Here is a 105740-nt window from a genome sequence, read left to right as displayed (position 1 = left end):
TCCCATACTGGTCTGTAGAGAAATACATGGTGTTAACCTCACAACAAAAACCCAATCCTCCAAAATCATGCCACATGTTAGGAATGCCAGCCCAGAAGTAATTTCTTTCATGATTTATCTCTACCACAGCATCTTTTATTCTGACAATCTCCACTCATATTTTTTGTTTGTATAATACACTTAATGCTGGAAGCTGCTGAAACAGAAGAGGAGCAGACACCTGGGATTGACATCACTGTCTACACATTATAAATTATGTCAGTCATGGGAAGAGACCATGTAGCATGTAGCAAACAACTCATGGTCACACAGGAGCTGTTTTCATGTAAGGGGTGAATTGAATTGGAGTATCTTATGACTTTAACTGCCATAGTATGCCCTCTGTTAGGTTATTCATGCACTTGCGAGGTCCACAGTAGCTCAACTTTAAGGCAAATTAAGTCACAAGATTTTGCTAGCAATCTCACTTGTGATTTTGAATCCCCTGTTTTAGGCTGGTAGGTGATTCACTGTGGCATTACTTTTCTCATACACTGTTGTGTCATGCAAATTCCACTCTTTGCGTTTTAAAAGACAGCTTTTCTTGTCACACTTGTTTTTTGCTGACTTTGGGTATGTTTTGTATTTAATTATGCTCCTATGTGGAACATAATCCTGTGCTGTTGACTGCAGTTATTGCTCTCATAAATGTCGATGGTTACAGTGCTGATGATGATTAATGTCAAAATGTCTTTTTTAATCAAAAAGTATGGGAGTATTTGTAGTAGCAGTAGGAGGAGGTGGAATGATAGCAGTAGTTGTTAACAAGACAGCAGAACATAAGGCAAAACATAAATCATCGTGTTGCAGAGACCAACTTTTCAGTGAAATTGTCTAATTATTATAATTATTTAATAAGCGGTAAGCAGAGAAAAACTGTGAGGCACAATGAACAATGATCTGGACCATGAGTCTGTTTCCTGTCTGTGGCCTCATCCCCCGTCTGTGTAACAACATATGACTGCTGTTGTCTTATCATCTGACAGGCCTGCACATTGGCCGGGCGCATGGCTAAGGGAGCTAATGTTATCACCCTACAATGTTGGCACAGCTGTGTGAGAAGATAGACAAAATAACACATACATTTGAGGACATCAATACAAGTTGCAGAACTGTCTTTTCTCATCCTTCAGATCATGTGGACTCATCAGGTTAAATCCACTGGAGCTTAGTGGAATTTGCATTTGTTGATTATCCTCCACCTACCTTATCAGTCGGTGTGGGGAACCCCTTCCCCTGAGGCAGTCTATCCCTGTTAACAACGGCTCTATTATCCTGCCTCACCCTCCCTGAACGCCCCAAGCTGATCACTTGATCACCATGTGCTCTGTTGCCTCAACAGACATACAAGAATTCTAAATTAATGAACCAGGAACCTCTCGCAAGTTTCAGCATCTGGAAAATAAACAATTTATCAGCTCTGAGCTCTTGTAAGTACAACCCAACAAGCTGGGAAAAGGGCCAGGCTCGTGACAGCTGACTACTGTTACTATGTGAATGCATATAATATTGATACCTTATCATATGTTGCGGCTGACACTTACCAGTTGGACGTCGTAGCAGAGTAGAACGCTCTCCCTTAGGACCGACAGAGTGCTCTTTGTTGGTTGTTTGGTGATGGTCAGTCCTCCCTCAAATACACAAGCAATGGGAGCCTTATATTACATCCATGTGATGTCACAGCATATTTGACTAACACAATCAGGGGGAAACTTGTAGCTTTACTTTTTGCTGCCTTAAGAAACCTTGGAGAAGTTTAATATCTCACTCTCCATCTCTTTGTTTGCTTGTATGGATTCAGATTAACGGAGTGTGTTTTGATCCAGAATTGAGATTTTAGATACATAATTGGTAACCTTTTCACCCAGTATCCAACTGGAAGACAGACAGATCCTGACACTAAGTGCGAGTATAAGGAATGTCCTAATTTGCTCTGTTTCCCTTACCCAACACTGTATGTTTGCATACCGGTGTCAAGGGCTGCCCTGATACTACTTCATTCCAGGAACCTAGTTAAGATAAGTAGGAGATGGTGCTTAAGTCTGGGATAAATTGTGAGGAAATGAAGCCAGGAGTGTGGGAAATCATCTGAAAAATAGCTCAGACCTTTTTCTTTTGTTTTGTTTGGTCTCTATAGTAACGTCCAAAACAGGATACCTCCTCAGATAATAAAACAAAAGTGGAGGTACAGCAGCCAAGAATTCACCGGCAGAAGAAGGGGAAGAGGGGTCGGCCCACACCCAGAGACTGTAGACCGAAGGCTGCAGTGATGACAGACAGGCAGCTAGCGGCCCTCATGTTACTGTGTTTGAAAAGGGTTCCAGGTCACTCTCAATCTCGTCTAGACAAAAGCCAATCTGTCTCTAATTTAAGATTGTCATTAATTCAAGACTCCACAGGCGTCTTGGCACACTAACGGTGAGTTTTACAAAGCTTCTTGTTCAGTCCCTCCATCATTTAAATGTTTACAAGTTCACTGTAGTTAGATTTCCATTTCAAATTTCTTGAAATACCAGTCCCCAGGTTTCATGTACATCCACGAAAGAAAAACAGAAGTTTTATGCTAGTGTCAAATCACACACATAACAACACTAAACAACATCTTTGTCACCTCAATGCCCCATCACATGCTGTACTCTACACAGGGCCTACCATTCATTAATGCAGACACGCACAGTCGTATAGGAGGAACACGAGCGTGTAACTTAAGTATTTCACTGATGTCATCCAAACAGTGACGGGAAGCCAAATGTTATATAACCTGGCTGTTAGAAAACAGCTCTCCTGCCAAAGCATACAGATGGGGGCACAATGATGTAATGTAAGGACACACAGACACCACCATCACTGTGGAGTCACTGCACAGATATTTAGTTAAGCTCCATTCAGGAAGGTCTTAAAAACAGCATCCATAACATTCAGTACAGTATATAATCCCACTTTTGTTTTTATGATAAATATTACAATAGCAGGGTATCCCAACTCTACTTGCCTGTAACTCAATTAGCAAATTATTTCAAAAAATCACTTCTATTAGTTTTGAATGAGTTGTTTTCACAAGAAAGAAAAAAAAAAAACACGATCCATGGTATATGTAAAAGAAATGTTTATTTCCATAATGAGCACATACAGTACATTATTGTGACCAACATAAAAAGTGCAATATGCATTCAAACTACAGCAATGTACAGTACAAAAGTTACTGCATACTTAAATATAAAAAGAAAATGGTTACAAAACTGTGAAATAACCTACCGTGATTGTTGTCACGTCAGTATGACAAAAGCTTTGAAACTCACTGATGATATGAGGAGAAAAGCTTAACAGCTACAAGCCGGGGGACTCCACTGAGTCTCTTTCGTTTCTCCCAAAAAGGTGCAAAAAGATGTGACAGCATTTAAACACGTACATGATTGACATTATGGTTCACATATTTTGTACAGCTTCAGTGGTGTTTCCAATTTGTCGAGACAGCCAAAGAACTTTGGTCTTTCACATTTCAAAGAGCACAAATGAGTTTTAAAATGTTGGCAAACCTCAAGGATGAGCTCATGTAAGGTAAAGAAAGTTTGGATGTTAAATGTTTGTTTTGTCTTCACTTTATATATTATATGGTTTGACTGCCATAAATCCTCAGTCACACTAGGTGTTTGTATTATGATTTCAAGCCATGCAGCGTGACTCGTCACTCTGCTCTGTAGGGAATGATGAGGTCTGTAACATTACTCTAATGTTATTTTGGGAGCTAGCTTGCTGTGTACCAGTACTCACTCAATAAAAAAAAGCAGTGCAAAGGAACAACAAACTCAGAAATGTTTTTGTTCCGTTTGTTGAAACAGTGAGCAAGCCTCTGGCAAAACAAAGTCACAACCTTCTCCCTTCTCTTTTATCCCATTCACTCACTCACAGACTCACATCTAGTGACGCATTAATGCATTTACACACACACCTCTGCATTATGAGTTCAGAACTGATTTCCTCAGTTTAATTCGACATCAGCAAATTAACTGAATTAAACTCTTGCCTGGTGAGAAAGAGCTCCATGAATGCAACATGAGGTAACCATTAATTGTACAACCCTCTAGCATCTAAAACATAAACTGTGCGGTAAACAACTCTACATTTATTAACACTTTACTTTCTGTAAAGCTCCACTGAGGGACCTGGATTTATTACTGTGGGCTACCACTTTGTACCGGACAGGTAAAAATAATCTAGGTGCCAATGGATACCATAATTTGGTACATATCAGGTACTTACAGCTGTGGAGTTAAAGGTTATAGAGCGTCTTGTACCATCTCATCCTGTAGTCTAACACACAGATCTGTGCCTCTGGTCTCATGGGTAAGGCACTTGTTTGTCTATGGATCAAACCAAGTTAGAGGTGAACTGATGGCTTTACACATTTGTCAGATACAGCAATACGACTATCATCACTGTGAACAGCAGTTTGAGAAACAGTGTGGCAAAGGAGACACTCCTTATAACAACAGTTGGCATTGTTTTTTTAGTTTTCATTTGATTTGTTTGACTCAACTTTCCAGCCCCACAGGGTGACAAATGAGGGGCTGGTGGAGTGTAACCTCCACTTGATGTGTCAGCTCCTAGGCTCCCCTAGTGGCGCTCTCTCTGGAGTGTGCAGGTCCTTGCAGGGCCGGGGCAGAGCAGACGTGGTCGGGGAGTCCCACTCCAGGCCAGGGTCTGGGTCTGGGGACAGCGAGAGGAGCAGTAGTGTTCCTGCGTCTGAGGAGCAGGCCGAACATAGGTCCTCCGAGGAGAAGTTGAGGCTACCCAACTTGGCCAGCGAGTTGGACCGCTTCAGCCTCGAGGGCACAGTTAGGCCTGCCAGACGCATGCGGGTCTCGATCTCCTGAGCCCTCTGGCGCACAAGGCCAGGTTTCCCCCTCACGCTGCGCAGACTGTCAGTGCTGGAGCTGCGTGTCAGGGTGGAGCCATGAGGCGAGGAGGTGGGTGTGAGTAACCCAGACCCCACCACCCCCAACAAGGCTTCATTGGTCAGTGGCACCACCAATGGCTCTAACCATACTTGGCATGGTGTAGAAGATTTAGGAAAGTCCCCGGTGATGCCGGAGAACTCAGCTTCCTCCTCAGGGTTAAAGGGGCTCTTTTTGGATTCTTGGCATGCATGCACAGGCTTCAGGGAGTGCAAGCTCTCCTGGGATAAACCTGAAAGTTTCTCTAGTCTCTCTGCACGCCGGCGGACCAGCCCAGACCTCTGCAGCTGCAAAAGGGTCTCCTGTTGTTGGCCAATGTAGCAAGCCACAGCAGGCGTCTCTTCCTCCAAATCCATTTTCATCAGCTCGGGAAGAGACTCTGAGGAAGCTGCAGATTTACTTTTCTGACTCTCAGTCTTCACTTCCAATAAATCACTATCGTCCTTCAGGTCCGGTAAGTGCAGAGAGTCTCCTGGCTGCTCATCTCTGTCGAGTGGAGCTGTGGGTGGGGAGGCAGCACAGTTGGCACAGTCACACAGAGGGCCACAGGGGCGCAACAGTACCACTGAAGGCGTGAGGCCTTCAGAAGAGGTATGGGATAGTGAGAATGAAGCATTTGGGACTTCAGGAGAACTGGGGTTAAGGCAAAGCTTAGAAACCAGGGATGAAGAGTCTCCTTTCTGCTTGGACTTTGAATCCCACCGAGACAGTGTAAAAGCATCAACTGGAGAGACGGAAGAAGCTTTTTCCTACATAAACAGGACAGAAAAAAAAATGTTGGAGGGAATGTGATCATTTTTCCCAAATTGGATTTATGAAATGAATAACAGCATTTTCATTCTAAAATGTAGGTTAATCATATGACTCTTCATAACTTACATCGAGGTTACGTGGAGTGCTCAAATGGTTGTTATTGTTGGAGTTTTCATTTAGGGTTGCCAGGTCCATCCCATTACCCTCTGTATCCCCTTCTACTTCCACATCTTGTGTTTCCTCTCCTCCGCCTCCTTCTCTACCCCCTCCATCATCTGGTTGCATGAGTACCTCCATCTCCGCCTCTTCCTTTTGCACCTCTTCCTCATCCTCCTCCTCCACTGTGCTGAACTCCAGCCTCAGACGCAGCTCCTCCAGGGGCTCAGGTCCCCGCGAGCACGTCTGGGCAGCAGTTCCCTCTGCTGAAGGCCCAAAGTGTGGGAGTGGCAGGCCTTCACGCCCATCGAAGGCCTCATCATCCAGCAGAGCGTCCCGCTCCACATCCTCAATTTCTATAAAGACTTTTTCCATGCCGAGAAGGGGAGGGCCACGAACCGGCGTTGATGGCTCGCTGTCCAGCGCTGAGTCAGACAGCCGGCGGAAATAGTAGTTGTTGTAGGCGGGGTCAATCTCCAGTGAAACAGTCCTGCACGGAGAGGGACATGCAGCCCCCTTATCAGACAGTGCCTCCTCACAGCAGGGGGACATCCCCGGCTCCGGAGTCAGGTGGCCTCCCTCCTCCCCTCTGCAACATTGGGCTAACCCCTGCTGACCCTCTGCCATCTCACAGTCTGCGTCTGGATGCCACAGCTTGTTGTGACGCTGTTTACTGGAGACAAACAAATACAGAAGTCAAAAGAGAGGAAAGACAACACTGTACACACACACACACACACACACACACACACACACACACACACACACACACACACACACACACACACACACACAAAAGGGGCTGTACCTAGCATCCAAGATGCCCTCGTACTCGGCCAGCTGTCTCATGAAACCTGGGTTGGGTCGTGTGATGCTCCTCTTTTGCTTGACAAAGTTGTAAGCCTTCTCTAGCGACCAGCCGAACTCCTTCATGGCGTAAGCAATGACGGTGGAGGCAGACCGACTGACACCCATCTTGCAGTGAACTAGACACTTTGAGTGGTTCTTTCTATGGGGAAGGATTTAAAACGCAATCATCAAAACATACATACATATAAATAGCTTTTTCTAGAAATTCCAACTGCATCTCATGGTCTTTCTCAGTGGGTGGTGCTTTACATTGGGATGAGGGGGCATGTGGTTGAGCCCTAGAAGAAACTGGTAAGCGGACCTTTTAGACTTTCTAATTAAAACTACTACTCAAGAAAAACTGTTAAAATATGTTACGAGTCCACAAGACATTATTTTTAGATATATTATTCTTTTTTTTATGACATCAAGTCAATCAAATAAAGTTACAACATATTGCAAATAAAACACATTAAATTAAAGACATAGTGAAATGCGGGCCACTTTATCAAATAATCATCATTCTCTTTACGATTAAGTGCAGAAAATTAACCTGATCCCCCAAATACTAAAAGTAAATAGTAATAAGTAAATGTGTGTGTTTTTAATAGTGATGACGGGACGTCAACATGTTGTCTGTTCCACTCAGAACTCACTTTGCTTTAACAATGAAGTTGTATGTGTCATTCCAGTGAGCCAGCAGGTCAGTGGCGTCTTCATCATAGACGCGTATGTTATGATAACTGAATGTGCCTGGAAAGAAGTTGTCTATCTCCCTGGTAACGTTGAGGATATAGCCCACTCTGGGGAGGAAAGATGATGTTAACTCATCAACAACATTCTTTCTTGCTCAAATCATAATGAAAATGTTTTTTGTGTGTGGCTATCTCTTAGCTCCATAATATAAAATAAATCACCCGCTCTCTTGCAGCTCCTCCAAATTAGATGCATTCCATTCGGATCCCTACAAATAAATGAGGGAAAATACTGTTTAGACTCAGTATGTGTTCACATCGTTGTAAGCTTGTTCTTTCTCCAAAAACATTAATTTCAAAACAGTCTTCCTTTGGGATGGAAAGGAAATGGAGTGTTTTTATCTCACAGGTAGTCACGGAAATCAACAGGATGTAACAGAGGTTTTGGTGAATGTAAGAGGCGTTATCAGTTGTCCCACCAGGTAGACGTGGTCAAAGATGAGAGTGGCTTTGTCCATCTGGCCCAGGATCAGCAGCATCTCATTGTCAATGAACTCTTTGTACTCCTTCAGGTTACAGTTCATGTGTTGTTCCAACACTGTACGGATCTGACAAAAACAAATTAGACAGTATATGTTAATTTGAGTGCTAAGGGTGTTTTATCTTGTTGTAAAGTCCTCTGTCACAATAACTGGGATAGGTTTACTTTAAATTATTTCCCCTAAAAACTGCACAAATGTTATGCAACTGTGAAAAGACAACATTTTGGGTGGGTAATATTTAAAATAATATAAATCAGATACCTGTAATTAGAAACTATTATAAAATCTTATCCACGAAAAATCTGCAGATGAACTTAAAGGGGTATTTTGCAATTCTTATCCAATACACTTTTTGTTAAATTTGGCGAATATTTCCTCATGGGGTAGGTAGCAGCAGGTGGCGATGGCGCGCTCGAAGCAGTGGGAGAGAGAATGTAAACAATGTAAACATGCTGGACTCATTACGGGACTTTAGCTATGAAGATGACTGAGAAACAGCCACAGAGGGAAAGGTTTGAGGAATTGTGAGACAAACTATATGACCAGGCGAGGGGAAGACCTGCGTTAACATCTGTGAGGGGTTTCAATTCTGGATAAATCTACGAGATTTGAAAGGAATGAAAACCGATGCCGAGGTTGCTCTGTTTCAGCTGGACAGGTGAGTCGGCTAACGTTAGCTTTGCTGTTCCACATAGACGACAGGTTCAGTATCACGGTCTTGTCTGTCTGTTGTCATGTTTGTGATGAACCCAGGTGGCTAGCTTTGTAAGCTTAGCTCAGTGTGTGTGTGGTAGAGGAGAAATAGATGGAGCACTCGTGTGTGTGAATGGAGCCCCAGTGAATAGAGAGAAACGGGTCAGCACCTTGTTCAGTAGTAAATGTACAGTAGAAGTTACAGAGGCCAGTGAATAAAGACTGCAGCTTCTCAGGACTAAAGAGGAGCTCCAGTGTGTTGCTGCCAACTGTTGAATTAAGAGTGAAGGAGGTTAGCCCCAAAATTAGCACTGACTTCGCTCCTGTGCTCCCTAACTCTTATCAGTCACTGTATTTTTGTACAAACTATTTCAAATAGCTCGCTAGGTTTTTACTCTGTTGTGTTTTGGATGCTGTGTTTGGGAGCTTACACATATTGTTTGTTTGATGATGTTTGTTCACTAACTGTAACTATTGAAGTTTGTCTCGATAATCCTACCGATAAATAATAATAATAAACTAGATTCGGTGTCTTAGATTTAGGTTTTGAAAAGTATTTTGCTTCAGTACATATTTAAATATTGTCAGGCTTGTTGTCACACCTTCTACAGTGCTGCTAAAACATGCCCTCTTATTGAGGCTAACGTGTTCTCGGACAGCAGACGCTGTGGATTCTGCTATATTTCAGCAGAGTAGGACTGGTTACCATGGCAATGCGCATTCATGAGTTTGTTTATCAACAAACTCTCTGCAGAATCGCATAGTCTCCCTTTAACTTTAAAATACAACTCAAGGTCAATAAGTAAGAGAACTGAGTTCTGTCTCCATCTTTAGGGAAGTAAATGTAAACGCAGCTACTGAACACAAAACCACAAGAAAGAAATGCAAAGCAGTGGATTATTTCAGCGTGTGTGTGCTATATTTTACCTGTTTGCAGGTGACGTTCTCGAGGTCCTGGCACGTCATGATGCTTCTCAGTTTGGCTTTAATAAGGCACTCGGTCCTCTCTCTCTCTGAAGGCCTACCAAAGATTAAGTCTCATTAAAATCTCAGCACTAGCAGTTGCTCCTGAAATGTCAAGCTATTTACAACAACAGGTATAGCAGTGATTAATTTCAGCCTTTACATAAGGAACCCGATCTAAGACCATTTTGTGTTTACTGACTTGTCGACAAACATGGTGGGGGAGTCTGGCCGCGTGGTCTCCAGATCCTTCATGGCGTTCCACTCGTTGATGCAGCTCTGGTCCGAAGCAATGCAGCTCTCATAGTAGCCCATCCAGGTGAGAGCCATGCCTCCAGGGAAGTAGTTGTACCTGCGTGACACCTCACATACTTTGTGCAGCACTTGCAGGGCTGACCTAGATTATGGTTGTTTGGAAAGTCATAGTTGTAGACAAATAAAGAAAGTCTGATTCGAGATAGTTTAGTAAAAATACTCATAATGGTACTGCAGTGCTAATAATCTCTGCACATGCGCCTTCATGTCAGCAGGTGGCAGAATGAATCAGCGCTGCCTCACTGCTGTAGAGTGGCACATGCGTTTCTAAGAGATTTTTAGTGTTGTGTCACGAAGCAAAAAGCCAAAATTTTGAGACAGCCACTGTGGCTCCAGAGGTTGTCTATTACTCACCACATAGCCTGCACTGACACGGGTTTGAAGACATGAGTCCGACCTGCCGTGTTCACAGTAAAGCCTCTGAGGAGCAAAAAAAACAGATGGTCATTCCCCGAGCACCCCGTAGATATATGTGTATCATGTGTCAGGTGTAGATACATTGTTGGGTAAAAAGCAGGGAAATATCACTGGATTAAATGCTGCAGCTATGTTCTCAGTACAGCAGGCGTCACACTGACAGAGAGCACTCACCCGTCTCCATCCAGATGGATCTTTGTGTCACTCCACAGAGGTAGCACCATTCCGATCGAACAGCTTTTGCTGGCAGAGGAGAATGAAAATGAAATACCAGGCAAATAGAAGAAAATCTACTTTCCTTTGAAAATGTGCATGAGCAAAGTCAATAACTTGAATTAAATTTTCACATTAAAAACCTCTGTTTCTGCAATTGCTACAATTTGCTTTGCTTTGCATCTGTATATATGACATTTGCTTTTGTGAGTAGCATAAAGGGAACTACAAACTTCAAATAAATTTACCTCAATCTCAATTTACAATCTAAACACATTTCAGATAAACAAGAAACAAGAAATAGTGTCTACTAGTAACAAAGTAAATGAAAACTCTGACAGATGGCTGTCTGCCTGGCACACGATGATCATAAAAGTCCTCACACAAAGAGGGCTTACTCTCACCAGTCTTTGCTGGTAAAGTCAATTCCCAGTAGGATGTTCTCCTCTGTGTCTTGTCGCCCACTGGTGTACACCACCACCATGTACCGCACACGATCTGACCACGCGCTCTCCAGCCGCACCGCCTGGATTAGATAAAGACAATTTACCTCAAATTTAAAGCCAGAACTTTTGATTAAGAGTAAGAATTGTTGTTCTTATAGTGGTGCCTGATGGCTGCCATGCACAATGTATTTAATTACAATGGCATTTAAGGAATAGCTTGTCTAAAGTTGAATTGCTTTTGGCATGAAAATGCTGTATGTTAAGTATTTTAAATACAAGATTGACGATATCAGTCAATCAGTATCACCCTTAAAACTTGTGGGTTGACCCATACTTGATTCAAATAAATGTAGTGTGGCAGGTTTGTGCTTCATGGTTCGTGCCCCGTTTACATAAGCACAAAATTGTGATTGTGCACAAGCTAAAATGGTCAGTGCGCTGACATTCCTGCTAAAATCTGTGTCCAACAAAGTGTCGCAGCTGAATGTGTGGAGAAAACTGGAATAAAAATTTGATGTAATAGGGTAACCGAGTCCTAAGGATGTGAGAACATGGAGCTGGTAAACATAAAATGAAATAACTCAGCTTGACACTAACGCGTAGACACACACACACACACACACCATGGAAACATTTGGTAATGCTCTCCTGAGTGTGTACAAAACCTGCTCTCATGAGCTAGTAATTACAGTGAACAAATAAGCATCTTAAGCACACAATAAAATGCCTTCTGGAGGGTTCACTCCATGCCAGGTCGTTAGTCACTGACCTGTGTATGTGTGTGTGTGTGTGTGTGTGTGTGTGTTTTTGTTTGGATGTATGCATTTAGTTGTTGTCTCTCACCAGTTTGATTCTGTCCTCCGAGCGAAGAATGTTTATCATCACCTGCAAGTGTTGAGGTAGGTCACCTGTTGAAGATAATAAAGAAAAATTGATCCATGACGAGCAATGGCTGTTTGTTGCCTGACAGTAATTATAAATCTGTCTCGTCATACATACTGACACATTTTGCCTTGAAAGAGAAGACCCAAAGAGAGCAGGACGAAGCCTGTTTCACTTTGACAACACTGATTGCGGGAATAATGCATGCCGGGAATATATTGTGCTTATATAATTAGTCCAAAGGCGGTAGGTGAAGTTACTCAGCTTTCTAGTGTTTACAACTAAAGCTTTCCTCCTGGAGACAATAAGAGCAACTTTTTCATCAGCTGACGTGCGCTCACTTAAGACTAATTCATTGACAATACATTTTCTGTCCTAACATGAGCACATTTATCAGCCACAAAACTAAGTCAAGAGCTTGTCATTATTCATTTAACACCCCTCAGTGCTCCCTCAGGTAAGACATGTCAGCTGCATAATAAAACAGGGAGCGTGGATGGACCAACAGCAATGCAAAGTAGCAGCTGACAGAGAGCCAACTATGCTGAAATTTGTCACAACAGGTAGACAAATCATGTCATCCTGAGTGGTTTTAATTACAGCTACTGGCATGAAGCAGAAAGCACCCAGCTCTCTGCCTGATCACAAACACTTTGTGTCTAAGGATTTACAGCTGCACATCTCCTCAGTAAAATCACACTGAAACTGACATAATGTTAGCTTCATTCACATGGACAACAATCTAAAATTGAATACAGTTTAAACTTTATTAAGAAGGAAACACTGCTGCCTGTGACGGAGTTTGTTGCTCCAAAATATGCACATTAATATGGCAACTTCCTTCAAAATGTAAAAATGTATGGCCTGTTGATTGTTGACCTGGTTAATGCTTAACCTTATGTTCACAGTAGATGAACGTGACAATAAGACAATGACCTTTGGCAAAAGATATCTTTTATTGGGGCACGTGCATGTAGAAAGTGTCAAACGGGAACAAAAAAAAAGGGGAGAAATTGTCTTTTAAGATTAAATAAAAAAGACATTCAATGATTCTGTATCAGAGTGGTGAAGGTGTTGCCACTCACAAAGCAACTGCTGCGGCACCGTCAAAAAGGACGACATGAACAGAGATGAAATCTACACGAATCATTCCCTGCTTACTGAGGCCCCTTGAAAAAAATACTTCATGTGTGTTTTTGACGGATTTGACGGATCCAAGTGGATCAAACTGTTTAAAGTGTCAAGTGAGTTCATGGCTCTGTGGCAGCCAAATTGGCATCTGAAGATAACATAAATATCTCTACTGACAATTATGTATCATGTGTCCATGTTGATGCGAGAGGTTCAAACCAGTTCAACTGACAGTCGCCAACGACTGACACCACTGACTTTCAGCTTAACGATAATCTACAGTTTAGTCTGTATTAGCGGGCATTCACATGCACAAAGGTAGCCTCCTTGTTTATAACATAGAATGCCATAACTGTTTTAAATGCTTTTAATCTCTGTAGTATCATGTTTAATTCTGATCAGACCAAAAGATATTTGATTTCTGTGAGCGGCGGTGTTCCTGTTCAAGTCACTAATGGTAGCATACCAGTTCATAGAGCAGGAAAGCCTATTTCAAGCACTTTGCACAAGTCACCTCACTATAACTAAGGCCACAGTTACTGGGAAATGATACAGCTATTTTCCCATACAAATGTTTTTTGAGAACAAAGCAGGCCCAGCAAATATGTGGGTTACCTGACAAAGTGGCTGGTAGAGTGGACAAAGCTGCCAACCACAGCCAGGACTTGCCAAATGGCTTGGCAGTATTTTGGTTGTTGGCTGGTGCTGATCTCCCATCATGCCAGTGGACAGTCAGGCCAGCCTTATGGCTTTGAAGCAATAACTGTGGCTTTCAATAGTGACATTTTTAAAAAAGCTTTTGATTAAAGACACTGGTCTGTTCACTGTCCATTCCAACCTGTCATGTGACCTCAGACTTCAATCAATAAACTGAACTAAACTCGTACATGTTAATTTTCTACATGTCACCAGGTTAAAGGTCGGCATATTTAGGAAAGCAAATGTTTAATCATCCTGGCCATTACAGTAGAACCATGAACTAGGAATATCATAGTATAAACATTGCAAGTAATTTGGCTACTGTTACTTTCTCTACAATAAACACAAAACTGTAAGGCCAACTAGCTGTTATCAATGTGGTCCTGTTTCTGTGCAATTCATTCATCAAAAAAATGGTTCCACACAACTCAATTTGCTTTAAAAATTACACCTGAATGTTATGTTAAGTCATGGAGGGTATATATGCTGACAATAGTCATTTACATTTACCTTATATTACTCAGTAAAGTTAGCACAGTTAGAAAAACAGAGGACACACAAGGTAAAACAAACAATAAGGGCCTCCTTTAATCGTTAACAGAAGTTTTGCTACCGTGCGCTGGATTTAAGCACTAATCTGCCTAAGCTATAGGTCTGGAACATGCTTATCAACGAGACAGCCTCCATCCTCCTAACCTCACCTACAAACATCTGCTGCAGTGTTAGGGAGGGCAGCACATTAACTCATCGCACAAACGCACGGCACTGCCTGACCTGGACGAGAAGTCTGACGCAAGGGTTGATGAGATCAAGACTACAGTTTGAGTAACTGAGGTGGATAACACGATGTGCTTTTGTTGGGTGTCGTGCCTTGTGGTTCTCACCTGCATGTTTGTGGGGAGGATGTGCTTTCTGGCCCTGCTGGCTGCTTCCCTGCTGCAGGAAGAGAGCAGCGCCCTTCACCATGAAGAAGCTCTCACTCAGGCTGCAAAACAAAATGGGACAAGAGGATTGAAACATAGCTGAGAAGTGGGGTGCAAGACAAACGAAACATACAGTTTTAAAAAGGACAGTTGAGTAGACAGCCAACGAGATGAGCATAAATTACAGTTGCATGCCGCCACTGATTTGCCTCAACATCTGAGTGGAAAAGCCCAGCTGCCACGTTACAGAGGCAGACCTCAGGTTCGCAGCAGCCATGAATCAAGCTCTGACCGTGAACGCTTATCTGTCTTTTTTCAGCTGCATGGACTGCTCTCACATTTGACTTGTCAGGTCTCTGCTGGCTAATGCAACACAAACCTCAATAACTGACTTACAACTGCAGTTGTTCAAGATGCTTTTACAATGACCGAAAAGCAGCAATTACCAGTTCCTGCTGGAAAATCCTGCTTTTTTTAAAGGTTAGGCTTTGAGACTGTCAACAGATGACAGTCTCATTGATAACTCAATCATTCCATTTCACTGAAAAACAATGAGAGCACATTCATAAATCTACCTGGTAGCAGGGTGGAACACATGCACCATGTTATGTGGGTGCAGTCAAACAGGGACGGCAATAGGAAAGTACAGAACTGATGAGTGATAGGAATAAAATGAAACAGGTACAAACTTGTCACTAAATGTAGCTACATCAATGTATTAGTATTACTAGCTAATGCCAACTTAAAAGAGCAACACTGGTATCAGTCTAGTCTAATATTCTTTTTACTGATGATACCTGTACAGTGTTTCCCCTACATGCATTCATGGCCGCAGCTACTAAAATTTCCCACGATCATTAAACTATGCCCTACAAATGTTTTCCCTCGCACACTGTGCGAGCACGGCAACGCTCAATGCATGGCTACCTCGTTCTATGCAGAATATCTACCTGACAGATGCTGTTATAAGAGCAGCGTAACTCCTGTAAGGAATCGGGAGGTGCGTAGCCAGTGTTTCATTGTCTGAGTGGCAGAAAGTGACGGTGACCGTGGTTACAGTGTGTCAGGCTTCTCATGACCAAGAAAACTTTGTCTGTTGTTTTCTCACCTGCTGTGAAAAGTGAAGCCTGTTAGCGCCAGGAAACATCTCCCCTCCCCTTCAGACTGCGCAGCTAAGCAGGGAAGCTTCTACAGTAGCCTAGGATGCGTCTTTTGGCTAACTAAACATTTGCTCAATTTATAGAAAGTAACTGTATTTTATTACTACCTACCTGTCCAATGTTGAGAACATCAGTTACAAACTGAGAGTAAACTGCCGTAGCCTACAGCGCTGTCCTGTACAGACTCATTCAATTATTTTTCAGTTTTCAGGTGAGACTGAAAAACTGGTTGTTAGGAAAAGAAAGGACGGTGGTGACTGTAGAGGACCTGAGGTTAGTAATGCAAATTAGTGATGCAAATGAGTCCTTTTAAGCTGATGAGGAGATGTTTCTCTTTGTATTTTAATGTGCAAATAAAATGCACCTCAGTAGGGGGATTTCTCATGTTGCCTATTTTTCTCTACGTATTAATGTCTACTGATAAATGTCAAAAACTTTAAAATGAAGACACAAAAGGCAAACATGAACAATCGTATCTATAATGATTCTGAGGTCATATTAACAGGGTTATAGGGGGTGATGCCCAAAACATGCTGTGCCATAAATGTAAAATCACTGTGGAGAGCATCATAACCAACCAAATTACTTTCCCCAAATCTAAAGGTTGTAGTTCCTCTAGTAGACTGATCTTTGGGTGTTGGTTATTTATTATCTGCGGTAGCTTTTCCAACTATTTGTTCAGAGATATGCTGAAAGTAATGGCCCAATATGATGTGAAATTACATATTTGTCATTGGAAAACATAACATTTTCTTGGGGATAGGACACCCAAACGCCCCGACCATGACCATCATGACCAACACCAAAACATTCATCTAAAGCTCACATTAAACTATGGGAAAACACTGAATTTTAAGCTATACTAATGTGCATCACATGCTCATGGACACAAGAGCAATGTTGCTGAGACATGTTGTGTTGGGGTTTTATATTCAGAAAATAAATTTGCTGCACCTCCGCTGCTACTACTCCATACTAGGGGATACACTGCTGTAGATTAACATGTCAGAAAAAAGCCAAACCAATTTTGTCTCTGCAATTTGTACTACTGCAGTACTAAAAAGTAGTATCGCCCTATATACTATTAGCAAGTGGGAAAATGCTGATAATGGCTATCAGCTTAAAAAACATAACCTATAGTGGTGCATATCCTCGAAAAATGATATGGATACATCCCCTACATCTCTAAAAACACACAACCCATTGACCAAATTTCTTTTGGTTTAATTAAACAGGTATTAATAAAAGTTAATAAAACTAAATCACATCAGCCAATACAACTTTCTGTATCACATTTTTGTATCCATCTCTGAGGTTGCTCCCTCTCTCAAATCAGACTTTCAAAACCCACATACAGAAGAGAAGGCCAGGGCCAAACAGATGATTTTGTGGGAACAATGGACTTCGTTTCGTGCACCTCACAATAAATTCCCTCCGCCCCCAGAACCACAGAAAAAAAAATTCCACGGTGACAAAGCACCGGGGTGGACACTTCTCAACAAGAGCTTTTGTCTCACTTTGGAGGATTTTTGTTTGTCAGTGTGTTCTCTGTTTAAGATTTATGAGGTTGTCAGGAGGGTCTACTGTCAGGGAATGATGGATAACACGAGGCAAAAGGTGGCAAGAGCCGGCAGGACATGCGCTACAGCCTCATTACTGCTCAGGACTGTGTACGAATCCCTGCTGCTCGTTTTTCCTACTTCAACTAGTAACCTGGCTTTAAGTCCACAGGGCTTAGCCCGTGATACCTGTTAACTTTCCAGAAAAAATAAAGACATTTAAAGGTGAACTTTGGAGGATGAATGAAACTTATGTGTAACCCAAGAGCTGTCCCACTGCTTTACAGGCTGTACTCAGACATCCTAATTAAACAGCCTCAGCACTACTGTCTCTTGCCCTGCAGCACCCTGCTATCAGCTTCTCCACAAACACTAGGGCTAAAAATACATCTGGTATCAAAGCAAACAGAGACTATGACAGAAAGGCTTGCCAGGTAGCCTCAATGATTCCACATGATTACAACCTACAGTACCTGCTGTATACCTCCTTTCCAGGCAGAGCAGTCATATAACTATCACTAATGCAGTGATTTGTGCACTTGTGAATCTCAGCAACCACTACATGAAAACTTTTGACTGAGGTCCATTATCTCATATCAGCTGGACAGTGATTGATTCAGTGTGCTGGCCTGAAATGACGCCACAGTGTCTGCTGCAAAATGACTCAGTCAACATTCAAATTCTTACACCAAACAAATAAGTAAAAAGTCACAACAATATAACAGCAAATCATTTCTAATATATTTCAAACCTTAGCCCAGTGTTCGACCTCAGCTATCATCAGTGAAAGACCATGTCCCTACTAGTTCAAACCCCATTTTAGAATGTAACTCACATGCGATTTATCTCACTCTGGGTCAACACAGCGTTCTCCACAAAATACGGTAGCATCTTCATCACGGCCTCCTGAATGGGTTCCACAACCAGATGCATCCTGTAGACCGGAACAACACCCAGGCCTCTCCACTACGAGCTACCTCCTCTTCATCAGCCTCCGGAAACAGTCAAAAAGAAGAGTGACGGAGTCAGGTCTTTGCCCACGGCTTTTGAGTGACAGACTAATTGACAGTCTGTGCTCATCTGTACTGCTCAGTGAAGACGTGCTGCTGTATTCAGATGCCACTCCCTCTTGTTTCCTCCTCCTCCTCCTCCCTCATCTGGGCGTCTCTGTGTGTGAGTGCGAGTGAGACTCCGGCCTGGAGGGACGTGCTGCAGGCTCACAAACCTGTGTCCTCCATCCCTCAGTGTATTTCGTCTGTGTCTCACACTATTTCAGTATGCTTACAGTAGGTTACACGTTCGCGTTTGTAAGAAAGAGTCAATTTCACTCTTTCGTTCATGATAAGCACTTTCATAAAGAGACACAAAGTCTGCTTTTTGTTTGCTTTTCAACAAACACATGAGCAAAAGGTCAGAAGGTTACACAGGACAATGAATCCAGTAGAATTCACAAGATGGATTACCCCTTCCTTTAGCAGCAGCTCTTTGTGATTTTCCTAACCAATCACGTCTGACTCGGTACAAAGTGCACAACAGTATAACCAATGCAAAACATGTCCACTTCCAGGATCTTGTGTTGCTGTCCAACAAGAAACCACCTCTCCAAAAGCCACCAAGAGCGCTGATTTCTCTCTCTGTCTTCCGGGGAACAGCACTTTCTCAATTGGAGGAAGACAAAAAAAAGCAGCAATTTTGGCCAGAACTTCCTAGTGGGATGTCTCCATGTGGATGCCACCTTAAGGGTCAACAGAATCCAAGGTAGTGCCTCCAGGGAGATTAACACATGGGCCAAGCATTGGTGGAAAGGGCACTGAGAACTGGCAAGCTCCCAAAACTCTCAAATCTCATTATACCCAGGCTTATAAGGGAGGGATTATCTTGTCTCTCTCCTTCAAGTGGCCGGCACTGGCTGTCACTCACGCAGTTGTATCGCAAACAAACCACAATGTATTTCATTATTAGAGAGTATAACGATAGCTTAAGGAGGGAATCCTTTCTGTCTAATGCATCTGCAACAAAGGTGAATATTCTTTTTAGATGCAGCGAAGGAAAGAAAAATACAGAATTGAAATTAAATCTAATCATGCAATGGCAGTCCAAAAGAACTGTTGGAATAGAGTCTGGAGATTACTCTCTGCTGAACTCTCACTAAACATTCAAACCCCCACACATGCACGATGAAGGGGCACGACTCTGGTTTATCTGGGAGGATTTGCTGACAGACATTAACAGCAGCTCAGCGACACAGATACAAAGACAGCCCTCCCGTTCTCCTGAACCACAAGGCAATGTCTGCAACATCTGGTCGCTAGCAGATTCTGAACTCTAAAAGCTGACGTAGGTTCAGTCATGTTCCAGGTGGAAAGTTGGACAGCTCAGTGTGTCAGGTGCACGTGGAAGTCCAGGGCAAACCTGACTAGATAAAGGGACTTCCTCTGCATATGAGGTCAAGATTTAGAAGCAGCAGGCAGGAATGATGGCATGTCACAGAGTTAAGGTATAGTTTGTTGCTGCAGCAGTATGTCAGGCAGATGGACCTGATCGGCGCCAAACAAGACCAGATGTCCTCTAAGCTACTGCTCTGAATCACCAGGTGTACCGGTATGTGAGAGAGGTGCACTGGATTACACAGAGGTGTTTTGCACACACCAGCACAATCATAAGAAAATAAGAATAAAAGCCTCCTCTTGGGGCTGCCAGTTGCATAACGCTGACATTTTCCTCACTTATACCACTGAAAGGGGGTAAAGAGAGAGAAGGAGGGGCAGGACAGGGAGGAACAAACCTGCTATGGTGTTAGTGAAGACATAGAGGGCCTGAGCGGGAAACAATGACATCATACTGAGAAAAGATTAACCTACAGTCCAAACCTAGAGATGCTGCTTCTTCTGCAGTTTGTCTGCCTATGTTTCTCCTACCCACACATATTCTATATTTAACCCCTTGAGGGAGTATTTTGACCTCTTATGGCATTTAAATCACAGCCAGTCTGGACAAGTGTGCTATTTGAGTGAGAAAGCACTGTCGTGAGTTTAAATTAACACCACATTAGAAGTAGTAGTAGTATATTTTCCTGTGGGGCAAATAATGCGCCGATCCTGCGCCCTACCCTCCACGTTGAATTCCTCCTTCACACACACACACACACACTTTTGTCCCAGTGGTGCGTCTTGCCCAACTCTGCTGTGTACAAGGTGGTAAGATGAAATCATTCCTTGATTCAGTGCCACAGACACCTGCACAATGTTTACACTGGCCTCCACCAACCTCTTGGGCTTTTCTTCGTTATCAAGGTCAGTCAGGAACAGCGAGCGAAAAAATGCTCCCACTTGGCAGTCGTACAGCTGTCCATCAACAGATGTAGCTATCTATCTAGTGTGTAGATCATTACACCCTGATCTGAAGAGAAATACGTCAATATGCCAATAATATAAAACATGAAGTTGCTTGCAATTTCGTTGTGAAACGTGGCTTAACAGCCCCCTGTATGTAAGCAATGTAAGCACTCTTGAGGCAAGACAGGACTCGCATCATGCATAGATCATTCCTACAAACATGCATTGCTTAAGGACATTGCATAGGGTGTTGCATAACTGAGAAGAAACTGAACTCTCAGGATAACACATTCTCGTTCAAACATTGCTCTAGTCACAGATTACTCAAAGTGAAGTTTTCAGCAATAAAGATGTGGAAAAACAAATTAATAACAAGACTGCACATTCACATTAGAACAGAGGGTTCTGTCAATATGAATGACACATAAAGACCTGCTTTGTCATCATTTGTCATTGTCTTGTCTTGACAAGTCAATATTATAAGTGGGACCAAAAGACATGTGGGCTATTACAAAAGCTGTTGTATTGATCTGATCTGAACAGAAATTAAATCTCTCCAGTGAACCACTTCACTGCAGCTGGGTAACAATTAAAATGCTTGCTACTGAATTTATGCAGCACAGTTCAGCTCAATTTTAGGAATGCATGTTCCCAGAGTTTCAGTAGGTCTAAACATTATGTGTGGTTACTGGAAGATAACTTCTAGTCTGCAGAAAACATTAAGCTTAACTTTTCAATATCTACCATCCTATTAAGTTCAAACTGCCCAAAACGTACATTTATATTGCTGTTTATATATGTAGATAATAAACATACAGTCAGATTGACAGTTCTTTCTATTTAAACATGTTTAAACTGCCCCAGGGATTCTGCTACAGCATTTGACAGTAAACTGACTTCATTAAGTTTTAACCCAACTCTGTCACAATTTGTAAAGCACTAATCTCGTATCCAAAAAATAACAAAACCATACAAGGGCTGTGACTATTTCCATAATCAAACATACAAAACACAACAACAATTGGAAAAAGAGGTTTCTTTAAATAATTTACTTTAAATGTATTCTTAGTCGTGTCACAATATCAGGAACAAAAAACAACAACAAAAAACCCCCAACCATTCAGCTTTGATTGTAACATCTAGGGCTGTCGTGCACTAACTGCAGAGTCACGGCAGGCCATGCTACATACTTTAGCACAGCTGGCAGAGGACTGCATATATGTTGAAAAAATATTTTATCATAATTGTTTTGAATGCTCTACCTCAGATTTGTTAAGTGATCCACTGTTTGGCATCAAGTGTTTGTCACGTTCTGACAATAAAGAATAGTTTAAAATCACAACTAACCATTTAGTTTCTTCAGCTTTCACTCAGAAGCAAAAATCAGCTTTTAAACTTGACATTTATCGTGATAATTATTGATATTGACTGATATTCATTTTTTTATTGTGACAATTTTGGCCACATTGCCCAGCCCTAGCTTTAAAGAGCAAATACTTGTTTAGTTTTACTCAGTAAATGTCTAAAACAAACCAAGATTAACATCAGCTTTCTGTCAGTACAGTATAGTTGATGCAATCAGTGGAAAAGCAACACAACAAAACCAGCCAAGTGACTCAACTGATTATGCACAGCTCAAGAAGTTCATCAATCTAAGTGCTGATAAACCTGCAGAGACACCTGTCAACACATTACTTGACAGACTACTAGAGAATAACATGGTTTTACAGTTGGTTATTAGGAACTGATGACTCTGCCAACAAGACAGACAGATGGGTGTTTCATGACACTGACGCTTAGTTGTCCGCATTTGTTGATGCCAGCTAGTCTGCCGCCACTCCAGATTTCACAAATGACTCAAAGACAGATGCAGCCAATCAGTCAACAACACCTGTGAGTAAAATTTGACCTGCATTGCTGTGTACCATGCAACAGAAAGGCTGAACTAAACTTAAGAGTACACTTACCTCTGATTAATTCGCCGTTCATCTTCACTCCCAAAATCCTGCAATACAGAGACAGGAAAAGATTAATACTACATCAAACCCATCTAGGCATTATTAACAAACATTAAAAGTCTGCCACTTAAACAGAAGCTCACCAGGTAACCCACAACGAAGATGCTAAATATACGGTGTGTTCATATTCAAAAGATCATGTTGATATAAAACCTCCTGTGTTCATCTATTCCCCACCTTTAGAAAAGTGAACTGCTCTACGGGAAAATGGGCTTGCTAATGTTTCACCACAGAGGGGTAGTAGGCACAGAAGAGTATAATCTAACAGTACACTTCAGTCAGAGTCAATCTTGTCTTTTCGTGTGAGGCTGCTGTCAAATACGACGCTTAAAGCAAATACCTGGGCAGCCACCGCAAATGCAGGTGTGTGTTATATGCCTTTCATAGCATCCACACCACCTGGAGGCGCTTGCAAGACGCAGGGGGAGCAGATATGACTTGAAAGTTCATCAACGTAAGAAGCAAGCACACTAAAACTAGTGTGCCTGCACAGATGAAAGCACAGTCCGCAACAAATTACACGACAAGCAATTACATGGCAAGGGTATAATGGGGGGTGATGAAAAATACTGTGTAAACATTTTGACAAGTTCAGCTGACCAGCCAGCACACACTGCAGCAATCAGAGTCAACAGCATTGCTTCAGTTTGGCCACAGATCTGCCTGAGGAAAACACATTGCATTAAATATAATTTAAGGCAAACAGCCAGCCTGTCGACGGAGAACGCAGGAGTTAAGGGGTTTGCTTCGTCTGGTGGTTTAGCACCAAAATACAGCAGATACAGATTTCAATCTTGCTTGATTTTGACAGACACCCTGATCCATGTCTGGTTAATCATGGTTAGGATTTTCTAAAACTCACCAAGTCCTCTTTGAACAATTTTGAAAAAATCTACATGTGTGATTAATTATAAGGTGGTGTTTTTTTTCTGCATGATAAATTAAAAAGGGTAAATAATACTTAAAACCACAATTATTATGTGTTACAATGTATGAGTGACTTTGAACAAAAGCGGACTAAGTCATTCAGAAACAAAACCCCAGAGCTGTGACTTAAATAATACATACATGTTCGCACATAAAGCAAAAGCTTGGGAAACAAATTAAAGGCAAGTAAATTGATGCTAGCTCTGCCTGTTGAAAGAAGTGACAGAAAAGTTTAAGGGCTCTGTAACATGTTTTTCCTCTGACAGAGAAATTATATAGCCACCACTGCACAGATGCAGCAAGTCAAGAATGAGAAATGCTACTGCGTACAGAAAAATTGAGAGTACCATTAAGAAAATCATTCAGCAAGGGGAGCTTGCAACACTGCACATCTAACTTTCCATTATTGTATATTAGGTGAAATAATCTCACACATCTCATGCCAGCGCCTATTAAATCTGTTTACCTCTGCTCTCCCTTCCCCCCTTTCCCTACAGTAGTACTCCACCACCCCACCCACCCCTCATGAGTAGATGACATCATAGCTGCAGCAGCTTCCTGCCTGATTTAACTGTCACACCTCATCACACTGCTGGACAAGTGCAGGGACGAAACCCAGTCAAATTAACAGCACAGATTCCCTTAAGAGGAGCAAAGTGTTGGATGATGTTGCTGTAGATGGCAAGTCTGTTTACTCTGATGTGGTCATCCAGAGCAGAATAAAGTGATCTTTCTTGTTTATAGCTGGTAGTTAGCGCCCTCCTCTGGCAGTAAAGACGAGGAAAATGTACTTAAAAAGAGCAAGGGAAGTTATCTTTGAATGGTTTTAGTTCTGCAGCAAAGGTAATTACGTTTTTGTTGCTGTGAGTTCACAGAAAACAAGGAAGCTCAAACAGTGAAGCTCTACTGCAATTGAGAAGAATAAGCAAACCTTAAAGTTCAGTCATTTGTCCCCATATGGCTGTTTGCCAGTCTGGAAATCTTTATTTTACTTACACAGGTACCTACAAGACAGCACAATGGAAATTGACATAGAAATATGCTGTGTAGTTTACTGACTGTCTCTAATTAGTTGTCTGCTAAAGAGAATAACGTTATAGTTCAATCAAGCCACCTGACAAAAACATAAAAATCTCAGATTTCATATTAATAAATAAATGAGAATTTAGCAGTGCTTTGATTGCAGCAGCGTCTTGAGTGCCGTATTATTGTTGTGCAGATGGTATGTCTCAAACATTTCCCTAATGTTAAATAAAAATAGGTTATTTTCAGTGTCAGCCAGCCACATTATAAACTGCTATCGTTAGCTGTGACAGCTTAAATCACTCATCAGGCACTTGTCAGCTGGCTATCTCCTATCAACGCCACATTTAACAGGTGTGGGAATTTTAATTACAATCAACTATAATTGCATTTAAAAATGACAAATCTATCAGCCGCCTTGGCATGTGTGCTGGCCGGCACCGGCAATTTCTGGTTATCAGTCACGAAGACGTCTGCTAGCTACCGTTAGCTACCGTTAAAGACCTAGCTAGCATAACACGTTAACTAACGGTGCTAATTTAGCTTCAATCAGCGGGGCCTTCCTCCGGCAACATCTCCCACATCCTCAGCCTTTTCCACCAACACCCGCACAACAACGGAGCACCGTTTTCTGTTCACCCTGGAATCAAACTGACCTCCCCCGCGGTCGTGGTTGCTGTGCTGGCGGTGGATGCGGCGCTCGGGGTCGGGGACCGCTGCAAAGTAACCAACGCCATGGCTGGAAGCTGAAGATGCACCGGCCGGCCGCTGGGCCTGGTGAGCTGCTAGCTGCTGGGCTAACCACACATACAACTGATGGATGGACGGATGGATCTGGAGAGGGAGAGGAGCCTTACTACCCTGCATGCAGGGCTGTCTGTGCAGGAAGTGCTGCCTTCAAGGCCCGTCCATCCTGATGGAACTTTCCTTCTGTACTTATATAGTAATAAAATAATAACTACTCAACAACAACAATAATATTGGAATTTGTATTCCACCTTTAAACAAGGCAATTCAGAGTGCTTTATAGAGGACTTAAAAGGCATTTAAGACAAGATATACAGGAAACACACATACTTAGGCTAGGATTTAACAAAATAAAATGAGAGAAGAATTATAGGAAAATACAAATGCTGCTGCTGTGGAATGCAATATATGAATATGTAATAATAATAATAATTAATAATAACACATTTCAGAATAAACCTAAAGTTTAGCTGCTGCTTGGTGCGTGTCCCAGGAAATCTGTGTTTTGACTTTAAGGTATGGTAAGGTACTTTATTGTCACATAATGAAATTCATTCTTTGCATTTAACCAATCCCATTCCAAGTATTGGGAGCAGTGGGCAGCCAGTGTACAGGGCCTGTGGACCAACTCCAGATCTAATAGCCAGTGCTGCTGTCAATGGCACTCACTGGAAAACATATCTTTGGGTGTTTGCCTGGGTCACAGTATGTGATAGCAGCAGTCAAACGTGTAGTCTTGTAGTATTGGAGGCAGTGATAGTCCTATCATAACAGGGAGTCTTATGAATGTTAGCTGCACCAGTGCTTGCATTCTAACAGTAGGCATATGGAAGTTAACTGGCCATTATCTCAGGCACCACTAGTGTTAGTAACATCTCTGTTGTGCCACCTTAAAGCAGCTGTGTGACATATCCTGCTGGAGAGGCTGGCATGAAAAGGGCCTTATGAGATGAGCCAGAATGGACATTAGACAGCACTGGAACATTTATATCGGTTCAAGTATTCATTAATGACATCACTGGCAGCTGTGTGGTTGTGGTTTCCCCTGTGTGGGAGAATGAGCTATGACAAAAAGAGGAGGTGGAGGGGTATAACTGGAGATTATTATAGGGACTACAACAATAATAATTCTTATTGTGACTTACTGTTTTACCTTGTTTGACCATGTTATAATATAATATACATTGAAAAACATGGGTGTGGAAATGTCCGGTATTTGTTCCTACATGGTGACAGAGCTAGGCATCACGCTGAAAGCATTTGTTTGTGTTTTTTGAGAAATAGGCGTAGTAACATCTTGGCGGTTGATAGTTGACCTTTGAAACTCATAAGTGCCGAGTAGCAGCTGTCTCTCCGCCCCTCGCCCACGTGACAGCTGAACCAGTGGGAGGTTGTGATTCCAACAAACTCCTGCAGTGGGGGACGAACACAAGTCGGGAAGGTAAAGGAAAACTTTTTGGAAGTCTTACAGATCCAGTTGTGAGTGGATTATCTGCATAATATTTGCAGCCGTTCTGATCTGTTAGCATCTTTTACAGATGTCTTATGTTTTCCTCGACTGCGATTTGCTCTGAAATGCTGTTTCGCTTTAATGCCTCTTTATCTGACACGATGACTGCTCTGTTACTGTATGTAACTATGTGACTATATCCACTGTCGCGGCTGGTAACTCGGGATTTTCCCTGACAACTTGCAGTGTTATGAAAATAATTGAAACCTCCTCGTTTCAAGTCTCCGTCTTTCCCGTTGAAATACTGGCATTTTGAGCAAGTCAAAGTTTGTCGGTCACAAAATTGTCTCGGAGTTGGGAGTTTTATTGCCCGCAAAATCTGCTTCCATTGGTTGACAACGTAAGAAGCAGCCAGCAGATTGTGCTTTAGCCGTGCCGCAGGGTCACACCTTTTGCTTTGACTTCAGTGGAAAACAGGACAAAATAAAGTGACTACTTTTGGCTGTCAAATGACCAGTGTTTGACCAGTGCGATTATTGAACCTATAAACATGGTCTTGGTATCATTTTAAAGGATATTTCAAGCTCTTTCTATCTGTACAATTTGTTTTCGCATTTAACCATGTTGAAAAATAAAAAGATGTCTAGGTTGCAAAAGTTGTACTCACATGAAGTGCGTGATTCAGCTATCCATGTAGCCTAATCCATCTTGTAGCTTATTGCTGGTTTGTCCTTTGGGTTGTTTTTATTTTTTTCTGGTACAGCGATTGATTACGACTTTTTGTGTTTTTGTTATTCTTTTTTCCTACTCAATCAATAATAATAATAGTACTAAGAAGACTATACACAATTTTAAATAATAAATTGTTTATTAATAATGATGGAATCATTTTCCTTTTTTTCTCCAGTCACATCAAATCTAGAAACAGAATCAGAATCAGAAAAGCTTTTATTGCCAAGTAGTTTTTTTTACACCTAGGAGGAATTTGTTTTGGAGATGAGGTGCTACATGTGGACAAAGACAAACATACAGTTGACATAAATAAATGTAAAAATATATAAATATGGGATAGATTGACAAAAATTATCCCAAAAATTAGTATTAGAATATAATATAATAGAGATCCAGGTTGTCATGTAGTTGGGATGCCTTTATGGGTGAGTGAGTCTCAGATGTAAATGTGTTTTGTCTATCATGATAATCCAGAAATGCGGGTGGCAGTGATTGGAGCTGGAGTCATTGGCTTGTCAACAGCTCAGAGCATCTATGAGCAATATCACTCCATTGTCAGTCCACTGACTATTGAGGTGTATGCAGACCGTTTCACTCCACTGACCACTAGTGATGGAGCGGCTGGCCTCTGGCAACCATATCTCTACGATAAGGGCAACATCCAGGAGACGTGAGTGCATTTTCTCTTTTGACTCTCCACTTTATCTGCAGAAAAGTGGCCACCATTGTAATGTGGTGTTTGTTCTCACATTTAGAAAATGGAATAAAGAGACATTTGACTACTTGCTGAGCTACCTCAGTTCACCGGAGTCCATAAAAATGGGTATATTCCTTCAGTCTGGCTACAACCTCTGCACTGAACCAGCCCCTGTGAGTAGTGCTTTGTTCTGCCCAGTGACCTCAAAGGAGAAAGCCTTTTACAACCCAGAGCTAAGCAATTATGCAATAAAAATATAGATATAGTTCAACTGTAACCTGAAATAACATATTCATAAATGTATCACACACACACACCAGTGCAATATCTACCATTAACACAGTCTAGTAGTATTCATCATGATTGAAAGTAGAGCTTTGCTCAGCCAAACAAATATGGGTGCCTGCAGTGGTTGGACAACAATGACAGAAAGGGCTCACCAAGGATTGGGTTTAAACTCAGACTTGTTTTTGATTGCAGGATCCCTCATTTAAAGATAGTGTCCTGGGCTTCAGAAAGCTCACAGAGAGAGAACTGCAGATGTTCCCTGGATACAAGTAAGTTCCTCAAAGCATAATACTGAAAGAACATAAAGCAGAGCAGCAAATAGTTAGTTAGTTTGTCAGGTAGTTATCTATTCCCCTGCCAAACATTTGACCCACATGAGACACTGATTTATATCAAACATCAAGATTATAGCAAGACATCTTCCAATAAAACATATACAAAACCAAAACAAATATAAATCGTAAAATGATATATACAGCTACAAAGTTTGAGGAGATAAAAGCTTCGAAAGAAAGACACTGCTTACACAGATTTTTTTAATCCTGGCTAAGGGCTTCTCCAACTCGGCTTTTCCTTCATCTCCCATGCTTTCTCCATGTTTCATGTGTGAACTCATCATTCATGTTTTTCTCTTACTATACAAAATATTGCATGGTTACCAATAAAAAATACAAATATAAATAATTGGATGGGTACTTCTGTGTGACCAGCTCTCACGCTCTAACACATCTATCTCTTTTAATATGTCCAGTTATGGGTGGTTCAACACTGCTATCATGGTGGAAGGTAAAGCATATTTACCTTGGCTGATGGATTGGTGAGTAATTAACTTACCTGTCACCTGACTTCCCATGTTGTAGCAGGAGTCCTGACTGTAATTTGTCTTGGTGCAGCACCTGATTGCAACATCATTTATTACCCAATAAAAAGATGAAAGGAAGCACCTGATTGCTGTTATATAAATGTTCAATGAAGTTTTTGGGATCAATAAAGTTGTATTTTATCCTACATGCTCAACGCATGTTCTCAGTTTAGCTTGTCTTTATAAAATAGTTTACCATTTACTATATACTGTGTTTACCATTTTGTAGTGTTGTCTGATATACTGTATGTAATCTATATAGTGGACTAAAATTATCTGACAGCCTAAAAGTAGTTTCCAGTCTGTGGTCGTTAACTGAGAGCTAACTGGCACAGTTAGACAGCTGCCAGATGGGAATGACCTGATTAGTGTCTGAAATGTTTTCCATCTGACACACTACATTGTCCCCAACATACAATTTCCTATAGGTTGTATAATTTCAGACACAGCATACCAAATGTTGTTTAGGATAAGCAATCTTAGCAATCTTGAGTAGTTTTAGTTTAACAGAAGTCAAAATGTAGATTTGTCAGGAGTGGATTTCTGTTTCTCATAAAAGCTGGTATCTGGTTTTATGTCTTTGTTAGGTTGCAAAAAAGGGGTGTAAAATTTTATCACAGGAAAATCGAGTCCTTCAAGGAGGTTAGTGAAGGCTTTTCAATATTATAGTTGCATACTATTATTTATTATTATGTTTTATTTTTAATCTTAGGAATTCTTTTTAAACAGAGTAACATTCAGATGTGGCATTTTCCTACTTACCTCTAGAGTGACTCACAACATGTTCCCATGTGTCACATTTGCTATCTCTTATCATGCTTCCCGTATTCAGCTGGCAGAAACTGGGGCAGATGTGGTAATAAACTGCACTGGGATAAGATCAGGAGAGCTCCAGCCAGACCCTGAGCTTAAACCAGGCAGGGGTCAGATAGTGAAGGTGAGTATGGCCATTTATATCACCAGCTATAAAGGCACCATAGAAATAGCAGTTTGTTATTCCTTTGTCTCTCAGGTGGATGCTCCATGGCTGAAGCATTGGATTCTTACCCACAATTTTACAACAGGAGTCTACAATTCACCGTACATCATTCCAGGGTAGTTCTAGCACTGTGGTACTTTCATTGTACATAATGCATGTTGCTGTGCAGTTTAAGTTCACATGTTATATATGAAATTTAGCTTGTGTAACATTACATTTATTTCAGCAATAGGTGCCATGGGGTTGCTTTCTGTCAGAGCACTTGTAACACGGGGTGACAGTGTTTTTGTAGCCTGAAAGCCGAAGTTGTTTATATGAGCAAACAGAACATCTGTGTCTGCAGGAGTCGCCTCGTGACAGTCGGTGGGATTTTCCAGGTGGGAAACTGGAGTGAACAGAACAACTCCACCGACCATGAGAAGATCTGGGACGGCGCTTGCCAACTCGAGCCAAGTCTCAAGGTGGGATGATATCTAAACGTTGTTTGTCTAAGAGGCCATAAAAATACTTTCTCTCTCAACTGTAGTGAATTATTTACAATGACTCATTTTGCATTTGATATATTTAGAATACTTATTTTGTAACTCAGTCCAGTGACAAGGAACAATTTGGTGGCAAAATTTAAAGCTTGAGAAAGATTGTGTGTTGTTGTTCTCTAACCTCAGCATGCCAGGATAGTAGAGGACTGGGCCGGCCTCAGGCCTGTCCGCAGCAAAGTCCGACTGGAGAGGGAGGCCATACAGTCTGGTGCAGCTACAATAGAGGTAACAACAGCTAAGGAGAACTTTTAAATGTTCATTTTGGTCATTCAACTTCTAAAATATCCTGGCTCTCATTCAGGTGATACACAACTATGGCCATGGAGGTTTTGGACTCACCATTCACAGAGGCTGTGCCCAGGAGGCGGCAAGGCTCTTCGGTCAGATTGTGGAGCAAAAAGGCAAAGGTCCAAAAGCTCGTTTGTGAATCTGAGTCCTATTACAATATTCAGAGAGGGCCAATTCACATGTAACAAAATAATTCTTAAATCCATTGGAGGTTTGGATGATTGTAAAAAGTAAGTAAAATATATAAAGTATACATATATTTCTCAGTAAATGTAGACTATAACTGATAAAATCACGTATCACAGTGTTTAGTAATATATAACAACACAAATCCACAGCTCTTTTTGAAAGATTATTTACTATAATATCATACACATTTACATCCAGTGCACTGACAAGAATCTGTGCACACAGACACTTAATGCAGCACTATATCTCAAACACTGGCAAGTAAGAGTCAGCTTGTTGGACCTGTACTAGTTAATCTCCCATTTTTTTGAACAAAACTTTACTCAGGGGGTTACTCGTAGAATCCGACTGGGCAAAGTCTGTCTACACATCACCTTTGTTACAATCAAAAGCAAAGACAACAACTAAACCAGGTATTGATACATTATTTACAGAAAGACAGAATGTGACATCCTGCCAAATTGACGTGTTTGCATGTGTAGGTCTATGTGTGCAAGAGATGCACCATGGTTTATACATTGTAACACCATATACTCATGTTAATGTCATTTTTTTAATTATGGGATTTTTACTAACTAGATTGAGTCAGCTTTGGGTAATGAAAATACTTCAACACGTTGACTTACATAATGTTGTCCACAAATTCAGTCCAGGATCTGTGGACTCGTTCCAGTTATGCTATAATGATGAAATTTTGTCAACTGTTTGTTATTATGCTCTGATGAATGCTTCGGCCAATTTGTTAGCTTGTTGAAAATAAAATAATCACATAATGATCAAGACATGGGGTGTTATTTTCATTATTACTAGAGTAATAATATAGTAGAAAATGGAAAACAGTACTGGCATGAGATAAAAGAACATATTTAACACAGGACTTTAAAAGATGCTTACTATATATGAGAAAGTCAGTGACTCGATGTGCATTTAGATGAAGTAATCACATAACTTATTTAATCTAATGTCTGTTGATTTGACAGTGTGGAATTGTTCTTCACTCCAGCGCTTTGTATAAAGCTGAGTTTGCAAATTAGTGTCATTTAACAGGCAATTTGTGTGCACAAATAAACGTTCTTTCTTACCTACACATCTATGTCTTTTTTATAGTGTAAGAGTTGGGCTCTCATACACAAACAAAATAGTTTTAAGGCTCTTTAAGAATACCTAACAGTTGTACCCTCTTTATGCTGCTCTGCTTTAGAAAAACAGGATTCAAATACTGTGCTCAAAGTATTTGAATTCTCACAAGTTTCACATCTCATTCACCATTTATTTTCTCAATCTTGCACTTGTGTAGGTCATATGGTCTTTTGCAGTCCCCCCGTGTGCAGTTAAGTCAGTGACAAAATTGTGACTGCAATGGTGGCCGAAGACTATATAATAATAATATGTAATATTGTGCTGCCTGGCTCTCTGAAGCCACTTTCCTAAACGGACAAGTCGTAGGATGGGAATGGAGATGGACACAGAGAGCTGGTCTAGCTTTTTTTTTGCCTCTCCTTGCTTCTTTTCCGCACCGTGGACACCTCTCTTGGTTGTACTTCAGCCGATGCGTGCCCTCAGCCCTGGGAGCTGGAGCTGGACTGAGGGATTCTCTCTGAGCTTTGGGAGGAGGCACGACCCACCATCTCCTGGCCCCACTCACGGTGGCTGGCTTCCTGCAGGCCCCGGCCTGTTGTCTCAATTGGCAGTGCACAGGAGGCGACGGCAGCTAGGAGGCAGCAGCAGCAGTACACTGAGAGAGCCAGGTACACAGATGACTCCAACATCACCTGTAGGATGAAGCGCAGGGACAAACACAAATGACCACCACTTTCTTGTATTATGTATTTAAAGGAGAAAACTGATAGAAGGGGGTTACCTGTGCGACAAAAGGTGTAATAAGGGCACCAACTCTGGCCATCCCACTGCTGGTTCCCAGGCCTAAAGCCCTGGTCGCTGTTGGGTACACCTGCAGAGTATCAGAAAATACTGAGAAGGCTTCCCTGATGTTGGCTAACTTTACTCAGCCATTAATTTGATCTGAGCTGTAACAATCACTGTTTGCAAGCAAGCAAATACCTTAAAATCTTACCTCTGGAGTGTACACATAGGCAGCCTGGAATCCTCCCGCGATGAAAGCTCTTGCAATGAATATCAACACTGTCATGGATGTTCTGCAACAGAGAAACCAGTAATGCTGGATAAATAATGGATCCACAGTTTGATGTTTAACATTCTCATTAGTTTCCATCTTACCTGCCAACACAACCATAGAGGGGAATTATGCACATAGAGAAGATGAAGAAACACAGTGCCATGGTCTTTCTCCTTCCCAGTCGATCAATGGCCCACAGTGTCACCAGCAGGCCTACGTAACAATGCAAAAATCCATTATCTTACAGTGCAGTAATTACTCAGATTAATTAATCTTTCTCAAGTCAGACACCTTGACTTGCCATTGCAAGAAAAGCTGAACTGAAACTAGTAATGTTAACGATGGCCCTGGCACATCTAATGGAATGCAGCCATCATTAATGTAATTATTAACACCTTGTAAGAAAGCTCTATTAATGTTATTTTTTATGATGATTTACTTCTAATCTACTTAACTGATATTTCTGTCTTACTGAGTTATCACAGGTGTAATAATTACATAGTACCTCCTCCACTCAAGTGCTCAACACCGGAGCCTGTGTGCTCAGCCCCCTCTTGCATCCCTCGACATGGAGAGAACTCTGTTGTGGAGTTTGGGGACGACTCCATCATAATCGGCCAGATTTCAAACAACGATGATGACTTCATATTGGGAGGAAATTCATAATCTTGCAGAGTGGTGTACAGTGAACAACCCGCTGCTTAACGTCAGTAAAACTAAGGAGCTGATCGTTAATTTTTGGAAGAAGGAGATAAAGACACACACTCCTGTCTACATCAGTGGTGCTGAGGTGGAGCAGGTGAACAGTTTCAGGTTCCTGGGAATCTGACATGGTCATCTTCACCACGCTGGCCTCAAAAAGGCCTGTATTCATTTCCACACCAGGTTCTTGTCAGCTTGTAAAGAGCAGCCTACGCAGAGCCCAAAGGATGCTAAAGGACAGTACCCACCCAGCCACAGCCTGTTCACCCTGCTGTCTTCTGGGAAGAGATATAGAAGTTTCTGCTGCCGCACTACCAGACTGCAGAGCAGCTTTTTCCCCCAAGCTATCAGACTCTTAAACTCTAATTAATCCTAAGCACTGCTCCATTTAACATTGAATATTGTTTAGTTCTGTTTACCATTTTTATAATTGCTTCTGTATTAATATTGTAGCAGAAGGGAGTTACGAAGCTCAATTTCATTATATAACCTGTTATATTGTGACAATAAATGTACCTACCTACCTATAGTATTTAGCATTATTATGATGACCTAAGTACTAAGAAATAACATAGCAATAGGTACCATTAATTAGCATTAACTAGATAATTACCCAGTAATTTACTTGTATAAAGAAAGTATCACCAGAGTGCCACAAGAAAAGAAAATACAATATACATTTTTGTATTAGTACACTAAAAAAAGACATAAACAGCAGTAAAACCATGCACCAATCACAACATCATTTCAGACCTTCAAACCAAAGTTACCTTTTTCACACACACACACACACACACACACACACACACACACGCGTGCGTGTACCTGGGAATTCAGATAAGGTGGTCCACAACAGGTCTTTGTAGTCGTCGGAGTTCAGATATTTACACTCCAAGTTGCACCGGAGCTCCCTCTTATTACCTTTGGACACTAGAGGGCAATATCAAACAATAGAAAACATGACAGTTAGCACCGCTCTGTGTTGCCTTTGCAAAAACAATCTGTATGAACATTAGACCTTTTTCATGGCAGGCATTTTGACTTGGCAGAAAAGGAAACACACAGGTGTACCTAATAACATTAACTATAATAGCTGTTAACGTTATCACTTACATCTGTGCTTTTCCTGCTATCACCGTGTAAAACGTCTGTCTTGAAAATGGTTGATTCTGTCACTGACTGTGAGAAGCATGCTTTATTAGATGTCTATACATTCAAAATATATAAACTGCTAACACAATACCCTGTTTTTGCTTCGGAAATGTATACTACACTCCTCTCCTGGGTGGTCTCTTTAATTAGTGTACCAAATTAAACTGTGTGTTTCCTTGAGTGTGTGAGGTGATCTGGTAGCACTGGAGCAGCAACTCACTTCCACATGCACCTCCCTCCTGAAACAGCTCTGTAGTGAGCAGTACCAGTCCGTAGTAAGAGAAGGCATTTGCAAACCTGAGGAGACAGAGACGCAGGATGAGACACGTAGTGGGAAAAACAAATGAAATATGTCTGTGCGCTTGAAGAGCATAATGTTTTGGAGAGTAAGAAAGAAAAGAAAATCAGGGAGTAACGAAGGATATGACTGGGTGGCATTATCGTTCATTCCATTTACCAAATAAACCAGAGCAGAACTGTGGTCCAGCGAAAGTGTGAGGAAAATAAGTCTTGAAACTTTCCACGATCCTCCTAATTAAAAGAACAGACATAAAAAAAAAAACCTGAATATACAAATAACAACATAATAGGTAGCGTACATGAATAATGTGCTCTGTGTGAATTTGTGTTCTGTAGAAACAGGCTTTTACCTGTCTAGCAGCGATAAGTTTCCCCAGTGGCATTGGTGCTCCATTCTCTGTAGCAATGCGCTTCAGTGTGGCCAGAGCTTTTTCCTGGTTCCCGGTCAGCACGTCGTATCGAGCACTCTCAGGTAGCCACTGCTCCCGTCCCCCAGAAAAACAGGCATGTCAATTGATGTCATTTGTTATGCTTACATATAGCACAAGACTGATAACATCATACTCACAAAACATAGGATGGCAAAGATGAAGAGAGGAATGGTAGAGAGGCCAAGCAGCCAGCGCCATCCCAGAGTGGGCATGACCAGGATCGCTAAGAGGACTTCGAACACCGTGCCCAGGGCCCAAAATATCTGCAAGGCAAAATCAAAATTTTGTAAAAATCCTGTGCAATTATGGTTGCACGTTGTGTTGTTTGTGGATGTCATTAACACTTTGGCAAGGTGGATGATAGATGAGTGAGATGAGTAGTTCCGGGTAGCACATACCTCAATCAGCAAGATGCACGTGGCTCTGGCCCTCATAGGCAGGAATTCAGCATAGAGTGTCACCCTTATGAGGAGGAACAATTCACTGTTACACATACCTCAAATCAATAATTAAAGCGTTGTTTTAAGAGAGATTAACACTTGTTACTCACGACTGTGGGGCTCCTCCAATGCCAAAGCCCACCAGTGCACGGAGGACGAGGATCCACCCATAAACAGGTGCAAATGCACTCATCAGGCCATAGAACATAGTCCACAGCACGCTCATCTTGAGACCCTGTGTGTGTGTACAATCAAAACACAACAAGCTGCTCAATAAATTACGGCAGTGTGATAGGGCTCTTCAGCAGAGCCTAGTACAGAGTCTGATATTGATCACTTTCTTTCATTCAGAAACAAAAAAAGATAAAATTTTAACTCCTTTAAACTCAAGATAAACTTACAGGAAACAGAAATCTAAATCATCTCCATGTCAATCAGAGGCTTTAATTAGAACTTACTGTCTTTCTGCCATATCTGTCAGCTATGTTTCCCCAAAGAGAAGAGCTGATCATCATCCCGATAAACACTGCCTGCATCAATGAATAGAAAAAACCCAGATAAGCTGACATCCTGTCCTGCTGTAGACGGTACTGTTGCTTTTGTTTTGGTGTGAGCCACTAAAAGTCACTGAATGTGAGACTCTCATTTGATTATCTGCTAATGAATGTTGCATTACCTACATCTCAATCAAGTGATGCCATTAAAAATATGTACTGTTCAAGGCCTCTTTATGCAACGCCATTAGTAAAATCTACAGTAACTCCCCTGTTTGCATATTGTTTATATTATACTCAGAAAAGTAAATATGATTTTAATAGGGATTCAAATCAAAGTATTGCAACACATATTTAATGACATTATAAAGCATTAGGGTCTCAGTGTTTTCCACTTGGTCGTCACTGCTCATTACAAGCACTTATTTCAAAACAATCCCTAATCGCTTAATCAATAACTATCAGGACAGTCTAATAACACTGCAAGCAAGGGCACTTTACAGACATTACAGGGCCATTACCGATGTAAGCAGTGCCACCTCAAGGCTAGGCAGTCTCCATTCACAGTGCAGCTGTGGGGCTAAGATGCTGAGGATCATCATCTCCATGGCATCAGCCATCTGTGTGAACAGAAAACCCAGATACGCAAAACATTTTAGAGTTTACTGGAAAACAAACACAGCAACTGGAATTGTGTATTTTCAGTAAAGAGCAGTTCTCACCCAGGACAGACCAGTGAGGATGGAGAGTTTCCACTGAAATGTCCCGAAGCCTATGGCCTCTACGGCATCTTCTACCATGAATGTGTCTGTCGGGAATGAGTAACGTGAAAATATTTAAATGAGCAGATTCAAACATTCTCTGAACAGTGGTCTGAGAGCTTCTACAAGGTACTGAAGTTGTATACCTGAGGTGGAGAGCACCGGGTGTTGATATGTATTGATTTCTTACAGGTTAGGTGCTTCTGATGACGGTAATAAAGATTAAACCAAAAGCTTGAAACAGAAGATATGCCTCTGTCATTCTTTGGAGAAACTATTCTCTTATAAAAGATACTTTTAAGATTGAACGTTTTCTTGACCTTGGAAACAGATAAAACCATATCACTTGACTGAAACCATGTGACTTTAGAGAAAAAGGATGTTAGGATATTATGAAAGTGTAGGGGCCGGGAAGTTAAAGATGTTTTGTGTGTAAAAAAGAGCCCTGCCGTACTGTACCATCAGTTGGATTGGCAAACTCCCGAGGAACTGGAGGTCCATCTGCAAGTGCCACAGACTCGGAATCAGTCTGCTCTGCAATCTTGATAACCTGTTCTCTATTCTCGCCATCATCCTCTGACCGTGTGCTCTCACCAGTGCGACGGAAGCGGATGACACTACAAAAAAAGAAAAACAAAATGCGATTCATTTTTTCAAAAGCCCAGGAGGATTAACAAATCCACAATATGTCCTTTCGGGGAGTTTCAGAAGACTAGTGCTGGGGGTTCCCTAGATGATATCTGATATGCCCTTTTTCTGACTGTGATTTTGAAAATAGATGGTATTATTGTCCTATAAGCAAACCATGTAAAGCCAACTGACAGCTCTGCACACTGCATTGTGCTGCTTGGCAAGCTTAAATACCCAGAAACATGCATGTTTTCTACAGCTGGAAGGTATAATTTCTCCCACATGTAGATAATAGACGGTTCACTAAGGATGAAAGGCTATAAGAGAGAGTGCTAGCGATGCCTTAATCACTGTAATTACATCACATAGCCTTCAAGCAATGTCAGTGCTGCAGATGAGTTTGTGAGATGTCCAGCCAATGTAATTTTCATTTTCAAGCTCTTTCGAAAGAAATACATAGAAATGAATATATTCTGTAATATATACTGTAACAACCCCTTAAAAAAACAAAGCCATGTCTTTTATTTCTTTTGTTTTTCTAACTGGAATTGATTTGTAAGTGCTTATCCCAAATCCTATTTTTTACTGTTTGATTAACAAATATTTAATTTTGAAAACTCATATCATTATTTTACTATGTGTCTTGGCAAAGACAATAATTAATGTTCCTCATGACGAGCTGGCTAGACTTGAATAGTCCAGCCTTCATCTCACTGTACAACAGGGCTGAAATAAATCACATCAGGCACTGAGTCATGACAACGAACACAATAACAAGTTAAAAGGAAAACTCATCAGCTTAGAAATCACAGCACACAGCAAACCTGCTTCCTATGAATTAATAAGACCCAAACAGAAAATGCTACGACTGTAAACAAACTGCACCACAGATTATGCTAACTTTATTATTTTTTCCTTCCATAACCTAGGTACATTTCAAGGTAACATGACTGAATACATGTTGTTATTAAATGACTGCTGCTTTAAAGGAATGTCAGGTTATTTGTGGTCCAGCGAGCTAATCAAACAAACACAATGCAAAGCTGTCAGAGGGCGAAGCGTCGGCCAAACAAGCCGTCACGGCTGAAAATAGACTCATTGAAACCAAAAGGCGTTGATGTGCAGATTGTAGTTTACTCACGGCAGCTGCCTCAGTTGGAACAGATCATCGTCCATTTTGGTGTTTACTGGCTGACGCTCTGTTTGGCCTCATCGCCGTTTACATTATCACGACGTGCAGCGATTTCAGCACCGAGGAGAGCGACCTGCTCCGGGTGTCCGCCGACAGCCAATGAGAGGCCGCCCTGCGCGAGTCACAGCACGAGACACACAGAGAGGGAGAGAGGATAGGACGAGCTCAGGAGGATCTGACGCTACATGACTGCTGATTACTGTGGTCCTACACAGGACTTATCAGTACAGAGGTGAACACCTCCACCGCAGTCCTGTTGGTTTGATGTTTTCCATAACAAGATTTGAAATTATTAATTAAATGTATAGTGCCATTTTTTCCCTTAATTTGCTAAGTGCATGGTAAGTTGTGTAGTGTCTTTCAAACACAGAGGTAATTCAAGAAGAAATGCATTACTACAACATTTAAAAACACAAAGCCTAAAGAAAATAAACAGAAATAAAATAAAATAATATCAATGAAACAAGATTAAATAAAATACAAATAACGGACCAAACATGATGTATAAGGTTTAATTCTGACGGGACCGGAGCAGCTGTAAACCAGCACGTGGTGGGTATTGTGTTAATTATTTCTTTAAATTAATTTGTCTCCATGTTGTGTGTCTGTGTCTGCTAACATTAACATTACCATTAACAACCTTTTATTTATTTATTTACTTTAGCCTATTTGTAAATGTCAATAAACACAAAAGCGTAAAAAAAAAACAAAAAAAATCAACTTAAGAGAAAAAAAATCGAAAGAAAATCGTCCATGAAATTTATTTAAACAATGAAAGTAAAAACTGGTATGGGGGATTGTTTTTGACAGAAATCACAACACGTATGAACAAATGTTGTGTCTTGCCAAAGTTTCCTTGAGTGAGAGCAAAACCAAAAGAAATGTAGCAAATGTTAATGTCAATTGTTCTCAAAAAAGAACAATTGACATTAACATTTGGTTCAAAGGTCGTCACATACTCGCTTGAGAAGGTTGTAGCTGTAAATTACTCTTCAGATTTCAGAAATGTGCGCAACAAACACTTTGCTGGACGGACGGTAAAATGTGAACACATCGGTACGCTCTCCCGTGGGTCCGGCCTGAAACATGCCCCAAAAGGCGGGAGTTCCGCAATGAAAGCAGGATGTTGTGGTGCAGACCAGAAAGCTCTGATAAGCTTGTTGGGGAGTTCCTTGGCACCGGACCCATAGTCAGGTAAAACCTCCCCACTCCCTCTCCCTGCCAAACCACAACTAAAGCTTATTTTAGTGGGACAGGAGGAAAGCGGGTCACGCCGCCGCCGTAAACTGGACCCAAAGTGTAACATGCGCAGACAGGAGGACATGCAGACACAGAGTCCGGTTTAACAAACGTTACAGTTACAAAAGCTGCTGAAGGAGATACGTAGCAGTGACTATTTAACACCTTGGATATGCATTTATGGAGGCGACATAATACGCCGAGGGCAGCCTAACCTCAGTGTTGTCGGTAAGTTAGGCTAAACGCTAAAGCTAGTGCTCTACTGTATGCTAATGAGCATGCAAATGACAGTGAGCGCTGGTTCGTGGTGGTGACACGTAGCTGGTGAGGTGGGGGTGGTTAGTATCGTTTATAACTAGAAAACGTCTAGATAATGTCGAGATAACTAGATAAGGCAGCGGCTGCAAAATAACATAATAACCTTTTGAAGCTTGCTAACAGTGGCACTAGCAGACGAGGCTAAGTTGGAAGAGGCTTTGCTTGATCTGAAGTTGCGTAAGGTCTCTTTTACCACACAGATCAACGGCTCAAAGGTTAATGGATCACATTCTTAATGCAATTAATTTGCATTACTTGACGCGTTGTTTTGTCTGGGTCTTAATGGGAGAGAGCGAGAGAGGGAGAGCATATGATATATGATATATATAAAACGCAATGATAAGAGTTCCGTCCGTTTACAACCCGTCAACTACATGGTTCACTGAGAAAGACAAGGCTGTGCAGCACTGCTTCGCTTGCTGATGAAATCACATGCACGAAAACACAACATTCACGCAGCTGCCAGTTTGTTGGGTAAACTTAGCTAAAATGCAGTATTTAATACAAACAGCCTTGCAACAATTCCTGCTTTCATGCTTTCAAGCTTATAATGTTCAGTTTTTGTTGGAACGGTTTTAGGTGAGGTGTGTGGACTCGTCGTTGAATTGTATGTATTGTATTATATTGAGGGTTGTATCTTACATTTTCTCTGCAGCGTTTATATTAATGAGGTCAGAAGGAAATTTCAGTATAACACAATACAGTTCAACCTCGCTTAAAACTACCGCCTCCAAAATGACCATAACTTTTCTATGAACTCTGTGTTGGTTTTGGCAAAAGAGACTCAAAAATGGGTACTTGACTGCAAGGTCTGAAGGTCTGGTGTAGAGGATGTCACACAGAATATACTCTGCTTTATTAAGCTGTACTTTTCTGTTGAGTACCAGTGATTTTGCTGCAGACCTGGACCATCCTAGTTAGTTCACTCTTTTGGTTTGACATTTAGAGAAGCATACCAACAGATATAAGAAAATGTGCACTCAATAAAACAATCTGTTGGTATTCCTGCCAATAATCAATTTGATAGTGCCCAAAAACAGGTGTTAGACATGGTATTAGGATTACTTGACACAGTGTAAGAAGAAGTGAAGAAGCCTTGGAGGTACCGACTCCTTATCTAGAGCTCTGACAAAGTGTTTCTTAAGGCCCGTTTGATGTGTTGTGGTAGCATCAGCACCTTCCGGCATCCACCAGCCTCAAAACCATGCTGCTCCATAATGGTAACAAGTACCCGTCTCTTCCCCTGGCTCCCTCGGTGCACCTCAAAAAGGATTACAACTGCATAAAGACACGCCTTGAAGTATGATGAGTACAGTTGGGAGTTAATTGGAGACTTTAAAATGGTGGCATTCCCAATGGGTTTCCAAGGCAGTTTTACCATGTTTCCCTGCTATCTTTGTCTTTGGGCCCACAGGGACACCAAGGCGCTCTACCTCAGGCGGGACTGGTCACAGTGGACCGAGTTCTCTGTGGGTAGGAACAAAGTCAAGTGGGAGCCACTGGTGGATCCCCGGAAGGTGCTGATGCATATCAAACCAGGCCATATGGAACAATTTGTTAGAGCTCTAGATAAGGAGATGGCAGTAATTAAAAAACCTTTCAAGACTTCTTCCCTAAGTTGATGAGGCGAAGACAAAGCCGGTGTATAAATACATGTTCATTTTTATTCATAGCTGGGTTTTTTTCTGACTTTATGTGAACGAAAAAGACAGAAATTTGCTCGTTTGGTCATTGGAAATAGGAAATTGAAAATATGACTTTTGTGACAAAAGCAAAGTTTGTGGGGAATAATAGCCGTTTTCTATACTTTTGAGGCATAAGCAATTAGGAAATAAGAGTTATTAGCCAGCAACAAACATTGCGTTACTAGTGTTATTGATGATGCTATTGATTATTGTATGAATGCGTGTATTTACCTGTATCTTTTGTCTTTTACTGCCCTCCATCCAAAGACACCATTGTTCTTCGTTAACACTCTTTTCAGAAACAAGATGATAAAGAACTGGGGTGTCATCGGTGGGATAGCTGCTGCGATTGCGGCTGGAGTATACGTTTTGTGGGGCCCAATTACAGAGCGAAAGAAGAAAAAGAGAGGTTAGAAACAGTATGGCAATGTAATACACAGATTATATGTAGGGTTGCAAAGTAGTAACTTACAACAACTCATGTTTGCTTTCAGGTATGGTTCCTGGTCTGTTGAACTTAGGCAACACATGCTTCCTGAACTCTTTGCTTCAGGGCTTGGCAGCATGTCCGTCCTTCATCAAGTGGCTGGAGAAGTTTTCAGGTTCGCCTTTAATCCAGTCATGCAAAGATAACCAGCTGTCCATGACACTGCTTCAGCTTCTCAAAGGTATGTAAAACCAGTCTGTTATATAAGTCAATAGAGCATACTAGTGGACATGCATGTGTTCATTCATATTTTTGACATGGATATTGATTTTGCACTGTCAGCTCTGTCCAGTGAGGAGCCTGGAGAGGAAGATGTACTTGATGCCGGATGCCTCCTGGATGTTCTCAGACTGTACCGGTGGCACATCAGTTCATTTGAAGAGCAGGTAAGTCAATAATGCTTTTGAATGGCATTTTTTTCTATCTATATATTTAACGAATGGTGCAGTGTCGAAGTCTTAACAGTTGTCTGTTCGTGTCGGTTTATCCCCTCTCAGGATGCACATGAACTTTTTCATGTCCTTACGTCTTCTCTGGAGGAGGAGCGGGATCGTCAACCCAAAGTCACTCACTTGTTTGACATGCAGTCACTTGAGGCAAGTTGTCATCTCCCTACTTCCTTGTCCCTAAAACCGCACACAAATATCTCTAGCATGCCGATGCTTCCAGTATGCTGTGCAGTTCAGTTCAGCAGTTTTGGAGCACATGTGTAGTCTGGGGGGTTTTTGCACTACTGCCTCCTACACCTTTTAAAATTTCCGCATGTGAACTGTAGTGGTGCTGAAGAAGTGTCAGAAATGACAAATCTGGCTCTGCACTCCCAGTTATTCTGTGTGTACATGTTTGTTTTATACCAGAGTCTCCCTGATCAAGATGAGAAAACTATGACCTGCAGAAGTCGAGGTAAGAAGACAAAGACATTTTGGAGCTTAGAATATCAAACCCCAAAGAAATATCTTTAATGTGTAGTAATTTTTCATTTTGCAGCACCACTTCATCCGATACCAAGTCCTTGGAAGTTTCACCATCCTTTTCACGGTCGTTTAACAAGCAACATGTCATGCAAGCGCTGCGAACAACAAGTGAGTTAGTTTTTTTTTGCTAGAAAGGGAATAGAAAGTTAGTTTGTGTTCTTTGACTTTTAACTTTCTCGAGGTGATTTATAGATCTGCTTTGCTTCTGTTTAGAGTCCGGTACGGTATGACTCATTTGAGAGCCTCTCCCTGTCCATCCCTTTACCTCAGTGGGTAAGCAAAAATGTCACAAACACGTAAATCACAACTTACTTATAGCTTTTTGTCTTTCAGTTTTTTCATAATTTGATCTGTGTTTTTCCTCAGGGTCGACCTATCTCTTTAGATCAGTGTCTTCAGCATTTCATCTCCTCAGAAACCATCAAAGAAGTGGAGTGTGAAAACTGCACCAAGGTATGCTCACTGCAGTACCAGTGTCTTGCCAAATTCTGGTTGTCATTTTGTTAAATATGTGATTACACTATAGACAGGAAATCCTTGTCACAACACTTTGTATCAAGGTCCTTTTGCATTCATGTGAATGTTATATTTTACACTTGACAGGCATACGTCTGTCTTTAGAAAGATATTTTTCCTGATTTTTGTTTCATTTCTCAGCTTCAACAAGGGACCACAATGAAGGGGCAAGTTCTGGAAAGCCAGAGGACAACATTTATTAAACAGCTAAAACTGGGAAAGGTAACTGTCATATGTATTTATCATGTCACTATTAGCTGAATATGAATAGCCTTCAATGTTAGTCACTAGATAGTACAACAGGAAAATGTTGGGTAGATCAAAACTTCCCATTGTTTCTTAATGACAGCTGTTAACAAAATCTCTCTTGTCTAATGTTTTCCTCCCTCTTCTAGCTCCCCCAGTGCCTCTGTATCCATTTACAAAGACTGACGTGGTCCAGTGAAGGAACACCCATCAAAAGACAGGAGCATGTGCAGTTCACAGAGTACCTATCGATGGACCGCTACAAACACAATGCTTCCGCACAGAGAAGTCAGCGGGTCAGATGTGCTCCAAAGCCCATAAAGGCAGATAATTCAGATGATTCAGTGGAGAAGCCCACTGCGAATGGCACTGGTACGTTGGATTTGTCAGGTAATATCATTCTGTGTCACATTCTGTTTTTTTGTAATCATTTGTATGTTGTATTTTGTTTTCCAGATGTGGAGCACCGTAACAACAACAACAACCCTTTTTCCAATGGAACGTGTTCGTCTGTATTTCTTCACTCACCTGGTGTGAACCCTCAGCTCGGCCTCACATATGACTACAGGTAGTCAGTTAAAATGAAGGTGTAACAATACAAAGAACTCGTGCAACAGGCCTTTTCAGACTTTCACCAAAGTTACCAGATCTCAACCCAATTAAACACCTATGAGAGATTTTAGACTAATGTGTTTGACACAGTCATCAAAACACCAAATGAGGGAATATCTTTAGGATAAAATGGTGTTCATCCCACCAGTATAGTTCAGAGACCTGGAGAAACTATACCCATGAGAATTGACGCTTACCATAAACTTGTTTTTCTTTTATCTTCCTTTATTCTTTCCTTCCAGTTCTGCAGAGTACCTTTTCCAGCTCACGGCTGTTCTGGTTCACCACGGTGACATGCACTCAGGACATTTCGTCACATACCGTCGCAGCCCTTCACCCTTCAGTTCCTGGCTTTGGGTGTCAGACGACTCGGTACGAAAAGCCAGCCTGCACGAGGTGCTGTCTTCCAACGCTTACATGCTCTTCTACGAGAGAGTCCGAAGACTGAATCTCGCTGTGCGCTCTTCAGAGGAGTAACCAGTAGCTTACAACCTCACAGTCTGACTGACGTCTGCCTTTCCAGTCAAACTGTCACAGTATGTGCCAGTTACAGTGCAGTTACCAACAGTTTGATTTGTCACAATGAGACCAGAGAGGAAAGCCACCCTAGTATTGTAGAGAAAACACCAATAACATAGCACCATGGATCACAGCAACAGGTCGTTCTGTATGTTCTGACATTAAATTCATGAGTGGACACTTTATGTGGTCGAGATTTGGAGGCTCTCAATCCCAAAGATTACGGACCTGCAGGATTTTTAGTCAGATATATTTCATGTGACACAGGTAACAGGTTTCAGTCATGTAACATTTTGGCTTCTACGGGACAAAAAAACAGGAACACCTGGCGGAGGTTGTCAGAGGCCTTGACTGTGGCATTTTTATGATGCTGTAGCTTTTGGTGTTAAATTGGAATGCAATATTCTTGAAGTTGCTCCTGTTATTTTGTCCACTGCCTGTACATTACAGACGCAGACAGAAGTAGCTGATTAGGCATTCTTGGATATGTTACTTAGAGGTTGTTACATATTGTGAAAAAACAAATAGGTAGAATTTTCCTTAACTCTGGGTCTCTATCGTCTAACCTGATCTAATTTGCCTAATGTTTCCCAGCAGTGTACGTAAACTGTAGTGGAAATATTGTTTCAATTGACATCGTTCATAAGCTAAGTTGAAATTGATATTTTTCTATGTTTCCAATAATCTTTACACTCTCGCGATTTGTAGACCTGCACAGTTAAGGTTAAAGTGTTTAACCTACTTTAATGCTCGAGATTTTTAACATATGAAACCATGTGTGCTACAGATACAATATGATGCATCAGAGCCATTTGGCATGGTGTTGATGTGTAACAGTTTAACAAATCAGTAATGATCTGCTCTCTGTTGATTAACAGCAGGTTTTTGGGCAAGTTATCCTGAATATTTTAAATTCTGTGTAACTGATAACTGCCATTTTGCTCCTACCAAACCAACCAGGTCAAACTGAAAAATGGCCTGGTTCAAAACACCTTGTAAATGTTTGCAATTTGCACTAATGTATATTCATGTAAGATTGTGTGTTTTTTGTGTGCAATCTGTAAAGGTGATTGTTTTCAGGTATTAAAATATGAAAAATTCAACAAATGTGCCCTTTAGAGTTTTATTCTTAAGAGCAAGATAATAATTTGCTACTTTTGAGAAAACAGAGAGCATGGGTCAGTAGACAAGCCAAAGATCAAGCACCCACTTACTGAAGTGTCCAAAACACTGAATCGCTTCCAGATGCAAGAATTTTCTTAAAGCTGACCAAGCATGCGGTCCTCGCTGAAGATTTTTAAACTGAAGATTTACACTAGAGGTAAGTGGTACATTTTTGCTTAATATCAAAGGCAGAAACTGAGAAAATAATTATTCAGATGGAGTACCAAAGCTTATAAAGACCTTGAGATGGGTTTGAAAGCTCTGGGGGGAAAAAAGCTAGTGAACTGACATTGAGATAGGTTTATTTTGCCAAAATTATGAACTTGTAGAAATTCAGTGCAAAGTGTATTCTAATGCAACACAAGAAGCTAAATGTAACCAATATGGTCTGCGCTCAATGACAACCCATACTTTTCCCAAGGAGATTGAACTGTGAAGAATTGTTTTTATTAACATTAACATTGCCAGCTGCTACATAAAACTGAACCTGATGAAAGGAGCTTTAGTGGTAGTTTGACCTTGAGTCAGTCAGAGATTTGGGTCATTTTAAAACCACTAATTCACTGTGAAATGTGCTTAATCTCCAGAGTCCCACTTGACAGTCCTCAGTTATTTCACCTTGTGCTGTCATTTAGTCCCTCAGACTCAGCTGCTACAGTAACAAACACTTTAGATTGGTGATATGTGGCCATGTGCCCAATGACAGCAAGGGGGCTTATCTACATTAAGCCTAACTTGGAGCCCCTTTAATCAGATGTTTCTTAGGCCCAGATGATAATCCATGATGTAATTTCTTTCTGTCTAGCAGGATGCGTCTAAAGGTGAGGTTGATACGAGGTAGGAAAATCTTCTTGCGAGCAGGGAGGCTGTGGTACCAGAAAGTGTTGGTTGGTGGGTTCATGAGGAGCAGGCTCCCATGAGCGAGTTCCAGCTTCACGAGTTCAATCTGTCGCCGGCTCTGTTTTCCCCGAGCATCTCTGTGCCGGAAGATAAAGTCTCGTGCCGCTCCCAGAGAAACAGAGGCGATGGGACAGAGGGGGTCCAGCTCTTTCTCGTCATCCCGATGCTCACCCATGTGATCCTGCCCGTCTTTGTACCTGGAGGAGAGAAGAACACTGACAGCAGGGAGACAAATATCAAACTGTGACCTTTACTTTAACTTCAGTAATTTCTCACCTGTTGACCAGAACAAAGTTAAATGTTTGTCCGGTTGCTTTTGTGACAGAATCCCGAATATATTCCAATGTTGGAGTCCATGGAGAGGCTAACCGTGTCACCCCAGAATAAGTGTAGGCTAGACCTGCATCTCCATATGTCGCCTGCTTTCTCGGGATATTGTACACCTTTCCAAACACCTGGACCTTTGCTTCTTCCCCTGGAACAAAAACAGCCACAGTCCTTTAAGTACACTGAAACTTCTGGTCATAACTTTGGAGGAAAAGGTTTGATGTTGTACCTGTTGAGTACACCACCTCCTCCTCCAGCTGTTTAAAAAGGTGGTCAGCTTCCTCTTTGGAGAACAGCAGAGCATAATCGCAGTCTAGTCCCTCTGCCTCTATTTTTTGCCAGGGAACAGGATGAGAGAACTCTGCTAAAGCGTCTTCCTCCTCCTGCTGCTGCTCCATCCTCTCATCACTCGGTTTGATCTTCTTCCATGGACTTCTTGCATCAGTGGTGCAGGAGCGTTTATTCTTTCCCTGAACCACAAACTTTTCCATTGCAGTAACCTGTTGCACTTGGATGAGGCAAAGAAGAATGAAACATTAACACTGATTATTAAGCTTAAATAAATGTGAAACAAGCATCTTCGATGTCAGTCTGCAATTGAGTGAACTGGGTGACTGTACCATATTTCTCCCAATAGTTAAATTGTTTTTAGTTTAAATTTGTTCTGTTTTGCTGAATTCACAATGCTTTTAATAAAAGGTTTGGCTGCAACTAATCATAATTTTGATGATCAATTAATGATATATTTCTCAATAAATCTTTTTATATAAAAGATTAAATAGTGAAAATGGCCATCATAATTTCACGAGGCCAAGGTGATATAATAAAACAGTTAAAAACGTAAAAATATTAAATTTATTCATTGATTTTTTTAAAAGCAGCAAATCCTTACACAAAAGAACAGGGAACCAAAACATCTGGGGCATTCATGGACAAGCCAGCGAGTACTGTGAGGGTCATGTTTTTTGATTTCTCCAGTGCTTTCAACACCATCCAGCCAGCCCTGCTGGGTGAGAAACTGACAGCGATGCAGGTGGATGCCCCCCTCATGTTCTGGATTGTTGACTACCTGACCACAGTATGTGCACCTGAAACACTGTGTCTCAGACAGCGTGGTCAGCAATACCAGGGCACCACAGGGGACTGTCCTCTCTCCCTATCTCTTCACTATCTACACCACGGACTTCAACTACCACACAGAGTCCTGCCATCTTCAGAGGTATTCTGATGACTCTGCTGTGGTTGGTTGTATCAGCAAGGGTGATGAGACCAAGTACAGAGCTGTGGTGGGGGACTTAAGCATAAGCATCTGCAGCTCAACGTGACAAAGACTAAGGAGCTGGCTGTGGATCTAAGAAGAGCCAAGGCACCATGACCCCTGTTTCCATTCAGGGGGTCAGTGTGGAGGATTACAAATACCTGGGAGTGCACATTGACAATAAACTGGACTGGGCCAAGAACACCCAAGCCTTCTATAGGAAGGGCCAAACCATCTCTATTTTCTAAGGAGGCTGAGGTCCTTCAACAGCTGCCGGACAATGCTGAGGATGTTTTATGAGTCTATTGTGGCCAGTGCCATCCTGTTTGCTGTTATATGCTGGGGCTACAGGCTGAGGGTAGCAGATGCTAACAGACACAACAAAATGACCTGCAAGTCCAGTGACGTTGTGGGGGAGGAGCTGGACTCTCTGCAGGTGGTGTCAGAGAGGAGGATTCTGTCCAAGTTATCTTGACAATGACACTTTATACTCTGATCTTTATATATTCTTTATTCTAAAATAGTTAAGCAAACGTACATTTGCCTCAGATGAATGCTGGGTGCTTTACCTACAGCAAACTGTAGGAAACACCAAGCAGCAGTTTGTCTTGAACAGCGCTCAGCTCATTATCATAAATCTGCTTTCGTCACTTTGTTTTGGCGCGAATTACTTTGATCCCGGTGAGGGAGTTCTGGTTTCCCGAGGAGCACACTGCAGCTTTTCTCCCACATTAAGTTAATTAGTTTACGGCAGCTAACCGCCCAGGTGTTTTTCCAATATGATTGGACAGAAAACGATTAATTCTTTTTTCACGCCTATATCGAAGAAGAGGACTTTAAATGGAGCCGAGGAGGATGCTGCAGACCCGGTGAGAGTCACTTCTGCTTCAGTTTAACCGCTAACTCTGGCCACATGTCCGGCTTGCAATGTTAAAACACAACGTTATTAACATATAATCATTTACAGAGTACTTACACGAGTATATGTCAAACAGTGAGGGATCTGTCGTTTACACGTTCAGCGTAATCCAAGCTGCCTTCACAAGCGCCACTCTGTTCTTGATTGTTGTGAAATTATGCTCCCGGCTACCACAGCACTATGTTTGCGCTACGTTGTCGACGGCTTCTAAGGCCAGTTTCACCTCCAGCTGCACGCTTCTCACCGCCTCTGTATTTTGCTCAATACACTAAAATTCTGCAGAAGAAGCCGAAGTCTTCGGCGGTGGAGCCAGAGCCCTGCAGCCCTCTTCCTGCTCCTCTGTCCCCGGAGCAGCTGGACAGGATCGCCCGCAACAAGAGAGCAGCGTTGGAGAAACTCGCTTCCGCTCAAACACCTCCAGGGTTTGGGGAGAGCTGGAGAAAAGGACTGTCGGCTGAGTTTGGAAAGACCTACTTTAAACAAGTGAGAGGAAGAGTCAACACACTGTACGTGTCGTATCTGTTGTTTTGAACACTTCTAATAACTTAAATATCTTTGCCATAGTTGATGACCTTTGTTTCTGATGAGAGGAAACGCCACACTGTGTACCCACCTGCTGAACATGTCTTCACCTGGACGCAGATGTGTGACATCCGGGATGTAAGTGTAACTGCACGGACACTTTCCCTGACCTGTGACAGTGTCAGACACCAAAGTGTAAAGCATTTAATAGTGATCAGCTGTCGGTTTATGAGCACTATGACATAAGCAGGCATATTTTATGTATGTAGAACTATTTATAACAAAAGTTTTGATGGTGCTTTATTGGAAAAGGGGAAAATGAATGAAAAGATATTACATAAAATCATTGAGCAATAATGTTATAAAGTCAGTAAGTGCATTTTAAGATTTGCAGCAGTTTGGCTTTTTTGAGGCTTTGAACAAAAAACAACTTAATTTTTCCTGCCCTGAGTGCTTGAGGTTCCTTGTGGTGAGGACATAAGTCCTTTTAACTATTGACAGGATCAAACATTCTTTAAATCTGAAGTTTAAAACTGGATTTAACATTTCAGGGCAAGTGGATGAATTGTGTAATTATGCATGGCTGTATGTGGTCTAATCAAAAATTTCTGTTTTGTCACAGAAGTGGTGAGACTTCCTTTTTTTAATCACACTAAGGTAGTGTTGAATTGTGTCATAGTTGGACCACATGCACACTACTCCGTTTTAGTTTACAACTGGAGAATTAAAACGAATATGATCTCTGTCCACACCAGCGTTTTAGCTGCGTATCAGAGTTGATCCCAATCTACATTAAAACGACTGAAAACGCACATCTGTTGGCCGGTCAGGTACACTGGGTATGTGCGTGCCGGTGTAAACATGAAGCAGATGGTCAATTCTGTAGTTACACAAGATTTGGCGAAAGAATAAAGAAATGCAGACAAAGAATCAGACCAGTTTTTTTGCATGCACCAATAACGAGCTGGGACTGTTACTGAATGTAACACGGGAGTGTGGCGGCGGAAACAGACGTTGTAAAGTAAACGCTGACATGCACAGTACAAGTGTAGGCAGAAAGGCCTAAGTGTTATTTGCATGGTACAGAATATTTTATTAAAAATACCAACTCTCCCAACTAACTCTGTCAGTGGTATTGTGTTTCTGCTTTGCATGATTTATAAGACCCAATCAGAGAGCCGAGTGTCTGCGTCATCGTTTCTCCGTTTTTGCCCGTCTTCACGAAAACGCCCTCCAGAGTTTCGAAACGCAAAATGGGGGCAGCAGCGTTTCCAAACTTCTCCGTTTTAGATCTTCGTTTTCACCGTTTTAGTCGGGACGGGAGGTGCAAACGTAGCAAAAGGTCTCTGTGCTAAGCAACTACAACTAGTGACATCAGTGCTAGACTGACAACAACAAGCCTACACAAGCAGCAGCTGAGGACAACAAATGGAAAATCAGTTTAAAGTAAATATTAGCGGGCAGATTTAAATCGATTCAATATTCACTTTTTTCTTTGAGTAAAGAGTTAGTGAAAGCCCTGTGCACAGAATCATCTGCAGTATTACCTGTGTATAAGTGTGTGTTAAGTGTTTAATCTGAAGAGTCCCTTGGTTTGCCATTAATTGTTGCCTCACTCTAAGATCTGTCTCTAAATCCAGGTGAAAGTTGTGATTCTTGGCCAGGATCCTTATCATGGTCCTAACCAAGCCCATGGATTGTGCTTCAGTGTTAAAAGACCAGTGCCTCCTCCACCCAGGTTTCAATACTTTTTAAACCCTTGCCTAAAAACTCCTTACTTTAAAATCTGATGGTGACATATTTATCACAGCTTTGATCCTTTTCATTTCCAGTTTGGAGAACATGTACAAAGAACTCATCTCTGACATTGAAGGCTTTCAGCATCCTGGACATGGAGATCTGACTGGATGGGCCAAACAAGGTAGGTTTACGCGCAGTCTCGCGACAAGAGAGCTGTTGGTCATTACAGACCAATCAGAATCAGCTTTTATTGCAAGTAGTTTTTACTTGTACAAGGAATTTGTTTTGGAGATAAGGTGCTACATGTAGACAAACACAAAGTTGACATAAATAAATGTAGAAATATATAAATATGGGATAGATTGACAAAATATAAAATATAGAGGGGGGGAAAAAAGATTTACACTGAACAAACAACAAATATGTGCAATTGTGTGAAATGAAGTAATATTTACATGTGCAAAGAGATACAGTATTTGAGAGGGAAGAGGGGAGTGTCAGTGAGGGACCCGGGCCTTGTTAATAAAACACGTTCTCATCTGAAGGCGTCAAATACCGACTCTTTGAGAAAGCCTGACAAAGTGTCGTATGAAACGCCTATTTAATATGTGGTCATCAGTGTCAGTATGATACTCCTAGGTTTAGGAAAAGATTGTAGTTTTGGTTCAAATAAGTATATTACGTGAAGGCGGAGGTGTTACATTGGAGTTACTAGAAAGCCCGGGGCGTCTCATACGGACACTGAAGGGTACCCTGTGCGTAAAATACAGGCACTTTGGCTTTCTCAAGGCGTCATGTTTGATGCCCCGAGATGAGACCGGGCTCAACAGACCCGCCACCTTCTACATCTGTGACCTCGCCTCACCAGGTGTGTTGCTGCTCAACGCTGTGTTGACTGTCAGAGCGCACCAGGCCAACTCCCACAAAGACAGAGGTTGGGAGACCTTCACTGATGCTGTGGTGCAGTGGCTCAGCAACAATCTTGAAGGCCTTGTCTTCATGCTGTGGGGATCGTATGCCCAGAAGAAAGGAGCCACTATTAACAGGGTGGGTCTACATTGTTGTTTTAATACAAGCACCATATTACCAAGTGTTTTTTCTCATTCATTCATCAAAGTTTGTTTTCTCTGTTCATAGAAACGCCACCACGTTCTGCAGGCTGTACATCCTTCTCCCTTGTCTGCTCATCGAGGATTTTTTGGGTGCAGGCACTTCTCAAAGGCCAACGAAGTGCTACAGAAATCTGGAAAGTCTCCAGTGAACTGGAAGGCACTTTAAGTTGTTGTGCATGTCGGCTCTTCTAACATGCATGTTGGTAAACTACAGACCAACAGACCCATAAGCTTTCTCAGTTTTCTGTTTTAGCAACAGTATGTGCAGAGATGAAAGAGTTCATGTTGGCAGTTTACATTCTACAGTTTTGTGCTATACACTGAACTTTCATGAAACCATTTGTTGGGATGCATAGTTTTATCATCTGCACCTGTCAGTTACAACATTGTAAATATGTTTGCATTTTTTACTTTTTTATTGAAATATTGGTTCTATTAAAAGTGGTTGCAAAAAGTGGATGTTGCATGCCAATGTTTCTAAATAAGTGTTGTCTAATATAAAACATTTTGATAACTTTCTATGAAGTCAGCCAGTTAGCTGTACTCATACCCTTATTATGATTCAGGTGTTTCATCAATAGAAATAAAATACTTTATGTTAAAGAATATTCTTAGGCGGCTTCATTGATGTAACGGGGAAAAGTAAGCCAGGTCTAGCTTAGGGTCATTAGCTGACTCTACAAGTGTTCACTGTCCTTCCAACTCTAGTTGTTTCTCTCATGTAACTGTCCTTATTAGTGAGGGAACAGTTGATAAGGTAGAGACACTAGCTCAGGCTTCAGGCTAACTGACATTGGTGTTCTCTGGGAAACTGGTAAGGTTGAGTCTTACAAGAATGTTTACTAAAACTTACTGGCTCCACAGATGAGAGTACAATTCATGGATAGTATTAGATTTCAATATGACCTAGCATTTCAATCTAAACATCAGATAGATCTGTAGTTCTAGGTTAAGGTCATCTAAAGATGACTTAATAGGGAAACTTACTGGAACTACGGGGAAGACGAGAAACACGAAAGGGACCAAAAGATGGTATCCTTGAGATTTGGTGTGTTCACGTGTAGTATGCTGGCACTGTGTCTCCTCTGCTGGGCTCAATAAACCAGTTGATAACAGTGTGTGAAACTTCATACCTGAGTCTGGCTCACAATGTTTCTTCAACACTTTATACATTCTACAAACAGTTTTAAATGACCTTATTGATAAGAATCAGCCTTTCCTTTAGTTGCGTTTGAAGGACAGTTTGGTTGAAAGTATTTAGAAAAAGAATAAAGGAATAAAATGAAGGAAACTAAGATCAACACAATATGTACACTACCGGTCAAAAGTTTTAGAACACTCCCATTTTTCTAGTTTTTCAGTTGCAATAGAAGTAGTCCAGTGAAAAACCTTACATGGTACAAACGTAAGCAGCAAACCGCCAATGTTAAAAATGGTGTTTTTAAGTTACAGAAACCTTCAGAACCAAAATTAACAATTAAATTAAGGAGTTTTGTTCATTATTTGACTGTAGGATCAACCTATAACCGTGTTCATTTGATCACCTTTGTGCTGTTCGACATGTAAGAACTAAAAACTGCTCGTGATATGGTGAAATTGATAAATGCCGCCTTAAAAAAAATATAAATCTTTGCCGTTGCCTGTTTGGGACGTCGACGACGTGAAGGCGTGGCTCAACCAGTGACGAAATGACGTCGGCAGGAAGAAGTCCGGCGTGGTGGCTTTTCAACTTCGCCCCTGTCAGTTCCGTAGTGGTAATGTTTGGACAGTTAAACAATTGACAATGCCTGTGGAGAGCCTGCCAGTCCGGGATGTGTCCATTCAGTTGCGTTTACTACAGCAGTATCTGGTCCTTCTGAAGAAATACCCCATCCTCACTAAATCTGTAACAAGGTCAGTAAGCTTAGCTTTGGTTGTTCCCTCAATGTTTAGTTTGTTCATGTTCTGCACCCTGATACTTGCTTTCTGCCGTGTTTCCTCAGTTTAACAGTCAAAAATTATAAGTAATCATTTACTAAAGCAGCGATAAAGTCAAACCACTGCACTTAAGTTAAGTTACTGTTTGAACTGGGTTGCTGTTCTTACTTGTTGACTGAAGTTTATCTTTCAGACCACTTTGTTTGATCTGACCCCTGACTACCCTGTAGTGTCAGCATTAGCCAATCAGTATCTGCCAGGAAAACCTCCCCTAGTATGACACTGATTTTATTTAAATCAGAGTAGCTTATTATGAATGTACCTGTTGTGTATTGATAAAGTTGAGTATGTGTGTCTTTGATATTTTCAGTGGCATCCTCTCAGCTTTAGGAAATCTTCTGTCTCAGATTGTGGAGGCAAGAAAAAAGGCCAAAAATGGAACCCCGGTCAATGAGATCGACGCAGCTGGAGCTGCACGCTATGCAATTTATGGGTGAGACTTTATGCAGAAAGAAAACCGAGGGTTGACATGCTTTTCATGGCTCATCTACAACAAGACAATTAATTTTTTTTGTGTGCCAGTTAGACTAGAGTCAGTGTGAGTCAGTGTGCAACAAAATTACTGTCACTGATGGCAAAGCATTTACAGTAGCCTAGTGGTCGACTGATATGGGTTTTTTCACTGGCCGATGCCGATATTTAGGGAGCAGGGTGGCCAGTGGTCGGAATATAATGCCAATATAAGTATATCAAAACAAAGAAAAGTCATGTATAATTTCATTATTCCACGCAGAGTACCTTACAATCTAATGTTGTCTTAGCCAGTAAAGTGTTGTTTTAGATGGAATTTTTATTAATCAGTGAAATAAAAAACACATTGGGTTTTGCGGTAGATTTTAGTGACTACTGTTTAAGGGAGAGTGGGGTACACTTTGTCAGAAGTGACATCATTCAATTGTTTTATTTTCTGCAGTATAATGACCTACTGTCATTAAGGATGATATATTGGCCTCCTCAGTGCAGGTGGCGGCCGATGCTGATTATCTCAAAATGCTAGATATCAACCTCTTAATCAGGATACAGTGGTCTATTGTGTCAAACACAGAGTAGGGCTGCTCAGTTATTGTGCACAAATGGAGTGGAGCAGAGCTGGTGACTGGTGAACTAGTGCAAAGTATCGCAGGCTTATGCTCATAATGGTGACTAACAGTTAAAACCCCCACTCATCTCGGTTCAAGCTGATCTAAACATGCCGCAGCCTGTCTGAGAGTGAGTTTGTGATTTTAGGGAGGGGCGGGAGCCACCGCTGTAAAGGACAGGATTTATAACACAAGACAAAACAAGAACACCACTGCAAAACAGAATGCGGAAAAATAATTGTTAATAATAATAATCATCTCCTTTATCTTGGGTATCTACGGGTTACTGTAACAAGCTATTCTCATCACTTAGCATTTCTGCCCTTGATTATCTGAAGGTAATCCAGAATGCCGCCTTAAGGACAAATAGACGGTCTCACATTACCCCTATACTAAGACCCCTTCACTGGCTCCCTGTCGCATTTAGGATCCAGTTAAAGATTCTCTCTATTACTTACAGAGCACTGCACAGTCAGGCTTCTGCAGATGTGGTGGAACTTCTACACCCTTATTCATCAACTTGTTCTCTTAGGTCAAATCACCAAAATGTGCTGTCTGTCCCACGCACCCATGGTGATAGAGCTTTTGAGGCTGCTGCACCTGAGCTATGGACTGCTCGTTTTGTGGATGCTTTCAAAAGGCAGCTAAAGACATACCGGTTTAGACAGGCGTTTGGGTAACCTGTATGCACCAGGTTTGCATCTCAAGTATTTTATTATGTACTATGTATTTTTACCACGAACTGTGTACTAAGCTGGTGTTTTATTACGTGCTGTGTTTTTCAGTTTACTTCCTCTTTACGTGGCTCAAGTGGTCATTTTGTTTTCTTGTCTTGTATGTTGATGTTTAATAAAGCATACAAATAAAGTTTACGTACTTACTATTATATTTTGTTGCCTATTGTAGGTTGGTTATTACAGGACCAGTGAGCCATTACTTTTACCAGTTGATGGAAGTGTGGATGCCTATCACAGACCCGTACTGTATAGTGAAACGTCTGCTACTGGATCGGCTGATTTTTGCTCCTGGATTTTTGCTCCTGTTCTACTTTGTTATGAACATCCTGGAGGTGGGTCATCTCAGAAGCTCTCCCACCTACTCATCTCATTAAACTGGTGCAATTTTATATATTGCACTGGCATGAAGTTGGGGGACCCACAAGATGGATTTGACGGATTTGAAAAAACAAGAATATCCTGAATGCAGAATCCTACACTTCCCATAATGCAACTTCATATCATCTTTCATTAGACCCTTCCTGCCTGATAAATGCTCATGTCTTTCAAATACCATGCTGCCAACACTGGTTTGTTTTTTACAGGTTTAGCAGAACTCCCCATGACTAGTTCTTGATGTGTAAAATTGGTGGGCCGCCCCTCTTAGATCTGATTTACTGCAACTCATGTGATGTTTCAACCTGGATATTTCAATGAGAGAAAAAAGGGTTCCACCTGCACACTTACTCCATGTCACAAAGTTTTTACAATGACGTTTCCTTCCTACTTGAATCTTCATGAGGTCAAAATTGTGACCTGGAGTAAGTGTGCAAGCATAACCCTTTTAGTTAGCCTATGGCACCTATGTGATGTGCATATAACTGCTTAAACCTGGATATTTACCATTTAGTCGACTGTCTTCATGTAATATATGCAATATTTTTACATAGTAAATAAATGCATATGTATTATCATTCCAATCTGTTTTCAGGCTAAAGGGTGGGGAGACTTTGAGAAGAAGATGAGAGCAAGTTATTGGACTGCTTTAAAGATGAATTGGAAAGTTTGGACCCCTTTTCAGTTCATAAATATCAACTTTGTGCCTGTTCAGGTTTGTATTTTACTGGCATCCTGCTATAGAACAAATGATGAATCATATCCTGACACCACTTGTAATGTCTTTACCCCCTCTATGTGTTCCTGTGTTTGTTTTTTGACTTTCAGTTTCGAGTGCTGTTTGCCAACATGATCGCCTTATTTTGGTACGCCTACCTTGCATCTGTGAGGAAATGAAGCTTCCCTAGATTTGCTCACAGAAAACACACCTGGAGGAAAACTGGTTCTTCACAATGGCTTTAACATCTGGCTGTATACTGGAGGTCTACTGCTACTGTATACCTGCTCCCTAGCTGGAGAATAATTATCAAACACTGATTTCTGATTAACTCCTAACAAACCTGTACAATGAGTATAAGCCTGTATAACATGCTGCTATGATATTTTGGGTACATCACTGCATTTGAAATAATGAAAATGTAGTTTATAATAAATGTGTTTGCTACAAAGCACTGCCAAAATCTGATGACGTTGAGGAAAGATGTACCTGTAAACCCGGAATGAATTGATTGAGACAGTCTCTTTTAAATATTGGAATAATGGTAAGTTTAATTCTCATTGATTATGTGTGTGTTGAGGTTGTGGTCTGTCCTGTAAATAAAACAAGACATGTGACACAATTCACATTTGGAGCTTTATTAAAATTAAACACTGCCCAGATAACAGAATAAAAATACATTTATAACATGCTGGGTATGACATTTGAACATGAAACATGTTTTTAAGATATGACAGAATTAGAGATGGAGGAATGCATTGAGTTTTCAAATGGATATAGGCCTACTAATAAATAAATAGTTAATTTATATTGAAAACAAGAATGTAGGCTACAGATTATTAACTTTCTAACATGTAAAGCAGAAGGGTCCTCAGCCTCCTCTCAGACGGGAATTCAGGTTGATGGTACTATGCGCCTTGACGTTGTAGTCTGAAAGTCTACCACCCATCAGCTCCCTGCCTTCATAAATGAGCCTCTGCTGGCTCACAGGGAGCCCCTCTCTGTGCTGGACCTTGGTCTTGAAGTCGTTCACAGTCTCGTCAGGTTTGATATCATAGGTGCTGGTCCTCCCCTGTAGATTTGTGAGGAACACCTGGACGGTAGCCGGCTGGGTCACCAGCAGAGACACCTGGCAGCCCGGCTGCAGGCCGTAGAAGCTGACAGGCTGTGAGTCGTCGCTGAGAGGGGTCCTCTGGCCGTTCACGAACACCAGCTTCTGGCTCTGAGGAGCGACTCCTAGTTTCTCATGGATGAGTATCTTCAGAGATCCCACTGTGTCCTGTGGGTTCACCCTCAGGGAGTGGTGGGTCCCATTCAGCGTAACTATCGTTATGTCCATCATGAAAGTGGCCTGAAAGATCATTCAATACGATTTAAAAATCAGTTCAGTCTAGAAAAACTATTTGAAATAAAGTCCACAGCGTGGTTCATTACAGCGTTGATAAAGACAGCTTCCTACCTTGTGATCAGGTTAGCGAACTCTTCCGGAAAGCTTCAAGTCTTCAGACGGCGACAGGTAAACAAAGATGCTCAGCTGCAGCTGTCAGAGGCTTCCGATCACCGCACTTTATATACAAGCTGCCTCAGCTGTTCAACACAACGCCCCCTTTACTTCACATTCGTTTTCCGTACTTGCCTTCATAACTTTCGGTTTCTATTCTCCCAACATGACACAGATGTTATCCTCCATATAATGTTGCAATCGTTCCTAACACTGCCCAATGGCAAGTTTATGAATTTCCCAGCTAATGATCCAGTTTTGTATAACAGGTGGGGCAGTGGAGAAACGGGTTGTTACTGTTGATAGCTAATTTCTTAAAATAGTCGTGGTAATACAGTAGGCTATATATATGTGTGTGTACTATAACAAATTAACTAACCATTTCTAATAGTAGTCATTGGTTTCATAACACCTTACACTGTAAACTCACAAGTGTCAGAGCTGTACATTGCAACAATACACAGGAAACTTGTGGCCTGTTGTTGTCGACTGAACTTCAAAGTTTACTGAGCGTTTAAATTGAGCTGGGTGAAAAGATACCATTTCATTATCAAAGTAAAATCCAATCCAAATATCTAAACTGGCGTCTTTCAGATATTCCCATAGAATCATGGCAGGATGAGTCATTGTACAGCAAATATTCATCTTTATATCCTTAAATCAACTGCATTTCTCTCTCAGTGGTATGTAATTTTCAGCCGTTATCAGTTTTCATCTTTTACTCTCATTATGGAGGTTAGTAGTAGTTATCTGTAATAGTTCATTGATCTAGAGATGTAAACTTCAGGGTTACTGAACAATTCCAGAGGTGAGCCTTTCTGGCATCAGCTCTTAAGCTTCTCCAGAAAAGCTGGTATTGTGCATCAAAGATGTACAGCAGGTATCAGCAAAAGTCACACAATTACAGGCAGGTTGTTGACAGCCTTGCTGAAGTTTCCTATAAAGTAAGCAAAGATCTCACACAGTTAAAAACTACTTTATCAAAATACCGTTTGGTTTTTCCATCAACAGTCAGAAATTGTCCCACCTTTCTCTGTGGTTCCTCCTCGTGGACTGAAGGAAGAACTAAAGTTGTGCAAGTTGGCCCAAAGTAGTGAGTCGCAGTTACCAGCATCACATTTAGTTAAAGTATTATGATGAGATAACTCTTTTGGTTTGCTGCTGCCTCTTGTTGAAGCGACAGCCAGCAGCTGGAAGAGACACACAGCACAACCTCTCTGTGTTTACCCAGGGCCATCAAATTCCAGCAGATCTACAAGCTTCGCTGAATAAATCTGCTTATGATATGATATTTGTCTGATATCTCGAACGTGTGTCCCAGCTCCATGAAATATACTAACAATCCAAGTGAACTCTGCACTGATGTTGAGAGTACACTATTTAAGAAGCAATGTCTAGTTATGGGATATGTGACCTTACACATTTGAAGATGAGAGGAAGTTACTGTACTGCTTTAAAGATAAATAGGAAAGTTTGGACCCCCTTCCAGATCATAAATATCAACGTTTTGCCTGTTCAGGTGTATCATCGAACAAATTATGAATCTTGAACCCCCTGTTCGTGTTGCTTGACAGGTCGGGTCTGTTTTGGCAGCTAAAGGGAGACCTACATTATGAGAGGTGGTCATAATGTAATGGCTGATCTGTGTATTTTTCACCAATAAGATGTCAAGAGTGAGGAAGCTAAAAGAGAGATCGCACAGACCAACATGGGGCCTCTATATGATTTACAGAGATGGTGCTGATGAAGAGGGCAGGCCAGCGGATGATGGAGTGGCGGTCGAGGGTGTGGAACTGATAAGTGAGCTAGTAAGTATTTCCTTTGGTTGTGCCATGCTTTTTGCCCTGCTATACACTCAGGAACTCAAATTCACATTTGAGTTCTTCCAGAAGGTATTAATGAACTTGGATGGTAACAAAGTGTCCCCAAAGGTCCAGACATTAAAGATTAAGACGCAACAGTGAGCTCCCAAGTACAGTGCTGGACAGCTAGGCTATAGCCACATTTTGGCTTATTAGACTTTGCCATTGTGATTACCTGAATAAAGCCCCCTCAATAGTTTATGTGATTTGAAAACAAACACTGAAACAGCATGTTCTTCTGATTATTTTTTGGCATTGTGTATTGCCACTTTGTGTTAACTTGCTCATTTGTTAAGACCTGTTGTTGGAGTGTTGAAGCAGTTGGTGGAGGACACCGCTCCTGGACCCTGACATTTTTGTACTGAGATTTTATACTATTATCTTTGCTAGTCGATTGAGAGACCCCTTTTCTAGGCCTTCTGCCTTTTTCATGTTTCTCATGGATGACTTGTTCCCATCCTTCAAACAAATATCCCAAGGACTGAGCGCTAACCTGTTGAATGTTTTACATTTTGCTGTAATCCTGTTTTAAATGTTGATGTAATTCAGATCCCTTCTTAAACCTGTAAGATGTTCTAGGAGTGAAATGTATGTATACTGAAATCGTAAATGGAAAGCATTATTATTATTAATATCATTATTTCTACGTACTTGGAAGATGGAGGCCTACACATCACAGCGTCAATCACTCAGCAGTTAGGTCAAGAGGACCATATCTAAATATGTAAATGTGTAACTCTTGATGTTGTCTTGTATTGTTCAGACTGGTATTTGATACTTGATATTTTTGAGTATTGTATTTAAAAAAGCCCCTCTTTTGACTGGAAAACTGTTTTTTTTTTGTATTATTTTAAAATAAATTTTAAGTTACTGATTACAGTAAGTCATATTCCAGGGGAAAGCCTTTATTCTTCTAAAGGTAGGTCTTGTTAAATTGGCCTATCCATGGTTGTAAGACATAATTATGGATCTGCCAATATGTTTTTTGTATTATGAAAAAAGCAATTTGAAAAGTATCACTTGTAATATGTAGACATATATTAAAACATAATGCTGATGTAGATGTTCCCTTAAACTTTAAAGTGAATAAACACATGTGGATTATTTATAAGTTTCCCTAGTTTTACTCACAGAAAAAACACCTGGATGAAAACTGGTTCTTGCAGAGCACTTCTAAAATAGTGTAAGATATAACAATAAACCTGGAATTAATTGATTGAGACCGTCTCTTTTAAATCTTGTAATAATGTCAAGTTTAAGTTATTACGTGTGTCTCTGGTTACTGATGGATGTGGAGCTGTACAGGGTACAGCTCCACCCCTGAGCTGAAGAATAAGCTACAGGAAATGAGACATATGCACATTCATATTTAGAGCTTTATTTAAAAAAAAATATTTAACAGTTGTCGGTTGACAATATCAAAACGTGTATTTGTAAAAATAAAATTAAGGGATATAACGTGTCAGGTTGTGTTGTATAGCATTTGTATTGTCATTGTAAAGATATGACAGAATTACAGATCAAGGAATGCATTGATTTTCTCGAAATGGAAATACAATTAAATAACAAATACTAATTTCTATATAATCAAAAAATCTGCAGATTATCTTTGTCTAACATGTAAAGCAGAAGGGTCCTCAGCCTCCTCTCAGACGGGAATTCAGGTTGATGGTACTATGCGCCTTGACGTTGTAGTCTGAAAGTCTACCACCCATCAGCTCCCTGCCTTCATAAATGAGCCTCTGCTGGCTCACAGGGAGCCCCTCTCTGTGCTGGACCTTGGTCTTGAAGTCGTTCACAGTCTCGTCAGGTTTGATATCATAGGTGCTGGTCCTCCCCTGTAGATTTTTGAGGAACACCTGGACGGTAGCCGGCTGGGTCACCAGCAGAGACACCTGGCAGCCCGGCTGCAGGCCGTAGAAGCTGACAGGCTGTGAGTCGTCGCTGAGAGGGGTCCTCTGGCCGTTCACGAACACCAGCTTCTGGCTCTGAGGAGCGACTCCTAGTTTCTCATGGATGAGTATCTTCAGAGATCCCACTGTGTCCTGTGGGTTCACCCTCAGGGAGTGGTGGGTCCCATTCAGCATAACTATCGTTATGTCCATCATGAAAGTGGCCTGAAAGATCATTCAATACGATTTAAAAATCAGTTCAGTCTAGAAAAACTATTTGAAATAAAGTCCACAGCGTGGTTCATTACAGCGTTGATAAAGACAGCTTCCTACCTTGTGATCAGGTTAGCGAACTCTTCCGGAAAGCTTCAAGTCTTCAGACGGCGACAGGTAAACAAAGATGCTCAGCTGCAGCTGTCAGAGGCTTCCGATCACCGCACTTTATATACAAGCTGCCTCAGCTGTTCAACACAACGCCCCCTTTACTTCACATTCGTTTTCCGTACTTGCCTTCATAACTTTCGGTTTCTATTCTCCCAACATGACACAGATGTTATCCTCCATGTAATGTTGCAATCGTTCCTAACACTGCCCAATGGCAAGTTTATGAATTTCCCAGCTAATGATCCAGTTTTGTATAACAGGTGGGGCCGTGGAGAAACAGCTCTTGTGGTATTAATAGATTACAGGCAATGGAAGATTAACAAGGAACTTTTAGTTGGCATGATTGAGCAAATCAGGACTGTCCATTTCTAAAGGAGGGGCAAAATCATTTCATCAGGTGAAATGTGAGTGACAAACAGATCGTAGTGCAGGGGTATTCAATTAGATTTCCAAGAGGTCTAGTTAGAGAAAATTTCCTGAAGCAAAGGACCGGAACATCAAAACGACGAACTTGCGTTATCATTCAGTACTATAACCTATAGTTGTATCAACACATGTTTTTAGTCAACAACGGACTGTCAAATCAAATAATATTTCAGTCAGTTTTCACATCAAACTGGAAGGATAATAAATAATAACTATTCAAATAATAAAGTCTAAATTTAAGTAAGCTAAATTAAAGTGCCTAATTTTTAGAAAAAATGTAACAAAAAGTGTAGCTTGAAGTGATGAAGTGTAGTCTTAACCAATTTTATAATAAACACTCAACACATCATAACAAATGAACAGCTGTAATGCCTCCTCTTCTCTTTCATTTCCTCTTACAGAGCTACCACTTTCCTACTTTCTGTTGTTCAGTGAGAAACGTGAGCTCCAGCTAGCATATTGGAGATCTATGAGATATTCTGGTTTTGAACTGCCCGTGGGAGGAATGTACATGTAAAAATCTGTACATTCTTGATTAAGTCATGTGAAATCTCTTTTATCTTTCGTCTCCTCAATTCGGGTGTGTTTCCAAAACGTCTCTGGTGAATCTCGCGGACTCGACTCGCAAGCATCGGTATGCACAGATTTGATTGGCTGAGCAGCGTCACATGAGACGATTGGAGCACATGCGATTGGTCTGTGAGTTTCCTGGTCCTCTAAACCAGTACAGTAAATGCTAGAAAAGCTGCGCGGGTTAAAATAGAAACGCTCCGTCACGAGGTAGTAAGTCTCAATAATAAATGGGCTGTAGGTCGGCGGTCCGGAGAGGACGGCGGCTGGGTCCGCCTATTAGTGACCTCTGTCGTAGTGTATTACTACGGACACAAAACAGAAAGAGAAAAAGATTACATATTTGTTTTTTTTTTATTAAAGTTACACACTATGAATGAAAACAGGACACAAGAAGATCATAATGTAAATAACAAATGTACTGCCATTGCACTGAATGTCAGTCAAATTTCAGTACAATTTTCATAAAATTATGATAAAACAGGATTTAACAATAGGTGTAAGCGATAAATATCATGGATAAAGTCATGAACATCAGATCTCTGAGTGTTTCAGCATGGCAGCCCTCTCCTCCTGCTTTGGTAGAGGAATGTTTCCTGTGGTAAGACAATAAATATTAGTTAAGGATCCAAACAATGACAAATTTACAACATCATCTTTAAGTGTATTCACTTGGCATCTTAATAATGTGCAACTAATTATAAAATCAACACTAATGTTTACAATTACATGGGGTTTATTCTTACCTGGTGGAGCCAAAAAGTATTCCTCCACTGTGGTTTTGGAGAGCTGAAGTAGTTCTTCAGCACAGTCCCCTTCCACCACTGTATCGTCCCTCAGGTTTAATGCCCTGAATGTGCATAGAGAAAACATTAACACATTCATGTAATAAGAGTTTTAAAATGGGGCTACAATTGTTGCTAATTTGTTATGCTATTTGGATACAACTGTGATGAAAAGGCCCACATGTAACAACCGTCTGAACTGCACCTGTCCTCCAGAACTGAATCCATCGGTTCAACCCCCGACGTGTCAACAACATGAAGCTGATCTGCAAATCGTACAGCTTTCTCCAAACAATCCAGTCCCTGTTTGGTGCGGAAATCAACCAAGGCCAGCCGTTCTAGTTTGTCCACCAGGTCAGCAGGGATTTGGGTGGGCTGCAAGAATCAATGTGTGACAGTTTCCTTCCACCATCACTTTCTAATAATGTGTATTCATTGAATAAAGTCACTACATCCATTAGTAACTTCTAATCAGCAAACATTGTTATGACTCGTGCCATGTCATGTTTTTAACTTTGGTCTTTGGTAATCTCTTTTGTAATATGCCGTTTCTTTTTGTTGCCATAATTGTGTGATTTGTCTTTACATCCTCCAAAACAAACAACAAATGTACCAAAAATTTAACTTGTGTTTTTACTGAGAAATCCCCTTCTTTGTGTTACTAATCCTCTGTCACAGCTCAACAAGTAAAGGCTAATAGCACTGCAACTTTGGCATATTCTTTCCTCCTCAAACCCACACCTTCCTCCAGACTGAACATTTGCAGTAGTCCTGTCTCTGCCTCACTGGCTGCTGGCTAAACTATACACTTTCCTGCACTACTACTTTTATATAAGTGTACCTGCACATGCCCATACTGTATTTATCATAGTGTCATAATTTTTACCCCACACTGTTTTATTTAAAAAATATATCATGTCTATGTATATGTACATACAGTACTTTACTGCTTTTTGCACATCTGGTATGCTAAACTGTATTTTGTTGTCTCAGTAGCTACCATTACTACTCAAATAAGGTTGAATCTAATCTTTGAATGAACACACTGGTCCCTGAATGTTACTGTTAAGTAAATATGAATTATCCAAGCTTTTGGTCACCAAGCTAAGTTCTGTATGTACTTCACATGCACGCAGTCATGAAGATATTACCGGGGGAAGTTGGTCCTCTGGTACTGGCTCCCATGTTGCAACAGCCGGTATCTATTCAAAGAGAGACCCAGGAAGCAGGACTGACAAGTCAATACTCTGCTTTGGCAACTATTTGAACTGACTGCAATTAAAATAATAACAACTGTCCTCGAATTTACCTTGGGGTTATGTGGTTGAGAGCTCAACAGACGCGTTACATTTGTGGTGTGTTTCTGCAGGCAGCGGTTTCTTCCACTGTGGAAGTCCCCCACGTTTGTTATTGAGTGCCCATCGTGTGTTAACAGGTTACACGAAGGCCGAATGATGTTCGCTGACACGCTGCTGCATGTGCGTTTAACAGTGAGGCTAAACACTGACATTTTTAGCACAGCTATGCCCGATTTGTATAAAAAGGGTGTCGCATTTTCTTAGTTTGTAATAACTCACCAGGAAGGTCTGACCTGGGCTATAAACTAGCTTCACATTAATGTGGCTAACGACTTGCCGTAGCTAGCAAGGGGGTAAGCCAGAGATCAGACAGTGAAGCCGACCAAAGCCTGCATGGAGGGATCCATGTGGGCCCAAAAATGACGTCAAAACCCTGTGACACCCCGTCGCACATGAGAGATGTAACCGTATTGCTTAGATTATAAACTCTAAAAAAACTATTCGGCCATCAGTGACGCTGCGTTGGTGTTTCACAGGTGAGACACGTAGGTGGGCTGATTAATCAGTGACGATCCGAGTCAGACGAACACACTGAGCCATGAAACTTTTTGTTGGTGCAGCTACGCAGCTACCACAATTACGGTGTTTCTGCCGTTGTTCTACGTCATTAAACCACGGTTATGCTGCGCGATCATGCGCAGTAGACGCTGGTGCCAACAGGAAGTGGCCCTGTAGTATTTTACTGGTCCAAAACTGGCTTCACTCTTCTCCATTCACATCTGCGGAGTGGCTTCGTCCAGTAATATACTGTCTATAGTGCACCCACCATGTACACCATATTACAACGTTGAAAACAGAAAATAAATAAAAAGTCATTCACAAAATATATCCTTTATGTTTGACAACGGTCGACAGTACTTTCAGAGCGCCCGGATAGCTCAGTCGGTAGAGCATCAGACTTTTAATCTGAGGGTCCAGGGTTCAAGTCCCTGTTCGGGCGTTGAAAGTTTTGTTCCGAGCCTACAGACTTTGGTAACGTGCGCCAGTGTGTTGACATCAAATCACGTCTTGTCAATTTACAATTTTCTCTGGTTAATAATCAGCTACCTGGCTAAATTACAGAGAAGAAACAACTAGCTTTCCACCACGCTCGGTGGACGGGTACCAATGGTCTTCTGAGTGGTCTCAGTCACCCGCTGCAGAGCCCTCCTGTCCTGGGCCGTGCACATCCCATGTCAGTTTGTGATTCAGGATGATTTTATATTGCTCCTCTCTCTGTAAAAGTTAACAAGAACTTAGATAGTTTAGCCTTCTTAAGCTTCCTTAAGAAATACAGCTGTTTTCACCAAGACAGGTTCAGTGTGATGCTGAATCTCAATATCCTAAAACTTCAAACTTCACCTGTTCCACTGATGTATACAGCAGTTCGTTTTAGTTCATATAAAGTGGGGGCGTCTTGAAGTCGGAGAAATGTTGTTCTATTAACGTTACATATTTAACCTTGTATAACGTTACCCACAATTTGAGATATTTGAAAGACACATGTAGTATTGTGGAAGTTTCCTGCGTAATTCTCGCGTACTGTAGCGTATAAGAATTTGCTTAAGTAATCAAAAAGAAAAATGTAACGTTACACTTACAGTTATTCACGTATCATGTTATGAGTCACAATGCTGTTTTCCTTCTCAGAGCGCCCGGATAGCTCAGTCGGTAGAGCATCAGACTTTTAATCTGAGGGTCCAGGGTTCAAGTCCCTGTTCGGGCGTAGAATTTTTCTTTTTGATGTGTTGGCGATTCTACTGCCATTGCACTCTGTGAGCACCAGTATGTGTACCTGGGGATCACTTTGGCCCGTCTCCAAATAATCTTGTTTTTTTTTTTGCAGCCAATCCGTCTGGAGACTCCAGCTCCTCCACCCTAGCTGTTCAACTGAGCTAGTTTAACACATAACACGTAAAGTTCACCACAAAAAATAGCTTGTGGGACTCTGTAGCTAGCTCACCGTTTCTTAACGGGACACCTCTTCACTGACTTGTACAGTTTTGCATTGTTTTTACCTGTTTATATATTTATTATTTACCCATCACTGTATATTGTTGTTGGAAATGTTACAGATAGGGGAGAGCAGGGTGAGTTGGGCCAGATTTTACTTGAGTTGTTTTTAAAGTGAGGACATGACAGTAATGTCTCCAACTAAAATACAGTATGTGCATGTATTTTAGGATGTAGTGCATCCCTGGGAATAATCAATTTGGATCTAAATTAAACTGTTTTCAAAATATGGCTTTCCAATAAAAAAAAAAGGACTCTTGGCTCAACTTGCGGCATATGAGGGGTAAGTTGAGCCAAGGGAGAGGATAAGTTGAGCCACATGGGGGTCGGGACATCAATGTCATTTCATCATGCAAACTCAAACGCCAGATCCCAACATTCAATTGCACTTTTTGCAGCAGCTATGTCTCCTAGTTGTTTCAGATCAATGTATTACTTTTAAAGTTATCCTGTCCCGTGCAACCTGATAAATGAACTTCCCATTTGTGTACCTCTCCCTCTACTCTTTCCAAACCCACAATAGGAGTTGAAGCCTGTCTGTTTTCCATTTAGAAGCATGACATGATGGTTTTTGGTCTAAAATGCATAATGTCACATCATTTCGGTGATGCATAAAAATGCTATGTAAAATTACCATCAAATAGTTGGCTCAACTTCCCCCAGGTCTTTTGGCTCAAATTACCCCATCCCTGTCATTTTAACAAACTTGTGTCATCCAGCAGTTTAAGAGTAATGTCACACTAACAGTATAGCCTCATATTGTAACTTCCTAAAGCACTAACACATGATTTTCTCAAACCTATCGGTAATTGTTCAGACATTAGAATCAGGGCTCCTTGAACATATAAAAATCACTTATAACAGCAAAAAACATTTTTTTCATCTTAAATATGCTTATCACTTATTCCATGGGCCTCTCTTCATCACAGGGAGACTCAAATGGATGACTCTTTAAAATGTGTGGTCACATGACCAACTTAGTCTATGGTTGCCGAGAAACAAGGGGGGGCTCAACTTCCCCGCAGGCTCAAATCACCCCGCTATTCCCTACAGTCCTTACACTGCGTTAAGGTCGCCGTTAGCTAGATATTTGTGCGTATTCCAGTCAGAACACTTCTGTAACCTCATTCTACACTAATGTATATACACACATACAGGTGCTGGTCATATAATTAGAATATCATCAAAAAGTTGATTTATTTTCCATTCAAAAAGTGAAACTTGGATATTATATTCATTCATTACACACAGACTGATATATTTCAAATGTTTATTTCATTTAATTGTGATGATTAAAACGGACAACTAATGAAAATCCCAAATTCAGTATCTCTGAAAATTAGATTATTACTGAAGACCAATACAAAAAAAAGGATTTTTAGAAATGTTGGCCAACTGAAAAGTATGAACATGAAAAGCATGTACAGCACTCAATACTTAGTTGGGGCTCCTTTTTGCCTGAATTACTGCAGCAATGCGGCGTGGCATGGAGTCGATCAGTCTGTGGCACTGCTCAGGTGTTATGAGAGCCCAGGTTCTCTGATAGTGGCCTTCAGCTCTTCTGCATTGTAGGGTCTGGCGTATCGCATCTTCCTCTTCACAATACCCCATAGATTTTCTATAGGGTTAAGATAAGGCGAATTTGCTGGCCACTTAAGAACAGGGATACATACCATGGTCCTTAAACCAGGTACTGGTAGCTTTGGCACTGTGTGCAGGTGCCAAGTCCTGTTGGAAAATGAAATCTGCATCTCCATAAAGGTGGTCAGCAGCAGGAAGCATGAAGTACTCCAAAACTTCCTGGTAGACGGCTGCATTGACCTTGGACCTCAGAAAACACAGTGGACCAACACCAGCAGATGACATGGCACCCAAACCATCACTGACTGTGGAAACTTTACACTGGACTTCAAGCAATGTGGATTCTGTGCCTCTCCTCTCTTCCTCCAGACTCTGGGACCTTGATTTCCAAAGGAAATGCAAAATTTACTTTCATCAGAGAACATAACTTTGGACCACTCAGCAGCTGTCCAGTCCTTTTTGTCTTTAGCCCAGGCGAGACACTTCTGACGCTGTGTCTTGTTCAAGAGTGGCTTGACACAAGGAATGCAACAGCTGAAACCCATGTCCTGCATACGTCTGTGCGTGGTGGTTCTTGAAGCACTGACTCCAGCTGCAGTCCACTCTTTGTGAATCTCCCCCACATTTTTGTATGGGTTTTGCTTAACAATCCTCTCCAGGGTGCGGTTATCCCTATTGCTTGTACACTTTTTTTCTAGCACATCTTTTCCTTCCCTTTGCCTCTCTATTAATGTGCTTGGACACAGAGCTCTGTGAACAGCCAGCCTCTTTAGCAATGACCTTTTGTGTCTTGCCCTCCTTGTGCAAGGTGTCAATGGTCGTCTTTTGGACAGCTGTCAAGTCAGCAGTCTTCCCCATGATTGTGTAGCCTACAGAACTAGACTTAGAGACCATTTAAAGGCCTTTGCAGGTGTTTTGAGTTAATTAGCTGATTAGAGTGTGGCACCAGGTGTCTTCAATATTGAACCTTTTCACAATATTCTAATTTTCTGAGATACTGATTTGGGGGTTTTCATTAGTTGTCAGTTATAATCATCACAATTAAAAGGAATGAACACTTGAAATATATCTGTGTGTATATCTGTGTATGTCTGTGTGGAGTGAATGTATACATTATACAAGTTTCACATTAGATTCACATTACACATCACACAAAAATAATGCGGATTCCATTTTATTTTTTTTATAAGAACATATACCATTTAATATATATATATATGAACTCTTAGTATAGAATTTGATTGTTTTACAATACACAGTTAGAACTGGCCACAAAATAAAAATATCAGCTTTACAAACAAAGCAGCATCTGAATGAATGAAGAAATTAATAAATAAATAAATACTTTGGCAAGTAAATGTTAATAAATTAAAATAGGTTTGCAGCAGCTAGCATTCACAAAGAAACATCAATATTAAAAGCAATTCATCTTACCACATTCATGAAACAACACTTGTGAAGTATGAGGCAATGAATGAAAAGCATGAATGCTGGTGACTGAGACCAACATTAATATTCATTTAAGGGATTAAAAGCATACATATTGTGTGTCCTCACAAGCCTGAAATCTGCCAAAACGTCAAAACAGTTTCCCCCCATAACATGTCATATGCATGACATATAAATATGTCAGACTGTACCTCATTTTCATCTCTCTGTTCAAGTTCAAGTGGAATCAAAACCTTTCCTTTGGTCAGTGTGACTAAATATCATCACAGTCTCATCTGATCTTTCCTATTCATAATCATGTTCAAGATGAAATTAACATTTAATTCAAAAATCAGGCACCAGCCAATACAAGACAAAAAGTAAAGTTGATTAAACTGCACAATTTACAAAATATACAGTGGTTCACAGGATAATGAAAAACAACTTAAGACTATCAAATCAGGCTTGTTGCTTTATATAAATCTCCGCCCAGACATCCATAAGTCACTTAAATATTAGGTTATAATTTTACAAGTTAACATAATATAATCATCAGCCTAATCAAGTTGAACACAGTTTTTCTCTTAGTACGGTACAATTCACACAAAACAAATAGACATTATATTTGGCAGACAAGGCAGTTCAAGGACATTAAAAACACTGTTGGACGCTAAATCACTGACATGGTGCTAAAAGCTAAATTATTCATAATGTTGGGTGTTAAACATAACTGTAGATACGTTTCGGACTACAACCCAGTGTTATGATCAGTCAAACAGTGAAAGTGAATTTGATTTTGGGGTGTTGTATTTAGAGAAAATGAAAAGTCTGCTGACATTCTTTCCTTCTATAAGGGGCAGGAATTCGGGCACAACTTACTGATATATTTAAAGTTTAATCTTGTAGACTCTGACTATTAAAATAATTATCATCAACTATTATCACAATGTGTTTCTCATAAATATAGTCTCTGATTGAATTCAGCTCTGCATTTTGGCTTGAAATGTGCAACTAAAACCATCCATATCTCAAAATAAGAAAATTAAGTGCACTCGGATTAAGATTGACACTTAAAGAGATTTCTGGCAAAAATATTTTTAAATTATAGTAATAGTTTTTCAGATACATTTGTTTTCGCTTGAACATACTGACAAATATGAAGCATACTATTCTCATACACCTGTTGACAACACAAACAACATTGTGGATACAGTCGGTAAGGCTCATAGCAGCAATCGGTGATTGTAGAGGCTTTGTGTAGTGTGTGTGCGTATGTGTGCTCATATGTGTTTTACTCTTGTGCTGCTACAGCCATTCACACTTTACTTGGAAGGAAAAGAAGACAAACGGCACAATCACTTGTTCTCTATCAGCATCTGCACCTTGCACACCAGATCTCTGGCCAGGGTCAAAATCTGCTTTATGTTGTGGTGCTCAGCCATTTCTGAAAGACAAAGAAGCATGCACATTTTAATTTGGGAAAAAACAAAGGAAAAAATCTTTAAAAGTCCCTTTTATTGCAGGTGTTTGTTATAAATGCATAACTCAGACAGCATTATACAACTGTTGGCAGGCTGAATAGTGCTCCCAACGACAAGTAAACTGATCTTTAATGTGTAAAATTAGTGGATAAGAAGATATGCGTGTGAATTACGTCTGCTGCATGTTTTACCATTGAAGAACTTAATGATGTCAGTGAAGTCCATGTTGTTCTCCAGGATGATGTCCCTGTAGATCTCCACAAGTGCCAGGGCAATGAAAAGGACAAAGTGACTAGAAGAGACATACTTGGCCGCCCAGATGGTTTCCCAGACTGCAAACACATCATCGTACACCAGCTCTGGAAGAAAAAGAACATAAAGGAACGGGAGTCGAACCACGCCAGTGTGTGAGGGCTCGGATGGGAGGCGAGTTTGCAGGAAGTGGCGTTATCAGTGGAGAAATAAGAGTGGAAGCAGGTGTTTGCTGGGGTGGGAGAGAGAACACACTGACATACCCTGGTGAGAAAGTTTTCAGAAAACACGATGGTCCATAGTTGAAACTTCAGTTTAAATGTAATTAAATATAAAACCTATCCAACGCAGCAGCAGTTCATGCCAATTATGTCATAAGCAACTCCCAGGAAAGGTTTTCCAAAAATATAACTGACTTCTAAATCCTTTCCGAGCATTAATAACTTCATGCCTTGTTAGCAAGCTGCCAAGTGGTTTGGCATTTTATCCACAAACAGGGATTAAAGAGGAGTCAATCTCCTACCCCTCTAATTGGCACAAACTCTTTCGCACCACTTTACCTCTCTTGAAGTCTAGTAGAAACCAGCGGTAGCAGAAGTAGAAGTGCGTGTAGTCTCCGTTCTGGTGCATCAGCTCAAACAGCTCAGAATCAAGGATCTACACAAAGAGGGGATCAGAGGAGATTCAGGTAAAATATATAATGAGACTGGCTGTGGAGAAAAAGTGTGAAAGTGTGGGACATTTGTGAGTATTGAGTGGTTTTAGTGCTGGCTGCTACAGTGTGTGTACAGACTGGTGCTGTGTCACCTGGATTAGAGAGCGCATGTTGGCAAAGTGAGTGTCCATAGCTCCTCCATGTGGAAAGTTTTGATTCATTCTCTTCATGAGCTCAGTGAAACAGCTGAAGGCCAGGGCCTCTGAAAGGAGGAAACAAGGGAGCCGTAGCAAGAAAGTGAGTGGGCAAACTCTTCTCTGTTGTTTAGTCAATAACTGTAAAAATACACCAAATGTCAGAGAAGAGGGCAAATAAGAAGTGATTCAGAGAGTTGACTCACCATCATCCAGAATGACTAGAAGTGGAGCCAGCAGATCACACATGCCCTGTACGTAACCGATGTCAAGGTGCCTCCAGATATAGCTGAAAATATACAACCAAGAGAAGTGACCTTGACTGATCTCAGCTCTTTTTATCTGCCAATCTGAGTCATACACTGCTGTCCAGATTAAGTAGTAATTCCACTTTTTCTTCAACGCTAAAGATACATTTTTGAAAATAAAATTCACCATTTATCAAGGCAACTACTGTATCAAGTGCAAAAATCTATATAAAGATTCATGTTTACATAATTAGGTTTCTCTAATGTTTTACACATTATAATACTTTTCTTGTCCTAGGAGGTTCTAGGCACATATTTTTCCTATTATAGGTGGCCCTTCAGTTGTGCTTTTGTGAAGGTGCATGGGGGTGAAGTTGCCTTTGTTTAATTTAATAATAATTTTACCTGCACATGATGTTGCGCAGTTTCTCCAGATTGGCAGGAGTGAAGTACCAATAGTTTCGGTCACAGCGCTGGACATCCTTTTCGATGCGGTGTAGATTTAATGTGTACAAGTCCAAAAGCTCTTGCTGAAACAAACAAAACAATGAATAAATTAAACAAGCTCATTATATGGTTGGTTTGATTTGAGGATGAATTCATTTAAAAAAAAAAAAAGTGTTACAGTGAAGGTACTCCCAGCAGATTCTTGAGAGGTCGCTTCATTCTTGGTGTTTTCAGACCCGGCCAGAGAGTCAAAGTTAGAGTAAAGGCTCTCCATCTCCGGCTCCTCAGACAGGATGGACTCTGTGCCCTCTGGACTGGGCTTTGCCTGCTCCTCCTCCTGCCCGAGCTCCACGTGAGGGGCCGAGTCGTCAGAGAAAGACGATGCTTCACAACGTCCCTTCCTGCTCCAAGGCATCATGGAAACTTTGGCTTTGGGGATCTCCTCCATCTCTATGGCTGAGGGAGATTCATCGGATTCAGTCTGAGCCTCGTCTTTCTGAGAGGCAAAGTAGGCTTCTCTTGTTCTCGAGACCTCTGCGTCTGCTGCGAAGACAAGGTTCTTTTCAACTGCGGGAGCCACAGGATCTACAGATACATTTTCTTTCCTTTCTGCCAATAAAATCTCTGGTGGTTTACTTGTCTTTGATTCGTCCATTTCCTTCATCTTTTCCATGTTAGTTTCTGAAGGTTTCTTGAGGTTTGATGTTCCCTCGACACTCACTTCTCCTTCTTTTTTAAGACTTTGCTCAACGAGTTCTCCTTTTGATTCTGTAGCAGCTGCTGATACCATTATAGCATCCTCATCAGACACTGACTCTAAAGATTTCATTCCTTTTAAGTTTGCCAGTGCATCCAGATCTGTATCTTCTGTTTGATTTGCTCCAGACTCATCAACAGTTTCTTGTGTTATGGGTGGCAGACTTGTCTCTTTGTTGGCCTTCACCAGCCCTTCCTCCAATGGTTGGATCATGTTGTCACCTGTTCCCTCAGTCTTGGTATTTTCTGCCATTTTGGTCACATCAGGTGCTTTCTCCTCCTCCCCCTCTTCTTTGTTCCTCACTTCACCTTTCACCTGGCTGTCAGTTTCCTCTGCCAGCCCTTCACTCTCTACCGCTGCAGGTTTGACGAGGCTCTGAGGCTGAATGCCTGCCTGAGGGACAGCTGTAGATCTTGGGGCTGTATCAGGTGCAGCGCTGTCCTCTGTGAGTGAGCCGTCTGACAGGCCGGAGGTCACGGAGAAGTTGCGGGACGAGGGATGCCCAGAGTCAGGAGAGCTTGTCCCGTTCTGCAGAGCTCCATTGGGCATCTTTGGCACCTGTTTGGCCTCTTCGTTCTTGGGCTCCATCTCAATCTGTTCCACCTCCTCTACGGACTCAAACACCTGAAAGAACAAGCCAAAGGGAAGCATGCTACTCCAGGGGAAGGGGTGGGAGGATGTGAAGAACTAGGGGAGAGAATGCAGGGATGAGGAATATTGGTTCAAAAAGTACACATCACATGCATGACTTTATTCATATATTGAGACATGTGTCATAAAATGTTTTATTATTATAACTGTAACAGAAGTGCTGTTTAGTTTGTTTCCATTTTTTAAAGACCATCTACGCTAGACTCTAATATGGTGAGTTTTTCATACCTGTGTGCTGCTGCTGGAGTCACTCTGCAGGTGAGCCAGACTCTGCCTGTCTGAGCTCTGGGAGGACTGGGACTGGAAGATATTATTATATAAGAATATTGTTCGTATGTTGGCTCATGCTGTGCTCACATTAAAGGGAAACTCAGGTGATTTAGTATTGCACTTTTTTAAAGTTGAAGGAAAATAGAAAGGTAAAAGGTTCCTTCCATGAGTCAAGCTCCAAAAATGCTGGATTCTACATTTTCCATAATGCAACCAATAGCTTTTCTTTAGACCTTCTAAGCCTAGTAAATCCCCATGTCTTTAGAATGAGTCTTCTATAATGCAGACTATAAAACAGAGCAATCCCTCCAGAGCTACAGAAGTTATACAACTGTTTTCACACGCTGGTAAGTACTGCTCATAGCTGATAAAACCGAGCACATTTATCTTTTTTATACTGTAAATTTTCTGTACAAAGTCCTGATCGAGGACACAACAGCCAATTCCTTTTCAGGGTGTCAGGCTAGATGTGTGCACACTGTCTAACGAATGACAATGAATGAATAAAAGTGTGTATTACTGCTTCACCTCATTGCTGACGGTGGAGTCATGGTGGATCATCTTCTGACTGGTACTGTCCATGCTGGCTCCAGAGGAGCACTTCGCTAGTGCTGCGGCATGCTGCTCCTTCTCCCGCTGGCGGACAATCTCCTCACAGTCGAGCCACTCGCGCATGGTCTGCTGGTAGCACACTCTGACCTGTTCATCCACCTGGAATGAGCGGTGAGGGATCAAGGGTCAGTACTTCAGGCGGAAGACGCTTTGGAAGCAATAATTGTCTGAATGACAAACCTCCTTTCTCTCGGCTTCTGACATCCCAAACTGATAATGACCTAACAGGAAAGGCCACACCTCTTTACGCAGCGAGGCGTCCACACCACCGAAGTACACCAGACGAAGCAGCTCCTTCTCCTCGTATGCCTGAAGACACAAGACATGTCTGTCAACTCAGGCCTTGCTTTTTGGCCCCTTTTTCCCCCTTCATATAAAAAGACATTCGCTGTATTAACAACACGGCAGCCTGTAGACAGAGACATCATAGTAGCTTTTACTCTGTCAGTGCAGGAAATGATTAATGCATCCAAGAGGGTGGCAGATGTTGAAGACTACAGGCACTGTTGCATCTCCCAACTGTCACTGTACAGCATATATGTGCTCATTATTTTGAAATTTACTTCACAGGAAGATAAATAAAAATTCCCTTCAGTAAGAGTAAGAACATGTCCACAGCGGTTACTCATCTAATAATCCATTGCTGTATAAAACATTTAAAGGGTAAACTTGTGTCCCTCCATGTATGTTCCATTTTGATTTGAGTCCTATAGGTAACTCAAATGTAAATACATTAATACCTACAATCATTTAATCCTTATAACTTCAACCACTTTAAAATATAAATGGTTAAATTTATAGTGTCTCAAACTCTATCCACTTATCATGAGATGCAATTGTTAGGTCAAGAAAAAGCTAGTAAGTGGACCTTCTTTTGTCAAACTACTGTTTCCATGGTCAAGAATGAACTGTTTTCTCTTTAATTGTACTGTATCGGGGTTATTGGTGGTTACCCCAATAATCATCAAATATCCATCACATTAATCTGAGACAGACAGGTCCATTAGTCATGCTTCATGCCGTCTGATGGTGTGAGACTAATGGTGTGAGCCACATGATTAGCAGAGGTTGAATATGGATGAGACAGAAGAGTGATAGAGTGAAAGAGAAAGCCTGGGAGTGGACATGCATGCATGCATGGTGTGTGTGTGTGTGTGAATGGCATACTGTCAGCAGCAGTGTGAAGTTTGTGTTGCAGTGCTGTGACACCAGCGATGCTTACTGTGCAGTCCTTGAGGAATGTCTGCCACACGTCTGTAGTGAGCCCTTTGTAGGCATCGCGCGGCACGTTGGGTGCCACAATGGTGTGATTGACGAGAGCGGAGAGGTGTGTACGCACAGTGGACAGGTGACGGCAGTATGCCAACCCTGGTTGACAATACAGTTGATTACTTTATGCATCTGCAGATGTTAGTGATGATTAAAATGTTGTTTTATGCATCATTTACTACTTCTTGAAACACATTTTCATAGGGAATGTGAAGATATACTAATATTTAAGGCTTTTCAGTGTACACAATAAGTAATCACATACAGCCATAAAACGCCCGAGAGATGATCTGATACTTCATGTTGTCGCACAGCAGCTTCAGAGGAGCCCTGCAGGAAGATACAGCACAGAGCATTTCACTTATGTGGAAGAAACACTAGACATTATGCAACTATCCTGTTTTCTAAAGGACTATCATTAAACTAATCATCTGGTGCATGAGAAGTTATTCATATTGTCCTGAATGTACGAGATACTGTATCTAATGAAGAGTTTATTACAGTGTTGGGGCTAACCTTTTATCATTCAAATGACTGCCTATTGTGCTGCCTTATGGAACAAATTAGCCCAATGGCTTTGTTCATAGCCTCCAACCATTTTATCTGCTTTGCTTATCACCTAATTTTCCCAACACATTCTCATGTCAGTGAAGCAAATGTCACACAATTGTCTTCTGGGTAATTGCTAGGTTCCTGTAATTTTGCTCCCTTCCCAGTTTCATCTGTATTGTTGAGGATTTCTGGTTGGCACCTCTGTAGCCTTCAGCAGTTTCCCTGTCATGATGGAACACAACACAGCCTAGCTTCAAGTGTGTTTATTTCTCACCTCTCATGGTTACAGCCCTTGGGTGTCGCCCCGTCAGAGAAGCTCCGCTGAGAACAAGAGGAACACGACGGCTTCCTGAGAGTGGGATGCCACAGTGTAGCTCCCTGATCCATCAAGTCTGGAGGAGTCACTGCAACATGCACATGCACACAACCATTGTCACTTAAGCATTATGCTGCTCAGGCTTTCAAGAACAATTACATTTGCACTTTGATGATTTCAACACAGCTGGAACATTTCGCATAAGCAGAATTATGCTGATCAATCGTCATCTGCTGAAAGCACTTCAGAGCAGAATATGTTTGTATTTGATTCCTGTTAGAGCAAAGATATTGACAAAAACATTTATGCAATCTGGAATTGATGAACAATTTGAAAGCATGAAGCCATCATTTTCAATTACATTATTATAGAGAGAAAGATGACTTGAGCAAGAGCCTTTCTCAGTTCAGGAGCCATATTTGCTAAATCAGTCGGCTGTTAAAAGGTAATTGCGCTGGAATGCAGGAAAAAAAAAGGAGTGAACAGGTGGCGGGGGGTGGGAGGGCATTTAATAAAAGGACACATCCATAAACTTTGCCTGAGGTGCAGGACAGGCCAGGAAGATATTAGATGCAGGGAAAGCAAGGTAAGCTGACAGACGGACAGAAGAGCCGAGGTGTGACAGTGTTACAGGTGCTTCCTGTGAGTGAGGGGGATTCTCCAGGACAGCTGTGAGACCTCTTGGGTACAACCAGGGTCCCTGTTATGGAGGGGGACTGTCCACTCAGTTGAAGGGAGAGGGAGGAGGTCAGATGGGAAGGATGGGTTACAGTCACTGTAACAAACAACGAGTAACATTCTCATAAAAGTGCAACAATCTGGAGAGGCCCATGGGCACTGCTCATATTAATTTGCTTCCCTAGAGGGAATCTCACCAAACTCTGACTGGCTGTTTGGAAAGAGGATGCGGAAGACGTAGTCTGTGGCCTCGTCCTCCTCCTTATCTGAGACCGACTCTGAGGATCCAGATCCCTGAGGAACCCTGTTCCGCAGCTTAGGAAACACCTTTCCCTGCAGTGAGAATATAGGTGTTATTTAACTAATACCAACAACAACAACAACAAAATCTCAGCTGTTAGAGCTCAGCTAAGCAATCCATGTGAATTAAAGATGATGAGTGTCTGTTTGCTTAAGCCTATTAATAGTGGCTGAACACGCGTAGGTGGTTTCCATTATTCAGTTTAGCTGCAGAAAAAACGCCACTCACAGTCCAACAAAAACACCCATTCATTAAAACAGACACTTCTTGTGTGGCGGTGCAGAGACATTAATAAGCCACGCATTCATCAGTATCACGTCAACCTATATTACCACCAGGCAGTGAAAGTGCAATTCTAAATCCAAATGTCTTTTTTATTGATTTATTGATCAGATAAAGCTGATTTGGCATTTTGGTGCACTTTTACTAAAACAATGCCCAATATGTGTAATCTGGATCTGAAGTCAGGGAGCAACACCAACAGAAGCCCTCCTGCGCTGACCTTTCCCCTCTGGGACCAGAGTGGAGGGTCCAGCTGGCCGTGGGGAAGCAGGCCATTCTCCAGGCAGGAGAGGAACTGCAGTAAGTGGCCTCCTCTGGGGAAGCGAATAGGGGGTCTTTGGATCCCATCCTGACTGACCAGCACCACCGTCCCCCCACTGTCAACTAGAGGAGGCACACAGGGATGATATATTAGTTTAATTATTCATGCCATTTTATTTGACACCTGTTCACTTTGCAGACAAATTAAACACAAACACTGAGATAACAGTGCAGTATAATGGTAAAGAAGGTTTGTGTGGACCCACCTTGTTGGTGACAGTGCAAGTATACTATCTCCTCTAGAGGGATCGTCATGGCATAGTCCCAGTATACACTGAAAAAAAATATAAGTATTTAAGAAAAAGAAGCCAGACTAGTCTTAGCATCATATTGGGTGGCTCACCAGCTAACAGTGAAAAACAAGTCCATAGGGAATGCTTATGTATTATCTGTGCGAGTCAAAATCTCAAGGAACATCCCTTCTTTTCTTTTGGGGGGGGGGTATTTTCACCTCTAAAGGACAGTTTGACAGAGGCAGACAGGAAACATGGGGAGAGAGGGGGAAGGGGGAACCCAAGAGGCGATGCTGAGGTTACATGGTCTGTAACCACTCAGCTACCAAGGTGCTCCAAGGAACATTCATTTTATGGCTAATAAAACAGAGTAGTCAAGAGTGTCCACACAGAGGAGCAGGAGCAGAGTTGGCTAATGCAATGATCAATCAGGCATGCAAAATGGTCAGGAATAAAAAAGGTGAGAAGGATATGCAAGCAGAGAAACACACAGAGACAGTGTAAGAGTCTGTTTTTAAGCTTACATGTTGTATAGATAACATGCATTTGTCTACTGCAACAAGAGAAAGATACCGACACGCAAGGGCGTCACTTTGTGTTGAAAAGTAGTGGGGACATAAGGGTTCATGTTAGAGGTGTGATGATACACTGAGCTCACGAGATGTGGCGATGCACCATATTGCTGTCACGAGAACAAGATTTATTCTCTTTCCAAAACCTAAAATAAATCCAGAAAAATGTAGGCTGTGGGCTGTTCCTAATGTAATGTTAGTTAGCTAACGCTAGCTAACTTCCTACTGAATGTAACATTATAAATCCCTACTGTTCTGCTTTTTAACGATTGTAATAATGAATAGAGGCCTATCCAGATTTACAGGAACAGTGTTGATCCTTAATATCGTTGTCTTTTCACTTCGGTTGGCTTTAGCTTCTATCTTTAATTTTTTTTCCCACATCCATTTAAGTCAGTTTGACAGCCTGAATACAACCTTAAAATGCTTCTTTCTGAGATCGCTTTTCCCACCAAATTTGTCAATATTTACCTTATAATACAGTGATAAAAGTCTAACAGCTCCGACAGTTTGTCGGACTTAGCAACAGTAACTAAGGGGGCGTGGTATGCACAGGACCTTAACACCATTTGCTATTTTGAGAGATGTGTCTCAGTCAATAAACCATCTGCTGGCAGCTGGTGTGCTGACAATAAGCCTCATCAGATCAGCTGCATACTGAACCCCTGAGCCACGCACAAACACATTGCATTATTCAGATTCAACACCCCAGTGTTACACAAACAGCAGAGAGAACATGTAGAGAAATAAAGCAGTGTTTACATGTCTGCCAGGAAGAACATAACCTATTCTTAATATGAGAAGGATTACTTATATTATCAAACACAGGCTTTGTAGATAGACACAGTCACCAAAATCACAATCCATTTGCAACTGGATAATGTTGCACCTGCGTTCATAGTCCAGGTCTCCGACAGAGCCGTTCATGAGCTGGTTGGGCGTCCACTTCAGGGTCATGATGTCAGCATTCTGGTGCAGAGAGAGGTAACCCGGGATTGCCTCCATATCATCCCTCTGAAACAAACACAAGGATGGATGTTTTCATTTGATGCAATAACGGAGTATAGGTCTGGGTGCATAAGCCTGAAGAAGACTGTATGTATGCAGAGAAGGCGCAATGGATAAGACACATGCCTTTGGTGTGAGAGACCCGGGTTCTATCCCCCACTATGGCCCATCCACCAGTGCGTCCCTGAGCTCCAGAGGTGTGCAACCTCTGACATATATAGCAATTGTAAGTCACTTTGGATAAAATAATAAATGTAATGGAGAAGACCGCCTTGTCCATGCATTTATACAAATGCTAACACACATAAACAAAGGAAAGCAAGACTTTCAGGGTACTGTATAGACCGGCCAGGTTTGTGATGTGAAAGGATGAACAGTTAGTGTAAAACAACATTATGTTTTGAAAGCCACCCTCCTGATGCAACTGATTAGGCTATTTTAATCAATGATATTCCTGACAATTTGTGAAGCAGTTCAAGTAAGTTATAATCAACTATTTGCTTGCACCTCCACAATAAGTGTTTCACAGAATACTGTACAGCACTGCACTAAGACACTTTGGCCTATAATAAAAATTTAAAAAGTAAATACTCTGCTGCTGCATCCTTCACAAAACATTCTGTCTAAATCATGGGGTAGGATTTTAATTTAATAACTCAGACAGTTACCGGTTGTACAAGCACATTGTTTTTGCCAAACAGTAGGGTCACCCTGCTGTTTTGATGCAGGGACTCCACATAGTCACGAGCTGATGGCGAGGGCGAGGGGCGTTCATCCATGCTGCTGCTGGAGTGTCGCTTCTGAATCTGCACAGATCAGACACAAAACATATCAAATTACATAACAAACATTGTAAACCGGTGGTAGTAGCCATTTGCTGTGAATAAAAATGAGAAACAGAACATTCATTCATGTGCACCATTGCATCCACCGTTGTTCCAAAACATGAGCCTACTTTTGCTTGTAATACTCAAACACAAATACACATCACTGTGATAGGCTAGGTCGACCTGGTTCACAGAAAACTGAACAAGTGTCAAGGTCTCAGAAACACTCTGTTCTCTGGGATGCGCTGTGCGTCACCTTATGCAGTAATCTTAGCAGAGCCTCTTTAATCAGACAGACGGCATCTCAGAGGGGAATTTAACTGATCAGATGCAAAACTCTATAATATATGCTATGTGGGGTAAAACATAAAAAAAAGCCTGGCACTAATTCTGCATGATCATCTACTGTATTACCAGTTTTAATACTTACACACAGTGCAGGCCTCTTAGTGGGGGAATCCTGTCTGCTGTGGCCACCATGGATGCGATGTCTTTGCACCAACTCGTCAGCAGACGGGTCTGTCCAGAAGTGGTCAGCTGTCTTCATCTTTGTGTACTCCAATGCACAAGGTCCAACTGTCACAAAGAAAGTGCATAGTTACATAGTGCAGAGACTAACTATAAGAATCAGTTTAAAAGTGATCCACATCGGATTACCTTGAACACCCGGAGCTCAGGAATAGAATGAGTACATTTTTGTGTTAAAAGGTGGAGATGTACTACATCATGTGATCAACCTTTTGTTCCACCATAAAAAAAGGTAAAAAGATTTTTTTTTGATAGTTTAGAGTCATGGTTACCAACCTTTATAGCTTGTAACCCTTTGAAATACCGCTTGTTACAGGTTGTGGGAGTATTTTTCCCTTGCTAGTCTCTAGAAACAGTGTTTCTGGCTCAGGCCACTGGTGGGAAGCCAGTGAAGGATCATTTTCGTGTTGTTGAAGACTGGACTTTTACAGTTTAGCCTGCCAGCTTTATTTGCTTCAATCTAAAACTCCTCTGGTCAAGAGTTAGCAGCAACAAAGATTTCAGCATTTTCATGTAAACATAAGCCTGAGTTAGATGACTGCATTAAAAGAGACACATGTTTACAATGTCACATATAATTACCTAACAAAGAGGCAAGGATAGGTCCGTCCACAGGGTCCATTAGAACAGCCTCTTTCTCGTAGTATTTACTGGAAGACAAACGTGCACGGGGAATTTTGAGGGGAAACAGAGTTCTTGTAGCAAAAACAGTTATTGGCCTTTCTCAACTTACCAGCTGTTCTCCACCAGGTAGAGGACAATCTTGTCCAGCACCTTCTCAAATAGAGCCGTCCGGATCCACAGGCTCTTGACTCCCTGTGGGGTGAGGTTGGGCAGTCGGGGCATCTTGCGAAGGCTGTCTTGACTTTGCAAGCTTTGACTCCGTCTGTAGATGAGGAGAGTCAAAAGTTTTTAGATAAATAAAACATGTTTTTAAAATTCCCTTAAGTAAAACTGAATCTGCATGAAGCTAATGGCATCAGTGATTCATGACTCATAAAAGCCTATACACATGAATTATTTAGAAGCTTTTCATAATTAAAAATAGCCCTTCAAGTAAGCAGACAGCCATTTGTTTTCAGTGCTTTTGCTTGCACAAGGCTTTGATGTACGCTTTGAAGTACTGCTGTGATGTGTGAGAATGAGCTGTGACGTGTGCGTCTCTCACTTAGTCTCGATGATCTGCTCGAGCTCCTGGGCTTTCCTACACAGCTCCTCAGCCGGGGCGAAGCTCTTCCCCACCTTCATGAAGAGTGCCGCTATCTTGTTGCTACGTAGAAAGCCTGCTGCTCGTCGTTTCAGCCCATGCAGAACACATGCCTCCACGGCAGCTGTGTGGAGACAAACACATGGTTAGAATAAAGCTAAATATACTCTTTACCAAAGAGCACCATCCTTGTGCTATATGTCAGAACAGCATAATAATAAAAAGGAAACCAACAAAATAACAAATAATAATGCATAGCCCAAGCATAAAAAACAACCACATTTTTTTTCTATAATGCAAGCAAAATACACCTTGGCCCAACAAAAGTAGTTGACATATTTTCCTCAGGATTAAAGTGTTGCACAAACAGAGTGAACTTTTCATTCTCGGACTCTACGCTACGCAACAGGAAAACAAAAAAACACCATTACTTGTGTCCACTTTGGTTGTGTCACTTTATGTACCATGAAATACTTTTCTTGCCATTAAAAAGATTATACTGATGTTATAATAATATTTTTACCATTTCGTTATAAATTAAGTAGCTAATATAATTTTTTATTTATTTTTTGGCCACTTGGGGGAAGCATAACAAGCATTTGATATGTTAGGTTGTTGTGTCATTAGTAAATAGTTACCTATTTACACATCCAGCTGAAGAGGAGCAAAATTAGCATTCATTTGGAGTCATGTTACTGATTCCTAATAAATTGATAATATCATAGCTCTTTAAACAATAAATCAGTGGGCTGTAGAGCCAAAACAATCACAAAAGTCCTCCACGGGGCTTTCATATTACACAGAGTAATTTCACTCATTGTTAATATGAAAATATTGAATAGAGCAGCTTTAATTTGTAAAACTTGAGACAAAGATTTTGTGCCATAAAATGCAACTTTGTGACATTGGCACCTAATATTTATATTATTTTCCAAGAAATGTGGGTTTGTGGCACAAACCTCTTGTCTTACATAATAGCAGGTCATACATCCACTTCAAGTCAATTTTTTTTTTTTCAGTGGGATAATCCACTCAGTGTCAATACTGCTTTCCAGGGAGTCCAGGGTGTAATATTAAAAATAACCAACAGCAACATTTGTGCACAACATGCCAGTTGTCAAGTGAGTTTCATCCCCATCTGCAGTTCTGCACTGTGCATGTCTACTGTATTGATGTGTTTAATATTGTTTTGTGTATATAAGTGTAAGTGTAATATATCAATTTAACACTGCATTTAAATATGAAAGGAAGCATGTGGCAACTGGTACCATACACTTCTGTGTTCATGTCTTGAAACTGTGTCTGAATCAGAGAATATTACTCAGTACTACAGTATATAAAACTGTAGAAAACCATTCTGCTACATTTTTAGGAACAGTGTATTCACGGTCTGCTAAGTTGCACATTTCCTAAATGGATTTTCCAGGTGCCGTTGTTATTAATTCATGCCTTCACATAATCATCTTTGCATAAGCTGCAATGAGTGGAAACACAAGTTGATGACATGATGACACACTCGCACAATCACTCGACTGTGCAGAAAATCAGACATCCCTCATCTCTCCTGGGCCTACGTGGCAGTGCCTGGAGCTGTGTTGACATTTGGTTTCTCTTTCAGGACTAATCCTGTGGCTCTGTTCACATGGGGTCAGGGGGAAGGCCTGGGTTGCCATGGCAACCCCAGTTGACGGAGCGATCGAGCTCTGGGGAGAGACGACCGGAGGGAGGGGTGGCGGCGGCAGCAGTGGCAACTCATCAGCATCGCGATCTCTCTGTCTCAATCATCCCCACTCCTTCAAATGCAGCTTCTCTCCTGCCTCCATGCCGTCACACCTGTCACTTTCTCTGACACTGCTGTTAATATGATCACTGTTAACAGGGGTTTACTTCAACCTAGGCAATAAAAGTGCCACAGCCATCAACGTTCATTTATTCATTTTTTTAAATTAAACTATCTTCATCGTCTTTTCTGCACATTTGTTTCTTCTCCCTCTCTTCCTGGATTTAGTTCGTTATCTCTCTGTGCCTCTTTTTCCCCCTCCACATCATAATAAGGGCATGAAGCTAAATGTCAGAACAAAGCGTAACATGAAAAGGTCTCCAAATATAGTTCATCATCCTTACTCTCTCATCATTTCTGCTAACTAGTCTGAAATGCCAAAAGTGGAAAGATAGAAACTCCCAAACCTTTACATTTTGAAAGCTACTGTCTATCCATAAAGCTACAGAGAAAATCCCCCGTGTGCCACAGTATGTGCAGAGACAAAACTTCTCTGAAATAAACAACAGCACCAGTGGCAGCGTTACAACACACTTTGTTTATCCCACACTTGGGAAATTTGTTTATCACTGTAGAGCACATACAAATAAAACCATAAAGTGTTCAGTATGAGACACAAGGCACAGAGATCAAACAAGAATCAACTTAATTAGTTAAATTTGACCTGAACCGTTTTCCTACAACGTTATTCACAAACAACAGTTAAATGTGCACTGAAGAAAATGCGCATCATGCCAGTAGGATTAGTTCTTTGTGCAGTCACTCCTGGTAAAAACACAGTAAATTGCCTCTAATCATCCTGTATCTGTGGCAACTGATTGCATTAGCAGACAATGGACAGTGACACACAGAGCAGCCAAAGGCACCAACACAAGGTCTTAATATGGACAGTGCTGAAATATTAGTCATTAGGTCAGTATGTGGATCCTCCAAATATAATCTTGAAAAAGGTGTGAGCCGTTCTTCTTGACCATCAGCAAAACCGCAAAGTTGATACACAAGTTTGCAACTTTACATCAATACTTCTAGCGCCACCATCAGGCAAAAGTGGAAGTGGCTTTTTGATAAGGCTTCAGTGTGCATTTGTAAAGGTGAAATCAAACAAAGGGATTCACTGTTCTGTTCAGAGCTATTGAAATAATCAGAGTGACTGAGCCATTTAAAAGAATTGTTTTGACCTGTCATAACTGGTATGCTGAAACGAGGACTTTAACACACAGGGCTGGAGGAGGAAAGAAAAAAGGTGCAGTTTATAACTGGGTAAACTGAGGATTAAAAATTAAACTAAGGAAATACAGAACAGAGCTTCTAATCTATCAATAAAACTGTGGTTGTTTTTAGCTTTGTTGCGCTACTTTTGATCGCACTTGAACTCAAGTCAACAGTGGCGTTTTGACACACATTCCCTCCGTCTACATTTCAGCCTCTGCCCAGCCAGCTCATCAAAGTAGCCATGATGGTGGAGACTAATTGCTCCCCGGTGAGCTGGCCGAGCTCCTCTCCCAACCTCCGCTCGCTCTCATCTCTGAGAGCAGACCACAGCTGAAAGAGGACGTGCGGTAAAAGCCAAAATAAGGATCACAGGAGGAGTCAGGAGAAAGATGAATCTGGCAGACAACACACCGGGGAGATGAGAGGGTCATCCCAAGCTGCTACGTGTCCACTGGGACGTATGCTAGTAGTAGAACAAAGATAAGCTTTAGACTGACCGCCAGCTATTAAAACAGGCCATTAAATAATCCAACAGATAACGACCACACTACAGGTCAAGAAAACTGATGACATGCGACATGAAAGCAGTAATGCAAACACATAAAGCACGTACAATGCCCACAACACTGACATGTGTGAAGACTTTCCTTCACACTGTAATAAACACCTATGTTCTGTGACAAATAACCTTAAATAAAAGTTAAAAAAAAGATCTGGACTAAGCTGCGTTTTCAGACTGTGCTGTACACTATGAAATCCAAATTAGCTATACATCTTTACATCATGATGAGGTAGTGTGATCGCACCTCTACAGACTCAAGAAGCACACACATTTGATTGTGTATTCTACAATTTAATTTTCATTTCATTTCAGCACTTTGACCTTTTTCTGCCTCTTCAAAATATTTTGTTTCACTTTCTCACTTTAAAAAAAAACTTTTTTAAGGTCATATGTGTGTGAAATGATGATATACGTTACGAGTCACTGTGGCTCTAATGTCTATTTGTTTTCCTTTCTCACTATTCATTACTTATTACTAGTGGTGTCGCCCATCGCCTCACTAAGTCTGTGCAATGCAATGTGTGCCATTTGCACAACAAAATAAACCAGACAGGCCTATAGAGACCCAAATGTTTCTCCATGTATTTCGCTAGTGCATCTCCTTGTACATTGAAGACGACTCATTTATTCGCACTATTTTTCTATATGGTAGTGAAAGTCTGTGTCAAAGGAAGGTTTCATCACTGCTCCTCTGTTTCAACCACAAATACCTTTTCCTAAAATTCAGCGGCTTTCTGAGAGTCTCATCATATGAGTAAAGAAATTTGTCTGCACACATGGCTGCTAAATAGTAAAAATATCACATTTTCTGAAAGCTGAGAGTCATTTCATTCCCACTGAAATCCCCTAAAATATATCTTGTTACTGATTACAGCTCTGGGCTGAGCCAGATATTTGACAAGTGTGAGCGCCTGCATGTGGGCAGTGTGTTTCTCACTATATTAGAACCATTTGGAGGCAAGAACAATAACATTTGGTGAAATGTTATCTTAACTTCCTTCCCTGTTAAAGTTTTATGAAGCAAATATATTCTTGTTGTTGGACAAAGATCCTTGTCATAGGAAAAACCATCCAATAAAAAGGACCACCAACTTTACTCTATCTTCTTTGATTGTTGCCTCATAACCTACACTACTCCATGTAAATACATGTAAGTTGGCTTTGTTATGGCCAAATGTTGCTCGAATATACTGTACTGTATCTTGGTCAATAATTCTATATGCAAATTATTGTTGGTAATGGGGAATAATTTGTGTTCTATGAGATAGTTATAACTAGTTGTGTTTATTTGTTCTGATGTTACTGTTGAAATGTGGTTAACTTAGAAGGTCATCATTAACCATGCACATCCTAATGTAGAAGTCAGATGTGAAAAGCTCATTAGTCACCAGTTAGTGAAGGAAGGAAGTTGCCTCGTCCATAGACTGGCTCAATGCAACCTTCATGTTCATTTCATTTACATTCATTTGGTTCTGTTTCAGTAAGTTTGCCCACAAGGAACAAGGGAAGATTATTGCTGTCTACTTCGGGAGCTGAAATGTCAGAACAGTAAAACCTCTAACTTTATATTGGACTCTGAGTGACTTTGTGAGTAACCTTTTATTCTTAAAATGGCTGCAGAGTGGAACAGTAAGAGAGGCAAATGTGTCAGAACTACAGTATGACATCCAAGTGACTTAGCAGGACATTTTAACATAACATAACATTTTCCATTACAGTTTTTGTAATGCTTAACTGCATTTATATGTATTCCTTTATTTCTTCATGTATTTAATTTTGCCCTGTGACCAAAAATTGACTTGTTAGATGTATTGTGTTCTGTGTAAGACCAAAATAAGAAGAAAGAACATAATGAAAATGAGAAAGTCAATAGCGTAAAGTTAAAGAAAGCAATTCATGTCAAGAAAATCATCAATATGTTCTGATTCATCTAAAAATGAATCAGAACATATTTCCCCTCAAAGATAAGTATCATCTTAGTAGTAGTAGCATCTTTTACAGAAACAGATCCAAGACTTAACTGTGACAAAAGTAACTAAAGATAATGCTTGCAAAATGTCACAGTAACTTAATACTCAATAAAATAAAACAGACAACATTTCAATAAAAAACCCACTCAGGCTCTTTTCAGTGTTGCAAAATTGTTCAACTGTGTGATTCATTTGTATGTTTGGTTACTCACCACAAAAGGACACAATATGGCTGCTGTCTTCGTGAACAAATTTCCTGGTGACGGCTTCCTCCATAATTTGCTTCACCTGTCAATGACATGGCAGATGCTGGATGACTCATTCATTAACACAATGCCACAACTGACACTCGCACATGTCTGTGAAGGGGCTCGTTGGATAATTATGAGAATTTATAAAATAGAGGGTAAAATAGTGGGAGGAGAGTGCAGGGCTCAGGAGTGAACTGGGGTTGAAAAGTTGAAACGAGGAAGAAAAACGAGTGGGAAGAAGAGTGCATGTTCTGTTGGTTGGATGAGTCACCAGCTCTCATCCCAAGGAGCTCTACTGGGAAATGGAAGTGTTACATTGGGGTGGGGGTGGGGGTGGTGGTTGGCGTTCATCCAGCACAGACCCCCTTTTTCTGAACCCTTTCCAATCCTCAGTGGGAGCAGTTTGATTCTGTTGCGTCAAAAGCTGATGACATCCTATTCATGCAAACCCAAGTCAACTTTCAAAAAAGATGGAGAAGGTCAGACATGCTCACAAGGTAACGCTCATTAGTTAGGCTATGTCATCATGGCGATAGCTGACCTGACAACAGCTAGAGACCAATAGTTGAAACAACCAATAAATCAATCCCTCCGGTGGCTATGGAGACGTCCCTATGTGTGGGCACAGCTCTGCAATCTGCATAGAGAATATCAACCTCCGGACACAGCCACAGTGATAGCTGTAATTTCCTGTTGAAATGAGTCTGTCCACAACGACCACATTGCACCTTCTACACAAACACAGACATACGCTCACCAATACACACACACACACGCGCACACACACACACACACACACACACACACACACACACACACACACACACGCACACACAGCTATTCGCTCCAGGGGTTGAGGTTTCCTCTGCTCTATAACCTTTTTTCCAATCTACACTTTGATTCAATCCTTCAGTGGCGTGAGCAAATCTTTTCTCTGAGAGGCAGTTCAGCGGTCATGAAGCAGCCAGCTGTCTAACAATATTAGTTTTCTTGGTTTGATATTTACAGCTTGCTCATAAAATTTTCCGGGAGGAAGATATATTGTGATATGTGAATATAGAAGTAAGAACTAAATGTTAATAAGCCTTCATTTTCATTGTCAGAAGCAGAGGTAAGTATCAATCAGCAAAAAGACATTGCATCATCTTTCATATTTTGTAATCGTACTCTCAAAGTAATAAGTAATAACTGTCATAAAATATAGGGGGGTGAAAAGTGCTGTTTCTCTCAGAAATATAGAAAGTATGTAAAAGTATCAAGTAGCATACAATGGAGATAATCAAAAAACTACCTCAAAATTGTACTTGAAAGTTACTTCCCACCACTGGCAACTTTGTATTGTGATACCGATATATCATGTTGTTTCAGCAAATGTGATTAGGCAGCTATTTAGCTTAAAAATAACCAAATGTGAATGTCCAAATAAAACAGTTAGAAATGCCTGAAAAACAAACAAACAACCAACTTCATTAAAGTGAAACTAAAATCCTGTAAAACCAGAGATTTTTAAATGATAGATACTGTCACTCGAATAGTGATATAATAGTGCGAATAGTAATAAAAAATCCCTGAACCTACTTGTAAATCTAAAACACATATGTAAATGCAACCATATTCATCAGTCCATATGGAGTTCATAAAAGCAATGCCTGAACTAAGGGAGAACAATAAAAGAGACTATAAGGACCATGATTTAAGATTCAACAGTGAGACACAAAACAACTTGTTTTCCTGTGATGCTGCTGAGAAGAATCTGCCCACTGAGCACTGATTGCACCCTCGCTGTTTATGCAAGATAAGGACCCCAAACTGACTAATCTCTCACAAAAAAAGTTTACAAACACTTTGTACAACAATGCACCCAGACCCATGTCCCCCTGAAACATTTATATATTAAAAAACATCACTAATTAGACATCAGTCATTACACAAATCTGGCCCGTTCGCTACAGCAGCTTTGTTATCTTCAGCGTCAACAGAAATGATTCATGCTGCCAACACAACCGAGACAGTGCCAGTCTGATGTGATGCACACCCGCTCTGCTCATGATCACTTTTATATAAAACACACACACACACACACACACACACACACACACACACACACACACAGATAAAACACAGAGGACTTATGTGCACTATAGTTTTCTTTCTGAGTGCACCTGATACAGAAAGCTGATTGATTTGCCAGCTTGAGGACGCAGACTCCTCCTCGTGTTTTCTCATCTCTCTCATCTGGGTTACAGATCAGGCCTCCAAAGAATTTAATATGGTGACGTGTCTAAGCACAGACAAACGGCAGGTTTCTATGGAGACAGCATGTGTCGCACAGTGGATCACTTCCACCAAAGAAGATGTGTCAACAACATTCATTCATCTCTAAAATAAACAAAAATGACCGCAGCTCCCTAACTACAGTAATTAATCTAAATGTAGCGCCGCCATAATTTCACATATCATCCATCCACCGAGAGTCCTAGCGTGTTAATTTGGTATCAATAAAGCACAAATCTACCCCAAATGTACCATTTCGATTGAATTTTCACCACAAAATATATTCTCACCAGAAACGTATCTATCAGAGCAGCCCAGTCTGCTCAAACTAATCACTGTAGCTTGAAGGCATCAGCCAGTGATAAAAGATCTTCAGAGTATTCCAATTAACTCCTGCAACAGCAGAGCCATGAAATAAGAGCCAGAGAGAAAGCCCCATCCATTAACATCCACCCTTCATTATTCATCATCTCTGTGGACCACTGATGAATAAGCGGGGAACACGACAGGAAAAAAAGAAGAAGAAAAATCATCATTGGTTATGCTGTGTGTTAATCTATGCATACAGAGCTATATTTGATTTAAAGTTATGTATCGCAATTACACATTTGAATGATCAATTTCATAATGAATAAGCAGGCTCAAAAGGCAGTGACTCTGCCTCAAAACCAACACAACAGCTACACAGCCTTAAGTAGTTGACAAGGCAATCTAACCACAGGGTCCATTGAGTAGCTGTTCTGGAGCTTTTGATCAAATCACAGCTTCCTCATCAGATGATGTTGTCATGGAACTGTAGTTCTTCAAATTGCCATTTGTCCCTGAGCATTTTGAGGACTTCTTGTCCATGTTGGCTTAACCTTGTGATGAGATTGTTTTGTCAAGAGTGAAGCTCATACAATACAGAATCACCTGAGGTTAAGGTGGACCACAAAGCTGCTGATGTAAACAGCCAGAAGAGGCTCCACACTTACTACCAGTTAATTAAGTATTACCCTAACTCTCACACCAGCAGTGCCTTGTAGTTCAGCTGAATTAAAAGTAGTGTACAAACTCGTGTATTTGTATCAAACTTCTGATTCTGGCAGCAAACCATCTCTCTCAGTACAGCCAGCCAATCCTATCTCCTCCATGCCAAAACCTGATTATCAATACATTCACCTAGATAAAGTCAAATACAGTATAATAGTCAAAGTTTAGTGATCTCTATCAGCAACTATAACAATATTTGATGATTTCCCTGCGGTTTGTTCCTGCAGTATGAATCAACCCTGTTCTATCAACATGCTTCCAGGAATCATAAAAATCTCTATTAAGCAGAAAACACAGAACAAGTTGGGTGTATTGTCTTACACTCCACTGCCTGAAACCTCATCCTGAGCAAGCACTCAGCCTTAAAAAAAAGTGAAACAGGAAAGTAAATGGTGCAGATCTCTGTGGCGAGTTTTCTAATAGCACCCCCCTCCCCCCCTCCTTTAGCAAACACGGTGTGTATTTGTGTTTGCATGCACGTGTGATATACAAAAAGACAGAGGGAGGAGCACAATTCAGAGGCATGATCAGAGCAAGATAAAGACACAGGGACAGACTGAGAGGGGCTCTATATCAAAGCTAAGGCAAATAAGAGATCTCATTCAAACCAATTTTGTGCCAGAAGGTAATTCTGCTGCCACAGACGTCCGGCACTCTCTGGATAATGGCCCACATCCAGGTATGTCTGAGCAGCCTGGTGGCACATAACCAGCTGGGCAAGGATAGCGTGAAAACACACAGCATAGAGACACCATATGGTATAACCCACACAGAGAAATAATAATCATGAAGTAATGGGAAAATGGTACAAACAACAACATCTATCTTTCCAGATGAATCTGAAAAGCACCCACTAATAAATAAAAATTCTTTATCTCATCAAAATGAATGCTAATTTTAATGAAGTGCTATCTGTGAAAAAAGTGAGCTATCGTGCTGCGTTGTTGTTCCATCCACAGACTCCATCGGGCTGCATTTGCAGTAAACAGTGAACGAGCCACTGTGAATGAATCTCAGCGAGGCCGTATCAGCACTGAGGAGGCAGGTTTAATCATGGGAAGGGTCTGGTCTCACTGATAAGCCCGCGAGCAGGTCTCAAAACAAATCAGACCAATGTCTTTACGTTCCTCCTTTCACAAGAAGGATGTGATTTTTATCTTTCTTTGGCAGAAATAAAGTTGTGTAATTTATGAGGCAATCTGAGATGCAACTAATGAAACAAATCCATGGATTGTTAAGAGAATGAGGTTAAAAAGGTGGTCTGGACTGGGATAAATCTTCTCCTTTCTGCTCCATTAAAACTAATGTTAATTTTCCTCTGCTTCAGTTGAGTCTTTAAGCGACCAAAACCAACAATAGCTTAGTTTATGTTGGGAAGCTCCCGGGGCTGAAGGTGTTTACAGTAGATGTGTAAATGTAAAGTGAGGTGTTGGTGATTTTGAGAAAACCTTCCCTGAACAAACAAGGAAACAAACGCCTCAACAGGAGTGACCACAAAGTACACACAGGACAATGGAGGACAATGGAGACACAATGGAGAGACTCACACACAGTTTGCCCAGCTGATATTAAGCTTTCTTTTAAGTTATTATTATAATTCTTGGTCAATGTGAACAACAAAGGTTTTTTTTAAGTGGCGATAAACATCCCAAATTAAAACAGGTTTCACCACGCAAACTACTTCGTACACAGAAGTGAATACTACACATGAAAAAAGGTATAACGGTTAATAACTGTTAACTGTAAAGTTAGCTTCCTGAACAAAGTGACAAAGCTAACGTAAGCATGCAGTAACCTATATAGCTAAACAGTATGTAAGTTAGACAGTTCAGATAGAAGAGTGAAACAAATATGGTCGACATTTCTGACCTGATAATTGAAAATGCAATAAAATAAATATGTAAACTTTTATAAAATTGCAAAAACAACACAATGTAGTAACCTTACCTCAAATTACAAAACATTATGCTAATAACGTTAATCTCAAATCACTATAAAGTCGGTTAGGTTATCTTAACTGGATATTTCCTTCTCAATCTATACTGACTAACACCATTCTATATATTTACATGTAGCCTGTGCCTATATTAGCAAAACACATTCATTTCTATGTTTACAAAAGGATGGTCTGGTAGGATAAGTTTAATATATCCCATGGCCTCCTAAGAGGTTTCTTTTACAGCTAGTAATGCTTAGTGACTTCCCGCTTGCCTAATTGATTGCTTATGACAGGGTGTTTCTATGCAACTGATTTACATATTACTATAAGGTCTTTACTAAGGCATAGGATTTAATGGTGTAATCTAATTTCGTAAACCTCTCCCTTGAATCCAGACATTTGTAAGAACTTTTACACACAAACACAGTAATGGATTCATGATTAGCTGGTTCAACCAAATCCTGTGGTCTGAATGCAGTGGTTTACCAAGAATGTGGACTACTGATAGGCTGTGGCTACATTTGTAATTTTTTTTTTACAGCTACAACCCAAAAGTACTGGACTTCAACCTTTCACATCCGCTGTAGGGAAGTTTCATAAGAATAAGATTAAGCCCAGCAGGCCTTAAAAATGTGATAATATTGTGACAAAAAAAGCAGGTCCAGAAAAGGTTTTTTTATTTAGCTGGTGCGGATGGCTCTTTCATCATCTTGAGCATCTTTTCTTTAAACAATAAAAAGACATTAAAAGAAGTTAACAAATCATCATTCTTCCTCCAAATGGATGCTCATGCAGCTTGAGCTTTGAATCTCAGCGCCATTTGCTTGCATGAGAAAAGATGACAGGCTTATGTGAATGATTTCCCCTTAGTCAATAACATGTCATTCATGAATCCCATTTCCTTTTCCCAACATTTGGGACCCCCTGAGAAGAAATCTCAGTCAGGTGTTGAATGGCAGACAATCTAACTGTTAGTGACATTTAATTTCATCTCTGCTGACCTTTGGTCTTCTGTGTTACTGTAGTAACCCCAAACGATGATGAGTGACATGAAGGGTTGAAAACCTGATGAACAAACCTGCAGAGCTGCTTCCATATTTGTGTCTACTCACCACCATATAACGCATTACACACATCACACACACACACACACACACACACACACACACACACACACACACACACACACACACACACACACACACACACACACACACACACACACACACACACACACACACACACACACACACACACACACACACACACATACACACACACACACACACACACACACACACACACACACACACACACACACACACACACACACACACACACACAGTTTGTGTCTAACTGAAACCACCAAATGGCTTGGCAGAAGGCTGAAGGTTTGCTCTGCCATAACACCTCAAACACTGACTACGGATAATCTGCTTCTCCACCCGAATAATTATTGAACTGCATCACGAACACTCAGAAAGGGAACACCGAATAAGAGATGCAGACTTGTAAGAAACAACTTTAAAACAACTATTAATATTGTCTTATTTCATATGGTCTAGGCTTGTTTTCCAGTCTTTTCAAAGATGTTGATGAGCATCCAAGCCACCCATCTCAGGAAAAGAGAGAACATTGAGTACAGACACACTAAGTGTCACCCAGGTTTTGTTAGAGATCACCTGAAAAGCTTCCCTGAGTACAGGGTGAACTACACAGCTTCATACAAAGCAAGGTGTTTGTTTTTCCGACTCGATAACAGTTGAGCTGAAAACACCCACCTCCTTCTTGACGGTGCGCAGCAGCCTCTGTCGGGTCTCTGTCTCTAAAAACACAACACAAACAGTCCCACATAGGACGTTTATACAATTGCCACAACTTCACTTATTCTAGATACTCAAAAGAAGACAAATAGGATTCAAAATTATTAATCTTTAAGGGGTTTTATTTGCTCCCACCTGCCATTGTTGCCATGGATCCTGTCTCCTGTCTGCAAGCAGCACCCCTCCCATCAGCTGAGTGCTGCTCGTACACTGCGAAGTGGATCACGACTCCACCTCCTCACACACGCCTCTTAAAGACACATGCAGTGCTTCCATTGGGTGGCCGTGCATCCATACAACAGGCTTGTAATTGCAGTGAAGACGGGTTTCTAACATTAAAATCGGATTATGTTCTTTATGAGGTAGCCTGTAGCTGCCTACATTGTGAAGTTGTCCACAACATTGATTAAATTAGAGTTCAACTTATATACTTATAACTTATTTATCGGCCTAAATTTCACGAGTGCTGTGATCTTCCCATTGTAATGGAATCTTTTACCAAGAAATCATGTTATCAAGAAATGTAATGCATAGCCTATAGGACTAGAAATATAAAAACAAAACAGAGAAATGTCATAAATAGAGTTCGATTCATGTGCTTGTAAATTTCTGTGACATTGAAACCTTTTGTCTTTACGCCATCTTGTGGCCAAAATAAGGAAACATTGGGGAACAAAATTAATTAACTAGACTAGATACCAGATTTGTTAAACGCCGATCTCTTAAAAATGTGATTATCTAGTCAAATCATTCAACTATTAGGCCTACTGGGGTGGGTGTGCGTGCAATCCCAGAAAATGTACCTATTATGTGACAGATTGGATACACTGCATTTCTGTTGCCCCGCGTGCCGAGCCCCTGCTGCTAGATGCACTAAAAACACCTGGAGTTCAAAACTTGGGGCATGTCAGGTCAGATTTCTGGGTTAACATCACCAGTGAGGATGAAAACACTGTAAATCCTTAGCTTTTGTTTAAGTTTGCTTCACTACATTGACATACAGACACTTGGTAACACTTAAGTCACACCTTTGTTAAAGAAAAAATGTGCGAATGTGCCAAGAAATTGCACAAAGGCACTCCTATTATTATAGGCCTTTGCTTAATTCTAATTATTCCTAAATTATCACGGAAAAACAGTGTCGCATATTGTCCACAGGATGGCGACTGAGTAACTTTTGACGCCCACGATCCAAAAAAAGATCAAATAATTCCATGTGGACTTTTCAGCTTTAATTTAAATAAAAATTATTCTTCCCATCCCCACCCAACGTATGAGTGACGACATCTTCAGGAAAACCACCATCTGAACCGTCAGAATACGAGCAGGAGGGGTCGATGCTTCAGCGCACTGGAGTGTGGAGTTTCTTTGGGCCATAAGTCCACTCCTGCCTTCAGGACTGAACTGTCAGGTAGATCGGGTGGTGAAAGGATGGCGGGATAATACACGATGACAGACCGAGAGCACCCACCCCCAGCTCCCCCTTCATAGTTTCAGAACCAACAAATCCTCCTTCTGTGTTTGATGAACATCAGAACCACTTCCTGGTCCAGTCCTAATCACATGCTGAGACCTGTAATCTTAGAATTTTATATCATGATACCAGAATAAAACAACAAAAAACAGGCAATTCAGACGTTCACACAAGTGTGATTTGGGGATGTTATATTTTTTAAAATATTAATTTAAAATACAGAGCAGCGGTTTACGTGTCCTTGGATGAGAGATAGAAACCCTCTTCCCGCAGTGGCTTCATTGTGACGACTGTGCTTTAGTCCCATTTGTTCTCTGATTTCCTCACAAACATCCTCTTCAACTCAGGATTCCCTCGCTGCATGACTCACACCTTGCAGTGGCTTTAGATAATATGAGGTAATAGGACGTTTTGTTAAATGCCATACCAGGACTTATGCCTGAGTAATCAGCACACAGGACTCCTCTCCAGCCTGCCGTTGCTTAGGCCTACTTGTCAATGGGAAACTGACTGTTTTTATTAGTGCGCGTTTGTCAGTTCAACACACAACAACATTTATTCACAGTACTGAGTCAAATATATATATATATGTAGGCTATATATTCTCCAGAAACATAACTATGTGAAGTCATGTTGTCACATCTCAGCAGATATTCAGTAAATCAAAACTCCAGCAAAGTTACTCACTTTTATGATGCTCAGGAGACTAGAGAGATAAATATACAACGGGGCCAACATAAGGCAGGGAAAGCAGTTCAAAACAAAATCAAATCCTACATTTTTAAAAAAGCAATGCTGTGTCATATCCATGTCTTGCCTGTCAGCAGAGTCTCTGGGCATGGCCAACATGCACATGTCCATGTGTGATTAGAGTCGACGTGCTCTAACAGGCACCACGGCATGCGATGGAGGTTCCTGTCAGTCTGATGTTCTTCTGCCCATGTGTGCCAATGCAGATTGACAGGATTGTATGTTAGAGAAGGCCACTGCTATATGGTATGTTGTTATGTTTTTAGGCTTTTGGCCCTCAGGGACTGCCTCACCTCGGCTGAGCAACCACAGCCTTTTTTCACCGGCTGATTGTTTACTCTTCCCCATCCTGGCTCCGGCAATGAGAAGACATGTTGAATCTGGAGGAATCACAGGAGGCCTTTGTCTCCTGCCAGGCCGTTATTGTAAATAAGAAACTGTTCTTGCCTGGTAAAATAAATGTATGAAAAAGAAAAAGAAAAAAGAAAAAAAAGAATCTGAACTGTGAAAATAAAGCATCTATCTATCTATCTATCTATCTATCTATCTATCTATCTATCTAAGGAAACTTTAAAGGGCTTTACAAGCATCATAACATCATAGCAGAAAATTACAGAATAAACAGTTATCAAACAAACAATCTTCCTTTCACCATTTCCCAGGTTCAGGTGACGCAGCCAGACAATAAGTCATGTGACACCAGGCCAGACAGCTTGGCTGCCACTTGGCTTTTAAGTGACAATTTTATTATGGCACTGGATGTCTCTTGTCCTATCTGCGTGTCATATCCATTTCCCAAAGTAACTCCATTTGATGCACTCTCTTGGCTCGCAGACCTGCGTGACCGCTGCTCTCTGATGATACAGTTAGCAGCCTTTTCAAAGTGCCCAGTGCTAAAAGCAGTGGATTTGATTACAAAGTCTTTGTATTAGGTTTATACTAATGAGTGCAGTCAAGCTGCTGTGATTCTGTTCTGCTGTCTTCACCAAACTATATTAACAAAGGATCAGGGAGCCAAGATGGCTCAAGGTGCTATTTATGGATTTCTGTAACAAACTTTTGGTTCACATGGACTTGAATTCTTTTCCAATTTTACTTTTTCTCCAGTTGTGACCCACCTGTGTAATGCCTTTGTATTGTTTTATTTAGGCTATTACTTTTACATTGTGTCTGTATTTTATATCTTGGTGTTGTCTTTTATTGTGAAGCACTTTGTGATGTCTGATACAGGTCAGATACAAATAGGCAGGAAAATGACAAATTGTAAATAAAGACGTGGAAACATTGAAAGCATGAAACTGTAACATTTGGAGGCTTGGCAGCATGTAACAGCAGCAAAAAAAAAAAAAAAAAAATCATGCTAAAAAGCTCCAGAAGAGCTACTACATGGACCATGTGGTGAGATTTTTTTTTTCTCAACTGCTTTCTTCTAGATCAAGAATGAACTTTGAACGTCAGCTTTTAAGTCAAGAAGCACAAGAGAAGTCTGTAAATGCGAAATTACAATTCCCTGACTGGGCCACTCCATCTGATATGAGTGAAAGCTCCAGAACAGCTAGTAAATGGACCACTGGGGGAGATTACTTTTTCAACTGTCATCACTGTTTTCATGCAATCAAAGTGAAGTTTATCCTAAACCATCTCTGAATGATGACCCAACAAAAAGGGCCGCAGAAATCATTTAAGCCTATTCAAAGCTCCATATTACAAACGGGAAAGTCAAAAAGGTACACATGTGCTTTCATGAATGTGTGAATAATGAGGTCTACATGCCACATCGTTACTGAAGCATAAAAACCATCACTGTAACATTAGAGGGACCATATTGATCTCTGTCACATCGTTGCGATTGAAGGATGAAGTCTTGAGTCCTGATAACCATCACCATCGGAATTTACTTTTCTGGATACCCTGTTGCAGGTAGCCTAAATTTAAATTCAATAGGCCTAATCAAAAGTGAGTAAAGCAGCAGTCAAGACTACGGGTTAACTCACTGGTTTGTAGTGAAAGTGTCAAAAATTCAACGTGCGATTATAGAAGGTGTGTTCAAAGCCGCTGTAAGTAAAAATCAAACAACCTCTGTGCTATCTTCCTGCACTAACAGGTAACCCCAAGTGTCCGCTGCGGCTCCACCAACTCCTCCCACTCGGCCCTGTCATCATTATAGGAGAAACATCCTCCTCTCTGTGGAGCTGGTCCTCTGACTGACTTTTCACAGTCCGATGCCCCGACAGGACTCAGCAGTCATGGCCGGCAGTCTGACCCCCCACGGATCCCCGAATCCCGGCTACAGCTCCAACAACGCTGTCCCGGTGCCGGTCATCACCCAGACGGACTCCAGGGACAAATGGAGCAAAAAGATGGATTTTCTCTTGTCTGTCATTGGCTTTGCGGTGGACCTGGGAAATGTTTGGAGATTTCCGTACATATGTTATCAAAACGGTGGCGGTAAGTGGTTTAGAGATTTTACACCAGGTCAAACAGCTTGATTTCATAAGTTTGGATTTAAGTAGCTCGAACTCTTGTGTGGAGCCACTTGGCAAACACTTACATATTTTAATAGTCCTCAAATCGATTAAATTCCCGAATTTGTGCACGACATTGCTTTAAATTATTCAGAAAACAGGCTGCAGCTACGCATCTGGCAGCAGAAACTGTCCATGGTGCTGAAGTACGCATCTGTAACCTTCACGTCACTAAAAAGTCCACTAAAAAGTTTTTACACTTTTCCTATGACATAGTCTGTATCTGTTTTTCTTTTTATCAATCATTTTCACAATACAAACACTTGACAAATCCTTATCAGGACAAGCGTTTTATGTAGGCTATATAGGCTATATTATTTCTTGCACAGATTGGTTGAGTGTTGTGCTTTACTCAATTCTTTTACATCAGAAACTAAGGGTTGGTTATATTACAGCAGCCTATCTGTCTTAAAGCAAATTTATATATATAACACAAGGCAATCCTGAAAAGTGCTGCACATAAAACATGAAAAGACAAGATTTAAAAGAAATATAAAAGACAATTTAGGATTGAAAAAGCATAAATAGAAGATCTAAAAAAGGAATAAAAAGAAAGTTACATAGCAATATAGCAATATACATTTTATTTGATTAGCCTTAAGGCTGTGTTCTTTTCAAAGGTTTTATCAAATAAAATATTTTGTTGCTCTTGTAAACCCCCCTTTGGGCTGAAATACATTGTAAACCACAATTAAATTACCTGACAGATGTAAAAATGAGGCAGAAGAGATGTCTCATTTTCACATTTTCATTCAAGTTTTGTTTTTAAATTCAGGTTCAAGTCCTCTTCAGATCTCATTGTTGAGTTTTCATCGTCATCATGACGTCCATGTAAAACCCCTACATAACATGATGTACCCTCGTGCATCTCTGTGCAGGTGCTTTCCTTATTCCCTATATTTTGATGGCCATCTTTGGTGGTGTTCCACTCTTCTACATGGAGCTGGCACTGGGACAGTTCCACAGAACCGGAGCCATATCCATATGGAAACACATCTGTCCCATTTTCAAAGGTAAGGCCCTCACGCTGCGCTGCTCAGTTAGCAGATATTCAGTTGAAATCTACCGTGGGAAATCTGTGACACAATATCAACTGAACACAATGCAAGCGTTTTTTTACGGTTATCTTCTGTTTCAGGTATAGGATATGCCATCTGTGTCATCGCCTTGTATGTGTCCTTCTACTACAACACCATCATCGCCTGGGCCCTCTTCTACTTCTACTCCTCTTTCTCCAGCATCTTGCCTTGGACAAACTGCGACAATGTGTGGAATACCCCCGACTGCACCAACTATTTTGGCATTGACAATGTCACCTGGACGAATTCCTCCAGGTCTCCGGCCGAGGAATTTTACACGTAAGTGCATGTAAGTGTGAGTTACAGAAACCACATATATAAATAGCTTTGCAGTAATACTCTACACAAATAGATTTTGTGCGGGAAATGTTCTCCTGTGTACTGATAATGGCATGATTAATGTGTTTTGTCGTTACAGGAGGAATGTTCTTGAGATCCACAAGTCGTCGGGGCTGAAAAATGTTGGGGGTGTCCGCTGGCAGTTGATGCTCTGCCTTTTTCT

The 105740-nt window shown here is 41.1% G+C and overlaps 12 protein-coding genes and 2 non-coding genes across 22 annotated transcripts in view; 7 read left to right on the top strand and 7 right to left on the bottom strand.

Annotated features, from left to right (window-relative positions):
• Nucleotides 1-3128: 3128 nt before the first annotated feature.
• ssh1a (slingshot protein phosphatase 1a) lies at nt 3129-25703 on the bottom strand. 2 transcript variants are annotated; one of them, XM_038703714.1, is made up of 15 exons: nt 25350-25703; nt 22693-22730; nt 14633-14733; nt 11880-11944; nt 10995-11116; nt 10552-10620; nt 10315-10380; nt 9848-10042; nt 9610-9703; nt 7927-8055; nt 7670-7716; nt 7409-7555; nt 6712-6912; nt 5874-6576; nt 3129-5743 (listed from the first exon to the last, which is right to left on the bottom strand). In XM_038703714.1, the coding sequence occupies exons 1-15, from the start codon at nt 25428-25430 to the stop codon at nt 4637-4639; spliced, it is 3165 nt and encodes a 1054-aa protein (XP_038559642.1). In that variant the 5' UTR covers nt 25431-25703; the 3' UTR covers nt 3129-4636. The 2 variants fall into 2 exon arrangements, with proteins under 2 accessions (XP_038559642.1, XP_038559643.1); XM_038703715.1 differs by lacking the exons at nt 22693-22730; nt 25350-25703 and adding an exon at nt 18226-18605.
• Nucleotides 25704-26726: 1023 nt separating this feature from the next.
• LOC119891819 (D-amino-acid oxidase-like) lies at nt 26727-32246 on the top strand. Of its 2 annotated transcripts, none has more exons than XM_038703717.1 (11): nt 26727-26881; nt 28097-28292; nt 28378-28492; nt 28800-28876; nt 29359-29424; nt 30057-30111; nt 30302-30406; nt 30482-30564; nt 30792-30909; nt 31114-31212; nt 31289-32246. In XM_038703717.1, the coding sequence occupies exons 2-11, from the start codon at nt 28099-28101 to the stop codon at nt 31412-31414; spliced, it is 1038 nt and encodes a 345-aa protein (XP_038559645.1). In that variant the 5' UTR covers nt 26727-26881; nt 28097-28098; the 3' UTR covers nt 31415-32246. The 2 variants fall into 2 exon arrangements, with proteins under 2 accessions (XP_038559645.1, XP_038559647.1); XM_038703719.1 differs by having other exon boundaries at nt 26880-26919.
• Nucleotides 32247-32713: 467 nt separating this feature from the next.
• Nucleotides 32714-39852, bottom strand: svopa (SV2 related protein a). The gene is made up of 16 exons (XM_038703716.1): nt 39653-39852; nt 38341-38498; nt 37843-37928; nt 37642-37740; nt 37085-37156; nt 36737-36861; nt 36585-36648; nt 36324-36449; nt 36106-36234; nt 35913-35986; nt 35676-35752; nt 35129-35233; nt 33703-33814; nt 33539-33620; nt 33326-33415; nt 32714-33236 (listed from the first exon to the last, which is right to left on the bottom strand). Exons 1-16 carry the CDS (start codon nt 39685-39687, stop codon nt 33024-33026), a joined length of 1647 nt encoding a protein of 548 aa, XP_038559644.1. The 5' UTR covers nt 39688-39852; the 3' UTR covers nt 32714-33023.
• An 893-nt stretch (nt 39853-40745) lies between these two features.
• usp30 (ubiquitin specific peptidase 30) lies at nt 40746-47402 on the top strand. Of its 2 annotated transcripts, none has more exons than XM_038702528.1 (13): nt 40746-40897; nt 43245-43354; nt 43440-43613; nt 43715-43818; nt 43930-44028; nt 44290-44335; nt 44420-44514; nt 44620-44679; nt 44773-44859; nt 45064-45144; nt 45318-45540; nt 45625-45736; nt 46023-47402. In XM_038702528.1, the coding sequence occupies exons 1-13, from the start codon at nt 40827-40829 to the stop codon at nt 46255-46257; spliced, it is 1497 nt and encodes a 498-aa protein (XP_038558456.1). In that variant the 5' UTR covers nt 40746-40826; the 3' UTR covers nt 46258-47402. The 2 variants fall into 2 exon arrangements, with proteins under 2 accessions (XP_038558456.1, XP_038558457.1); XM_038702529.1 differs by lacking the exon at nt 40746-40897 and adding an exon at nt 40940-41170.
• A 346-nt stretch (nt 47403-47748) lies between these two features.
• alkbh2 (alkB homolog 2, alpha-ketoglutarate dependent dioxygenase) lies at nt 47749-51061 on the bottom strand. Of its 2 annotated transcripts, none has more exons than XM_038702524.1 (4): nt 50925-51061; nt 48920-49198; nt 48640-48838; nt 47749-48578 (listed from the first exon to the last, which is right to left on the bottom strand). In XM_038702524.1, the coding sequence occupies exons 2-4, from the start codon at nt 49179-49181 to the stop codon at nt 48194-48196; spliced, it is 846 nt and encodes a 281-aa protein (XP_038558452.1). In that variant the 5' UTR covers nt 49182-49198; nt 50925-51061; the 3' UTR covers nt 47749-48193. The 2 variants fall into 2 exon arrangements, with proteins under 2 accessions (XP_038558452.1, XP_038558453.1); XM_038702525.1 differs by having other exon boundaries at nt 47749-48560.
• unga (uracil DNA glycosylase a) lies at nt 50637-54698 on the top strand. Of its 2 annotated transcripts, XM_038702523.1 has the most exons (7): nt 50637-50817; nt 51150-51350; nt 51432-51527; nt 53030-53127; nt 53222-53310; nt 53998-54176; nt 54267-54698. In XM_038702523.1, the coding sequence occupies exons 1-7, from the start codon at nt 50728-50730 to the stop codon at nt 54405-54407; spliced, it is 894 nt and encodes a 297-aa protein (XP_038558451.1). In that variant the 5' UTR covers nt 50637-50727; the 3' UTR covers nt 54408-54698. The 2 variants fall into 2 exon arrangements, with proteins under 2 accessions (XP_038558451.1, XP_038558450.1); XM_038702522.1 differs by lacking the exon at nt 50637-50817 and having other exon boundaries at nt 51024-51350.
• Nucleotides 54699-55953: 1255 nt separating this feature from the next.
• On the top strand, nt 55954-59751 carry pxmp2 (peroxisomal membrane protein 2). Its single transcript, XM_038702526.1, has 5 exons — nt 55954-56134; nt 56529-56651; nt 58204-58366; nt 59005-59124; nt 59238-59751. The coding sequence occupies exons 1-5, from the start codon at nt 56025-56027 to the stop codon at nt 59304-59306; spliced, it is 585 nt and encodes a 194-aa protein (XP_038558454.1). The 5' UTR covers nt 55954-56024; the 3' UTR covers nt 59307-59751.
• LOC119891171 (polyubiquitin-B-like) lies at nt 59745-60746 on the bottom strand. The gene is made up of 2 exons (XM_038702527.1): nt 60587-60746; nt 59745-60478 (listed from the first exon to the last, which is right to left on the bottom strand). The coding sequence occupies exon 2, from the start codon at nt 60467-60469 to the stop codon at nt 59999-60001; it is 471 nt and encodes a 156-aa protein (XP_038558455.1). The 5' UTR covers nt 60470-60478; nt 60587-60746; the 3' UTR covers nt 59745-59998.
• A 3102-nt stretch (nt 60747-63848) lies between these two features.
• Nucleotides 63849-64875, bottom strand: LOC119891167 (polyubiquitin-B-like). Its single transcript, XM_038702520.1, has 2 exons — nt 64716-64875; nt 63849-64607 (listed from the first exon to the last, which is right to left on the bottom strand). The coding sequence occupies exon 2, from the start codon at nt 64596-64598 to the stop codon at nt 64128-64130; it is 471 nt and encodes a 156-aa protein (XP_038558448.1). The 5' UTR covers nt 64599-64607; nt 64716-64875; the 3' UTR covers nt 63849-64127.
• Nucleotides 64876-66097: 1222 nt separating this feature from the next.
• gatc (glutamyl-tRNA amidotransferase subunit C) lies at nt 66098-68270 on the bottom strand. Its single transcript, XM_038704638.1, has 5 exons — nt 67857-68270; nt 67699-67749; nt 66753-66922; nt 66509-66612; nt 66098-66358 (listed from the first exon to the last, which is right to left on the bottom strand). The coding sequence occupies exons 1-5, from the start codon at nt 68055-68057 to the stop codon at nt 66297-66299; spliced, it is 588 nt and encodes a 195-aa protein (XP_038560566.1). The 5' UTR covers nt 68058-68270; the 3' UTR covers nt 66098-66296.
• Nucleotides 68271-68772: 502 nt separating this feature from the next.
• On the top strand, nt 68773-68845 carry trnak-uuu. The gene has a single exon. It is a non-coding gene; the product is annotated as a tRNA-Lys (tRNA).
• A 692-nt stretch (nt 68846-69537) lies between these two features.
• trnak-uuu lies at nt 69538-69610 on the top strand. Its single transcript has one exon. It is a non-coding gene; the product is annotated as a tRNA-Lys (tRNA).
• A 3015-nt stretch (nt 69611-72625) lies between these two features.
• sgsm1a (small G protein signaling modulator 1a) lies at nt 72626-99609 on the bottom strand. 4 transcript variants are annotated; one of them, XM_038703156.1, is made up of 26 exons: nt 99546-99609; nt 99369-99412; nt 92304-92379; nt 86529-86691; nt 86094-86246; nt 85943-86010; nt 85263-85408; nt 84674-84811; nt 83887-84011; nt 82399-82466; nt 82092-82255; nt 81486-81621; nt 81242-81385; nt 80569-80698; nt 80008-80072; nt 79696-79841; nt 78654-78782; nt 78390-78572; nt 77820-77891; nt 76362-77627; nt 76142-76266; nt 75695-75777; nt 75447-75556; nt 75200-75296; nt 74579-74746; nt 72626-74350 (listed from the first exon to the last, which is right to left on the bottom strand). In XM_038703156.1, exons 1-26 carry the CDS (start codon nt 99559-99561, stop codon nt 74262-74264), a joined length of 4104 nt encoding a protein of 1367 aa, XP_038559084.1. In that variant the 5' UTR covers nt 99562-99609; the 3' UTR covers nt 72626-74261. The 4 variants fall into 4 exon arrangements, with proteins under 4 accessions (XP_038559084.1, XP_038559085.1, XP_038559086.1 ...); XM_038703157.1 differs by having other exon boundaries at nt 72627-74350; nt 76362-77564; XM_038703158.1 differs by lacking the exon at nt 81242-81385 and having other exon boundaries at nt 72627-74350.
• Nucleotides 99610-103856: 4247 nt separating this feature from the next.
• The window catches only part of slc6a4b (solute carrier family 6 member 4b), a 6741-nt gene continuing 4857 nt past the window's right edge, over nt 103857-105740 (top strand). The window contains exons 1-4 of the mRNA XM_038703561.1: nt 103857-104082; nt 105038-105172; nt 105298-105517; nt 105657-105740. The exon at nt 105657-105740 is cut by the window's right edge and continues 55 nt beyond it. Of these exons, the coding sequence (XP_038559489.1) occupies nt 103857-104082; nt 105038-105172; nt 105298-105517; nt 105657-105740 (665 nt within the window). The remainder of the gene's footprint in view (nt 104083-105037; nt 105173-105297; nt 105518-105656) is intronic.

The sequence above is a fragment of the Micropterus salmoides genome, unplaced genomic scaffold (genome assembly GCF_014851395.1).
Source record: "Micropterus salmoides isolate LMB-PRFRI ecotype aquatic unplaced genomic scaffold, ASM1485139v1 Ms_hic_scaffold_7, whole genome shotgun sequence".
NCBI classification, from domain to species: domain Eukaryota; kingdom Metazoa; phylum Chordata; class Actinopteri; order Centrarchiformes; family Centrarchidae; genus Micropterus; species Micropterus salmoides.
This window is presented reverse-complemented; position numbering and strand designations above follow the sequence as displayed.

Coding starts and splice junctions, on each gene's coding strand:
- ssh1a (XM_038703714.1), bottom strand. CDS start 25,430: ATGGCGTTGGTTACTTTGCAGCGGTCCCCGACCCCGAGCGCCGCATCC. Junction 11,945..14,632: donor TCCTCCCCACAAACATGCAG/GTGAGAACCACA, acceptor TATCTTCAACAG/GTGACCTACCTCAACACTTG. Junction 10,621..10,994: donor GACTTTACCAGCAAAGACTG/GTGAGAGTAAGC, acceptor CTCCTCTGCCAG/CAAAAGCTGTTCGATCGGAA.
- LOC119891819 (XM_038703717.1), top strand. CDS start 28,099: ATGCGGGTGGCAGTGATTGGAGCTGGAGTCATTGGCTTGTCAACAGCT. Junction 30,407..30,481: donor GCAGGGGTCAGATAGTGAAG/GTGAGTATGGCC, acceptor TTTGTCTCTCAG/GTGGATGCTCCATGGCTGAA. Junction 30,910..31,113: donor AACTCGAGCCAAGTCTCAAG/GTGGGATGATAT, acceptor CTCTAACCTCAG/CATGCCAGGATAGTAGAGGA.
- svopa (XM_038703716.1), bottom strand. CDS start 39,687: ATGGACGATGATCTGTTCCAACTGAGGCAGCTGCC. Junction 38,499..39,652: donor TTCCAACTGAGGCAGCTGCC/GTGAGTAAACTA, acceptor CTTTTTTTGTAG/TGTCATCCGCTTCCGTCGCA. Junction 33,416..33,538: donor CCTATGTGTACACTCCAGAG/GTAAGATTTTAA, acceptor GATACTCTGCAG/GTGTACCCAACAGCGACCAG.
- usp30 (XM_038702528.1), top strand. CDS start 40,827: ATGTTGTGGTGCAGACCAGAAAGCTCTGATAAGCTTGTTGGGGAGTTC. Junction 40,898..43,244: donor GGCACCGGACCCATAGTCAG/GTAAAACCTCCC, acceptor CACTCTTTTCAG/AAACAAGATGATAAAGAACT. Junction 45,145..45,317: donor AACAGCTAAAACTGGGAAAG/GTAACTGTCATA, acceptor TCCCTCTTCTAG/CTCCCCCAGTGCCTCTGTAT.
- alkbh2 (XM_038702524.1), bottom strand. CDS start 49,181: ATGGAAAAGTTTGTGGTTCAGGGAAAGAATAAACGCTCCTGCACCACT. Junction 48,839..48,919: donor GGAGGTGGTGTACTCAACAG/GTACAACATCAA, acceptor TTTTTGTTCCAG/GGGAAGAAGCAAAGGTCCAG. Junction 48,579..48,639: donor AACTTTGTTCTGGTCAACAG/GTGAGAAATTAC, acceptor CCCTGCTGTCAG/TGTTCTTCTCTCCTCCAGGT.
- unga (XM_038702522.1), top strand. CDS start 51,048: ATGTTTGCGCTACGTTGTCGACGGCTTCTAAGGCCAGTTTCACCTCCA. Junction 53,128..53,221: donor CCAGTGCCTCCTCCACCCAG/GTTTCAATACTT, acceptor TTTCATTTCCAG/TTTGGAGAACATGTACAAAG. Junction 53,311..53,997: donor GACTGGATGGGCCAAACAAG/GTAGGTTTACGC, acceptor TCGCCTCACCAG/GTGTGTTGCTGCTCAACGCT.
- pxmp2 (XM_038702526.1), top strand. CDS start 56,025: ATGCCTGTGGAGAGCCTGCCAGTCCGGGATGTGTCCATTCAGTTGCGT. Junction 56,652..58,203: donor GCACGCTATGCAATTTATGG/GTGAGACTTTAT, acceptor TGCCTATTGTAG/GTTGGTTATTACAGGACCAG. Junction 58,367..59,004: donor TTGTTATGAACATCCTGGAG/GTGGGTCATCTC, acceptor ATCTGTTTTCAG/GCTAAAGGGTGGGGAGACTT.
- LOC119891171 (XM_038702527.1), bottom strand. CDS start 60,469: ATGATGGACATAACGATAGTTACGCTGAATGGGACCCACCACTCCCTG.
- LOC119891167 (XM_038702520.1), bottom strand. CDS start 64,598: ATGATGGACATAACGATAGTTATGCTGAATGGGACCCACCACTCCCTG.
- gatc (XM_038704638.1), bottom strand. CDS start 68,057: ATGTCAGTGTTTAGCCTCACTGTTAAACGCACATGCAGCAGCGTGTCA. Junction 66,613..66,752: donor GATTCAGTTCTGGAGGACAG/GTGCAGTTCAGA, acceptor ATGCACATTCAG/GGCATTAAACCTGAGGGACG. Junction 66,359..66,508: donor ATACTTTTTGGCTCCACCAG/GTAAGAATAAAC, acceptor GTCTTACCACAG/GAAACATTCCTCTACCAAAG.
- sgsm1a (XM_038703156.1), bottom strand. Junction 77,628..77,819: donor ACTCCAGCAGCAGCACACAG/GTATGAAAAACT, acceptor TCTCTCCCCTAG/TTCTTCACATCCTCCCACCC. Junction 75,297..75,446: donor ACATGCGCTCTCTAATCCAG/GTGACACAGCAC, acceptor CTCTTTGTGTAG/ATCCTTGATTCTGAGCTGTT.